Source organism: Monodelphis domestica, chromosome 1, assembly GCF_027887165.1.
Source record: "Monodelphis domestica isolate mMonDom1 chromosome 1, mMonDom1.pri, whole genome shotgun sequence".
Taxonomy (NCBI): domain Eukaryota; kingdom Metazoa; phylum Chordata; class Mammalia; order Didelphimorphia; family Didelphidae; genus Monodelphis; species Monodelphis domestica.
Genome location: NC_077227.1, coordinates 435,588,974 through 435,733,152, shown reverse-complemented (window position 1 = coordinate 435,733,152; position 144,179 = coordinate 435,588,974). Strand labels below are relative to the sequence as shown.

The window sequence follows — 144,179 nt, the reverse complement described above, 5'->3', positions numbered from 1 at the left end:
ATTTATTTACTTACCTACTTCTGAATTCATGTTGTTTCAGCCCAATAGAATGTAAGGTCCTTGAGGACAGGAACTATTTCATTTTTGTATGCTCCTAATCGGGTTTCTGGAACATAACAGGTATTAAATAAATGGATGGGTGGAGGATTACCCACAGCTATGATATTATGGATCATCTGAGATGAGTTGAAGTAATGAAGCTGTGAAAACTTCTCCCTCTCCTTTAAAAAAACACCTTTATTAAATTAGAACATCCTCTCTCACTCTCTCTCTCTCTCTCCTTTACTGAATTTGGCTGAGTTACAAGAAATACATAAACCAACACGAAATGAAATCAAAACACCGATTGGCAGAATGTTCTTTGAAAGAAACACCAGTAGCACAGGCTCTGGAAAATGTTACAACCTGTTCCAATCTGCTGCTTTAACAAAAGAGGAAAGAATTCCAAGCCCTCCCACACAAACAGGAAAAAAAAGTTTGGTAGGCTTAAATAGCCTCAATGTTGCTAGTGAAAAGAGCCTCCCTGTTCCTTTCTAAGACAGGCAGTCTTTAATTCAGCCTCCTGGGCCACAATGCTGGAAACATCTTTCCCCAGGAAAGATCAGATGCTCTTGTAAGGGAGATTACTGAGAAGTTTGGAAAATCCTGGGTTTTCTGATGACTGTTATTGGTGACACCAATATCATTGTTATTAAACCAGTGGATTTTCCAAGAGTAGGAAGAGGACCACCAGGATCATCTTCATCTTTCAGGTGAAGGAATAGACAGAATGGCCCTTGGAGAGGGTTTTGTGAGTCAGGGGTGGAAAGAGGAATATTTTAAAAGACTGAGGATATTTCTTGATGTAAGGATTCTACTGCCCTCAATCATGGCACATTACCCAAGTTTGACCAAAAATTTACATTAAAGAAAATCTCATACATGGATGTAAATGTGGTATGATGCAAAGAGAAAACTAGATTCAGAGTCAGGGGACCTGGATTTAAGAGACCTAGTTCTACTACTTTGAGCTATGATAACTAAGGCAAGTAATTTCTCTCTGCAACTAAGCTTCCACATCTTTAAAATGAGGAAATGGGAATGCATAATCTCTTGGTCCTAGTGTGGAGAGAGAAGATGAATATAAGGATTATGAATCTGGGGGAAACATCTCTTCTCCTGATAAAGATAAAGAATACTCAAAGGGCAAAGAAACAGCTAGAGGGCTGTGTCAATAAGAGACCTTCAGTCTATAATTTATTCCTCTCCTTACTGGAAACAACAGGATGAGTCAGTCAATAAAGATCTATTAAGCACCTACTATGTTCCAGGCACCCTGCTAATCACTGTGGATCCAAAGAATATCAAAAGAAGACCCCATTCCCTAAGAGCTGACAATCTAATGGGGAGACAACATGCAAACAACTATGAAAAAGCAAACTTTATGTAGGACAAACTGGAAATAAGAAAAAAAAGCATTAGAATTAAGAGGGACAGGGAAATACTTCCTGGACAGTGGGGTTTCATTACTTGTATTAATTTCTGGCAATAAAAATTTTCTGTGTGACATACAATATGACATGTGTTGTCAATAAAATGATTCGGATTTGCAAATACCATAGCCTAAACCTCAAAGGACCTAGGTTTTTTTCCTTATGGGTAATATGCCTGCAACTCTAGAAGCTACCGTTATAATACAATGGAATCACAGGTAATGGAATAAATAAAGTAATAAATCTTTCTGCAAGAGAGTTAGCTGAGGAAAGCTAATAGATACCATGAGATAGGCAGTAAAGATACTTTTCCTTAAAATATAAATATAAATAAAACTTACATAACTTATAAATATAAATAAAAGTTCATTAAAATAAGAATATAGAATTGTTCATTCTATTCCATACACTCCATAAGAAATGAATAAACAGAGGAACCTTGGTAGCAAAATGAAAAATAAACAACACCTAGTTTAAGTGCTGTCTTGGCTGAACTTCAATTATGATAACTTACTGCATTACTTAATGTTACAGAGATTTCAGGTATTGAAAAGCAAAGTTCATCTCAGTTTGTTGGAAATCTCCCTAACCATACATAAACTTTTTACAAATTAACCCAAGGTCTAAGACCAAGTGTCAGACTGACATGAGCCATGTTTAACCCAGGAGATGCCTCAAGCCATATCTTTGGGGCTCATTTTGCCCAGGAGAGAGATCCCTTCATAAATCTCAAAATTTACCTTGAATATAGATCTCCCCTGAAGTAGGTAAAAAGTCCAGTAACAATGTATATAAGGAACAGGACAATCTAAATTTCATGGATCAGACAGAACACAGAAACCCATAAACAATAATCTAATTCATCCACTTCAGTGAGTTTTCCTTCCCAACTGGGAATTATACAATCCTCCACCTTTATAATACTACCATAAGAATCTACACCAAACACCCAAAAGAAATAAAGAGGATTTCTAGAGGAAACTCCAACTTTCCACTGAGTCCCTTCTTGAGGTCAGGGACCCATATATTCCCCAAATTTTATAGCATTTCCTAAAGGTTTGAGCTTCCCTCTAAAAGCAAATGCATCTAGGAAAGCTAGACTTAACTTCTACCTCACTCCAACTCCCTTCTTATAGCTGCTGCACCATTAAAATTACCAAGAGTAAAATAATTTATTTGCCCTTTTATATCTTGGTTGAGTTCCTTGCTGCTCCTCCAGCTGCAGGGTCATATGTATGATCTTGCTGTCCCTAAAGGATTAGAATGGCCAAAGGATTCCCCCTTCTCCCTGAAGAGCAAAGATTCTTAGCCTTTTTTGAGTCATGGACCTCTTTAGCAACTGATGAAAGGGACTCCTCAGAATATTGTTCCCTAAAGACATGAAATAAAATATATAATACTAAAAAGGAATCCAATTATTTTAAAATAAAGCTCTAAAAAATGAAGATTTAATTTTTCCCACTGAGTTCACAAACCCCCTGAAATTAATCCATAACTCCTTGGGGGCTGGTGGGAGAGGAAAGGTAGAAAGAAGTCCATGGACCTCAAGTTAGGAACGTATTGTGGGAATTTCCCAGCTTGGGTTCCATGGGAGACCAAGGAGAATTGTTACCCACTATGAAGTCTGCAAGACTAAGGGGTCAAAAATTAAGAAATCAACTTGAAAAGAAAAAGCTTTCTTAGCAGGCCAAGGAGACTCCTTAGGCTCATGGAAGCTTAGGGTACAGATTTGGGTTTTTATAGATTTTTAGACGTGCTTAAAATGCATAGCCTATCAGCCACATTCCAACAGATAAGCGATGGGGGAAAATGTAAAAACCTTGGAGTTAGAGGAGTTAAGAAAGATCAGACAGCATCTTTTGGGAAAATGCATTTCTCTTATTAAACTCTAAGACAGGGAAGGCCACCTCTATCATAAAATCAGCCTGATATCCCCTGGTTACTAGAAAGGAAAATTTAGTATAACTTGAGGGCTTCTACTTGACACAACTACATACCTCTGTTTTTGTTTTCGTTTGTTAGCTTGCTTGCTTTTTGTCCTTGGAGGCTTCTTTATTTGGGGAGAGGATGTTTACCCAAAACTTATAGTACTCCTGTTCATCTTCTTCCTCCACAAATCTCGGCTTTAGAAGACTAAGTCCCCACATTCTCCAGGAACTCAACATTAACCAGGAAAGTTCTCTTCTACTACCTAGGAAGCTAGGTATGTGATTCTTTTCTCTCTGGCAGCCACATGGTTAAGAGGTTTTGTCATTGCTTCTTGCTGCTAGTAATGTCTCCCTGGCATATAAGGGAAGGATGGCAGGGAGATGCATAATGTTTTTCTCTACCTTCTTGTTCCCTACTCACAGATCTCATCTTTCTTAGGATCTTCTTCCCAGAAAGGGCCACTCTGAAATGAAGTCTCCCTCTTATAGACCCAACCACACATAATCAATTCACCTAGAGTCACTAATATTTAACCTTTCATTTTCAAAGAGTGGTAAATAAGGTATGTTCCAGTAAACATCCCCCAATTTCTTCAGGATTGTTGGTTGGCAATGGAAATGTCCTGCATCAGTACAAATTTATTAAGCATCTACTATGAAGCAAGCATTATAGTAGGTGTTGGTGATTAAAATAACAACACAATAACCTTCCTCAAGTAAGTAACTTGCATTTTTGGGGGGGAACCATGTTATATGTACATATACATTCATACAAAAATATATGAAAGTAAAAACAAGGCAATGAGATGGGGAAGCATTCAATATAGGAAAAAACAATCAAAATCCCTAACAAAGATGCAGATCCCTGAAAACTCATTCATACTCATTTGAGCTTCTTTGGACTTTGGAGATTTGCAGCCCCTACTCTCTGCCCACATCTGAAAATAAGGCATGAAGATTCATCGAGTTAGAGCTGGAAGGGACCATGAAGATCATCAGAACCAACATCCTCATTATATAGTTGAGGAAACTGAGGCCAGAGAAGTTAAGGGTTGTTGGGGTGTTTCTCTCTATCCAGCCTTTTTCTAGAGAACCCTTTTGTTTCTCTTCCCTTTGGATCAGAACAGAAAAACTCAGCAGAAAACTTAGCAAGTATAGAAACCTTGTCACCTACCCTTTGTGCCCCCACCACCACCAAATAAACAGTAGGTGCTTAACAAACATTCCTTGAATAAAGAGAAGAATAAATAAAAGATTCCCAAAGAACTGCTCACCAAGCAGGGTTTCAGTTGGCTCTGCTCAGCAACTAGCTATCAGTCAGTCAAGTCACCCCCTCACCCTTTCTAAGAGATGATGGCTGGTGTGAAAGCTCTTTGCATATAATCACCAAAGATGACTAATTAACTCACCTCTGTAGCTTCTGCAGTTTTTAACATTTTACAATTTGGATCTGCTGACAGAAATGGTTTCAAAAACAGACTCTTCTTAAAGTGGCCAGACCTTTTTCTACCTGAATTTTTTTTAATAAATTCGTTTTTCAAACAGTGTTTTTTACAGTCATTTCTTTACATCTTGTATTTGTATGAAGTAATCTGTTTCAAATCAAATCCCATGGAGTATATGACTACTGAGGCTCTCTTCTGTGGAAGACCTAGAATGTCAAAATAATGGGTTTAGACTTTATCTCAACTTTGCAACATCAAGGTGGTACATTGGCTAGAGAGCCAGGCCTGGAGTCAGGCAGATCTGAGTTCAAAACTGATCTCAGACACTTACTAGTTATCTGACCCTGGACAAGTCACATTGTTGTGGGAGAGCTTTAAGGTAAAACCCTGGATCTGGACAGGTTGCCCTTGTCAAGAAAGACAGACTCCGATAATTAGCTTGAAAATAAAAAGAGAAATGTATTAATTTGGAAGAAATGTTGAATGGCGGGGAGACAGGTGCAAGAGTGGACATTGCCTCCTAGAGGAAATGGGTTCTGGACTTCTTATACATTTTAAACAGGGGCTATACAACCAGTGGTGAGGAGGTGGGATGAGGTTAGGCAGAAGCCTAACCTTGGGTTTGATACCCAACCAAGGATGGAATGATGTTTTGTGTCCCAAAAACACAAGGGGTGACCTGGAATAGTTTAGGGGATTAGTAGCTGTCCTAGATACAGTCCAATGCCATCAAAGTATAACTGGGAGATGTATATCTGTGTCCACCTCAAAATCTAGGAGAAAATCCAAGGGAAATATTTCTCTCAGGGGTCTTTCCTTATCATGGGTTTGTAATGCTCAGGGTCACTTTTCCCTCAGCATGACAAGAATGCAAGAAGGAAGGAAATGAATTTTCTGCTTCCCTTTTGACCTGAAACACTGCTAGAATTTGGGGTGTCCAGAGGAAACCTGGGGTCCCATGCCACCATAAGCCTGTTTGCCTCGGTTTTCTCATCTGTTAAATGAGCTGGAGAAGGAAGTGGCAAATGATTCCAGTATCTTTGTCAAGAAAACCCCAAATGAGGTCACAAAGAGTTGGATATGACTAAAAATAACAGAACAACAAATTGTTTTGGAAAAGTTACCAGCAGCACTAACAGAAAATGCTTTCTGAGCTTATCTTTGTATTCAATAGGCTTGAGTTATTGGTAGAATCAGGTGGTGGTCATAACAACTGATTCCTGTCAAGAAAATTCCGTTGCCCTTCATAACACAGAGCCTGCTCTTTTGAGAATGCTCATAATATTTTCTGTATTATTACCAAACACATGCATGCCGTGGCAAAAAGAAACCTGGATTCAGAGTCCAGTGACCTTGGTTTGAATCTCATATCTTTTGTTTTTAACACCTTAGGTCCTTCAGTAAGTTGTGCAACATCTAGAGAAACATTAGATTTGGAGTCAAAGGGATCAGGTGAAAATTCCAGCTCTGCCACTACCTGTGTGATTTGAAGCAAATGATTGGGCTTCTTTGTGTCTTAGTTTCCCCAGATATAAATGAAGGGTTAGACAACGTGATTTTCTAAGGTCCCCTCCAGCTGTATATACTATGCAGCTCTAGCTTGGATCTAAAGATTATTGTCCCTATCCTTAATTCCATAGCCTAGTTGACCAAATAAATATTTACCCACATGAAATAGACATAATAAAAAAGGGCATACACAAAATATTCTATTGAGTATAATTGAGGCCAAAAACTATATAGCATAGGCAATAAAAAGAGAGAGCAGTACCTTTTTTTTTAAACCATTACCTTTAGTCTTGGAGTCAATAATGTGTATTGGTTCCAAGACCGAAGAGCAGTAAGGGTTAGGCAATGGGGGTAGGTGACTTGCCCAGAGTCACACAGGTAGGAAGTATCTGAGGCTACATTTGAACCCAGGACCTCCCATCTCTCTCAATCCACTGAGCCTATATGACCTTACTCAAGTCCCTTCTCTTCTGGCCTCATTTCCTCCACATGTTTAAAAAAGGGGGCTTGGGTTCAATGATCTCCAAGATGCCTGGTCACTCTAAATAAAGTTCTATAGTTTTAAAATGTTACCAATAGGAACATAATAAATAATTCTTCAGACATACTCAAACTGAATTTTATTCAGACATGTTTTGACTAGTTTCCCTACGGACAAGGAAAGAGATTTTAAAACCTAGCTGGGAATCTAAGGATGTGTCTATAAGTGACAGAGTTCCTTCACCAGCATAGGAAGATTGGGACTCTCGTGAATTTTGAATTGGAAGGTAGATTTCAGTATTGTCCAGACTGTCTGTAGGCGAGAGACAATGCGTCAGAGAAAAGGGCATGTCTTGTGGCAGGAGAAGCAGTTAGGGTATTCTGGCAATCAGGTTCCTGCCAGCATCTTGCAGCATAAGCTCCAGAAGTATGGATGAAGTGTAACAGGCTAGCTTCAGGGCACATTCTCTGATGAATGAAACAAAGAACTTGGACTGAAATTTCTTGTTCCAAGCTCCCCTTCAAGAACTAAAGGAGGAAAAATAACTCTGAAAGCTTTTACTCTTCTCAATTCCCCCTCCTCGTGCTTGTTTGCTAAAAAGGTTCTTCTAAGAGGTTCTTTTTATGATTTCTTTTAACTGTTGATATTTCCTAATTTTGTTTCCTATAAAAATTCATGATTTATCATGGATGCTTTGTATTACATATCTGTATATTTATTTCATGCCAACAAAGTACAAAGAGGGAATGCAAGTGGCTACTTGGAAACTTTAATTTGGAGAAAGAAATCTTTATAAAATTTTAAGGTTTTTTCCTCCTAAGTCAGGGCTCTAGAGAAGGGCTTTTGATGGTGATTTTTTTTATTATCTACCTTTATTTCTAAGTTTCTAACATTAGAGAGCATTAGAGAGAGAGGGGGGGGCGGGGAGAAACCACATGAACAGGAATAATTTAGCTCTAGGCTAAAGTCCAGAAAGCCAATGTCATAATCTGATTCAAGTCACTAGAATTTGGGAGCCTCAGGCAAACCCTGGGCAGTTAGAGAAGAAAAGCATGGTCTAGAAAGAATCATCAACTGCTCCTGTTTTCCTATCTAGAGGAAGGAGTAAAAAAGGGGGAGAGCTCTGTCAGATATGGCTCCATAAGGACACCTGTTGATTACTTGGTGAAAACCAAAAATCATGATTACTATTTGTGTAGCTCTAGCTAGGTCAGGAACTAGGAAGCAATAAAGCCTGCCGGGGAGTTAATTCCCTTAGCAATTCCTTAATGATCTAAAAGGAAAAAGAATCTCAGCTAATGCTATTTCTACCAGCCTACTTGCTCATTGGAAATACTCCCTTGCCTCTCACCATTTCCTTTCTGCTGTGGGATGCCTCTGATTAGCTGTGTACTATAAGAAAGCCTAAAAAGCTATAAAAACCCAACCTCTACCCTAGGAAGTTAAAGCTACCTTCTTTGATGTGCTAATAAATCTTTTTCTTTTTGGTTTGGCTACTGAAATTACTTGACCTCGACCAGACCTGAAGATCCAGCTGGTAGGTGATATTCTTTCTAGGTTCTGGAGGAACCCAAGCTGAGAAAACCCTCACAATGCAGTCAAATCGGATCCTTAGGGTCCAAAGCCTGGGAAGAACAAATAATGCCTGGGACAGTGTGTCTGTTCAATTTTAGTCCTTTTTCTTGAGAGTCTAAGCCTTAAAATCAGCACTGAGATGTAGAAAGCGAAATGATAAAGATGGTGAAGGCTGTCTTCCTCTATTCCCTGCCCTTTGTTCTCCATTTCTTCTCCAACAACCAAAGGATCAGGTGCTCTCTCTTTTCTTTCCACTATCAAAAATCAGAAAAGGATATGAAATCAGGCAAGCAATATGTCATAGTTTTGAGGGAGCTCAAAGAAGAACGGTCTGACCTCCTCATTCCCATGGGAAGGCAGTTGAGGCCCAAGGTTCACCTAAGTGACATACAAACAGAGGTGAGGAGAGAACTCAGATCTCCTCATTCCCAAGTCAGTATTCTTCCCATATTGCCTGCATGTGAATTGAAGCCAATATGTTTTATTCCCCAAAAATTTACATTCTAAGTTCCATTGTGGAAACAAGGGTTGTTGTTTTTTTGTTTGTTTGTTTGTTTTTTCTCTGTTAGAAAAAAGATCTCAGATAAAAGCAAATAGATGGTAGTGTAGAGAAATGAGTTTTAAGAAAGGATATGTAGAGGGAAAAAGATACTCTGACTGAAAGCAAGACAGTATCTGTTGAAAATTTAAATATGAATCCTAAACCACTACAACTGTCATATCTTTTTATTTTTTTCTATCACTTAACCTCTCTAATCCAGTTTCCTTATCTATAAGATGTGAAATTAATACACTACATAGTGTTATTATCAAGCAGTGGTTCTCATAATTTTTTGTCCTAACACCCCTTTACACTCTTAAAAATTATTAAAAACTCTTCCCCAAATAGCTTTTTTACGTGGATTATGTCTATTAATATTTACAGTATTAGAAACTGATGTCTCTTATTATGATAATAGTTTTGATGACACAAGACCTCCCAGGTGGCATTAGCTAAATGGCACAGTGGATAGAACTCTGGGCCTGGAGTCAGGAAAGACCTAAGTTCAAATCTGACCTCAGACTAGTTCTATGACCTAAGCAAGTCACTTAACCTCTGCCTGCTTCAATTTCTTCAACTGTATAATGGGGATAATAATAGCACCTACCTCCTAGGCTTGTGGGGATCAAATGAGATAATATTTATAAAGAACATATACTTAATGGACAGTTAATAAATCTTTGTTCTCTTCTGTTCACACACACACACACACACACACACACACACAAAGTGTTTCATAGAGCTCTCAGGGGTCCCCAAGACCACACTTTGTGAATCACTGTTGTAAAGTATAAAATGAAATAGCATATAGAAAGTGCTTCAAGTGCTATTATTTTCTCTCTGTGTCTCTTGGTCTCTGTCTCTCTCAGTCTCTCTGTCTCTGTGTATGTCTCTGTTTCTGTATCTATCTGTCTGCCTTTCTTTCTCTCCATACTCTTTCTCTCTCTCTGGCTTTTAAAGGTCCTCCCAATCTGGCTCTCTCTCCTACTTTCTCAGGTTCTTTTTTCCCTATTACTCACCTTAACACCGACTACCTTTCAGACGAACAAATTTACTTGCTATATTCCAAGTCCACAACATTCTAACCTGAGCATCCCTGTGTTTGTAGTCTTTCACCCAGGTTCAGAATGCACCCACTCCTTATCACAGCCCCATGGAATTCCTAGCTATCTCTAAATCTCAACTCATGGTCCACCCCTTTCAGGAAGTCTTTCTTCATTGCTCTCCTCCTGTCCTCTCCCATCCCACTATTACTCGGGTTTTCTCCCACAAATTACCCTGTAATTTATTTGCATATACTTTCTGTGCACATGTTATTTTTCACCAGGAAAATGAAAGCCTCTTGAGGGAAGGGATAATTTTGTTTTGGTCTCTGAATCACCAGCACCTAACATAACATAACATAATACTTGTCCATAAAAATTGTTGAATGAATTAAGGACAGAGATTGAATTGGAATGGGGTTAAATTTGAGAGGATATAAAAAGCTTAAGAAAGAAAAGGACTGAAACTGAAAATGTGATGGACTACATTTGAAAGAGAAAGATTAAAAGACAAAGAAACGATTTAATAGCAAACATTTATATGGCACTTACCATATGACAGACACTGTGCTATGCACCTTATAATCATTAGCTCTTTTGATCTTCACAACAACCCTGGGAATTAAGTGCTTTTGTTATCCCCATTTTACAGATGGAAATTGAGGCAAACAGATTAAACTGACTTGGCTATTGTCATATAGCTAGTCAGTATCTGAAGCTCAATTGGAACTCAGATCTTTCTGACTCCAGGCCTAGCTAGCCACTATGCATGCCATCATAAGAAGACAGACTAAGGAGAAGGGAAAAGGGAAAAGGAAGGAAAAGAGAAAAAGACTAAGGAGAGGAAACTGAGGAGGAAAAAGGAACTGGTAAGTATAAGGCAAGTTGGTAAAACAAGGTCAAATAAAGACAAGGGGGAAAAAGTTTGGAGTGGTAATCAAGGTCACAATGAGGTGAAAAGAATTCCAGAATTGAAAATTAAAGTGCTTCCATTCCATATAATTACAGAATGAAAGACTCCCACTAGCAATTTGTAACATCTATTCACTAAGGGAGCCAATAACAAAAAGGAAAAAGAGGAAGGATGATGAGACTCACTTCCAGGGACCAGGGAGAAATTTGTACTGGCCTAGATAAGGTGTAGGATGTTTGTATTTCTACCATATGTAAAACACTGCTATCTGTGCTTAGAGTTCAGGCAGGTTTCCCTATGAGAGAAGAAGGTAAAGAAGCTTAAGGAATGTCTCTGCTCTCTGCAGTTTATCATGGAAAATGAAAACGTTCCTTATAAATCAGAAAGAAGGACTTTTATCCAAAAGCAAAGAATTAAAAGTGATCTGAAGAATAAAAGAGAATCTTGACTCGTTTCAGGAGGCTGAAGGATGAAAGGATGTGACACAGAGAAGGGGAAGAAGGACCATTGAATTATGAGAACTAATAAATAGATATGAGGCTTTTTTTTTTCCTAAGGAGGAAGTAAGGCTACCTTCTAGAGAGGAATCAGTTGTTTGTTCTCATTGAAGTGCTCTCCACAATTGCTGTCAGGCCCAAGAGATCATCTAGTAAGGGTCAGAGGGGAAAAAAAATAAGCAGTAGTGGTTGAAGTTTCAGATGAGGGGTACTTTGTTGACCTGATAACAATATAGAAAAGTCCAGGGCATGTATCCAAGCAGTGACAGAAGACTTTCCAGACTTGTCAAACTAGATGATGATTACCCACTTCTGGTGATTCATGTAGGCATAAAAACTACTGCCAAAAATAATCTAGAAAGCATTGCTAAAGATTACAAAGTCATGGGAGGGGCTTTAAGACCTTAAGGACCCAGGTGGTGTTTTTATCACTGCTGCCAATCAAAGATAAGGGTTTTAGAAAAGAAAGGCAGATTTGAGAAATGAACAGCTGTCTTAAGAAGATGGTGTCTGGGGACTGGATTTGGATTTTTGGATCACAGCTTAAAATATAGGAATGATGGACTTTTGACAAGGGATGGAGTGCTACTAACAAGGGCTGGGGAAAATATCATTGCCTCGTGTCTTAAAAATCTAATCAAAAGGATTTTTAACTGGAAAAAGAAGGAAATGGGAAAAGTTCTTTGGTAGAGCCACCAAGTTAGATACCAACACCATAGCTACAATGAGGAAAAACTGGCAGTAGAAATTCCCAGAAAATTGTAGGAGGAAAAATCTAAGCCACTAATAAACAAATGGCTTTAAAAGTCTCTATATAACACAAAGTAAATTAAATAGCTTAACATGAGGTGTTTGACCTCATATTTATTCTCAGACTTAATGGAATGAGACTTGTGACTGGAATATGACTCTGGAATAGCTAAACTTACTCAAAATTAAGGATATATGTAAAGGGGAAGTGGGTTGGAAGGAATAAATGGAACAGTGCTATATATAATCCTGAAGTTATACTCATAAGAGATAATCTAGAAACCTGAAGAAGGAAGTATGGTAGTGATCATTTGGGTGAAGATCCATAGAATTGGAAACAAAAGCCATATCATCATTGACATATGCCACCAAACACTTAGACAAAAAAAATCATAATAATAATAGTAAGGGGGCAGCTAGGTGGCTCAGTGGATTGAGAGTCAGGTCCAGAGATGGGATGTCCTGGATTCAAATCTGACCTCAGACACTTTCTAACTGTGTGAACCTGGACAAGTCACTTAACCCTCATTGCCTAGACCTTACCACTCTTCTTCCTTAGAACCAACACACAATATTGATTCCAAGAGAGAAGATAAGGGCTTTAAAAAAATAGATGAGGAATTTGGAAAACAGATCACAAGCCTGAAATAACAGCATGTTATATTAGTGATAAGGACTGGCAATCCCAACATCTATTAGAACTTACTCTACCAAAAGCAAAACACCTAATAACTTCTTGACTTGAATGATCATAATTTTATCTTTCAAAAAATAGGAGAAACAACAAAAGAAAATTTTATTTTTTATCTGATTTTTACCATGAAGGTAATTGAAAGAACTTGCATATACAATGGTGTAGAACCCAAATATGATCTTTCCAAAAAAAAATGGAAAATGGGAGAAATATTAGAGGATTGGAGAAAGGCTAATGTCCTGATTTTCAAAAAAGGAAACAGGAAACAGTAAGCAAGATGTGCTTGATTTCAACTCCTGGTAAATTCCAAATCATGTTTTTAAAAGAATGGTTAATAAATGCCTAGTAAAAGAAACATCAATCAAAAAGATTCCATACAACTTCAACAAGAATGAACTATGCCAAATTAGTCTTATTTTCTTTTTTTTTACAAGGTACCTAGAATGGTTGGAGCAATTAGATAATGCCAAAGAAATAATAAAAGTAGAAATTTTTTATACTGAAATAAAAAAGGTGGCTCTGAAGTCAGGAAGACTCATCTTTTTAAGTTCAAATCTGGCTTCACCCTGAGCAAATCACTTAACCCCAATTGCTTCAGTTTCCTCATCTATAAAATGAGCTAGAGAATGAAAAGGCAAAACAAAAACAAAAACCCAAATGAAGTCACAGAGTTGGACATAATTTAAATGACTGAAAAACAACCTAGAATGGTAGATAGATCAGGGGATGTTATAAGTATAGTTTACCTAGATTTTAGCAAAACATTTAGCCAAATCTCTCATGCCATTCCTATGGAAGGAAAATGGAGTGATAAGATCTAGATGATAGTATAATTAGGTGGATATGGGACTGGTTAGCTCATACATAATTTTTTTCACCTGGTCAATGTTTGGTTTCCTCTTCTATAAAACCAAGGTGAAGTGATAATACCTGTAGTGACCTACCTCATAGGGTAATTGTAAAGCATGAATAAAAAAAGTTTCTATAAAATGTTATAAAAATTTCATCTATTATTATTAGTACCCTTGGGTCTGTGCTTGACTCTGGACTCTTTAACATACTTATCTTAATGACTTGAATTAAGGCTTAGCTATAATATTTATTTATCAAATTTGGAGATGACCCAAAGCTAGAAAAGATCACTAAAATATCACATATCCAGATCAAGAGCCAAAGCTTTGACCACCTTGAACACTGAACTGAATTTTATAAAATGAAATTTAATAGGAATAAATTCAAAGCCTTCTTTCATTGATGAATTCCTTTCAAGAACTCCGTTTTAGGGATTGGCCCAGATCATCCATGCTTCATTCTTCCCTTTGTCATGTTTCTGACTCTCTGAACTTCTCTACAATGACTCAACTGCTCAACTGCCTTTTCACCCTGGAACATGCCTCCACCATGCTGTCCCTTTCTCCCACTGGTGAGTTCTTTCCAAGGCCTAGGTCAGCCATGCTTCATTCCCCTCCCAGCTCTGCTTTGGACTATCTGGACTTTGCTACCATACTCTCACATGGGTACCTTCCCCTTTGCCTTCCCCGTTTTTAGTTCTCTTTAATGTGTTGTCCTTTCCCATTAGAATGTAAGCTTCTCGAGGCCAAGGAAGTGTTTCTTTTTAGCTTATATTTATATCCTTTGTATCCCCATCACTTAGCACCGTGCCATGCTTATGGTAAGAGCTTAATAATATATTTGTTACTTACCCTACCCTAGTACTTTTAAAAAAAAACTACTACAGGATATTTTATATAGGAGAAGTATCCCTTAGAGATCCCTTTAGCTGGAAAATACCCTGGGTAAAGGGAGGATGTAAGGTCAGTGGCCAATCAGCTTACTATAAGTCAGAAATATAATAAAGCTATCAAAAAACTAATGGGATCTTTTACTACAGTAAGAAAAAAAAGGGACACTGGAGCATCCTGAACTAGGGAGGTGATAGTACTTCTATGTGACACCCTAGGGTCAGACCACATCATCTGTGTTCAGTTATGGAAGTCACATTTTAAGAAGGACATTGATCAGAATTTATCCTTAGTTGAATTGACAAGGAGGGTAAAGACCTCAGTTGAAAGATAATAGGATCAGTCGAAGGAACTGGGGAAGTTTAGTCTAAAGAATAAAAAACACAGGAGGGTCAGTTTTTAGTCTTCTTTATTACTATTTGAGTGACCTTAAACAAATCACTAAACCTCTCAGAACTTCAGGTTCTTCACCTATAAAATGAGGGAGATAGATAATATGACCTCTAAGTTCCTTCCCAAGTTTCTACACATGAGCTTATGAGAGCTAGTGTCGTTTGTCACATAGAAAAAGTATTAGATTTATTCTGCCTGACCCCAGAGGATAGAACAAGGAACAATGAGTAGAAATTGCAGAGAGGTAGATTCTCCTGATGATCATAACCATACCAAAGTGGAGAATAATGTGCTCCAGATCAGAAAAGGTCTTCAAACAAAGGCTGTTTTGTCCTCTATTAGATAGTAAGCTCCCTGAGGGCACAGCCTGTCTTTTACATCTTTTTGTATCCCCAAAGCTTAGCACAGTGCTTATTACTTAGGAGGCATATAATAAATGTTCACTGATTGGTTAATGGAAGTTGAATGAATAACAACAACTCTGTCCCTCAGTTTACTTGCCTATAAAACAACAAAAATGATACTTCCTCTACCTACTTGACAAAATCCTATAATCTTAGGTTTCAAATTGAAAGGGATTTTAGAGGTCATAGACCAACCTGTTCACGTTACAGATAAGGAAACTGAGAAACAGAGAAGTTTAGGAATTTGCCATAAGTTCCACAGGTATCTCAGGGATTAGAATCTTTCTCCTTTAACTCTCAATCAGGGCACTTTCAATCTCATCATGCCATGAAAGAAATGTATTTTATTAACTTTAAAGTACTATATAAAAAGTCTTTATTATATTCCTTTGCCTCCTCTACTGACATCTCTCCAAGGTCAATAATGTTCTAATCATCTAATCAGATGGTCTATCCTTTATCCTTATCTTCCTTGATCTTTCTTATAGAATAGCAACATTGTTGACTACCCTATTTCTACAAGATACCCTTGCTTCCCTTAGCTTCCAAGACACTAATAATAATAATAATAATAACTAGCATTTAAAATGCTTTAAAAGTGCCTTCTATATTTCAGGCACTATACTAAGCACTTTACAAATATCATCTCCTTTTATCCTCAGAATACTGGAAAGTAGGTACTATTATTGTCCCCATTTTACAGATGAAGAAATTGAGGAAGCCAGAGGTTAAGTGACTTATCCTCAGTCAAATAGCTAATAAGCACTTAAAAGTAGATTTGAACTCAGATATTCCTGACTTCATGTCTAACACTCTATCAACTGCATCCCCTAGTTCCCCCTATTTTGCCCTATTTTCCCCATCTCTATAAAAACTCCTTTACTCCTCTCCTCCAATGATTCCCTCTGTCAAGTTGATGTCATAGGGAATTGCATGAAGCACATAGAGTCTAGGTAATTTGCCCAGCATTATATAGCCAGGTTGACATTATAGGCAGAATTTGAGCATAGGGTTTCCTGACTCGCAGAATTCTTTCCACTATGTTGTGTTGGTTCTAAATACCTTTATGATTAGATAATTTGAGTATATGATGAAATGAATGGTTTCAGAGGAAACTGGGACTATCTCTAAGAACTAAAGCACGGAACTAGGAGAACAATTTATACACTGTCAACAACATTATAGAGAAAAACAACTTGGAAAGACTTTAGAACTCTGATTAATGCAATGATAAACAAGTCCAGGGGGCTGAAGATGAATCATGCCACCCACCTCCTGCCAGAGAAGTGATGGACTCAAAATGCAGAATGAGACATACATTTTTGGACATAGCCAATGTGGGAATTTGTTTTGCTCGACTAGACATATTTGTTATGAGGGTTTTGTTTTTCAGAGCTTTTTTTTTTATTATTCAGTTGCAAGAAGGTCAGTGAGTGGGAGAGATAGTAAATGCTTGTAAAAATAAATGAATATTTTTTAAAATAAAGAAAAACATGATAAACCAAAGGGGGGAAATAAAATATGTAGCACCTAGGGAAGTTTCTCTCACATATGGGCTCCATAAAATGCTACCCCAGGTTCAAGGGACTCTCTCCAAAACTCGAGCTCAGAATTTCCCACCAGTGCTTTCACTTCTACAAGTCAGCCAGAGGACACATCAACTAAACACATTTAATTAAACAGCACAGCAAATAAAGTGACAAGAAATGATGCCCCTATGCACCATGAAGTTCATTCTCCAGCAGGTTACTACCATTAATACCACCAATAGGAGTAGCAATAAAAACATATGAGTAGGGAACATGCATGGAGATCATGTACATAGGGAATATATACACATACATATAGCCAAGGGATATTCATGAGGGGTATATGCTAATTGTCTGGAAATATATGGAAGATGCATATAAAACAGACACCTGAGGGCAGGGCACATTGCCAGAGCAAATCACACCGTGACCCTGCAAGGCTGGTGGTGTACTCTGATAATGTCATCATTCTGTCCTCTGCTGTTCTCAATTAGACTCATCATCTCTGCTACTCATGTCTGTTAGCCACATGGTCACCAAGCTTCTTTCTGCCACTATCTTCAGCTATTCAGTTCTTCAAAACCATCTGCTGAACTTTTGGCTCCCATCCACCAAGAGGTAGTGACTAGAAAGCCTTTGCTTAGCCAGAGCAATACAACAATTCTTTAGTCCATAGCTAAGGCTATAAGCCAACCCATCTAAGGAAAACCAACAAAAGCCATCCAGAGGACTTTCAGACTAAGATTAAGTCTATTTTTTGACTACCCATGCCTGGTGCTGATTTGAAGTCCAATACAGATTTGTAGCTAGAAATACCTTGTAACTCCCCAACTACTTTTCATGGACTTTGCCCAAAAAATCCATAGGATTTATATGGTTGTTATAGCTGTCAAACGTTTTAATGATGTTGGCCAAGACAAAAACTAAATAAATAAGGCAAGTTGGTCGTTCTCTACCTTCCTATCTCAGATTCTTGTCTTTGTTAGGTATTCCTGCCAGCAACAAAGCCCTAGATTTCTTTTTTGTTGTATTATTGGTGAATCAATCAATAAGCAGTTATTAAATATCTATTGTGTTGTTATTAACTATACCCTCTAGGAGCATACATTCTATCAGGGAAGACCTGTCACATGTACACAAACATAAAAGTATACACAAAAATAGAAAATAAATGCAAGGCAATTTCATGGGGGGAAAAGGGAGATAAGTAAGCGGAGGGACAACGAGGAAGGCTTCCTGAAAGAGATAACTTGAAATTAGAAGGAAACTAAAGATTCTAAGGGTCAGAAGTGAAGAGGCAATGCAATAAGAGTTGGGGATATAGCTTATACAAAGCTATGGTAAAAAGAGATATGTTGTGTGTCAGAAACAGCAAGAAGGCCTGTTTCACAGGACCAAAGAGTGAGTGAAGGGACATAATATATAACAAGTTTAGAAAATGAAGTTACAAGCCAGGTTGTAAAAGGGCTTAACTCTTAGTTAGATATTTATAGTTGATCTTTGTGTATTGAGTAGGGAATGGCATAGTCCTAAAAGTGCTTTGGAAATATCCCTTTGTCAACTTTTTGGAGGATAGATTGATAATGAAAAAATTTAAGGCAGGAAACCAACTAAGACATTATTTTAGGGGACAGCTAGGTGGCTCAATGGATTGAAAGCCAGTTCCAGAGACAGGAAGTCTTGAGTTCAAATCTGACCTCAGATACTTCCTAGCTATAGGACCCTGAGCAAGTCACTTAATCCCCATAGCCTAGATCTTGCCACTCTTTTACTTAGAATCAAAACACAATATTGATTCTAAGATGGAAGGTAAGAGTTGTTTGTTTGTTTTTTAAAGACACTATGGCAATAGTATAGGCAAGAAGAAATGAGGGTTCAAACTAAGGTGATAGTTCTGTAAATGGAAAGAAGAGTATGGATATATGAGATATTATAGAGGTAAAATCAACAAGACTTAGCAACTCACTAACTATAGAGAGTGAGGGAGATTAAGGCGTCAAGGATAACTTCAGAGGATAAAACTTAGGTAACTAATGGTGTTCTCAATAAAAATAAGAAATTTAGGAAGAAGGGAGCATTTCAGAGAAGAGATAATGAGTTCTGCTTTGGAAATGTTGAATTGAAGATGTCTACAAGATATCCCATTATTTGAAGATATCCAAAAGCTCATTGATAATGCAGAACTAGAACCAGGGAAACAAAGGAGGTCTAGAATTCTAGATCTTGGCACTATTTGAATAGAGATAATGGTTGATGCCATGCAAGATGGTGAGATTACTGAGAGAAAATGTAGAGCAAGAAGAAGAAGAAGACCCATGCCAGAGCCTTGAGATATAACCACAATTCAGGGTTTTACCCGACAGTTAAGTGGCTCAGTATATAGAGCACTGGACCTGGAGCCAGGAAGACCTGAGTTCAAGTCTGACCTCAGACCCTGTGGTCTTGAACGAGTCATTTAACCTCTGTTTGCTTTTGCTTTTGCTTTTGCCACCAGAGAGGAAAATAGCAAACCACTCCAGTATTTTTACCAAGAAAACCCCAGCAACAGTACTGGCATATTATGGTACACCAGATCACAGTCAGATATAACTTTGCTGTCTTCCTACAAATAGAAAATAGTACATTATTTCACAAATTCAGAGGTGCAACAAGTTAAATCATATCCTCAAAGTTGTAACTCCATAGAGAAAAAGTCTGATAGGAAATCACTGCTATTCATGGCCCACCGAAAACACATTATTAAGGGATTTTACTATCTATACTGCCCTGGCTGATGTATTAGACTATAAGTACCTTGAGAGTTTGGTTCTTTTCGTCTGTTCTCCTTGTACATAACTAGGCCCTCTATGGGAGATCAATCCAGAGTTGCTGACTGACTGATGAGTTTGAGACAAAAGGTGTGGAGAGAGAGAGAGAGAATGACATTTCATGTTCCACAAAGGAATACAGTACTTGAAATACGAGGCACTGGAGGCTTAATGTGCTAGGTTGACTCACCAGCTTTAGTAATAAATAAACTTCATCATTTACCAGGGTGCTGCTAATTGGCTCTTGAACAAATCAGTGATCAAACTCCAAAAAGATGGTTCATGAACTGCTAATCTCACAGAAGAACAATTGAATAGAGGTTTACTGTAGCAGTATGCAGGGCATTTTATGGTCCTTTTAAATCTGCTGATATACTTGGGGAGTGAATGCATCAGTGGTGCATTTAAAAGTCTATACTGAAGTAAACATTTTACTGCATGTTTGGGAAGAAGGGAAAAGTTAGCGGAGATTCATATTTTTCAAGGGCAAATGAGGTCATATACTAGTTTGTGGCTGGTTTTCCTTCCCTTGGGATCTTGTAAAGATCTCTGACTGCCCCAAAGGCCTCTGATTTGTTACTCCTCTAGATTTATAAGACTCTCTTCCTAGACTTACTACTAAGTATTCACGACAGGAAAGTACAGGAGCCCAACAGCTCACAGGGTGGCAATTTTGTGACCTCCAAATAAATGGTTATGCAAGCCAAAACAATGGCATTAATCCTTGAATGGCACTCCTATGAGCATCAAGAGCCCATCCATTGGCACAGACATGCTACACCAAGAGAGAGCCTTCCTCATCTCTAACCTGTGTATCTTCTTGGGAGTATAAGGAGGAGGAAGGCAGTAAAAGGAGTCTTTCTTGTCTTTTTTATCCAGGTCTGGCTGGAGGAGTTGCTGTGAGCCTCTGGGTAGGGAAGAGGTCTTTCTTCTAGCATGAAGATGAGAATCTATACCGTGATATTTCTTTTTTTATTTAAATGTATTTATTTATTTGTTTGTTTGTTACATTAAAATTCCCAGGTAATTTCCTACTTCCCTCCCTTCCACCCATTAAAGAAGGCACCTTTTGAAAATGATATGTGTATATAAAAAACCATATCTTGCTTGTTTCTCTTTATCAGTTCTTTCTCTGGAGGTGGATATATATACAAGTCATTCATTAAATAATATTTCTGTTGCTGTATATAATGTTCTCTTGGTTCTGCTCATCTCACTTTTCCTAATTTCATGTAAGTCTTTCCATGTTTTTTTTTAATTAACCTGCTTATCATTTGTTAGGGGCACAGTAGTATTCTATCATAATTATATGCCACAACTTGTTCAGCCATTCCCCACTTGATGGGCATCCCTTCAATTTCTAGTTTTTTGCCACCACAAAGAAAGCTACTATAAAAATATTTTAATAAATATGCTATTTCTTCTATCTCTGTTGTTTCTATTCTTTCCTGGTTTTAAATAAAGGATTTCAGAGAATGCTACAAATCTGTGAACTTTAAATGTTCAGGAGAGTAAGCTAACAGAAGATCAGTAGTGGGGGGTCAATACCAGAATTTGCTGGATGCCATACTATGAGGAGCAAAGTCCCAACTGATCTGCTTCACCCAGCCTAGCAATAGCAGAGGTTTGGATGCAAGTTCTTTGACTCCAAATCCACCTGTCTTTGTATTATATTATAATTCTTCACTTATAATCTCCACCTTATACTGAATATATAAGGAGTTGCAAAAAAAAAAAGTCCCTCTTGGAAGTTAAAAAGCATAGACTCAAGACTCAGATCCATGTGACTTTTTGGTTTCCCAGTGCATATAAAAGTTATATTTACACTATACTATAAGTGTACAATAGTATTATGTCTTTAAAAATATACCTACCTTAATTTAAAAACGGTTTTACAATTCCCAGGGGAAGAAGGATTCACAAGAAAATTCTATCAAACATTTAAAGAACATTAAATGTTATATAAACTGTTTGTGAAAATAAACATAGAAAGAAGTCTACCAAATTCTTTTTATGATACAAATATATAGGGTCACCTAACCAGAAAGAGCAAAAACAGAGAAAGAAAATTATAGGTTTGTTTTATTAATGAATATAAATGCAAAAGCAAGGAAACCACAGCAACAATATCACAAGGATCATTCACTAAGACCAGGCAGAATTTATACCAGGAATGCAAGGCTGGTTTAATATTAGGAAAACTATCAGAATAACCAGCCATATCAATAATCAGACTAACAAAAATCACATGATTACCTCCACAGATGAAGAAAAAAGCCTTTGACAAAATACAATGCCCATTACTATTAAAAGTACTAGAAAACAGGGGAATAAATGGGCAATTACTGTGTCTAAAATCATCAGTAAGTATCATCTGCAATGGGTACAAGTTAGAAACCTTCCCAATAAGATCAGGCATGAAGCAAGGATGCCCATTATCACCTCTATTATTTAATATTGTACAAGAAATACTAACTTTAGCAATAAGAAAAGAAAAAGAAATTGAAGGAATTAAATAAACAATAAGGAATCTAAACTATCACTCTTTGTGAATGATAAGATGATATTTAGAGAATCAACTAAAAAAGCCAGTTGAAATATTCATGAATAATAAAGTTGCAGCATACAAAAATCAAAGCCACATAAATCATCAGCATTTCAATATATTACTAACAAAGTTCAGCCATTAGAAATAGAAATAAAAATTCCATTTAAAATGACTCTAGACAATATAAAATATCTTAGAAACTATTTGCCAAGACAAACACAGGAACTATATGAATACAATTATAAAATATTTTTCACACAAATAAAGACAGACCTAAACAATTGAAAAAATATTAATTGCCCATGGGTAGGTTGAGCTAATATAATAAAAAATGAAAATTCTACATAAATTAATTTACTTATTCAGTGCCATATTCATTAAACTACCAAATAATTTTATATAACTAGAAATGGTAATAAAGTTCATCTGGAAAAACAAAAGGTCAAGAATATCAAGGGAATTCATGAAAAAATGTGAAGGAAGGTGCCCTTGCAACACCAGATCTCAAATTGTACTATAATGCAGAAATCATTAAAAAAAAAAAGTCTGGTACTGGCTATGAAGTAGAATTGTAGATCAATTGAATAGATTAGATATAGAAAACACAAGAGGAAATGACCTTAGCAACCTAGTATTTGATAAACTCAAAGATCCCAGCTTTTAGGATAAGAGCTCACTAACAAAAACTGCTGGGAAAACTGGAAGACAGTGTGCCATAAAGTATACCAAGATAAGGTCAAAATCAGCATAGAATTTAAAGAGTAATACCACAAATAAATTAGGGGAACATAGAATAGTTTACCTGGTATATCTATGGAGAAGGGAAGAACATAAGCCTAAACAAGAGATAGAGCACTATAAGATGTAAAATGAATAATTTTTATTATATTAAATTAAAAAGCTTTTGTACAAACAAAACCAATGAAACCCTAGATTAGAAGGGAAACAATAAACTGGGAGACAATTTGATAACAAATTTCTCTAAAATAGGTACAATTTCTTTAATTTCTAGAAAACTAAGTCAAATTTATAAAAATACAAGCCATTCTCCAATTGATAAAAAGTGAAAAGATATCAATAAGCAATTTTCAGATGAAGAAATCAAAGCTATTAATAATCATATGAAAAAATAATCTAAATCCCTCTTTCTTAGAGAAATGCAAATTAAAACAACCATGAGGTAGACCTTATACCTATCAGATTGCCCAATATGACAGTAAAGGAAAATGAAAAATGGTGAAGGGAGATGTAGCAAAACTGGGACACAAAAGCATTATTGGTGTGAACTGATCCATCCATTCTGTAGGGAAATTTGGAACTATGCCCAAAGGGTCATAAAATTAAGGATACTCTTTTATCCTATAATACCACTAGTGGGTCTGTATCTCAAAGAGATAACAAAAAAGGGGAAAGGACCTACTTGTACAAAAATATTTATAGAGGCTCTTTTAGTGGTAGTGAAGAACTAGAAATTGATGGGAAGTCCATCAACTGTGGAATGGCTGAACAAATTGTCGTACATGTTGTTGATGTAATACTATTACGCTGTAAAAAATAATAAACAAGATTATTTTAGAAAAATCTGAAAGAAATCTACATGAACAGCTGCAGGATGAAATAAGCAGAACTGGGAGAACATTATACGCAGTAACAGCAATATTGTAGGATGATCAATTGTGAAAAGTTGGCTATTTGCATCAGTGCAATGATCTGGGACAATTCTAAAAGACTAATGACAGTGAGTGCTATCCACCCTCAGAGAAAGAACTGTTGGAATTGGATGGATGCAGATCAAAGCATGCTATATTTCATATCAGTGTATTTACAATTTTATTTTGGAGTTTTGGTTTTATATGAATATGTTTTTTACAAGAATGACCAATGTCAAAGTGTGTTTTGCACGATAAACACACATATGACCCGCATCAAATACTATCTCCTAGTGGAGGGAGGGAAGGGAGAGAAAGAAATGATTTGGATCTTATAATTTTGGAAAGTGTATGTTGAAAATGATTATTACATGTAATTGGAAGAATAAAATATCTTTGAATAAAAAATACTTCTTTGCTAAAAAAATGCTAACTATTATCTAAACAGTGAGTGAGTTATAATCTTTTTGCTGGTGGAGGGTCTTGCCTCAATGTTGAGAGCTGCTGACTGATCAGGGTAGTGGTCACTGAAGGCTGAGGTGGCTGTAGCAATTTCTTAAAATAAGACAACAATGAATTTTGCCACAAAGATTGACTCTTCTTTTCACCTGATCACTTAGAGACCATTTTTAGGGTTATTAACTAACCTAATTTCAATATTGTTGTGTCTCATTGAATAGGGAGGCTAGAGGAAAGGGAGAAAGATGGAAAGCCAGTTGGTGGAGCACACAACATTTGTCCATTAAGCTTTAAATCCTTTATGGGCAAGGTTCATGGAACCCGGAAACAATTACAATAATTATGTCGAAGATCACTAATCACAGATTACTATAAGAGATAGAATTATAATGAACAAATTTGAAATATTGCAAGAATTACCAAAATGTGACACCGAGACATGATGCAAACATGTACTATTGGAAAAATGGTGGTGATAGACTTGCTAGATACAGTGTTGCCACAAGACTTCAATTTGTAAAAACAAAACCAAAAAATCCTAATATGTGTGAAGTGCAATAAAGCAAAGCACAATAAAACAAGGTATGTCTGTAGGAAATTAGATGATCTCTAAATTCCCTTCCAGTTCTGAGACCTATAATCCTAAAGTCCAGGGAGAAGGACACAATTAAGAGAAAACTGTATACTGAATAAGAGAATGGGATGGATTTTTGTTCCATGTAAGGAGTGGGAGAGGAGGAATAAAAGAGATTAAACTTAAGCTGCAATAGTAGACTTTATAGCATTAATTCAACAAGTATTTAATTGGACAGATAGATTTATTGGCTCAGTAGATAGAAATCCAAGCCTGGACAAAGGAGGTCCTGAGTACAAATCTAATCTCAGATACTTCCTAGCTGTGTGATCCCTGGCAAGTCACAATTGTTACTGCTTTTCAGAACCATTGATTCTGATAGAAGATAAGAATTTAAAAAATAAAAATAAAAAAAAACAAGTGTTAATTAAGAATGAAGAGAATTTAAGAATATTCCAAAGGATTAAACTGTGAATTGACATGGAGTGTGTGTTTTTTTTTTAATCCATAAGGCAAAGAAAATAGAAACAAGATGAAACAATTTATTTCAAAGTAAAATTACAATAAAAGTTCTATGTCAATTGACCTCTGGTCCTTGTAGTGTGAAGCACCTATTAGATTTAGAATTCACTGGACTACCACGGGATAGAATATTCTTAATATATAGATTATAGACTAGAGTCTTCTATAATCTGTACTATCTTTTTGATTATTTTACTGATTATTGGAATGCAAACCACCAGCAGAGGTATGGAAAAACTAAAAAACCTGGCAAGGTCCTTCCTACTCATGGGTTTCTCTGTTCTCTCTTAATTGTTTCCTGATTCACACTGGGAATCCAGAGGGCTATGCAAAGCTCTTCCATGAATCACTGATTCCACAGGTCAGGTCTTGGAGCCAATTCATTACTGTTTATGGCACAAACATGACAATTTTGAAGGACCCAAGTCCCTGGAATGAAATACATTAAATTGAAACAAACCGTTCCCTTTGCAGCTCAGTAACCTTTACATAGCTCTCTGCGTCTCCTTCCGTTGTTCAGGAGAAGCATGGGGTAAAGGAATTGCACCACCCACTGAGTTCACTTAAATTGAGACATTCATATTCCTGCTTGGAGAGAGAAATGTATACGTCTGAAACCCTTAAACAACCCCTCGCCATATGTGCCGACTTAAATGGAAACCAAACGGGAAAGAATTCTGACGACGGTCTGTCACTGTAAGTGCTACTTCCTCTAGTTAATTTATGTCTTCCTTAATCAAGTTGATGCTTTTTAAAAGGCTCCACCTGTGATGGCACTATTTTTCGACGTGTTCGCATTCGAAGGTCCCCAGCCTTGGTACTAATAGTCATCCTAAGCTGCGGCAGGCTTGGAGCACTTCATCTTTCCATCCAGCATTTAGTCAAAGTGCTGTAAATACAAAGAACACATAACTATTCTATAACTAATCAGCCACTTACTCAACTCAGGGACCTAGGGGAGAATTAAGAAAATGGAATCTTTCAAAATGCAAGGGTTTACGCGCTAACTTAGCCCAAACAGTTCTCCTCCCCGCTGGCTTATTTAGAGGTTAGCCTGGGAATAAAAGCTGCGCCTCAGATCTACTACTGCCAACTCCCAAATTCCTGCTTAGTCTGCACCAGCCAGTCCCTGTCAAACAGAGGGGGGTGTTCGCAGGTGCCCATCAGTTTAGGCTTTTGTGTATATGCCCTTCACTGTAGAGGAAAGCCAGTCCTGCTATTCATTCCTGCTAGCCTGCTATAATGGAGTTAATGAGTCAGGAGATAGTAAAGAACCCCAAATCATGTTTATCAAACAAAAGGAGCAAGCTGGAGTTGGGGTATAGAGGGTTGGAACATTAACCAAGGAGATAAAGAGAGGGAGTGAAGCAAGAGCAGAAATAGAAAGTGGGGTCACACTCTGGAAAAACCGTAAAGAGTTGCAGAGGAATGAAGATTCAGGGTTCACTGACTGGAACAGGGTTGGATCAGGGATGTGCATTACTGGTCCAGAAGGGAGTATCACAGGCCCTGTTTGAGAGCAAGGGCAGCATCATACATCTTTGTAACTTCTTCTAGAACTGAGTACAGCCTTAATAAATATTTATTCAGTGAACAAATGAATGAATGAATGCCTGTGGTCCTTAATTCAATTCAATAAAATTCATTAAGTGCCAAACAGAACAAGACAGAACAGTGGGAAATGCTCTAGTGACATTAAAGAACATTTTTTTCCAGTTCATGGGATCATGTAATGAGAGGGCAAACCTCAATGTTACCTGGGTAGGAAATATACACAGTACACTATGCTAAGCTCAGGGAGGGGTACAAAGATAAATAAGACCTATCCCTTGCCCGCCAGGATCTTACAATCTAGTAGGAGAGAAAAGATAAGAAATGGAGTCATTAGAATACAAACCACAACACAATAAGTACATAGAATGGGTACAAACAAGTGTCATGAGAGAGAGAGATCTGTTGAATTAGAATTTGTTGATTTCAAGAGGAAAGAGACTATATTAAATACAATAACTCCAGAAAATGTACACGGTGATAGCTCTGCTTCTACACCACTGGTTTACATGACTGTGTGTATATCTAGTCTGCCTACTTCCATAGGATTCTGAGGTGGGGAAGAATATCAAAGAACACTAAATATACACAATTCCTGCCCTCAGGGATTCTGTAATCGGACTGTAAAGAAAGATGACCAACTTCTACACCTGAAAGAGTTTTATAGATATCATCACGTCTGTCCTCTGTACAACTTGGCTCTGAGTTGTGTTCGCATTATTACCCCTACTTCACAAGATCACAGTCAGTACTTTCATATTATGTGTATTAAAGGATAGGAACGTGTCAGTTGTAAAACTAAAGATGTAAAGCCATCAGGTGACATTCTTTATGGCCCATCAAGCTCCATCTGTGGCTATGTGCGTGTTTTTTAAACTTCACAATTGTGACAGAAAAAAATAAGGGCAAGTATTACACGATTTCAGGAAAAACAAATGCCAGTTTGATGTTTGAAGAGGATTTAACGAGGTTAGTACTCTTCAGTTAAATAAACTTTTACTTCTAGAACAAAAGGGTCAGTGCATATACAATACTGAGATGGCATTCTTTAATGACATTAGGAAATTGATAGACTTAAAAATCAAACAAAAAGATTGAGTTGATATTGGACAATTTTCTAGTTTATTTGATCAATGTAGGCAACAAAACTAGATAATTCAAGTACCAGAGTAGATTTTGGGAGGTAAATTATCCAGTTAGGATATTTACTCATATACTTGAAGTATCTATGTATGGAGAACTCCTTCCACCAAGGCAGGTCACAACTCATGAATGACTCAGTCTGGAAAGAGGCTTGAGGCAAGTAGAGGTTAAATCACCTGACAAAAGCCACATACTAGTGTCTAAAGCAGATATTGCCCCTTAGTCTTCCCGACACCAAGTCCAGTGCTCTATGCACTATACCACACTGTCTCTATAACTAGGTTATTAATATGAAATAATTTACCTACTTCTCTATAATTTATTTATTCAAAACAAACTTATTGAATGTCTCCTGTGTGCATAATCCTGTATCTGACATAGGGAAAAATATACAAAGTGACAGCCTGGTATCTACCTTCCAAGAAAGGTAGTTCAAGGATTCCTCTTGGTATGACTCTCCTGTCTCCTGATGTTATTAGGGAAACACACATCCTTAGTCATTTCTCACTTGTTTCCTAGAGTTGATTATCTAAGGAGTCCCATCAGTGACCAGTACCTTCCTGAAAAAGGAAGCAAGGAACAAGTTTTGAAAGCAGGTTTTGAATCAGCAGCCACATCAGCTGGATTTTGACATTGTCTTCATATTCCAGCTTTTGGGATTCCAGCTTAGATCTTGGAACTTGGTCCCATTAACCCTGTGATTTCCTAGATTTAATTCTTGACTATATACTAGCCGAACATTTACTTATTACCCTAATAGGGAAAAATTATGAAATAAGACTCAGAAGACCTGAATGACCAGTCCCAGATTTATCACTTAATAGCTAAATGATCCTGAGTAAGACATTCAACCTGACACTTGTTTAAAATTTTTCATTGTTGTTACAAATTCATCCTCTTGCTTAACATTGAAAGTTATCAGATATTTGAACAAATGTAATGACATGCCCTGAGATAATATATGACCTTAACATATACATGGAAAGCATCTCTTTTAAGGAGAGTATATAAGACTACATTTTCTCTGCTGAATCACAAAGCTTTATAAACTTGCCACTGTAAAAAAAAAAACTGCTATAGAAACTTATCTACAAAAGCCTGTTGGTCCACTCAAATTTTCATTAAGGATGCTCTCAATTCATAAATAGACCATTCTTTTAAAGATTTTATAGAAATGAGAAAGCATAAGTGATTAAATGTTAATGTTTTCTTGGTCATCATTTATCTTATTACAAAATATTATAAGAATGAGTAAAACCACTAGTGTTTTGAAGGGATGCACAATGAATAATTTGCAAAAGGACGTATAGGATAGCATCCTATTGATGATAAAAAATGATTTTATTTCTTATTGTCTTTTTTGCATCTCCCACAAGGGAACAAACCACCACACTCCCCAGATATTTTTCCAGATCATTACTGGAAGATTCCAGTTGGATGTTGGGAATTCTCCTATGAGGACCAAAAAAAGTTACTTTGATCAACAACAAGTGAAAACACTTGAAACTTAAGAGAGAAAAGAAAACATCAATCAGTTTCTTTAGTTTTCAAATGCAGATATTAAAGAAGAATCATGGACCTAGAGCATGAATGGATCCTAAGATATCATTTGATCTAACCCTCTGCCTTCATGTGAGTATCTAAACCAGTAAGGACAGACAGTTCCTATAGTACTTCTCTGCTGAGAGTTATTCAGGGTCCTACATTGCTGCCTCCCTTTCATCTCATCAGTAAGGAGGTTTATTCCAAGATCTGTCCTGCTTTAAATTAAGCATACTCCTCACTGGGTCCTCCTAGGACACAGAAGGCCTTACTTATTTTTATCACCTAAAAAAGGGCAAAGAATGATGACAATGAGACAGCACACCAAAATTTATGGGATACAGCAAAAGCAATACTTAGGGGAAATTTTATCTTTCTAAACAATAAAATAGAGAAAGAAAAGATAAATCAACGGAGCCTGCAACTAAAAAAGACCAGAAAAACAATGAAATAAAAATCCCCAATTAAACATCAAATTGAAAATCCTGAAAATCAAAGGAGAGAGTAATAAAATTGAACTAATAAATAAAACTAAGGACTGGTTTTGTGAAAATAACAACAATAAAATAGATAATACTTTGGTTAATTTGATTTTTAAAAAGAAACAAGAAAAACAAATTACCAAGATCAAAATAAAAATTCACCACCAAGGAAAATGAAATAGTATTAGAAGCTATGTTGCCCAATTATATTCCAATAAATCTAGGAAAGATGGTTATTTATAAAAGTATAAATTGCTCAGACCTACCTAAGTGAAAAGAAAGTAATTAAATAGCCCTATCTTTAAATATATATTTTTTTTTTAAAAAAATAAAATAAACAAGCTATAAATCAACTCCCTAAGAAAAAATTCTTAGGACTAGATGGATTCACAAGTGAATTCTACCAAACATTTACAGAATAATTCATTCTAATACTATATAAACTAATAGGAAATATAGGCAAAGGAGAATTCTATCAAATTCCTTTTACAACACAAATATGATGCTTACATATAAACAAGGAAGAGCAAAAATAGAGAAAGAAAATTATAAAACAATTTCCTAAATGAATATTGATACAAAAATCTTTAATGAAATACTTGGAAGGAAATTATAGCAATACTTCACAAAGATCACACACAATGACCAGGTAGAATTTATATCAGGAATGCAAGGCTGGTTCAACATTAGGAAAACTATTGACATAATTGACCATATCAGTAACAAAAACAACAAAAATCATATGATTATCTCAATAGATTCAGAAAAGGCTTTTGACAAAATGCAATGCTCCTTCCTATTAAAAGCTCGAAAAAGCAGAAGAATAAACAGACCTTTCCTTAAAATGAAAAGTAGTATCTATTTAAAACCATCAGCAAGCGTTATCTATAACAGGGACATGGTAGAAACCTTCCTAATAAGAACAAAGGTGAGGAAAGGACACTCATTATCACTACTATTACCTAATATTGTACTAGAAATGCTGGCTATAGCAATAAAAGAAGGAACAGAAATTAAAGGAATTATAATAGGCATTGAGGAAATAAAACTATACTCCTTGCAGCTGATATGATGGTAAATTTAGAGAATCAACTTAAAAACTAGTTGAAATAATTAGCAACTTTATCAAAGTTGCAGGTTATTAAAATAAACTCACAAAATCATCAGCATTTCTATATAACAACAAAGTACAGCAGAAAAAAATAGAAATAAAAATTCAATTTAAAATAACTTTAGACAATACGAAATACTTGGGAGTCTATTTGCCAAGACAAACCCAGAAACTATATAAACACAATTGCAAAACATTTTTCACACAAATAAAGTCAGATCTAAACAATTGGAGAAATATTAATTGCTCATGAGTAGACGGAACCAGTATAATAAAAAATAACCAACACTCAATGCCATGATGAATTACAAAAAAATTATTTTAAACTTAAATGTTAAAAAATTTTAACAAGAAAGAATAATAAAATTCATCTGGAAGAACAGGCCAAATATATCAAGAGAATCAATGAAAAATATGTGAATGAAGGTGGTCTAGCAGTAGCATATGTCAAACTGTATAAAAAGGCAATAATCATGAAAATAATCTGGTACTAACTAATAAATAGATTAAACACATAGTACACAATAGTAAATGACCATAGTAATCTAGTGTTTGATAAACCCAAAGATCCAAGCTTTTGGAACAAGAACTCTCTTTTCGTCAAAAACTGCTGGGGAAACTGGAAAGCAGTTTGACAGAAACTAGGTATAGACCAATATCTTCCACCATATACTAATATAAGGTCAAAATGGATATGTGATTTAGTCATAAAGAGTGATATCTTAAGCAGATTAAGGGAGAATGGAATAGTTTCAGAGCAATGGATAAAGGAAGAATTTATGACCAAACGAGATAGAGGGCATTATGGGATGTAAAAATGGATAATTTTGATTACATTAAATTTAAAAGGATTTACACAAATAAAACCAGGATATGAAGGAAAGCAAGGAATGCTGTGAGGGATTGGGAAAGATTTATAGTAAGTTTCTTTGATAAAGACTTCATTTATGAAATATATGAAGAACTGAGTCAAACTTATAAGAATTCATTCTTCATTTGATAGTCAAAGAATCTGTACAGGCAGTTTTCAGAAGAAGAAATAAAAGTTATCTATAGTCATATGAAATGTTCTAAATCTCTATTGATTAGAGAAATGCAAATTTAAACAAATTTAAACAATTTAAACAAAATACTACTTACTGTGGTATCTATCAGAATAGCTAATATGTCAGAAAGGAAAAAAGAAACAAATATTGGTGTGGATATGGAAAAATAGGGGCACTGGTGTGCTGTTAGTGGAGTTGTGAAATGATCTAACCATTCTAGAGAGTAATTTTGGATTGTTCAAAGGGCTATAAACCTATTCATACTTATCCAGCAATAAATACTACTACTTAGTCTGTATCCCAAGGAGATCAAAGAAAAAGGACAGAGACTTAGATGCACAAAAAATGTATAGCAGTTTTGTTTGTTTGTTTGTTTTGTGGTGTCAAGAACTGGACACTGAGGAAATGCCCATCAATTGGGGAATGGATTAAAAATTTGTGGCAGATGATTGTGATGAAACAGGTGTGCTATAAGAAATGACAAGCAAGAATTTTTCAGAAAAATCTGAGAAAACTTCTATGAATTAATGCAAAGTGAAATGAGAAGAACTAGGAGAACATTGTACACAGTACCAGAAATATTGTAAGATGATCAGTTGTTAATGACTTGGCTATTCTGAGCAACACAATGATCCAAAACACTTCCAAAGGACTTATGATGGAAAACACATTCTACCTCCAGAGAAAGAATTGATGGAGTCCAAAAGCTGATCAAAGCATACTTTTTTAGTTTCTTTATTTTTCTTGGTTTTTTTTTTTGTTTGTTTTGGATAATGTTTTCTTTTGTAACAGGGTTAAAATGGAAATGTTTTGCATGACTGCACACATATAATCTATATCAAATTGCTTGCCTTCTCAAAGAGGGGGTAGGGGTAAGGGAGAGAGAGAATTTAGGATTAAAAATTCTAACAATATATGTTAAACATTGTTTTCATATGTAATTGAGAGAAAAATAAATTTAAAAAATTTTAATCAAAAAAGAACTGGAGAGCAGGGGTACAGTTCTTCTAATTATCCAAGCACTGGTTTTGGAGTCACAGTTCTTTCAAGTCCAAGCTCTATGCTACCTGGTTTATTTTAGACAAGCACTTCACCTCTATAATCCTCAATTTACTCTCTTGTAAAATAAAGAAGTTAGGCTAACTGGTCTTTACAATCCCTTCCAACTCCAGTTCTACATGATCTCTAACTTTCCTTCTGGCTATAAATTCCAGGATCATTAATCTGACTTTGAGAATTTAATTGATCAGTTTACCCTTCAAAGAAAGAAAACCTTCATATACAGAAAAAGAATCCAAATCGTGTCATGAAACATTTCCAATGCTTTTCATCTTCCTTCCTTGTGCCTGTCTCCCATCCTCTGTTTTGTTGAGGTTTTTTCTGAATCCTTAATTCACCTTTCTTGAATCAGGAAGCAAGTAAAGATGCCAAGTTGAGTTATGAAATCTTCCTGAACCAGTGCCACACAGAGAAACAAATGCTGCATCCTGCCAAGGCCAGCTTTGTGACCTTGTGTAAGTTCCTTTCTGTCTCTTGGCCAAGTTTCCTTGTCTGTAGAATGGGAATAATGTGACTTGTGCTCCCCATTTCACAGGGCTTTTGTTAAAAATGAAAAAATGAAAAAACAAAAATAAAAAAATTTATACACTGTAAAGCCCTATAGAAATGTTCTTTGGTTTTATATGTAAAATGAGTGAAATTGAACTAGATAATACTTTCAGTGCTAAAACCCACTTTATGTATAAGGGCAAATAGCCTTTGTTAGTTGAATTGTATTTTTTAAATTGACTTGAAGGAGTTCATTTGCACTAAATTGAACTGAGAGACAGTGAGAGATGTATTAGCTTTTAAATCAAAATACGTGTTTGAATTGGAGTTCTTCCACTTATTAGCTGTATGACCTTGTTCCAATCACTTAAGTTTCTTCATCTCTAAAAGAGAGTGGAGGTAATAACACTTGTACTACCTACTCTGCAGGGTTGTTATGAAAAAAATGAAATATATGTAAACTATTTCCTTATATACAATAAGTCCTTAAAATGCTAGTTGAATAAATTAATTATTAGCAAATTTAAGAAAAGTAAGCTTCTTTCTCTCCATCTCCTAGAGAGTATAGAAACCACACCTGGATAAGGATTCTGTGCCATAAACAGTGGTGCTCCCCTTTCAGTGAGTGGCTAATAAATTAGGATCTTTCCTTGCCTGATTAAAAAAACGGAAGATGAAATACCACTCCCCACAGTTTTGTTCAGTTGTGCATTATAAAATAATAATACTAATAATAGCTAACATTTATATATGCTTACTATAGTCAGGCACTGTGAGATAATTATCTCATCTGAGCCTCACAACAACCCTGGGGGGTGCTATTTATTATCCCCATTTTATAGATAAAGAAATTGAGGCAAGTTGCCTAGGTCACCCAGCTAGTAAGTGACTTAGGTCAATTTGAACTCAAATCTTCCTGGCTTCAAGCCTAGCACTTTATCCACTGTTCCATCTAGCTGCCTATGACACTCAGCTATCTCTGTACTTCAGAAGGCTGCATCTGAAGAACAGCATGCAATCCAGATTCTAAGTGATAACCCCAACCAAGCCACCAGTAAGTAAATAGACTTTTTTCTCTGCATGGCTACCATTGCTAGCCTAAGCTTGATAATATTTGATAAGACTGAATTCCAGGGATGTTTCTATTCCATAATGCCTACTCCACATATAAGCAAGTTTTCTATTCTATTGGCTCTTTAAAAGAGGAATGTGTGGTCAAAATGTATAGTCTTCATTAGGATTTTATTTGTTTGTTATTCATTTGTTTGTTAGATTTATATTATGCCTTTCCTGCAAAGAGCTGGAGGCACTCTGTTTATTGTTATTATTCCTTTTTAGTTTAAGCAAGCATGGAGTATTACTTTCTGGGACTCTTATGTTCAATCTTTTCCAAAATGTGACCTGAAATCTTATGGGATCTCACAGGTATTTGTTTTTCCTTTAGGGTCTTATACTCTTAAGAAGGGAATGATAAGGAAAGGAACCAAACAGTCCACTGTCTTGGAAAGAAAAGATTTGTTCCCATTTTTTTCCACCATGAGCTTCCAGAAAACAGGGATGAAATAAATTCAAAGCTATTAGCTTTTCGAAAAGAGCCAAACCATCACTGCAATAACTTCTCTCAGCCATAAGGCCCACATCTACCTTGCTCTCTTTCAGGAAGAAATATCAGAGTAGGAAATCCAGAATAAATTGAGAAGCAGAAGATTCAAGATTTAAAGCTATCAGCTCAAGGCCTGAATCTTCCCATTCATAGATTCACAATTATCTAAAATTATCCTAAAATGAAAAAGTTATGTGAGCACCTGTCATGGATGGTGGGCTTGGGGGTGTGAGGAAGAGTAGAATTCCTACATTGGGAGGGGGGCTGGACCAAATCCTTTCCTGCTCTGAGGGTCTATCAATCACTTTTGCATCTTTGAAACTTGTAAGATGGTGAGATTGCTAGATAATAAGAATTATAAGAAGACCAAAGCTATTTCTCAAATACTCAAATGGATAAATATGATCTTATTGATTTAGCATTTGTTAAGAATTTGCTAATGCTTGCATTGTGCTAGGTGCTGGTGATACAAATACAAAAATGAAATAATCTCTAGCCCTACAGTTTATAATCCATTGAGGAGACAGCCTACACATTAAGTATAAACAAATATCTATACACACATATATGTATATATATTTATATTGATATATGTATGTACACATACACATTTGTGTGGGTGTTTGTGTTATACAGGTATCCCAAAAGTCTTAGTGTAGTTTTAAGCTTTAACAGTTTAAAACTGCACTGAGGATATCTTGGCATATCACGTATATATATATATATATATGCACATGTATATTCATATGAATGTAACCCTTGGTTCAAAGGACCAGTTGCATTGGAATTGCATAGGATTCTCTCCCCATTGATAAAGATCAATGTCCTACATCTGCATAAGGCCAGAGTGAATAAGAGCTAGAGAAAAGAAAGTTCCTAGCTCTGGCTTTCCAGTTTGGAAAGAGGTATGCCTCTCTTTAAGTTGCTAAAGAGAGAGAAAGATCCTGAGAATAAACTGATATGTAGAGAAGGTAGAAATCTCTATTATGTCCCTATTGCTACACTAGAGACTGAGTTCTCTCTCTGTCTCTCTGTTTCTGTTTCTCTCTCTGTCTCTCTGTCTCTCTCTGTCTCTCTCTCTGTCTGTCTCTGTCTGTCTCTCTGTCTCTCTCTCTGTCTCTCTCTATTTCTCTCTCTCCCTCTCTCCCTCTCTCCCTCCCTCTCTCTCTCTCTCTGTCTCTGTCTCTCTCTCTGTCTCTCTCTCTCTCTCTCTCTCTCTCTCTCTATTTCTCTCTCTCTCTCTCTCTCTCTCTCTCTCTCTCTCTCTCTCTCTCTCTCTCTCTCTCTGGTGAGTTTCTTACTCCCAAAGAGAGACAGAGTTCACTCTGTATTATCTAGTATATCTTCTCATATGTATACTTTGTCTTATTTTTATTTACTAACTTTTTGGATAAATGAGTTTATTTACACTTTGCTATAAGTGTTCATGGTAGAGATGGCACTTGGTGAGAAGGAAATGAAGCTTTAGATATCTATCTTGGGATCCTCCTTTACTATTAAAGGATAGTGATCAGAAGTATAGCTTGAAGCTAAAAATTACTTCCCCTAGACAATAATTAAGTGAAGAAAAAATTATATACACATATAGCATATATATACATACATATCATATGTATATATTTGTGTGTGTATGATATTTTAACCCACCATTCCTTCTCTCTAAGGAAAGCAAGTGGCCATGCTCTGACCCCAACTTACTTTTGGCAGGAATCCGTTTTCTTTGGAGAAGATAGGAAAATGAAATGTTAGAAATATCTTTTCTTGCCTTCCTATAAGCCACAGCTAAACAGATCCAGAGTACACATAAGGCACATAGATAAAAATGCAGCAACACTGAATAGCATACCTTTTCACATACATATCATAAATACAAGGTATAATTCTTGGGATTGTGGGACATTGAATAAGGATTTGTATTTTTCACCCTCACTAAACCTTGACTATTAAATCTCAGAGGTATTCCGATACCCCCAGTAAGATTATTATATAAAGAGAATTGTATGGGGTCTAAGACTGTGTCTCAACTGATCAGATACTCAATTGGATACATGATCTCATCTGTTAATCTTCCACTGATTCAGATTACCATCCTTCCATTTCTGTCCATTCTATGCAACTCATGTCCTCCCATAAGCCCATCAAAGACCCCACACACATACAACATGCTGTCTCCACCTTCTTTGATTTTCCTGACATTGAAAGAACGCTAGTGGGACACATGGCTAATCTGATTATCACTTTTTCTCACTCTCTGACAAATCCATCTTCATTTTCAACCATACATTTCTTTGATAATATCCTTTACTCAAGGAATTCTTTGTAGTACCTTATTTGTTACATGCAGCCTGTTCACACCCATTATGAAGCTCTCCATTGCCCTCTAAATGAAATCATGTTTAAGTCTTCAGAGACTTCAGTTTCATGACTCATAGTCATACAAGAAGACTGGCAGAATATTAGTTTTAAAAAGATGGACTTTTGTTTCTGGAAGAATTTTAAAGTCATTAAAGGTGCTCTGAAATCCAGCCCATTTTCTTCTTCCTGCTTACTACTGGACCCAACTCTTCCATTTTCACTAAGATGGATATACTTATGAATGAACACTAAAAATTACCTATGTAAGTGTATGTTGTAATCTGTATTATAAGCATTATTTATCCACCTGCTTCTTCCTGTGTCAATGGTTAGTCCAAACCCTTTTGAGTGGTTATGACTTTCTCCCAGAAGCTTCTGAAATTTGACACAGCTAGTACAATGTCACCTGCAAACAGGAACTCCCAGAAGACCATATCATCCACAGAGAATTATTCCTGAACTTGGACTCTACTAGATCACATCTTTTATGGCTCAGCTGAAAACAATGGTGAGAGGGTCATCAAACAAGGTTATCCTTCTAGTTCTATCTTCTAAGGAATCTGGAATAATTTTGACATATGGATGAGAGAGACATAGCTTAAAGAAAACACTCAAAATTGCATTTTGTTCTAAATTAATCAAATTTTTTTTAAGTTCAACAAATAATAAGCACACTGGAATAATATTCTCTGTCTCCTGGTAAATTGCATTATGATAAAAGATATACAGTCTATTGTGAAATATTTTTCATTAAATCATGCTCAGCCTCTACTAATATCCTTGTCAAGGATGTTCTCAATTTGTGTGTAAAGTATACTGATAAAAATAATATGTAGGTGGGAAAGTAGGCACATAAGATGGGAATATATGTTCTCTTGATAGCCTTTAAAAAAATAAGTTTCAAGTTTTTTCCCACAATTTTGGTATCTTCCCCTCCATTCAAATACCTGATGAATTAAAGCATTAACACTCAACACACACACACACACACACACACACACACACACACACACACACACAGAGTTTAATCCAACTGCTTTCCCCATCTTTGTTTTCTTTAGTGTCACATCCTCCTCTTCTAAATGTTCATCTGAAACTGTGTTGTGGAGTTCAAGTATCACAGCTTCACTGTCTTTGATAGTGAAAAAAATTATTCTAAAAATCTTTACAGATCTTTACCATCTTTCATCAGTTTGTTATCCTTCTAGTTTCATCTTTAAATGGCTTTAGGATTAATTTGCTTAGCTGTCTCACCAAGCTTTCTTTTTTTGACTAAACAAATTTATTATTTTATAATATTAAAATCTCTTTGTCTAGAAACTACCTTAGAAGAATTTCTTTTTGGAAATTCTAAACAAAATTGTGTTCCAATAAAAAAAAATTTCAAACCGTATTTAACCATATTTTAAAACAAAAATATAATGGAGTTATATGCTTGAGAATGAACTTCACTCAGTTTCAGAACTTCATCTTTTTTAGGGTTTTATATTTTGGTTTTTAAAATATTTCCCAGTTACATGTAATAACAATTTTCAATATAAATTTTCTGAAATTATTAGATACAAACTATCTCCTCTCCCTTCTCTCCCCTCTCCTTGAGATGGTAAGCAATTTGATTTGGATTATACATGTATAATCATGTAAAACCTATTTCCATATTGGTCACTGTTGTGGAAAATACTCTCATAAAACCAAAATCCAAAAATAAAAACACAAATAAAATAAAGCAAAAAGTAATATGTTTTGATCTGCATTTAGGCTCCAACAGCTCTTTCTCTGCAGTTGGATATCATTCTTTGTCATAAGTCTTTCATAATTGTTCTAGATCATTGTATTGCTGGTAATAGCTAAATATTGGACAGTTGATCATGATATAATATTGTTGTTACCAGGTACAATGTTCTCCTGGTTCTGCTTACTTTACTCTGCATTAGTTCATGTAAGTCTTTCCAGTTTTTTTTCTGAAATCATCCTGCTTATAAATTTTTATGAGATAATAATATTCCATCATCTACCACAATTTGCTCATTCATCCCTTAATTTCCAATTCTTTGTCACCAAAAAAAGCTGCCATAAATATTTTTTAACAAATACGTCCTTTTTTCCTTTTTTTTAATCTCTTTTCATCAGGCTTTTTTAAAACTGGTTATATTTTCCACTTCTTTGTTTTATGAAAAGATATTGCTCATAATCTTCCATTATCCTTCTCAATAAGATTTAATACATTGTTTTATACTCTAAATCTTCTCTTCCCTTAGGTACCATATCCTCCTGTTTGGCAGGTAAATCAAATATTTTCTGATGATGCTTTTTTATGCCCTTTTGGTCTCATTGTTATGATAATTCATTATAAGCATTAAAATTTCTATATATATTCTTTCTTCCATCCATATTTTTCATTATCAACAATTTATTTAAATTGATCAAAATAGAACTGTTTTAATTGGATGCCAGATATTTTCCTCATTTTGTTTCTTTCTCCTCATTTTAATTGTGAACTTTTCTATAACAAGCCAGCATTCTAGCTATCCATAGTCACCTAATTGAAAAATGAATTCCACGTTAAAAACAAGTTGTTTATGGTCCATTGAAATATAATAATTTTCATTTTTAATGTAATTTTGTGACCACTCTGTCCAGCATTTTCCCAATCTCTTTCTTAAAGTATTTGTGATATATAAGTATTAAGCTTCTGTGGGGCTTTGGCCTTTAACATTGGTTATTCAAAAATCACATTTTCCTCACTTATTTTTTGTCATCTATCACCACCTTTACATTAGAGTCCCCAAACATCGAAACATATGTTAATTTAATTTGGAGGGAGAATCGTATTGATGTTTTTGTAGAATTTCTTTCCATCTTCATCCTCTGCAACAGATGTTAGCTCATAAGCTGTACTTACTTTCATGGTAGTCTTTTTGAAAATACTTAAGAGCACTGTAATGATAGAAGAAATGATTTTTATTTTTATTGCTGCCTTTGGGCACCAGACAAAAACTAACTCCACCAATTCCTTCATTTATCACTCCAAAAAGTACTTGTGAGTCATTCTTCTGCTTAGCTCCAACTTGACTTGACTTCATCTTCCTTCTGTCTTTTGGTTTCATTTATAGAGAAATGTTAAAATTGACACAATTCAGTTCTTCCAGGAGTATATCCATTTATTTCTCATTAGACGAGAATCCCATATTAGACAAGGATCTCATCAACAGTTAAGAATATTTATAGTTAATCTTTAAATTATCTGATTCTTTGCACCCCTTTATACTTTTCATCTGCTCTGTTACTCTCCCTGAAGAAGTAAAGGGGGCTGCATAGGACTGAGGGCTATTTTTTATTTTTATTTGTTTCACAAGTTGCTGTGGACAAATAGTTTATCCAAAGTCGTCAGCCTACTTGTGATCAGAATACCTAATTAGGGCAGTGTTCAGAAAGCACTCGCAGTCTGTTGTTGGAACTCTAACTGAGACCTTTCCATCCTGATCAAACTGACCTGAGATTATACTTAACTGGCATAACATTCAAGAGCCCAGGATCAGGGGCAGCTGAGTAGCTCAGTGGATTGAGAGACAGGTCTAGAGATGGGAGGTCCTGGGTTCAAACACTCAGACACTTCCCAGTTGTGTGATCCTGGGCAAGTCACTTAACTCCCATTGCCTAGCCTTTACCACTCTTCTGCCCTGGGACCAATACACAGTATTGATTCCAAGATGGAAGGTAAGGCTTTAAAAAGGAAAAAGAACCCAGTATCATCTTCCCCTCTTTATGAGGTTTGAGAATAGGATTTTGTGTGTACCCAAAGAAATTTCAACCTGTGCAGCTGTATGAAGCAGAAAATGGTTGAGATAAGCAGAAGTGGAGCCTGGAAAGTAGGTCCTACACCTACCAATTACTCTTCATCCCATTCATACTCTACTAGAGCCACTGCTACAGCTTCCATCAACAAGTATTGAACCTGTGGCATTCAGGAGACACCATCTCTAGCACACAATTTAATGAAAATTGTCCATCCATAGACAAACTCTTCTTTCCATCCACTACTTTTAACCCTATCGATGTCCCCGGACAGTGTTTGCATTTTCAAAGGGCAACAAATATAATCCATCTTATTAAGTATGTATTAAACATCTATTTTGAGCAAGGTGTTTTGCTAGGTGCTAGGGATACAAAAATAACAAGAAAATTGTCATATTCTAATACTTATGTGCACACATTTAAGTAAATGAAAATATACTGTATAAAAAGTAAATGGAAAATTATCATTGTTCATCCTTCATTTTTGAAGAGGACCAATGGGCATCACGGGATGATTTAAGTAAGGCACAGTTAAAGTCTTCAGCTTCATTCTCTCTTCCAGAATCATTGAAGTCCAGTGACAAGATAAAAGTCAATAAAATTGGCTCTGACTCAGGATTTAGGGGATGAACTTGGTGTCTTTGATGTCTACAGTGCCTGCTTTGGCCACCTTCGTGGCCTTTGGAACAAATTGTTCTCATCTGTCCCTTCCACTGGGGGAATTCTTCACATGTTAGGAATAGACATGGGTTTGAGGCCAGGCAGTTACCTTCAACTTGGTTTAGTCCCTTTGCCAAGACGGTTTTACCAGGGTATGGTTATTGTACGTGCTACAACTTCTTGGAGCCACAGGTGAGATTTGGGTGCAAAGCAGACACCAAAGGTTAATGCTAAGTCCTGAGAAGAGTTTGGCAAGGAGGAAAGTAATCCTGGAAGGGCGCTAACAACTGGAAGGATGGCGAAGAATGACCCCTTGTAGGAAATTGCACTTGAGCATAGGCTTAAAACAAAGTAAGTCGTCTAATGGATGGAAATGAGAATATATCTTGTTACTGGTATGAGGAGCACCCTGTGTAAAGACATAAAGGAAGGAGATGGGTTGTTGTGAACATCAACGGCAAGCAGACACGGAATTACCCAGCCAACTCAAAGATTAAGTCAGCTGGGTGTGTCAGATGGTTAAATGGACTTTTTAACTGAATTGACTGTGTGTTTTGGAGTTGAGTAGATATAGTCAGAGAGGTCAGAATTTATAAGTATAGGACGTTTGCAGGATGTCCTCCAGAGAAGATTACTTTTTTTTTAAGTGTCATTATCTTAGGAGTCAGTGCCTGGGTGTTATCATAATGCTGAGGTATATAAGTATAACTCAAATATATCAAATACCGTGCAGCAAAAATAAAAAGTAAACTCGGAGTACTTGCATCAGCACTTTTTTTCCACTGCAGATGCCCATACATATGCTAATTGTAAGGACAAAGGAATGTGTTATTGCATAAGATTCTTAATTGTACCTCTCCCTGTGGGATTCCATCTGAATCACTGCATGTTGTAGCTTTAGAAGAAATATTATGTTGAGGAGAATTTAGGAAAGTAGAAACCTGGTAATCAAATGGCCACTGTGCAGAGAAATATTATGCAGTTCATATGTTTAATAAACTCCCCACAGATAGTGAAGATTTCTAGGAAGCCCATTCTCAAGACATGACTAATTTCTTGTTGTAAGTACCTTTGCAGATTTGTTTAAGAGACATAAGCTATCACCGTTGGTTTCATTTACAGATTACGAGAAGATGAAAGTTTCATGCTACTGTTTTAAGTCACAAATAGCAGGCCAGGCCTTCTTTGTCCTGGCTTTTGCTCTTGTCATTCTTATTTTCCTGGTGAATTCAATGGCAAAATTAAGGGTGCGATGTTCACCTTTCTCCTCCATTCAAGCCATTCACTTCCCAGCAAATCTTTCTCAAAGGCATCCCCAGGAGCAGAGCAGAAGTGTGTGGTCTGTTCAGTGGCCCCTGCTGTAGTAGGATATACTCAGAGATCCCTAGCAGCCAGGCCAAGGAGCGGGGAGCCGCTGATTGCCGCTGCTAAAGGACTCAATGAAGCTATTTGTTATCTGACTGCCCTTTGGAGACTAAAAGAATAACATGTATGGAGATATATATATATATATATATGTATATATATATATATATATACGTACATGTGTGAATGCCAAATATACAGAAATGTATGCTAGATGCATGAATTTTATACAACTCTATATACAGTGCCATATACACATCTAGATATATGAGGGTATGTATCTGTTATATGTGTGTATGTAACGGATACTTACATATCTATATGTTTAATTATCTTACTTTTGTATAAGGAAATCTAAAATCATTTTTAAGGGAAAACAGCTTTTTGGGGAAGTTACTACAACCACTTACACATCCGCCTGTGTGTCGGGAATTTGGCAGGTCGTCATCTCTCTGAGATTGCCAGCCATACTGCAGTAGTTGATTTGGGCCTCTGCATCCCCTCAATCTGATTCCTAGAAGAGAAATGTGTGATTGGGACCATAAGTATTGCCTTAACAGTCTGTCACAGAGTGTGATAGCGGGAGAGCAGAATGCCTGCCTTTATTCTGGTAGCCATTTCCTTCTCCACATTTCCACGCTACACACACTCAGAAAGATCAATATCTGTGGCAAAAAGCTTCTTTGTTTTCTTTTTAACACTGTCAACATACTTTGTGCTAGTCTACCAACGTATCCATAGGTACATAACTACACACACACACACACACACCCTCAGCAAATACTAACTCTTCATAATAAACTCAGCTCCCTTTCACTCCCACGCCCAAAGTGACTGCATAGCCCAGTGTCTGACTGCTTCACACCTACTGCCTTCCAAGAGTTCCATTGACGGGTGTAATAATAGGCCGCGGGGACAGAGTCCTTCCAGGTGGGCAAGGCACCTCATATACATTAATTATTTCATTTGAGTATCAGAAGGACCCTGGGAGATGGGTATTTTATGCAGTCATTTGTGGGTCATACCTGACTCTTTGTGGCTCCATTTGGGGTTTTCATGGCAAAGATATTGGAATGGTTTGCCATTTCCTTGTCCGGCTCATTTTATAGGTGAGGACACTGAGGCAAGCAGGGTAAAGTGACTTACCCAGAGACACACAGCTAGTAAACATCTGAGGCCAGAAGAGGAATCTTCTTGACTTCAGATCTGTTGCTCTATATCCACTCTACCACCTAGCTGTCCCAGGTATAGGTAATTACTATATTCATTTTATAGTTGAGGAAAGTAGGACTTCAGGAGGTTATTCATTGTCCTAAAACTAGTCATTGTGACAGGCGGACTTGGAACCTAGATTTTCCTGACTCTTGGTTACTCTACATCACTACACTGCCTCTATAGGCATGGATGAGGCTTCCAACAAATGCAGCTCTTTAGGCTTTGGAAACTTTGAAATTGTGCGTGGGACAGGACACATCTTTAAGTGTTCCTCTTACCTGGAAACTTTTCAAAAGGAAAGCAAAGGAAACAACTCTCTCACCTCCCACAACATAATTAGGGGGAGATGACTTTTGCTGGACATTTGCACCAAATATATATCCTGACAGAAACAGCGTCGTAATTTTCCACATAAATGGTACACCCAAGGAGTCTCGCAGATTAAACTGTCAGATCACTAGAATGGGCACTTTATTACCATCAAGCCTTCTCCATCCCTAGATTTTCTCTAACTTATCTCCAACTCAGGCTTACCCTCTAGAGTTACATCCACCTCTTCTTTAGAAGTAGTTAGTTCATAAAAACCATGGGCCTGTGTCTCTGAGGAACTAGGTTGGCCTGGATGAAATCTTTATCATGCTAAAGGTCTGATGGTTTCTAGCTCCCTGGAGCTATTAAGAATTTCTCTATGAGCATAACTGCAGGTGTCCTCTGACAGCAAAGTAAACAACTGTACCCCTGACCTCTCAAGAATAAATAAATAAAGGATCCCACATTCAGTTTCAAAAAATGAACCAGCTTCATGCCACACCAAGAGTTTCCCATTGAGGAAAGCGGCCCTATCCTTCTTCTGTTGAGCCCTAAAAATACTGCAGCTCCTGATAGGCCATTGAGAAATGTTCATTTTACCTTTTCATAATGTTTCTCTGCCTGTGACTGTGCTATGGAGCTGGTGGGTTGCACATATATGGTTAAGGATATGGATAATTCAACAAAAGCTGTCTCCTAGAATCACTATTGCTGTCTTGGGGAGACAGATTCCCTTTAGATGCCCCTTCTTCAGCATCTCCTTTAATTCATTGTTATCATAGGACAGATTAAAACAGTACACAGTCCAACATTATGACATTAAAATTGGACATAGCTCTGCCTCTGATATTTGGAAACAAAATAGCAGATGGCTTTTCCTAAAATGACTTTTATGGCATACCAACAAGCTATATAATGTAAAACCTATTTTTAAAAAATAATAAAAACTGTAAGATATTATTATTGCTTGATTCAGTCTCTCTCCTGAAATGTTTCAGCAAAAAGAAAGCTTAACAAATTTGGGGGGAGGGTGTTGTAAAGATATCAGCTAGGGGGAACAGTTTTGGCAGCTGGTTGGGTTTGAGCTTTGGAACTTCAAAACAGGGTGATACAAAGAGAAGTTCATATAAAAGTGCTGCTATTCATTCATACTCATCTTTTCAGTAAAAACACTTTCTGAACTAGTACAGTTTTTAATAAAGCCAGGAACACAACTACTAGGGAAATGACTCCTTATTCAGAAAGAACAGCTGGGAAGACTAGAAAGTAGTCTGACAGAAAATAAGCTTAGACCTGCATCTTCTAACATATGTTTTAGATATTTATGTTACCTAAACATAAATGGTCACATAAAAAATAATAAAAGAGCATGGAAGGAGATGCCTTCTAGATTTTTCATTGAGAATTCTGAAAAATAAGGAATATATGATGTCACAAAAGACAAAATGGAAAAATGCTATCAAGAATTTAAAAATGTTTACATGAACTCATCTTCAGTGCAACTAGAATTAGAAGTGAAACTACAGAAGTTTGGGAAATTTTGTGTCAAATATTTCTTTGGGGGGGGGAGTCTGATATACAAGATATCCTCCACAAAGTTCTATTTTAACGTCTCATTGTTGAGGCTAGATTCATATTAGCCATAGCAGTGATGCACAAGCTCTGAGAGGTTATACCTTGATGGAAAGGTTTTTATTATAGTCCTGGCAAGAAACTGTCTGCTTTCTGGGAACCAGCCTCGACCGTTTTCGGATAGCTATTCACAACCGACAATGAATCCTTTGACCATGGCAAACTATGCAGGAAACAAAGAAGAATCCAAAATGGAGCCCTCAGTGTGCTTCTCAGTAGTGATGACAGAATAGCAGAGAAGAGACATAAGGTACTAACAATCACATCGATTTAATATTATCTATAAAATTAATTTAGTTATTGGTACTTTAAATATGAGATTTTTATCCAGTGACCAGTGAATGGGCATCCTACTGCAGAAACTGAATTGTATCAGTCTTGATATGAAACCAAAAGAAAGAGGCTGTAATTAAAGAGAAAGATGTCATACCATTTCTCCTGATAGAGACAAAAAAGGCATTAATGGAGTTAATTTTGTGCCAAAAGGCAACAAAAAACATCATTTCATGGGGCATTTGATCATTTAGAATTACAAAGAGTCTCTGGTGCAATTCCTTTAGAGTATGCCCAAATATTTCTTGACTGGTTCCAAAAAATATGTGGGATCTTGGGGTCAGAAGTAGTCTACTTTTAGCCAATTGTTATCTAAGAAATTGAAGTGGGATGTATTAATGAGTCCCCAAACACAGGCCCCTAGGTTTATTAGGCTTCTGAAACAGAAAAACTGGTTACTCAGGGGATCTTTAAAAAAAACCTACCTTCCATCTTATAATTAATACTATTATTGGTTCTAAGGCAAAAAAGAGGTAAGGGCTAGGTAATAAGGGTTGTAGCTTCTTAGGGTCATACAGCTAGGAAGCGTCTGTGGCCAGATTTGAATCCAGAAACTCCCATCGTTAAGTCTGACTCTCAATCCACTGAGCCATGGAGGCATCTTGTAATTAGACTTGGTCTATACTGTTTTTCTCAAAATGACAGTATGTGGCAGCAACAAAATATAAGTAAGGAGAAGGTACCTGTCTATCCTAGTAAAATGGTGATCCCATCCCACGTAGTAGCTAGTGCTAGGGAACTCCAGGGGTTCATACTGTCTTTTGCTTTTTGTGTGATTGTTTTTTCCTTGGGTTGGTGATTTTGTTAATTCAAAAAGTCCATGATATGCCATCATGGCAAGACAACAGCAGTACCCACCAAAACAGTTGGAGGAGATTGTATCTGCACCATCAACAGGGCCAACTGGAAGGAAAAAAAAGGAATACTGAGCAGCTACTCCAGTGCTCTAGGAGAAAGATCTAAGTGAATGAAGAACTAGAATAATTTCTCAATAAGAAAGTGGTCAAAGGACATGAATATTTTTTTAAATAAAAACTACTAATAACCACATGAAAATGTCTCAAATCGGTAATAAAAAGAGAACTGCAAATTAAATCTCTTAGGTTTTACCTCAGGATCAAAGGATCATAGATTAAGAACTAGTCCAAAACTCTAATTTTATAAATGAGAAAACTGATAACTAGAGAACTTAAGTGACTTGCCCAAGGTCAAATAATTAGTAAGTGGTAGAAGTGGGATCTTACCAACTTCTTAGTCTAGCATGAAGGAACTGCTGTTGGGAGTCCCTAAAAAATTTCTCCTTTATGTATCAGGCCATGTGATGTTAAGCTTGGTTCATAGCTGGGGAGCCTTTCTCAAAATGTAAAAGATGATAAAAGGTGAAAATAGCAGGGCTATAGGAAGATACCCTAACACACTATTGATGGAGCTATGAACTAGTCAAATTAATTCTGAATTACATTAGAAAAGTGATGAGATTTTTCAAACCCTTTGACCCAATAAATCCTACAATTCAGCCACAAAATAAAACACAGAAGAAAGGATCCTATATATCCAAGATATTTATAATAGTACTTTTAGAAGTTGGCAAAAAAGTAGAAACAAACTTGGTGCTTATCAATTAGAGAGTGGTTTAGCACATATGGTATATGAATGTAATGGTAGCATAAGAAATAGTGCATAGGAAGAATTCATAGAAATATGAGAAGATTTATATGAATTAATGCAAAGCAAATAGAGCAGAATATTCAGAAAAGCACTATTCACAGTATCTACAATGTTCTTGAAACAACTCTAAAATGCAGCTGAACTCAGATTAAATGCAACAACTCTTGATCTTAGAAGACAAATGATGAAACAATTTCCTCTCAGCAGACAAGTGATTGGCTATGGATGCAGAGCATTGCATGTATAATGTCAGGCAGTTTTTCTTGTTACAAGGAAGGATTCTTTGGAGGTTGCTGTGTATTGGGAAATAGCGGTGGTGTATAAAACAAAAAGTATTAATAAAACTTCAAAAGTTAAAATAAAAGACACTTTACTGCCACTAGGATCAAGTCATAATCATAGGTCATGTTTATAAAGTTTTAAAATTATGAAGTATTTTCTTCACAATACTCCTGAATCAGGCATTACAAATTTTATCCTACCCATTTTATAGATAATGAAACTGAGGCCAAATGCTTTTCCTAAAATCACAAAATTGGCAAGTAGCTGAGCTATGTTTTGCTTCTAGGAACCCTAACTCCAAATCTAGGCTGTTTTCACCACACTAGTCTGCCTTATATAGTCACAGACCATAGTGGAAAATATGCCTACTAGTTTCCTGACTTCCTTTAAAATCTCATCCTCTACAGGAAACCTTTCCCAACCACTTTTAGTTCTAGTGCCTTCCTTCTGTTAATTATTTTCTATTTATTATGAATATCATTTGTATATATTTATTTGTGTGTGTATATGTATATATATACACATACATATATACATATATATATCAACTACTTGAAGAAAAGGACTCAATTTTGCCCCTTTTTGGTAACTCCAGCATTTACCACAGAGCATGGTACATAGTAGATGCTTAATAAATGTTTATTGAGGTTTTAGGAGCCCCATTAATCTGGAAATCACTCTACATTTAATTAGTTTAAGAATAATGTAGCCAGAATTCCGGAATTAAACCCTTTTCATTTTCATGCCTGGGGAAACCTTGCCCAGTGCTGAGTTTCATTCTAGCTCCTTCATTAATCCAGATTTTATTATTTTAACCAACCTAGTAACATTGCCTTTAGAAAAGTAATTCACAACCCTAGTTTTGTGACCACCATAGCCACTCTCTCCTAAACTCAGACATTTCTCATTATTTCAAAAGGTATTTGAAATTCTCAAAATTAATTTAAAACTTTAAAAACAAATATATGCTGAATAGGACATTTGGACAGGGGAAAGACTGGGTCATAAAATTCAAAAACTAGCACAGGAAACTGTGGCTTTAGGAACATTTCAACAAAGTTAAAGAATGTGACTACATGAGGTTGAGTGATGGAGCCAGAAATAGGACTTTGTATAGCATGATGCTTACACATGGTAGGCACTTAAAGTTTGTGGGATGGGGTGGGATGGAATTGGGATGAAACTGTTGTGTTTTTTATACCCGAGGAAACCTAGTCACTCCTTGAAAAAAAAGGAGTTGGGGTAAAGGGTCAGTGTGTACAGATTTAATATGTGTCCGCTCCCTTGTATCCAACCCAACACCCCAAACCTATCCAAGAATTGGGCTTAGGGATCAGAATGGTATAAAGCATTATATACACATTAGAAAATCAATGACATGCTTGACCAAACACAAGACTAAATCAGGAGATATGTCTTCTTTTTCCTCAGTGAGATTTAATCATCCCTTGAGAAAGTCACTTCACTTTACCTTGCCTTAGCTTTCCAATTCATGAAACTGAGAGAACACTGTGATATTTGAATCCTGACAGTATTCCTTGGGAAGCTATAAAATGATAACATTACATGCAAAACTACAATTGGTTATTATTTTAAGTAAATTCATTTTTCAGAATTTCAAAACAACAAACATTAGAACAAGATATTCTTCATCGTATAGGACCTGTGTGACCTCAAATTGAAGTAATTTTCAAGGTTGAAATATGCTGGATGATTTTAATACCTATTGCAATAGTCTACTGGTTGGAATTCTTGCTTCAAGTCTCTTCTCCATTCCAGGCCATTCTCTACTCAGCTATCAAACTATTCCACCTAAAGCCCAAGTTTGACCATGTTACAGTCTCCCACTCTATAATTCTCCCATCCACTCCCATAAATAAATAATTTTATTAGTAAATTAACTCCAGTGGCTACCTATCACCTTCAATATCAAATATAAAATTTTCTGTTTAGCATTCAAAGCTCTTCACAATCTGATCCTCTCTAACCTTCTTATTCTTCACTCACCCCATTCCCACTCTGATATTTAGTAAAAATTATCTTTTTGCTATTCCTTAACAACACTCCATCCCCCAATTCTGAGTGTTTTCACTGGCTGTCTCTTCTGCCAGAAAATTATCTTGTTCCTCATCTCTAGCTTCTTTAATTCCTAGATAAAATCCTATTTTCAACAAAAATCCTTTCTTGGTCCCAACTTAATGCCACTTCTTTTGATTATTTCTAATTTATCTTATATGCATCTTGTTTATACAAAGGTCTTTGCATGTTGTCTCCTCACTGGACTATGAACTCCTTATGAGCAGGTAATGTCTTTTGCCTTCTTTGTATCCCCAGCACTTAGTATAGTGCCTGGAACATATGTGCATAATTCTCATTGACTAACTGCCTAGGCAAATCTAACACTCTTACCTGCAGAGACTATGTTGACCTATATTAGTAGAGGGAGTTTTCTCACCCTCCAACTCCTATTACCAAATAAATGCCAAGTCCAACACCTAGCCCTGTGCCTATCTCTAGCATCATACTAAACTATCCACTTTTTAAAGCATAAATTGTCTCATCTAAATTTTGTAGCATCCCTCACCCAGCACCTAGCACAGTCTATACAATAAGGTCCTTGTCAACTGTTTGCTGCAGAACATCAAAAAGTTTTGAAAGTTCCACAAAAACATCCCCAGTACTGAAACATTCAGCATGCCATGGATCAGACAACCATCATAACCCATTTTATCCAAGTTTTCAAGTCAGTCTATTATAAGATTATATCTGTGTGAGCATATCTTTGTTTTTTTTTTTTATGGAAGTCAATGAAAAAGTAGAACTTGTTTATAGATATTTATTGCCAACTACAAGAATATTAGAAAATAAGTATTGTTTTATTAGTTTAGAGATAAGAAGTAGAGTGGCTGGCTTGAGAATGAATTGAAGTTTGAAGCAGAGCTGAGAGAGTGTGTTAATTTCAAATGCTGACAGTTATAACCATTTTTCTGTCAGTTACTCTCTCTGGCAGTTGGGTGTTGGTCTCTGGCAGTTGGCAGAGACACACTCTCAGGGCTGGAGGAGGTAACATCTTTGCCCCTCTCTCTGTCTGGGGGAAAGACCTGAAGGACCTTAGTGTTTTCTTTTTCCAACTTGAGAAAAACTATTGACTATCTATTTCTGTCTTCATAAATTGGTTTATAACTGAGATGACCAAATAAAGATATGGTCTTTGGTTTAGACTCTGAGTCTGTTAAGATTCAGAATCCTAGCATGATTCTTGTTGAAACTCAATGAGCTAGACTTTGTTATTTTATAATTTGAAAGCAAAGTTAAGAATTATACGGATAATAATAGTAGTTTTATTTAGAATAGTATAAATTTGGGATAGTCAGATCAGGGAGGATTAGTGTATCCTGTGAAACACAGGAGAAGCAGTTCCTTGTGGAACCAGGGAGTTCATTTGGGTGGATTTAGAATCCCTTTGAATTAGAAATCCCTGTTATCCTTATATATTTCAATAAATATTTTATTTTTTAGAATAAGGGTCTCTTTAGCATCCTTGCTCTTGGCCCTGAAGGGAAGTTCACATTTGAGCTTCACTTCACTTCATTACTAAAGATACTTTTGATTACATTTATCAAAAGTATCTGGACAGTTTTGAATCTGTATTGGCATAGTTTCCCTATCTATTTTTATAACTTGCCACATTATTATTTTTACACAACTTAGCTGGAATTTAATCCAGTTCAAAAAACAAACATTAAGCATCAACCATGCATGAGGCATTGTGCAAGGGGCCAGTATTAAAAAAAATGAAAAAGAAACATTTCTTGCCCTCAAATTCTACTTGGTGAAGGGGTGAGAGTGGAAAGGGCATTACAAAATCATTTAAACCATTATGAATTATCTATGAGGATCCTACCATATGCCAAGCATGTTGCTAGGCACAGGAGATTCAACAGATATAAATAAATGCAAGACTGTTTCAGGAAGAAGATAATACTAAGACCTATTGGAATCTAGAAAGGCTTAGCCCAAGAGATGTTGCCTAAATTGAGCTTTGTAGGAAACAAGGAATTCTAAGAGGTAAATACGAGAAGGAAGTTCATTCTAAGCACCAAGATGAGGAGCAGAAAGTCAAGGTCAGAGAATATTCAGTAGACCAATTTGGCTAAAAGAGAATAATATAAAATAACCCTGGAAAAGTGAATTGAAGTCATTTGGCAGAGGTCTTTGATTTCCAGGTCAAGGATTTGTTATTAGATGATTGATTAGTTGGTGTTTATCTTGGGTAGGCTTCAGTTCTAATCCAACAACCCAGATAGTTACTCAAGAAGCATACATAGATGCAGGCTCCATACACCAGCATATGTATACACACAAAATCTACCATTATACTGTTCAGGGACTCTGCTGTCTTTTACTAAGGTCCTAATGGAAGGTAAAATGTGGAATGACTCTATATTAGTGCTCATGAAAAAATTCAATAAAAGCAGATTGGGAGAAGAAAAAGATCTTGATATGACTTAATATTCTAATGATCATACTACTTTCCTTATTATGGCAGCCCTCTGACTCTAACAGACCATTTGGTTCCTGCTTCTAGAGTTTCTTTAATAAGCCTTATCAGAATGTGTTGAAAAAAATTAAACCTTCTTTACAGGGTACCAACAAAATAGCACCATTCTGGGAAGAGGCATAAAAGAGCCTAAGAGCTGACCTAGAAATAAAATAACTACTTATATCCAAAATTGCAATTTTTAATTTTTGTTTAAGTGGAATGAGTTTCCCATCACTTTAGAAAACTAATTTAAAATACATATTACAGAGGTGATGGACTCAGAGTGCAGATTGAGGTAAAATATATTTTGGACATAGTTAATGTGAGAGTGTATTTTCTTTGATTATACATATTTGTTACAAGTATTTTATAGGGAAGGTATATTTTAGTTGATTAAAATTTTTAAATAAAATATATATTACATTAGGGTCTATAAACTTATATGAGAAAAGGATTACATCTTTATTTCAATATGACTTGTTTCCTTTGTAATTCTATGTATTTTACTTTCTGGATTTAAAAACATTCTGACAACAGATCCACAGACCTCACCAGATTACCAATAGAGTCCATGACACACACACAAAAAAGGTTAAGAACCCTTGCATAGAGGAATGAATGGAAACTCCACAATGGGAAGAGATTTCTACACTTGATATTCATTTATTTTCTAATTAGAAAGAATAAAAAAGCCTTATCTGAAAGGATCACAGGATCATAGATTTAGGACTGGAAAGGACCTTAGAGGTCCTCCTCATTTCAGCCTCCTTCATTTAACAGATGGGGCAGCCCAGAGAAGTGATGTGATTTACTCAATGTCACATAGATAACACAAATGATCTTGGAAGCAGAGCTGGGATTTGAAACCAGCACTCTTCTTGCTATACCACCTTTCCCCTCCTCCTCCTCGATTTGTGGGACTGGAGAGGAGGGAACCAGAATTTGAACCAACACCTTTGAGCCCTGAAACTAACCAATAGAATGACCCAGTGTTTGTTGAGGATGATGTTAAAGCTTCACCAAACAAATGACATATGAATCATCAAAGAATGGGCTGATGACTAAGAAGAAACAAGGTATATGGGCAGGTTATGGTAGAGGAGGGTAATACTCAAGCATAGCAAGGTCTTGGGGATGTGAAACTTCACACAGATTCATAGAATCAATTGGTCACCTAGAAATGAATAACACATCTGTGAAGAAATCAGATGATTATTACCAAGTGCATTATCTTGCTACAATAAAAGAACCTCTGAATAGGAGACACTTTCCAGCAAGTCAGATTTTGCATTGCTTCTTGGTGCCAGCCTGGTGATTGGTTTTACATTAAACTCTGCAGCCTGTTAATCCTATGAGTTAATATTCAGAGTGGGCAACTCAAGTCACTCAATGTACTTTGAATACTCTTTTTTCCTTAAAAAAAGAAAAAAGGAAAATGAGTTCAATCAGGTTACCATATTGTATTCATCGAGCTAAGATGATCCTGAAAATAGGCCCTTTTTTAATCTTTTCTGGACCATTCCTTGGAAGGAGGGCTTTGTTCATTTTCTATCCTTTTATCTGCTTGCTACTTTTAGTTGGGAGTAGTGCTGGTCATTTCTGCCCTTCTGAGCTTAGTAAAATATAGGAAGTTTCCATTTCAATGTACAGAATACACTAGAAGTTTAGCATGGGAGTTCTTACAGAGCTTGGGTAATCACAGGATTAGAAAAGCAAATAAATTAAAAGGAATCTAGGAATATTCCCCAAACCAGAAAAACAAAGACAGACTTAATTGACTCAATTTGAAATAGCTAAGGCAAAAGTTGTACCATTCATATCTGACACCATCATGAAACTTGGATATGCCATTCAATCTAAACACAACTTTTCTTTCATAAAAGCAAGAAAAAAAAGCTGTATTCCCAAATTGATGGTCTTTCTCTTCTTTTAACCAAAAGAGCATAAAAATTCCAGATATAGAGATGGAGCCAAAATGGCAGCAAATAGGCAGCAACTCATCTGAAGACTCCCAAAATTCCCCTCCAAATAACATTAAAATAATACCTCAAATTGAATTCTGGAGTGACAGAGCCCGCAAAATATTTGAGTGAGACCTCTTTTTGTCTCAAGACAAGTTAGGAGGTCAGCAAGAAAGGTTTGTGACATTGGGTAGGGTCAGCCTAAAGCACAGTATACAGCATGGTAAGACAAACAGGCCATAGAGGTAACTGCAAAAGTAGCAGTAGCAAGTTCAGAAACTCTCATAACAGTGATGGTAAGGGTGTCAGACAAGTGGTCAGAAAAAGATTATAAATAAGGGAGGCAGCTAGGTGGCTCAGTTGATTGAAAAGGAAGCCTGGAGATGGAAAATCCTGGCTTCAAATCTGGCCTCAAATACTTCCTAACTGTGTGACAAGTCACTAGGCAAGTCACAACCCCCTTGTCTACACCTTACCACTCTTCTCCCTTGAAACCCTTGAATATACAGTATTGATTCTAAGATGGAAGGTTAAAGGGGAGTTTTTTGTTTGTTTTTGTATTTTAGAAAAAGAAAAAAGTAATTACAAGGAACTCTTTGCTGGCATTGACTACAGGGCCCTGTTGTGTGCCCATATGTAGTTCTGGGTCAAAGTTCCAAGAACTAGTTCTTGCAGCCACAAAGGAATAGGACATCTTGGTCAGAGTTCTGGGCACAAGAGGAACACTTACTGTCTTTCAAAAGGAGCAAGAGACCCTGGTCTCAGTTACAATGCAGAAAGAAGAACTTGAATGTAGGTTGCAACAGAGCAAGGACCTGATTAAAGTTCCAGGACCAAGAGGAAAGCAAGCTCTTGTGGCTATAGGGAGCGAGAATCCTTCCAGGGTAAAGAACAGTGCAAAGATCAAAACAGCAGTGACCACACCTCTCCTTGAATCATAACATCTTGGAAGCACCAAGAACTTACAGACCATAAGAACTAGCTCTGAAAACAGCAGCAATAAAGGCCTAAAAGTTGAGACAGTGCTCACTCTACCAATAGAACAGAGCCCAACTTTTATATGAAGTTAAAAGACAAGAAATAGGCTGGGGAAAGAAGCAAATAACAAAAAAAGAACCTGACCATCAAAAGCTACTATTGTGACAGGGAAAATCAGAACACAAACTCAGAAGAAGACACCAACATCAAAACAGGGCAGAATAAAGAGAGAGAGAGAGGGAATAGGAACATAGAATGGAGGGAAATGCAAAGTTAACAAGTATAACTATGAATATGAATGGGATAAACTCACCCAAAAAATGGAAGCAGAAAGCTGAATAGATTAGAAACCAGAATCCAACAATACATTGTTTAGAAAAACATATTTGAAACAGAGAGACACACAAAAAAATTAAAAATAAAGTACTGGAAAAGAATCTATTATGCTTCAGCCAAAGTAAAAAAGGCAAGAGTAGCAATCTGATCTCAGACAAAGCAGAAAACAAAAGTAGACCTAATAAAAGAGAATAAGCACAGAAACTACATTTTCCTAAAAGGTGACATAGATAATGAATAATATAAACATATATACCAAATGGCATAGCATCCAAATTCTTAAACTTAAATGAGTCACAAGAGAAAATAGTAAAACTATATTAGTGGGAGACCTCAACATTCTCCTCTCAGAACTAGATAAATCTAATCACAAAATAAAGAAGAAAAAAGTTAAAGAGATGAATAAATTTTTAGAAAAGTTATATATGATAGATCTCTAGAGAAAAATTAACTGCAATAGAAAAGAGCAGGAGCAGCTGGGTAGCTCAGTGGATTGAAAGTCAGGCCTAGAGATGGGAGGTCCTAGGTTCAAGTCTGGCCTCAGACACTTCCCAGCTGGGTGACCCTGGACAAGCCATTTGACCCCCATTGCCTAGCCCTTACCACTCTTCTGCATTGGAGCCAATACACAATACTGACTCCAAGACAGAAGGTAAGGGTTTAAAAAAAAGAGTATACCTTTTTCTCTTTCTCAACTGCACAAGACATCTTAACAAAAACTGACCATGTATTAGGACATATAAACCTCACACAGAACATGCCATTGTGAAAAAAAAATTCTTCATTAATGAGCCTTAGAAGAATAGATTAAAAATTATTTGGAAACTAAATAACCTAATCATAAAGAATGAATGAGTCAAGGAAAAAAATTGTAGAAACAATAAATAACTTCATCAAAAAGAATAACAATAACAAGACAACATACCAGATTTTATGGGATGCAGCCAAAGCAGTACTTAGAGGGAGATTTAAATCTCTAAATACTTACATCAGTAAAAGTGAAAAAGAGCAGATCAATGAATTAGGCAAGCAATTTTTTAATGAGAAAAAGAGATCTTCTAGGGGTAGAGTCAAGATGAAGGAGTAACTAGAGTAGCAGCACTGTTCACCAAGAAAATCCTCTCTGACCAAGATTAAAATATTGCCACAAAATGAATACAGGAGTTAAAGAACCAACAAGGAGACAGGGTGAAACAACCTTCAAGAAAAACTATCTGGGGAACTGAGGTGAGAAGGGAGCAGAGTTAATAGGAGGCTTTAGCAGGGAGTAAAGAGCAAGCCAAGAGTAAACTACAACCCTCCACCCCACTGCACATCAGTTGTCACAGGTTCTGAAAGTAAGCCCTAGCTAAAAATAAGACCCTGAGATCCTGCCTGGGCAAATAGTGGTCCAATCCAACCCACACCCCTTGAAATTTCAAACCTGTGGAGAAGTCCAGAGTCCCAGCCCAGGGTAATCTGGGCTGAGGGGGGCTAATCCTTGTGGTCAGAGAGTAAGACCAGGAATCCCAGTCTGGACTTGGGATGAGGACATAATTCATAATTTGGAGAGAGGATACAATTTTCAGGGGAACTTCCCCCACCACCATCAGATCTTTTTGCCCAAAACTAAGTGTGGAGTTCCAGGACAGGGCAATCAAGGGTGTGTCTGATTGAATCAAGAAAACTTTGAGACCAAAAACTTGAGCCTAAACCTAGTGCTAGAATTTGATCAGTCTCTGACCTGATCAAGTTTAGACTGAAATCAAAAGCTTACACCCAAGCCTGAAGGAAAGTGTTTAAGCTATCAGCATCTCAAGGATCAATTGAATCAGCATGGCAAGGGGACTCTCAGAGCTCTCAGCCCTCAGATAATCTGGTAAATTAGCAACAGCCCAGAAAATAAGTTAAAAATAGCATCAAGAAAAGACTGAAGTTTAAGAGGGTATCCCATCTTCCCAGAAAACAGAGTCTACCTATAATTAGATAGGAAAAATGAGCAAACAACAAAAAAGCATGTAACTCTAGAGAATTTTTATGGAGGCAAAGAGCAAGGTACAGACACAGAAGGGGACAGTGAAAGCAAAGGAAACACATGCCAAGTCCAAAAGAAAACTCTGGATTGGACACAGAGTCTGGAAGAGCTCAAAAAAGACTTCAAATACCAATTATGAGAGGCAGAGGAGAAGTGGAGAAGAGAAATGAAAATGATACAGGGAGAAAGGAAAGTGATGCAAGGAGAAAGGAAAGTGATAAAAGAAGAAATGGGCCAACTGAAAAAGGAGAACTAAAAACTGACAGAGAAAAAAACCAGGTCTTAAAAATCAGAATTGATCATCTAGAAACTAATGATTTTATGAGAAATCTAGAAACAATAAAGCAGAATCAGAGGAATGAAAAAATCAAGGAAAGCATGAAATATCTTATTGAAAAGACAACTGACCTAGAAAATAGATCTAATAGAGACAATTTGACAATTATTGGACTACCTGAAAGCCATGATGAAGAAAAAATCTTGGACATCGTATTACAAGAAATTATCAAAGATAACTGCCCAGAGATCCTTGAACAAGAAAATAAAATTGAAATTGAAGGAAATTCACAGATTACCTCCAGAAAGAAAGCCTCAATTGATAACCTCCAGGAATTTAATAGCTAAAGTCAAGAGCCACCAAGCCATGGAAAAGATACTTCAAGCAGCCAGAAAAGAAAAAAAAAACCTTTCAAAAACCATGAAGCTAAAATCAGGATCACACAGGACCTAGCAGCTTCTATGGATCAAAAAGCATAGAATATGATATTCAGGAAGGCAAAAGATTTGGGCTTATAACCCAGAGTCACCTATCCAGCAAAACTAAATAGATTCTTTCAGCGGGAAAATGGTCATTCAATAAAATAGAAGATTTGCAAGCATTCCTGAGGAATAAGCCAAACCTAAGCAAAAATTTGAAGGCCAAATATGAGACAAGAAAGAAGTAAGGGAATTAAATCAAATGCTAGAAAAATTAGAGTTAATAGATATCTGGAGAAAATTGAACAGGGAAAAAAGGAATATACCTTCTTCTCAGCAGTACATGGTACATATACAAATATCAAACAAAACCAATGCAACCAAAATTAGAAGGAAAGCAACAAACTCAGAGAATATTTTTAAAACAAAACTGCCACAGGCAAGGTCCAGACTCACTTGCGAGTCCAGGGGTTCCCAACAGGTGGCGAACAATCAGTCAAGAAAATAACAAACAGAAGACAGTTGTATCTCTATGGCCATGGGAATGCTTTGCATCCAATAGCTGCTCCACCATCCCCAGGCTTGATGTTTATTTTTATACCCATTTTCTTGGCACACAATTACATTACCTAACACACATGTCTAAATGGAGATAATTGGAAAAGTGATATATTAACTTTTAACAAATCACTTGATTAACATCCTATATTCTTGTATTGTGGTTACAGATTCTTGACAGCATAAAGTTTCATGCAAGATAAATGATTTTGTCACAAGTGGCTTAATTTTCTCATTACCCTGTGAGAAGTTTTGAGCTTACAAACAATCAAGGAAAATTACATATTACTTTTAATAAAATGGAATAATTAACCAGAAGTTCTTAAAAGACAATTCAACAATCATATAATTGAGTTTGAGAGGTACTGGGGACACGATTCATAGTTAATATTAGACTGATCATTTCTCAGGGTTTACTAGGGAGTTTCTCACTGGCAAGTTGCTGGTTTCTGAAGTCGAGTCACTGAGGCATGATGAAGCTTGGTGTACCTGCACATTTTGTATGGGCCTTTATGGTTGATTTTTATGCTGGCTTCATGAGAATAAGTTTCTCTAAGTGGAAAAGTTCTGGGCTGGACCCATAGCTGCAGTTTTACTGGGAATTATGTACCTAAGTAAAAGTTAACCCATGATAGTCTTTTGGGATTGAGTTTGAGGGTCTGATCTTTTGGTGATGTTTTAGAAAAATAGAGTGCAGGCATTTTGCTCTTGCATTATTCCTTTTGAGATTAGGGAGAATGATAGTCATGTCAATTCCATAGGTAAGGGACATTGATGGAAGAGGTCATGCAAGGGGGACTGAGTGGGAAATCACATCTTGCCAAGGGCAACTCAGTGGCCTCCTTAGCTACCACATGCGACTCTGTCAAGGCGTTGTGGTCTGATGGCTCCCAGCACAAAACTATCTGACAAAGGTTTAATTTCCCAAATATATAAGGAAATAAGTCAAATTTACAAAAAATCAAGCTATTTCCCAGTCAACAAATGGTGGAAGGACATGAATAGGCAATTTTGACATAATGAAATCAAAACTATCAATAAGCACATGAAAAAAATATTCTAAATCCCTCCTGATTAAAAAAATGCAAATTAAAACAACTCTGAGGTACTACCTTACACCTAGAAGACTACCTAATATGACAGCAAAGGAAAGTGATAAATTTTGGAGGGGATTTGGCAAAATTGGAACACTAACACACTACTGGCGGAGTTGTGAATTTGGTCCAACCATTCTGAAGGGAAATTTGGAACTATGCTCAAAGGGATTTAAAAGAATGCTTACTCTTTGACCCAGCCATACCACTGTTCAGTTTGTACCCTAAAGAGATAACAAGGAAAAAGACTTGTACAAAAATAAATATAACCTTGTTCTTTGTGGTGGCAAAAAAAAAATTGGAAAATGAGAGGGTGTCCATCAATTGGAGAATGGTTGAACAAAATGAGATATTTGACAGTTATGGAATACTATTGTGATGAAAGGAATGATGAACTGAAGGATTTCTATGTGGACTGGAAAAACCCCCAAGAATTGAGGTAGAGAAAAAAGAGTAGAACTCAGAGAACATTGTACACAGCAATGACCCAGGACAATCCAGAGGAACTTTGAGAAAGAATGTTATCCACATCCAGAGAAAGAACTATGGGAACAGAAATGCAGAAGAAAAATATATGATTGATCACATAGTTCGATATGGTTATGATTAGGGTTTTGATGTTAAAAGATCACTCTACTATAAATATGAATAACATGGAAATATGTTTTGAACAATGATACATGTATAACCCAGTGGAACTGCTTATCAGCTCTGGGAGGGGGAAGAAAGAAGAAGGTTGGGGGGTGGGGGAGGATTCATGAATCATGTAAACATGAAAAAATATTCCAAATTTAAAAAGGGGTGGATAAAATAAAATTAGAAAACAAACTAAAAATCCCTAATTAAACACCAAATTGGAAATCTTGAAAATCAAAGTAGAGATTAATAACATTGAAAGTCAGAAAAGCATTGAACTTTTAAATAAAACTAGGAGCTGGTTTTATGCAGGGGACAGAGAAGGAGCAATAAACAGCTAAATTATTGGTTATTATGATTTTTGGAAAGAGAGAATAAATCCAAATTACCAGTATTAAAAATGAAAAGAGTGAATTCACCACCAGTGAAGATAAAATTAAAACAATTACTAGGAGCTATTTTACCCAATTATATACCAATAAATCTGATAAACTAAATAAAATGGATACATATATTTATAGTACCCATTCCTATTAAAAATACTTAAAAAGCAGAGGAATAAATGGAATTTTCCTTAAATTGTTAAGTAATATCTATTCAAAATGAAAACCCACTGTAATGGGGACAAATTAGAGACCTTCCCAGTAAAATCAAGAGTGAAGCAAGGATATCCATTATCACCACTTTTATTCAATATTGAATTAGAAATACTAGCTCTAGCAATGAGAAGAAAAATAAATGAAAGGAATTAGAATAGGCAATGAGAAAACAAAGCTATAACTCTTTGAAGAAGATATGAGGGCCTACTTGGAGAATCCTAGAAAATCAACTTGAAAAAATAGTTAAAGAAATTAATAACTTTAGCAAAGTTTCAGGATATAAAATAAACCCACATAAATCAAAGCATTTTTACATTTTACCATTAAAACCCAGAAGAGAACTAGAAAGAGAATTACATTTAAAATAAATTTAGATGGATATAAAATACTTGGATGTCTGCCTCCAAGACAAACCCAGAAATTACATGAACATTTCCATACAAAGAATATTCATAAAAATAAGTTCAGCTTTCATAAAACAGCTTTCATACAAATAAAATCAGATCTAAACAATCAGAGAAATATTAATTGTTCATGGGTAGGCCAAGCCAATATAATAAAATGGCAATTCTGCCAAATTTAATTTACAAATTCAGTGCCATACACAATCAAACTACCAAAAATTTATTTTATAGAGCTAGAACAAATAATAACAAAATTAATCTGGAGGAACAAAAAATAAAAAATATCAAAGGAAGCAATGAAAAAAATGAAAGAAAATGGTCTAGCAGTACCAGATCTCAAATTGTTTTAAAAAGCAGTAATCATGAAAGCAATCTAGTACTGGCTAAGAATGAGTGCTGAATCAGTGGAATAGATAAGGTACACAATTCATAGTAGTAGATGATCATAGTAATCTAATGTTTGATAAACCCAATGACCCAAGTTTTGGAGACACAAACTGACTATTTGACAAAAATTGTTGGGAAAACTGGAGAGCAATTTGGCAGAAACTTGGAATAAGCTAATAATACTTCAACAAGAGTATATTATTTAGACATAAAGGATGTCATAAGCAAATATGGGGAGTATAGAATAGTTTACCTGTCAGAACCATGGATAAGGGAAGAATTTATGACCAAACAAGAGACAGAGGGCATTATGGAATGCAAAATGAAACATTTTGATTATATTAAGTTTAAAAGATTTTACTCAAACAAAATCAAATGCAACCAAGATTAGAAGAAAAGAAGGAAACTCAGAGAAAGATTTTACAGCAGTTTCTTTGATAAAGGCCTTGTTTTCCAATATGTAGAGAACTGGGTCCAATTTATAAGAATACAAGTCTCCAATTGGTAAATGGCCAAAAGATATGAACAGGTTTTTTCAGAGGAAGAAATCATATCTATCTAAGGCCATACCAAAATGCTCTAAATCATTATTGATTATAGAAATGAAAATTAAAACAACTCTGAGGTACCACCTCATACCTATCAGATTGGCTAAAATGCATAAAAGGAAAATGATAAATATTAGAGAAGATGCAAAAAAATTTGTACACTATTGTACTTTTGATGGAGTTGTAAACTGACTGAGCCATTCCTGGAACACAATTTGGAACTACACCCAAAAAGCTATAAAACTGTACATGCCCTTTAACCTATCGATATCACTACCAGGTCTATATCCCAAAGAAATTAAAGAAAAAAGAAAAGCAGCTATATAGATAAAAATATTTATACGAGTTATTTCTGTAGAGGCGAAGAATTAGAAATTGTAGAAATGTCCATCAGTTGGAAAATGGCTCAAAAAATTGCAGTAGATAATTGTGATGGAAAACTACTGTACTAAAAGAAATGATAAAGAGGATGGTTTCAGAAAAATTGTAAAAACTTATGTGAACTGATGCAAATTTAAGTGAGGGGAACCAAGAGAACATTGTACCCAACAATATTTTATGATGATTCAACTTTAAATGGCCTAGTTATTCTGATTAATACAATTATCCAAGACAATTCTTAATGATTAATGGTTTAAAAAACACTATCCACCTCTAGAAAAAGAACTGATGGAGTCTGAGTATAGATTGAAGCATTTCTTTTTCTTTTCTTTTCTTTTTTGCAACATGACTTTGCAATATACGAAAGTATGTTTTGCCTGATCTTACATTTATAATTGATATCACATTTCTTGGCCTTCTCAATGGGTGGGGGAGCAGTGGAAATGAAGGAAAAAATTCAGAACTCAAAAAAATTTTAAATAAATGTTAAAAATAAGTAAATAATAATTATTTAAACTTCAGGAAGAAAGAGAAAAGGGGTGCTGGGAATACTAAGTATATTCACTGAACTTGTGTCTGCTCCATTACTGTGTTTTAAGACATTTACTTTCAAAGTCTGTAGCCATCCTAACCTCACTGATTTTCGTTTTCCAAACTATAAGTGTGGGGTGGGAGGAGGGGAAGAGCAGAGCAGAATGTGTTTGCACTCATATCAGGAAATGCTCAGTTCCTTTCTACAAAGAGATTTCTGATTGGTAAAATAGCTAAATTTCAGACTTCAACCCTTCCCACAAGGTCAGATTAAAACAAACTTGATCATGAGCTCTCTGGAAGTTGAAGGCTGGTTTTCCTGAGTTCTAGCTACAACTTCTACTTTAATGAGAACTCCACTGAGCTAATCAGAACTATTGGGCTGCTGAAGTGGGACAATAAAAGCCATGCTCCATCAATGTATGAAACTTTAATGACAATAATAAAAGGTTTGGCTTGCAATAATAACGCACCAAATGTTTTTGATTTGTAATGAAAAAAGAGAACAACACTTAGCTGAGAGATGGAGTCAAGAAGGAATGGGTGTGTGGAGAACGTTTTCAAAGTACACAGAAGCCAAATTCTCAGTTGATTTTCTGAAAAGCTGCAGGGTACAGGTCCCTTTCAACTACTAAAGAACTGAAAGATGGCTATGAGCTGCACAACACTGTCAGAAAGCCTGGGAAGTGCACACTAGGCAGTCATAAGAAACTTCATTCAACTTGTATTGGCAATTGATTTCAATGGAATTGCAACTCCCCATCAAGGTCAAGATGACTCTCCAGGCAATATGGACCCTTACACCAAACCTCAATGTGCAGAACTCATTTATTTTACACTCATATGCACAGATAAACTAGAAAATCTAACCCTGGAGAGTCCTCAATTGTTCTCCATATTTTGTAACTGTTGTATTAATGTTTCAGGTAACACAATCAGTGTACAGGATACAAGATTTCCCCTATTCCTCTCTCCCAAAGAATTGGATACTAACAAGCCCATTTGGGAATTATCTTTTGTTTGGTGATATGTTTCCTGAGATGGTTTCTTGAGCATATAAAATAAACTTTATCAGGCAGTACATTGCTTTATTAAAATTGACAAACAAATAAGAGATATCCTTGTGGTTCAATAGAACCACAACACTACAAGTTACTGCAAGATTTGCAGAGCTATGAGATCCATACATATCATCACACAGCACAAGTTAACAAAAAAAAAAAAGCAACCAAAAGTCAAATAGCTTCTAGAAAACACAAATAAATGCTGTTATAATCAGTGATTATAAACACTGTATTCGTTAGAATGTGTTAATTAAGTCTTTGGTAGTGAAACCAATCAGGATTCACAACCATAGACTGACATAAAATTAAACAGACACCCTTTTTCAAATGAGGAAAATAGGTTGAGAAACAACATAATATAGCTGAAAATGCTAGACCTACTTGAAGGAAAACTGGGGTTTAATCCCACCTCAGACATTTTACTAGCTGTGTGACCTTGAATCTTACTCTCTCTGAGCTTCAGATTCCTCACTGGTAAAATAGGACCACAGATCTAGAAAAAATCTTAGAGGCCATCTATAATATTAGATATGAAGAAACTAAGGCACAGAGATGTGAAATTACTTTCTCTGAGTCATATCAAAAGAGAGTATCAGAGATTATATTTAAGCCCAGATCGTCCTTCCTTGAGAACCAGTACACTTTTCACCAAATAATAATAAATATACTTCAGAGAAGCTAGATGGCTCAGTGGATAGAAAGCCAGGCCTAGAGACAGGAGGTCCTGGGTTCAAATATGGCCTGAGATACTTCCTAGTTGGGTGACTCTGGGCAAGGCACTTAACAACAGTTGCTTAGACCTTACAGATAGAGCTTCTGCCTTGGAACCAATACTTAGTAGCAATTCTAAGACAGAAAGTAAGGACTTTTAATAAAATAATGATGATAATAATAAACCTCCTTCACAGAGTGATTGTGAAGACCAACTGATGTAATTAATATTTAATGTATTTTGCAAAATTTAAAGTACTATATAGATAAGTAATCATTATTAATATTGCTGCATGTATTACTTAACAATCCATCTATATTTGTGTGACTTCACAAGGAGAGTTAGTTAGCCATAAGTTTATCTCGCAGCAAATGTAGCCCCTAAATAATCCATATCTAAATATTCCTTTAAACTCCACATCACTTAGCTTCGAGAAAAACAAAATCCTAAGGCTAAGTACTGCCCTCCCCTAATATTCTTGCAATAGGATTTTTGATAACCCTCTATACTTCAAGTATTTCACCTGCCATTAAGTTTCTCCAGTCAGGAAATTGTAGGATCATAGAAATTTTAAAACTGAAAGGGACCTTAGAGATCATCTACTCCAACATTAAATGAATTTAAAATGTGACTTCTAGAGTGAAAATAAAAATCTAGAGTTCACCCTTTACCACTGAGCTCTGGTTCATCTGTTAAAATGGGAATAAAATGTTTGCCACATTTTAAAGAAGACATACAAAAAAGATGAATGAGTTAATATTTATTATAAACTTTCAGATCTTTGGGCAAAAGTTGCTACATGAAGGCAGAAGGGAAAAAGCATAGAATATAAATATAGAAACATATAACCTAATTCAACTTATTTCTTTTCTAGAGAAAGAAGTTGAAACCCAGAAAGGTGAAGTAATTCTCCAACCAAGGTCACATCATTAAACTAGACCAGAGCCCAGGTCTTGGAACTGAGACCAAAAAACATGTCCTTTGACTCTCCATCCAACAAGTCCCCTTTTCACTGTGCTATACTGCTTAATTTGTCATTCTTGGTTTTTTTGTATATAGGCTTAAAAACATTATTTAACATTTTCTAAGAATGGATTTATCAAAAACAAACCCTTTGCCTTCCACTCTGTTGATAAAGCTGGGAAATGGTCCAACTCTTCTGGAAAACAATTTATAATCATATAAGAAAAGTTACTTAACTCTTCATAGCTTTTGACTCAGACATCCTTCTATATAAGCCAAGATCCTATATATATATGTAAATATCTATATATGTATATATATAAAATCATATACACATATGTATATATCAACACATGATCACACATGCAAATATTCATAGCAGCATTTTTGAAATGGAAAAAATAGAAACAAAATATATGCCCACTTATTGGAGAATGGCTAAATAAATTATTATATTTTATTATAATGGGATATATATTGTAAGAAATCATGAATATGGAAAATTTAGAAAAATGGGAGTCTTGTATAAAGTGATGCAAAATGAAGAAAGTAGAACCACAAAATAGAAAAAGAAAGCAGAACCATGAGAAAAATAATAAATACTAGTTAGCTTTCTATGATATTTTAATTTTTACAAGGTGCTTTACAAATATGATTTCATTTTATCCTCACACAAACCTTTTAAGGGAAAAGTTATTATTATGCTCATTTTATAGCAGCTGAGCAAAGTGAGTCAGAGGTTAAGTGACTTGCCCAGGATCACACAGCTAGGAAGTATCTGAAGTTGGATTTTTTAACTCATATCTTCCAGACTCCAGGAAATCTATCCAGTGTCCCACTCACCTGCCATATTCATTATAAATGAAAACAACACCATGAGGCACCAGAATTCTGACTAAATTCAGTGACCAATCTTGGTTCCAAAGAGTCCATGACGAAACACTATTCATTCCTTTTGATATAAAGATAGGGTACGACAAATGAAAATTGGCACAGTCGCTGTCAATTTTTCCTAACCCCATTTTTTTTATCATATGAGAGGATTCAGGGTGAGGGGAGTATATAGTTTTAAAAACACAAGGAATAAATAAAACGGCTTTAAATAAAATAAAATGCACTTAATTTTGTTTCCTAAAAATAGCTTCATCAATGAAAAACTTTTTGGTTTGAGGCCCAAATGTGGCAACCAGGCCAAAAAATGTTATATGCAGTGAATATAATGAAAGGGGCAAAAATCCACAACAGATTCCTAAAATGCCTAAAGTATTTGTCAGCAATTTATGTCATAAAAATACAACAAAAAGGTTTACCAAAATATCCATCTAAACACTTTTATAGATTCTTACTTCTTAAATAATTACACAATAATAATAATGGTAATCTAATAGTAACTGACAAGAGAGAAAATTCATAGTAAACATGTATTGTACCCAACATAAGCAATATTACATCATACCAATATGGTGCTTTTCATGCAACTATTTCATTACTTGGAAGCCTCTTAGTAATGAATATGCTATTAGGCAGGGGTTAAGGTTTGGTTTTGGTGTGTGTGTGTTTTTAATTTTCATGTTTCTCTTGTAGGGATTCTTCAATAAATTTCTCTGACTTCCTTCATAAATTAGTTTCATTATTCCTCATTATTAAAAGAAACAAACACATTCTCCTTCCCTGAAAGGATGTCATATAATTAGATGACCTTCCTATATAAAATCTTGAATGAAAAAGGGCCTGACAACTTGCAGGAAAATATTTAATCAGACATTAGGGCATTAAATACAGTTAGAAAGACATAAGGCATTATTGTGTAATCAGAAGATTGCAGGAAGGATCCTTTACAATACAAGAGATCAAAATAGAATTTCTTTTTACTACAGCATGAGACAAGTCCCAGCTTTTGAACAATTTATCACTGATTTCTTCATTTCGTTGCTTTAAACATGCTTTTAAAACATACTGGATAACTAGTAAAAATTGTATACAATGCAAATGACATTTCAGATAAGTTTTATTGACTTAATGCTCTGGTAATAAAATTATAACAATCAGTATTATTTTGATTTATTGCAATTTTTACTTTCTCTTTTTAATGGACTTGGTGCATCACAGAATTGAATGTAATGCTGCTGCCACCTCAAGGTCACTTACTGAAAATGAGATGGTTCATTTCAGTGGATCCAATATACCAAAGCAAGTTTAAGTAACTTGAGGCTTTATGGATGAAAATAGCACATTGTGGTCACATAACAGTAAATCTAAAATTTTATTTGCAACTCAGGCAATGAATTTTACACAGAATTTTCAGTGAAATCACACTGGAGTTCTTTTGGCATGTCCTTGTGTGCACCAGTTTGAGTAAAAAGGTATCTTTACATAACAACCTAAGAAAGAAATTTGCAACAAAAAGCACCAAATGAGAGAGGTGCTGATACAGCTATGACATAACTGCAAAGCATAATTTGCTATTAGTGACTCTTCCTTCCTGTCTTGCTTCCTTCCTGCCTTACCCTTTTCTCTCCTTTCCTCCAAGCAATGAAGAGAAAAGCTGTTTAATGTTATGTCTTAGAACTGACTTGTCTCCCTCCTTCCTTTATTACTTCCTCAGTAGCTTTCCTTTGCCTACACACACTCTACTCAATCTAGCTTTGATGATTTCTTCGTCGAAACTGCTCTGTGACTGTAGATTCAAGGGGAAGAGCACATCTCCAATAATATGAGGAGGGAAAAGAGAAAAGAAGGAGAAAATGGAAGAGGAAGGGAACAAAAAGGGAAAAGAAAGGAAGAAGACAGAGGAGAGGGGATGAAAGAGAGAATCAAAGGAGAGAGGACAATGTCAGGACACAGCAGCCCCAATTGCTGCCAGGTAATTGAAGGCTATGCTAAGAACCTCCCAAAACCAAGAACTTTCTTATCACTTCCCTTCATCAGAGGAATTTTTTCCATCTGTTGATACTCAGACTGGATTCATTCTGAAGAAGTTAACATATTCCCACATCCTCCGACTCTTCTCTTTCCAGCGATCCTGTACACCTGAAGAACAACTCTTTCTCCCCAGCTCCAGTTATCTATACCCTCTTTCCCATCCACCTCAACCTGCTGTTCTAAAGTCCCCCTCCAGCTCTGTCAGCTCCTTCCACTCTGGCTGAGCAAGAACACGTGCTCTATAATTAACATTTCATTTGAGTTTTACTCCTTTCTTGCTCATTCTATATTCTGAAACTCACTGAGACCTGGATATCCACAGATGACACTGCCATATAATGGCCATCCACTCAGATACTAGTTATATTATCTTTAATTCTTCCTCCTTCCTGCTCCCAATTCCAGTGGTAGAAACAGTCTCACTCTATCCAGGATTCTTCTCAAGATGGTGGTTGTTCTGAGAGCAGAATAGTCAAATTCACTTAGCATACTAGAGGCCAAGCAAAGATCAAGTGGTTTTCACCACCTCCAACTCTTAGAATTCCATAGCTTCTTTCAAGAATCAGCTAAATTGCTACCTTCAGCAGGAGGCCTTTTTCACATCCTTCTCCTTAGAGCATTTCCCTCTAGTTATCTTCTATCTATTTTATATGTATCTTATACATATATATACATATATATGTCAACAAATTATAAATCATCAAGAAGTTTTACTTTACCCAGAATACAAAAAATAAGATATTGTTAATCAAAATTAATGGGAGGTTCAAATGAGATTAAAATTTGTCACTCAACACAGTGCCTAGCAGAATAGGTGCTATACAAATACTTATTCCCTTTGATGATTGTACTTCTTTCCCTTTGATGTATATACATGTGGTCTGCTCTGTTAGAATGAAAGCTCCTTGAAGGCAGGGGCTTTTATTGTTTTTCCTTTGTAGCCCCAGTGCTTATAGTAAACACTTAATAAATTCTTTGTTGCTGGAAAGAAAGAAGAAAGGAACAAATAAAATAACAAAAGAAAAAAGAAGTGAAGGAGCCCAGGAAGGAGCATGTTTATAGCGATAGATAGATAGATAGATAGATAGATAGATAGATAGATAGATAGATAGATAGATAGATAGATAGATAGACGGACGGACGGACGGACAGATAGATAGATAGATAGATAGATAGATAGATAGATAGATAGATAGATAGATAGATAGATAGATAGATGGATATGTAGGTAGGTAGGTAGGTAGATGTTACAAAGGCAGTAGTTGGTCAACTGGTATTTAAAATCATTACCAGTTTCTTCTTAAATTGTACCTTTTTCCTTGCTTTTTTGCTGTCTCTAATGCTAATCATTCTTTCTTTCAAACATTCTCCCATCCCAACCTCTATCCTTCAAAAATAATGAATGTCTCTTTTGGTGGTTCTCCTAAAAGTACCTTAACCATGCCTCTCAGGATTTTCTTTTCCCTTTCTTTTCCTCCACCACAAACTCCCCTAAGATCCCATCACAAGTTTCCTTTTTTCCTTTAGTTATTACTGTATTTTAATGCCCCCCCCTCCACCTCACCCTGCCATCCCTGGCCCCTGACTTAATGGCTTCTTTTCTGAATGTTTTCATTGTTTATCTGACTTTGTGTCTGTCTAGAGTATTACTAGTTGTTCAAATTCAACATGTGAAAAACTGCTGGCTGCATTTTTTACTAAACCCTGAATGTTTCTCTTATGAATTCAATTGTCTTCCATAGCATTATTCTTCCTTTGCTTGTAACAAAAATTTCTTCCTCTCCTCTAGTCCTGGTTCTCATTCCATTTTCCTCCCCCACTTTCTAAATGCATTCTTCTTTCTTACAGTTTTCACTGGAGGTTAGTTATTTTTGTTCTGGTTTGATCCCTAGTCCATACCTCACTCTGTTCTGCAATTGTCTAATCCCAGACCCATGAGGTTATATATATTTCAATAATGAAATCTATGATTTCTTTGGTGTTGGCCCCACTTACACTGATTGAGAGTATGCCCCATCTGCACCTTAGTAGACACTCTTCATGAATTAAGAGGGGGAACATTTTTTAGTGACCAACCATCTAACTTAAGTAGGCTCGTTCTTGGACCAAAGACATGTTGTCACCATATTCAAAACTTTTCCATCCTACTAGGACATGCTTCAGCTTGTCCTTTGCTATAATAGCATTTGAGAACCCTAGGGAACCTCATTGGAAATATGATGTGGCATCAAAGTATAACTCTGAAGTTGTTTCCATGGAGTTTTTGTTTATTTTATGGACCTGTACTACCCAAAAATTACTGATTCTTTACAGAAGATCTGCCCATGGTCCTTGCCACTTTCCCTGAGGCTTTATTCTCTGACCAGAAACTAGGCCTTGAAGGACTTAAGGCTGACTTCTCTCTCTCAAGGCTGGCTGAGGCTCACCACCCCCCAACCTCTTCTTATCTTAAATGTTCACATCTCACCCACCTCAGCTATGCTTCACATGCTATCCACCATACCACATCCTTCTCCTCCTCCACATTCTCCCTCCAACTCTGGAACCATAATCATATCGGGGCTGCCACTAGCATTGTAAAGAGCAGGAGCATTCAATTCTTCTGTGGCTCTACTCACCACTCCTGTGACTTCCCAAATTAAAATATTCTTCCTTGACTACCACTTTCCTATAAGTGTCGTCTGCACCAGTTGGGAAGTAAATTTCTTCAGGGCCAAGACTACCTCAATTTTGCAGTATTTGAAATAAAAACTTAATAAGTAATTGGTAAGATTTACTTTTTTTCATTTATTCACTTAACTAATTTTAAGTGTGAATGGAAAGATTTTTCTGCTTTAGAAATTGCAGGAGAGCTTTAACAAGATTACAATAACTTGTAATATGTTAGAAGATCAGCATTGCTCATGCCACATACAGCTGACTATTTGGGACCTATGCTATCAGAGGAAATCAAAGTTCCTTTTTTCTGATGAAGCAGAAATCCTAGGCTATTCCTTATATGCTACAATGTTCGTAGTACTGTCTATATTAGTTAAACATTCATTTGGCCCACAACACTCCCTAGTGTAGCTGAATTTGATTAAAATGTAATTGCTAAAATTTTTAAATGATAAAACAGATAATATTCTAAATTAATTCTAATTAAATATAATATATAATAATAATATAAAATTAATTCTTTAAAAAATAATATTTTAAAACTAAGTCAACATGTGGCCCAAGGGATCCATTTTTATGGATTACTGGCCTTCATTTCTCTTTGAGTTTGACACCACTGTTCTATACATACTTATTGTAGGCCACTAAAAAGATGAAAAGTCAGTTATAGCTTAACATTATATATACTCTATATGCCTTTAAAAGAAAAAAACTAGACTTGTGATTTCATTGACATAGACTTCCAGTGAGAAATGCCTTCTAACAATGCATCTGTAACTAACCTTCAGTTTACAATTATGGAGTGTTGTCTTGGGGATTAAGAGGTTACATACATGACTTGCACAGGCTCAAAGAGCCCATTATATATCAGAGATGGGACTTGAACCCAGGTCTTCCTGATTCCAAGGACAGCTAAAATCAGTTATGCCACACAGCTTCTCCCCAAACACCCATGACTGTACAAATGGTGTAAGAATGCTACCCGATGATTCATAACCACATCTGTCCCCCAACTGGAAAATTAAGCAATCTATGTCCTAAACTGCCCTAAAAAAAAGGTGATCAATAATTCTCAGTTTAAGAGCTAATGTGAAACATCAGTGAGCAGTATTCTAAATTCTCACTCTCAGGAATTAGATCCTCAGATTGATTGACAATGAAACACTTATGTATTTGCTTTATTTCCCACTAAAACTTCTTGAAGCTAAGAAGAATTATGGTGAGGAAGAATACATTTGTTTATCAGAAAGCACTAACCAGGGTGCAAAAGGGATATATTTGGGATGAGTGAATGGTAAACTAAGAACATTCTCCAAAATCTGGAAATGTCTAGTGAGTCTATGTATGGTCTTTAACATCCTGAAGCAAGGGTCAGCTGGACCTCGATATTAATAGGATCCTGTAAGGCACTCCACAAAGAAAAAATAGGAAAGAACAAAAGGCAGATGTTTGCAAACTTTAAATCTTTGATTTAACCTTCCCTTTTACTTCCTGCCTCCTCCCTCTCTAAAGTAAAACTTTTGCAACTTACATTGATTGCTCCTTTCAACGACAGCACCATAACTACTGAAACCAAAGCTCTCCTCTCCTTGCTCCATAATTCAATTTACATTTAAACACCCAAAAAAGTAACTTTTTTGTTCTGAAACACCAACTGTCAACATTTTAAAGACAGTCAGTCCTCCCCCTCCAAACTCAGAGAGGAACTAGTTTGCTGTCATTCTGCATTAATTCGAAGATAGCATGATCCTTGAGGCTAGCAACAGATTTGCAATGACCCTGAGAAAATCCCCTTAGCCTTTGAGAATTCCATTTACTCCTTTCTTTAAAAAACAGAAATAATCATTTGGAATATGTTTCAGGGAGTGAGGAGAGATAAGTTAGGGCAAAGAAATAACCTAAAGGCTCATACTATCTTACAAAGATTTAAAAAAAAAAAACACCTTCTGTCTTAGAATCAGTTGCTGTGTATTTGGTTCTAAGGCAGAAGAGTGGTAAGGGCTAGGCAATGGGGGGTCAAGTGACTTGCCCAGAGTCACACAGCTGGGAAGTGTCTGAGGCCACATTTGAACCCAGGATCTCCTGTCTCTAGGCCTGGCTCTCAATCCACTGGGACACCCAGCTGCCCCCTTACAAATATATTTAAGTGGGTTTCCAATACATGGAAACCCTCCCTATTCCCAAAAGAAAAGGACATATGGAAATGTTAAGTAGTACCATATTAGAAAAATCACTCAGGATGATGAAAAACTCTTTCTACTTAGTAGGGAGATGGTGAGGAAGAAGGGAAAAAAGACTATTGATGTGGAATGTTGTATATGCTGTTAGAAGAGATCTCTGAGCTAATTGGTTCTGCTTAATTGTCTTCATTACAAGGTACAATTCTGGCTATGATATAAAAAAAAATCAAAAGTCACTGATAAAAATTTAAATTGAATTCTTTAAAAGCTCCCAGAAAGGAAATGGGTAAGTTAAAAAAATGAAGGAAGACAGAAAGCTTGATAAGAGAACACAATGAAATTAACAGTTCAAGAAATAGTAGTGTCTAGTTTGTAATTAAAAGAAAAAGACATGAAAGCTTTCATTTTCACTTGAAGATTTTATTCAACATGCAGAATATAAAAGAATATATTTTACCTACTTTTCTGCTATTGAATCCCTTTTCCCAGTTCTGGGAAATTGGACTGCAGTCATCTGGCATACAGAAAAAAATAAATAAAACAATATCCCCACCTCATCATGAGTTACAAATGCAAACTCTGTCTTGAGATGGCACTCAAAAAATCTAAGGTCTTCTAAAGATAGCAAATCTGGCATGGCACAGAAAAGAAGGAAAGGAACGGGGGAAAAGAAAGGCAGCTTTGAAATAAATGGCCTTGGAAAGGAAACATTAAGATGTTTGCCAAAAGACAATAGTATATTGAGAACCCTGTTTGCTGGAAGAAAAGAGAAACCCAGAAAGGCAAAGATAAGCTCAAGAGATGAGGTTTCTGAAGGGAGTCACATGACAAAGAATAACTTCGGCAAAGAATTATTTGTGAAAAAAGGCAAATGAATACTTCAGATGTGAAGGACTTGACCTTGATGCAAAGGGACATGATACATCTTGGTAACTAGTGTGTGAAATATCTACCTAAGGTTAATAAGAAACATTCATGGTTCATAAACACTATTGGGTCACACCATGGTTTGGGCTCTTTTTAGAAAACCTTCTGGTTATTGATAAGACCAGTTGACTATATTGCCGCTCTTCATAAATGTGGGAAGGACAAGTTTAATTGCTGCAAACATCAATACAATGGAGGTTTCTTATTATCACATGTTTTTATTCAACATTCAAAAGATTTACAAGAAATTTCCCTAGTAGTTGAGCTGAAAAGCTAAGCTTGTCCTTAAATTGGCCCAAGGCCAATACTTCAGAGAGTAACTTTAATTCTTGGGATATAGTCATACAATCAGGAAGCAATCCTGACCCCAATAAGGTCAGTGTCATAGTCAACTACCTAGTGCTCACTTTAGAGACATAACTATGGCAACTACTGTGCCCAATAAGTTATTAGAGGAGATTTATTGACGGATATGCTTGAATAGCAGGGCCATTAATTGCAATTACCAGACAAGACACTTTGTTCATCCCAGGGAACTGAATGCCAAAATGCCCTAACAACTTTAAAATCCCATTTGCTCTTAGGCTTTCTGATGGCATTACAGCACCTGACTTCAGCTTGAAAACTCTGCATGGAAAAATAAAATGAACTCCATTTTAATATAGTTCTGGTGACATGAGAAGAATGAGAAAAATGCTTCCTTATTTGGCTGGGCATACCAGGCAGAACCTGACAAAATGGCAGTGATACATATTTGGCCTCCAAGCAAATAAAAATTTTCCCCCCAAAAGAGTTATATATAATCCCAAGAAATTCCATGCCATAAAGGATCTAGATTGAAAGGAATATGCTAAAAAAGATTCAATGTTCTCTATATCCAATATATGATTTTATCATTCCATTATTGTAGTCTTTGCTAATATTTCCATTCCTCCCTAAAATATCTTTCTACCTCATCTCTGACAATATATATCAACCACTTTCTTCAACACAATGTTTAACTCCTCTAAGGTTTTCTGATCAATCTTGGCCTATAGTGATTACTTTCCTGCTTTGTGTTTCTCAGTATTTGTATAAAAGTATATACTGTATTATCTCCATCTAGATAACAAAACTTATTTTATCTCTAATTGCAATTTACCTTCCTTCCCTACCACTCCCCTGAAAAGGCCCTCTCTCAAGATCACCAACAAACTTAATTACCTAATGGAATTCTTTTTTCATTCTTCAAACTCTGACCTTTCTACAGCATTTGACACTACTGATCATCCATTCCTTCTTGATAGTGTTTCATCCCTTGGATCCAATGATGTTATGGTCTTTTCAACCTTCTCTTACCTACTGACCATTCCTTCTCAGTGTCCTATGTTCAACCATTTTTCTCCACCATCCCCCTAAATTCATATCTCTCCTAAGGCTCCCTTCTTACTCCCTGAGTAAATTTCATCCATCCCTCTGTTCTCTATTATCATCTCTATGCAGATGTCTCCCACATCTATTATAAATCTAGGCCTAAAATCACCCCCCCCTTTACATCCAGAATTTCATTTCTAACTACCTACATAAATTCTTTGTCTAGATGTCCCTCTAACTCCATAAACTTATCTATATTCACATATCTAAGACTGAACTGACCTTCACCCCCAAAATCTGTTCTTCTTTTGAAGTACTGTACTTCTACTAAGGTCAGCTTATTCCTTTGTAAACCTTAAGGTGTTATATAAATGTATGTTATTTTATCATCCATTCACTCTGACTCAAATCTTCAAGTTATCTTGAATTCTTCCCTCTCTCAACAATCAAAAAGTTGCCAAGACCTCACAATTCTTCCTCCGTAAAGTCTTTAATATGTTTCCCCTTCTCTGGTCACCTGCCACTAGAACCCTAGTCCAGCACTTCATCACCACTTGCATTAATTATTGATTCAGGCTATTAACTATTTTCCTGGCTTCCCATCTCTATCCTTTTCAAACAGTTTCTCAAAATAATGCACAGATCCAAAATATGTGACTCCCTTGCTAAAAAAATATTTAAAACAAAACAAAACATCTTTAATTTCTCCCTATTGCCTATAGGATGAATTAGAAAATACTTAGCCTCCACAGTTTGACTCCAACCTACTTTTCTAAGCTTTATACAACACCATCTTTAGCAGTTTATATTGCAACTAAATTGTCATAGTGCTGTTCCCTGATCTCATCTTCAACCTACATTTTCATGATGCCACATTCATGAAAACTGTCCTCCATACCTAAAAAAAACTCCCTTCTCATCTCCATCTGTTAAAATTCATCCTTCAAACTCCAATTCTGGTGGAACTTCCTCCATGATGCCTTCTCTGATCCCCCCTCCTCAATTCTTTATTTTTTCTGCATATTTCTTTTACACTTATTATATTTTAACTTAAAAGTGCTTCTTTGGATATCGCTGATACATTCTTCCTACTATATTATAGATTACTGGAGGCAAGTACTGTGGCCTTTTTCACATTTTTACTACCCCTAATGCCTTGCCCATAGTAGATATTTAATAAATGTGATCTGAGGTGAATTGAATTAACTATCCATACTAGACTGTAAAATTCTTGAAAGAAAAAATGACAGGCTTTTAAAAAATCATCATATGTATTTATGACCAAACAAAAACAAGAGATAGAGAATGTTACAAGATATAAAATGAATAATTTATATTAACTTTAAAATGGGTTGTACAAACAAAACCAGTATAAGCAAGATTAGAAGGGAAGCAGCAAACTGGGAAAGTCAAATTTATAAGAATCCCAAGTCATTCCCCAATTGATAAATGGTCCAAGGATATGAATAGGCAGTTTTCAGATGAAGTAATCAAAGCTATCAATAATCATATGAAAATATGTTCCAAATTCCTATTGATTAGAGAAATAGAAATACAAATACAAAACAACTCTGAGTTACCCCTTATACCTATCAAATTGGACAGTATAGGAAAATAATAAATGTTGGAGAGAATATGGCAAAATTGGGACACTAATGCATTGCTGGTGGAGTTGTGAATTGGTTCAACCACTCTGGAGGGCAATTTGGAATTATGCCCAAAGGGTTGTAAAAGAATGAATACCCTTTGATCCAGCAGTATTACTACAACTAGGTCTATATCCCAAAGAGTTAAAAAATGAGAAAGGACCTGTTTGTACAAAATTATTTATAGCTGGGACTAGTGGATTGAGAGCCAGGCCTAGAGATGAGAGGACCTGGGTTCAAATCTGACCTCAGACACTTCCCAGCTGTGTGACCCTGGGCAAGTCACTTAACCCCTATTGCCTAGCCCTTATCACTTTCTGCCTTGGAACCAATACACAATATTGATTCTAAGATGGGAAGTATGGGGTTTTTTTTAATGTATTTATAACTTTACTTTTTGTGGTGACAAAGAATTGGAAACTAAAGGGTGAAATTGGGGAATGGCTGAACAAATTATGGTATATGATGGTGATGGAATACCATTGTGCTATAAGGAATGATGAACAGGATGATTTCAGAAAGAACTAGAAAGACTACATGAATTGATGCAGTGAAATAAGCAGAACTAGGAGAACATTACACAGTAATAGGAATATTGTGGAATGTGGAATGATCAAATGTGATACATTTTGCAAAAAAATACAACTGCAATAAAATGCTCCAGGACAATTCTGAGGGACTTGGGGGAAAGAATGCTATCCACCTCTAGAGAAAGAGTGATTGGAGTATAAATGCAGATTTGTTTATTTGGGTATATGATTTGGGGTTTTGGTTTTATAAGATTATTCACTTACAAAAATGAATAATATGGAAACATGTGTTGCATTTTCATGTATAACCCAGATTGAATTGCTTATCAACTCTGGAGTGGGGAGGGAAGAAGGGAAGAAAACAACATGAATCCTGGAACTTTGGAAAACTTACATGGAAATGTTTTATTAAAATAAAATAAAGATATTAAAAATAAATATTTAAAATGTGTTACGTGCCATGAAGCAGGTCTTAGTAAACATATGTTGACTTGAACTGAAATTGTCTATATTTTCCAGTTGTTTCTTCTATGTAAAGCCTGCATTTTTCTCGAACTAGATCATAACCTCACTGAAGGTAAGAAATGTCTACATTTCTATGACCATTCACCTCCCCTCCCAGAACTGAGAGCAATTCTGCCCTACATTAGGTCTTTAAAATATTATTTATTAAATAAGTGGTTAGTAGCATGGTTTATATGAATTCCTTATCCATATGTTTCCACAGATAAAAGCATTTCTACTTTTCCAGCTCTAATAGAGGATATAACCACCAACTACTCAGTTTTGCTTCTTCCTGTATGGTTCCTGAGTATGCAAACTAAAATAGAAATAAGGGGGATAAAAAAATCTCCTAAAGGAGGAAGACATTTAAGCAATGACCCTTCATTCCACCAGTTTTACATGTTGATTTTCTTTTATCTGCTCAGCTGGGAGCCTCATTTAACAGACTTGAGGCAGATTACAAATTACAAATCTCCCCCTCCAAATTCCAAACCCATTTGATAATCTCTCAGCTCATAAATTTAGCACTGAAGCAATGTAACATTTTAAACTTGAGACCAGTGAAGCAAATCTCTGCAAATTTTTAAGAAAAGAATGGTTCTTTGCTATCTTTCTGGAGTGTCTTTGGGTGGGATTCTTCCCAGAGGCATTAAGATGGAATAAATGACACCGTGCAGTCTCTTCCAACTATAGGATTCTGGTTTGGGGTTTTTTTTCCAATTAACTCAATGAATTTTGCCTCCAGGTATCAGCACTAAATTGGAATTACCAAAGTGCTCCTTTCATCCAAATTCCCTCAGCATTCATATGTGGAACAACCTTGACTAACTGCTACATTCAATTAGTTGGAATTTTTTTCCACTTAACTTTTAGGATAAAGAAGCAACAAGCCAAGCTGATAACTGAGGTTTATTGGAAAGACAAACTTCTTAGGTAGTTTCTGCATTCATTACAGAGTCAAACTAATCTCCCACTCATTTTACATTCCCCAACAATAATAGCTGACATTTATATAGTGTCTTGCATAGATTATCTCATTTGATCCTTCTATCAACCATAGGGGAGGTACAATAGGCAATGAGGAAATTGAGAACAGAGAGGTTGCAAGATTTGTATATGATCTCATAGCCAAAAAATAAGAGGGAGGGAGGGGCAGCACGCATGCAGCTGGGTGGTTCAGTGGATAGAGAGCCAGGTCTAGAGATGGGAGGTCCTGGGTTCAAATCTGATCTCAGACACTTCCTAGCTGTGTGACCCTGGGCAAGCCACTTAACCCCCATTGCCTAGCCTTACCACTCTTCTGCCTTGGGACCAACACATAGTATTGATTCTCAGAGGGAAAGTAAGGGTTTAAAAAAAAAAAAGTAAAGGGAGAAGAATCTGAATCCAGATTTTTTCTGCCATGAAATCCATTCTTCTTTCTCTCCTATCCCCTATGGTCTTTTTTCTAAGACAGAAGATAACGGTTTAAAAAAGGGGGAATGATCACCTAGAGATCCTGGATTATCCTCAATAAACAAAGGAAGAGTCTATGATGTCCAGTATACTTCAGTTATTAAGCTAGAGAGATGGGCTAACCTATGTTTTTTATCCTTTACCTTCTGTCTTAGAATTAAACTAAGTAATGGTTCCAAGGTAGAAGAGCAGTAAGGGCTAGGCAATTGAGATTAAGGGACTTGCCCAGGGTCACATAGCTAGAAAGTGTCTGAGGCCAGATTTGAACCCAGGATCTCCTGTCTCCATTATCCACTAAGCTACCTATCTAACCCAAAATAACCTATTTTAGAAAAAAAGTTCTTCAACAAGGATTGAAATAAAAATTCAAGGTTAACCAGAAGTTTCAGTTATCCAATCACCCCATTATTCCCATGAGCTTTGTGGTTGATCAGGGTTTTATTCTATGCAACCCACACTATACGGAACTACAGAACCAAAGTATAAAGCATCTTCAAAGTTTTGATAATACTATAAGATCCTACCCTATAAAAATTTAACACTGGATAGTAACTCTCTTTTATTATAATATAGGAAATCTATAATGCATGTATTATTTTTGTCCTCCAGCATAAGGATTATAATTTGTGCCCATGACACTGCCAACATAAAAGAATATGGGTAGGAATGTCCTAGCCAAATTTTTTTTTATGATGCTACCTAAGGCAGGGAAGTCACATGAAATGAGCCATCATTTCCCTGGTGCCTTCCACTCCCCATTGAAACACATTCACCCTGATGAGTGTTTTATGCTAGCTTCCCAGTTCTAAAATCATTACTATGAACTCCTTTCCTGGGTTCTAATTTGTGCTTTAAATTCGATATTCTGATATATGGTGGTGAAGTATAATGGAAAAAGCACCAGATTTAGAATCAAGAGGGCCTGGATTCAAAACCCAGATCTACTACCTAGAGCCTATGGGTGCTCCAACAGGTCATTGGAGCTTTGTGAGTATAGGTTTCCTCATCTGTAAAACAAAAGGGCAGGACTACATATTCTTTTCACTTCTGAATCTGATGCTATGAATTCTGGTCTAGTACAACATAACCTTGTGTTCACTGTGATTTATTCCCTCTGATTGCAACCTAGATCAAGGTTTTTTCCCCCAGATAAGTTTCATTCTGCTCCAAGGTAAAACTTCTCCCTGTTAACAGTCATTAAGCATTTATCTCATACCCAAAGGAGCCATGGATTCATAATTCCAGCATTATAGGGTTTGGGGGTCCTTTCCCAATTTCTCTGTTACTCTCTTGCAAGTTAATAGGATAATCCTGTTTTAGAAAGGACCTTAGACATCACCAAAATAAATGAGAATATGACTTTGCCATTGTCCAGGATTATCTTAGCACCTACTGCCTTTGCTTCCTCCATCTTCTCCTCAACTCCAGGCAGTAGAAGGAAGATGGAAAGTGGAAAATGTAATCAAAAGAGTTCCCAGGTGCTTTTCCCCAAACCCCAAAATCTCAAAAGGAGATGCTGACTGTTTGGGGTACATGCCACCTAAACTTTGTAACAGCAAGGAGGTGTACAAAATCATCATCTTAATTCATCTAGGAGTAGTGAGAACTAAAGAGCTTTTGTTAAAAAAAGTTTAGTCAAAAGTTTTGTAGTCACTTCATGAGGTCAGATCAGGAAAGAAGTAATGAAGCCATGGAGTTTATAGCAGTGGTTCTATGTGGTCACTAGGGAGAGAGTAAAATGAACATGTCAGGGAACTACAGAAGACCAGAGGAGAGGTCAGCAGCGAAGGAACAAGGCAAAGAACTTCAACATGGAAGAACCCATCCAACTATTGCCTCATGCTGATAATATAAGTCAAGCAAAGTGAGGGTGTAGAGATTGATTTTCTCTGGCAAACTCAAGTTCTTTCCCAAAATTAGGGGATTCTTAACCAACCACAGAATCAGGAGTGAAAAGGGTGGGATATTTCAATTCCCTCAGAATCCTGGAAGGAATAGGCTTGCCAAAAAGGGTAGGTAAGTTTACTTTGTATTTATGGGCTCAGGTACTTTGAGAAATGAATCCTTTCTGGGTTGTTGTTATTTGTCTGTTATTTGTTTTGATTTTTAGTTGTATTAAATAAAATCTATTTTATTTTTCAAGTCTTGTTAGCCTGAATGCTGGAATAGATGTCCCATTTGGGAAAGAACCATACAAATTGATATTTCCATGCTATAACATCCCCGAAACCCACCTCCCTTTAACACATGTGAGAACAAAATGAAGCAGTTATTGAAGTTCTCAGAGGTACCTTTGGCAGGGGCCAGAAAATAAGTCAGAAAGAATTTTTTAGAGGTCTTGTCCAACTGTACCTAGACATGTTATGTCAGATGACAGAGCCCAAATGATACACGGGTTACAATATGCTTGTTTTTATGTACGTTTTAATATCTCTTTTATTTCATATTTTGACACATTAGTCTCCATAAACAGATTCGAAGTTCTACGAGGCCAGAAATCATGTCTTCTGTAACCATTTTATCCCCTGCCTCTCCCTCATCTCTCTTAACCCTACCCTCTTCCCCAAAGACCTAAATAAGTCTCTGTACAGAGGGTGTTCAATCAATGTTGTTATCTGACTGACTAACCAGAGACTGCCCACAAGTCTGACAGCAAAAGCAATGAAGTCACATGACCTGCACAGCTGGACAAAGCCTGGGCTTAAAAAAATCAAATAAAGGCAGGAGACAGAGGGGCGATTGCCTGTCAAATAGCAGAACTACTTGGTGGGCAAAGAGAAAAAAGCACGGAGGAGCAAGAGCCTGAACTCATAGCCCTTTTCAGTTCCTGCGCTTGTCCCTCAAGTCAACAGGGAGGAAGGACTGCTGAGTAAAGCCTGTTTGTAGAACAGATCAAATATAATGGTTGAGAGAATGACTGAGAACAATTCACTAAGAAGAATGCCTAATCATTTGTTAAAGTGTCAAGGAAAAAATGAGTATATTAAGCAAACCGAGAGAATCATTGTTTTGCAATTTTAGAAAGAAAGTAGAATCATTAAATGACAGAAGAAGCTCTATTGTAGGCAAGACCTAACAAAACAAAAAGGAAAAATGTCATGGCCACTGTTATAACATCATTAGGCTATAAATGAATTTATAACTTCTCAGCAGATAATTTGGATGTAATCAACAAATCACAATGTTTCTTTTTCAAAGTGTAGATGAGATATATCTAAGATTAAATTCACAGAAACCAACCCCTAGATGTCATTGTTGTAGCTGAAATATCAACGCTTGGGTCTTTGAAATTTTTAACCTGAAAAGATAGCAGTGTTAGTCTGAACAAGTCATCTACAAAATACAAATTCAATTCGTTTTAAATTTTTCCATGCTATACCCAAAGTCTTCTTGGTTCCTTTTCAAATGAAACGAAATATTAAACTGCTAGTTTACTTTTGTAGACAATCCAATGAGATTTTAGCAAAAATAAGTTGAAAGCACACATATAAACATGTGATGGATGAATAATACACAGACTCAAATCAATAATTTAAAAACTAATTATATTGTTAATTTTTCCAACTCTTCCACCTTTTCCAAATTGTTTGTTGATTTTTACATGTAAAACCTTCTTTAGGACCACTACTCCAACTTATGTTCAAATGGCCCTACATGTTGAGTTATTACTCTTAGGATTCTACGAATAATCCTGTGATTTACTCCTTTTTTTTTTTTTAAACCCCTACCTTCCGTCTTGGAATCAATAGGTTCCAAGGTAGAAGAATGGTAAGGCTAGGCAATGGGGGTAAGTGACTTGCCCAGGGTCACACAGTTGGGAAGTGTCTGAGGCCAGGTTTGAACCTAGGACCTCCCATTTCTAGGCCTAGCTCTCAATCCACTGAGCTACCCAGCTACCCAGCTGCCCCCACTGTGACCTACTCTTAACACTCATTAGCCCCCATCAGTGGGATTGCCATTACTAATCAGCCAGTATATTACAATATCTCTGAACTTGAATTTGCCTCCTTGAATAAGGAACTCTAGTTCACTTTGATTACTGGACACATGTAGTGTGTTTGCATTAGATAATTAATTCCATGCAGTTTTTTATTGTCATTTTGTTTTTGTTTTTGATGGCTCCCTTGCTGAGTATTGTCTCCTATAAATTATTAGTTCCTTTTACTTATGTTCTTCTCCTCTGTTATGCCTTCTAGTCTTTTTTTATTTGACTTTCCCCTTCCTTTTTTAGTTAAAAACCCTCTTAATCATAGTTATAGAACTCCAACAAAATTATATGTTTACCTCAAATTAGATGCACCCTAGCCAAGAGCCCACTATTCCTGTATTTTAAGTCATGGTCCAGAAATCCAAACCCCATTATTAGGCCTTGAAGGCAACTAATTGTAATAGGTAAAATGGTTCACAATAGTATAGTCAAAGCTAACATAAGGAGAGGAAGAGTAGTGCAAAGCTAGCTGTGGTGTCAAATAGTTGTTTATCGACCTGAGAAAATTCCCACTGCTACTCAATAAAACTACTAGGCTCTTCCCTCTGAGCTCTGAAGTATGATGGAACAGACTAAATAGATCAGGAGTCAGCAACTTTTCAAATGGAGCATACTGAGTCCATATTCACTTATTTCTCTAGGAAGATAGGGAAGAAGGTGGATGGCAATTCTTCTATCTGGTTCAGAGAAGGAAGATTTGGACAGCTCTGTAGGCTACTTTCACTATAGATCATATAGTTCTATTTTAAAATGCAAATCCCCCTGAAATGGTACCATACTTTAAGCACTATTAGCTAAAATCATAATTAGCATTTATACAATAGGAGAAATTAGTTGATCTTCAGACTATCAGCAGAGAACAAAAATCATATTTATTAAGTGCCTATACCATATGCCAGCCATTACAGATATGAAATAGCCTGTGCCTTCAAAGAACTTACATTCTACTGGGGAAAACATTTACACCTACATAATAACGTATAAATATATTAAAAGTACAAATATAAATAAATAAGCATATGCAAAATAAATATAAGGTAATTTGGCAGCAAAGGAAGGGACTGTACTTGCAGCAACAAGAATCAGGGAAAGCTTCATATAGATGTCTCTTGTGCACAACCTAGAAGAAAATGAGGAATTCTGAATTTGAGATGAGGAAGGGCATGTATTTGAGGCATAGAAGATAGTCTTCAGAAACACAGTTTGATTATAACCCAGTGAGTTTGAAAAGGAGTAATGTATACTAAGGCTTCAGAGGCAGATTAAAATCATGTTCTGGAGGGCTTTAAATTCCAAAAGAATTCATATTTAATCCTAGAGGTAATAAGGAACACTAAAGATCATTGACCAGGAATGTGGCATGGTCTAACTTGTACTTTAGGAAAATCACTCTGGCACTCTGTGTAGGATGGATGAAAAACATGGAAATCCAATAGGAAATTAGTCTAGGCAATCATCTAGGAGTGACGTAATGAGTATCTGAATCAGGGAGAAGAACACCAGTATAAAGGAGATATTATAAAGATCTGTAAATTGACTTGACAGTAAGGGAGAGGAGTCAAAAATTACTCCACTAGTGTGAACCTAGGATGATCGGGGGTCAGAAGAAAAAGGGAAATTGAATCAAAGAGTGAGTTTTGAGGAAAAGTAATGAGCCCGCTTTTAGACGAATTGAATTCAAAAAATCTATATGATAATCAGTTCAAAATGTCAAATATAGGACTTAGCTCTGGAAAGACATTCAACTAAGAGCATGAAGTGAGTCAGGCCTAGAGCTTCTAGTATAAGGTCTGGTTTGGTCTTAGATCAAAGATCAGTAAACTTTTTAGCTGTAAGTGGACCTTTCAAAAGATAGGGATGGGGGAAGAGTGTTGGTGTTCCTGGCAAGAGGTATTCCTTGGCAGAGGAAGGACAGAGGTTGCAGAAAGACTAGAATTCAAAACCTGCCTTGGAAACATATTAGCTGTGTGAATCTAAGCAACTTAACTTTGCTTGCCTCATCTACAAAATGAGGGGGTTGGACTAGATGGCACCTTCTAACTCTAAACCTATGGTCTCTAATCTATAAAATGAATTATGGAAGGGAAGTGGGGGAGAAAAGAAAAGGACATCTATTCCTGTAGAAATTCCTTGAGGCCAAGAACTAAGCCTTATTTATCTTTATTTCTCTTTTACAGTACCTTAGGTACCATCTTGCATATAATAAGTCATCAACAATGTTGGTTGAATTGACTTAAGAATGGACTCAGGATAGGAGCAAAGAGATGGGAAAACTGAGAAGTAAAGAACAACAAAGGAGAAAAGGGTGCTGATCAGAAAAATCTCCAGACCATGGATTCATAGAGCAAGAGCTCAAGGAAAACTTGGAGGCCATCTTGTGCAATTTGTTCATTTTTCAGAAGAGTAAACTGAGGCCCAGAGAGATTAGCTGATTTGCCCAAAGTAGTAAGTAGCAGAGCTAGCTTTAAACCCAGTTTTTACTTTTTCCACTGTCCTAAATGAACAATTTGCCTATGTTACTATTTCCCACCCCCCCATCTGGCCCAGCCCTTTTTAATTAAAAATCATGTCAAATACCATGTTTAACATTTCTATAAATTTGAATGAAAGTCAAAAGCTTCTAACCATTTGTCTCACAAGTAAATCTAGGGGGAAACTTTGCCAATAGGCAAGGTAATTCCTGGAGATTGTCATTTCAGAAACCCTCAATGAGACAGCAGTTGATTCCTTCCTAGAATAGTTTTGTATTGTTTAAATTAGAACAATTGAATTTAAACATAATCTTGTCTAGATCAATTTCCCTGCCCCAAACTTCTGAAAAGAAAAGAAAAAAATATCATAGACACATCCTTAATTCAAAGGAATATAAAACATTTCATGGAAGCCTAAATTAGGAAAAGACCATATCTTATTACAAAAGTCTTTTTCCTTTAATAGTATCAGTTGAGTTGTTCTACGAGTATGACTAAGGGAAGAAGTTATCCCTCTAGTATAACCAAATTAAAAGATTAGTCCTCAAAAATGAAATGAAAGTAAGATACCACCTTAGAGTTAAAACTTAAAATAACACTGGCAACTCAAAGATATTAGCTCTTTGATCTTCTATTGTTTATAGCCTTTAAGTGACAATGAACTGTTGAAAGTCATGGGGGGAGAAGGGAGATAGAAGAGAGAGAGACAGAGAGACTTTGAAGGACTAGGTAATATTAATGGACTTTTTTTTCTGAGAGGTAGTATGTAATGTGGTACTAGACCTCAAGCCTTGTGTTCAAATTCTACCTAGAAGATGATTAGCAATATGTCATCATGGTAAAGCTGCTTTCCATCTCTGGGGCTTAATTTTCTCATCAGTGGAACGATGATAATAAAACTTGCACTAACACAGGAGTGCTGTGTAGAAAAAGCTTTGCAAATTGTAAAAATGTAGAATATCATTAGAATCTTAAAACGACAATTACTTAGTAATATTGGCTAGAAATTACTACAATGGAAATTTTTTTCTTTTAGTGATTGATCTATACTATCATATATACACAGATTGCCCATCCATATATATATATATATATATATATATATATATATATATATGTATATATATATATATATAATTTGCATTATAAGCTTTTTTTTTGTTGGTGTGTGCACTTAAGGTTCCATAGAACCCTGAAAAACAAACTGTTACATTAACACTCTGACATCTTGCCAAGGTTTTTCCAACCAAAATACATCATTAAAAGAAATCCACTGAGCAATGAATGACTAGTATACCTGGCAACATGTGGTGAAAGCAGATTTGGCCCTGGAACTCCTCATCATCCCTTGCCTCCAAAGATCTTCTGTAGCCCCTGGAGAACAAAAAGGGAAATACAAATAGCACGGAGTCAATAGAATTCACTCTTTTTTTAAACTTAGATTCCATTTGTTCTCTTTCTCATAAGAAAAATAATTCCCTAGACATCCAGACGTTTGCATTTCTAATTGTTAATCTTTGCTCAGCTCTGCCTCCCAGTAAAGGGGGCTAAGTGAGCTGGTCAAAGACAGTATGGACAAGCTAGAAGCATTTGGAGGCCTGTGTCCTAATCTTTTCTATCTCTTGCCAGCAGCAGGACCTAGAACAGGTCACTTGAACTCCAAAGACCTCAGTTTTCCCCTCTGTTAATTAAGGAAATTGGAATAGATAATCTTCTAAAGCAGTAGTATCAAACTCAAATAGAAATGAGGGCCACTGTTCAATAAATAAGGATCCCTGAGAGTCACATATCATTTAGTTTTAAAATATAATATTATCTGTGTTTTACCAGATTTTTCTTTATTTTGTTAAATATTTCCCAGTTATATTTTAATCTGGTTTGGGCTACACTGAAGTGTGTTGCAGACTGTGAAGCCCATGGCCCCCATGTTTGACACCTCTCTCCTAAAGTATCTTCCACTTCAGAGGGTCTAAGGCAAGTCTACAATTTCTTTTAGTTTCTAGATAACTTTCTTATTTTTTTAAATTTAATTAGATGATTTAGAATATTTTCCAAAGTTACAAGATTCATGTTCTTTCCCTCCCCTACCCCTACCCCCTTCCTGTAACTGACACACAATTCCACTGAGTTTAACATGTGTCATTGATCAAGACCTATTTCCATATTATTAATATTTGCACTAGGGTGATCTTTTAGAGTCTACATTCCCAGTCATAGCCCCATTGAACCATGTGATCAAGCAGTTGTTTTTCTTCTGTGTTTCTACTCCCACAGTTCTTCTTCTGGATGTGGATAACTTTCTTTCTCATATGTACCTCCAAATTGTTCTGGATGGTTGCATTGCTACTAGTAGAGAAATCCATTACATTCGATTGTACCACAGTGTATCAGCCTCTGTGTACAATGTTTTCCTGGTTCTGCTCCTTTCACTCTGCATCAATTCCTGAAGGTTGTTCCAGTTCCCATGGAATTCCTCCACTTTATTATTCCTTTGAGCACAATAGTATTCCATCACCAACATATACCACAATTTATTCAGCCATTCCCCAATTGGAGGGCATCCCCACATTTTCTAATTTTTTGCCACCACAAATATCTAGATAATGTTCTTAAAGTACTTAGAATGTTATGTAGGATCTTACATGAAATAGGTGCTCAACAGTGACTTTGTGGTAAAAGATGATAACAGTTTCTACACCATCCCTTGAAAGGTAGCCATAATACTATAAAACAGGAGCTATTTTCAAGGCTCACAATTACCCCTAATCCAGGATTCCTGCATTCTGCTTAACAATTGCTATTTTGTTTATCTTCTTCTCTTCTTCTCATCTCTCCACCTTGCTCTCTTTCTCCTTATTAAAGTACAAATAGCACTGAACCTAAAGTCAGAAGCAAACCTGGGTTGAAGTTCCAGTTCCAATTCTTAGTAGTTGGTACAACTCCGAGTATGTCACTAAATCCTTCTGCATCTCAGTTTCTTTATCTGTTAGTGGGATGAAAACACTTGCATTATTTATTTCACAGGATTGTTATAAAGAAAATGCACTATGAGGCTTAAAACATTAGAGAAATACAAATTGCCTTTGATAGGAGACTAACCTATCTTTTCTACTTCTAAAACAAGTTATGTTGCCTGTCACCCAATGGTTGCAAATAAAGCAAATAGCTATTGCCCACATAAGCTAAATTGCACCACTCTCATATCTCTATGACTTCTCAGTAGATGAAGTGGCAAAAGGCTATCAGACAGCTAGGGAATGTTGGAGGGCTCTAAATTATATTTTCATCCCCCTGGTGGAGAAGAGACTGATTTTATTGACAAAGACGACTGAAAATTGCTCGGAGTATTCAAATAATAAGTCTGCCTCAAAGCAGAGAGACAGTCTGGCTGAGGCAAACTCATTGCTCCACTGAATAACTCCACTGGGTCATGCTTTGCCTCCACAATCACTCTGTGGTATTTCCATACCCAGACTCAATGGAGCCTTCTGTCATCCTCTAAAACCAGCCCTTCACCTAGCTTCTCTCCTACTTGCATGTTTCCTGGATTCAAATCACAAATCAAAATGAATTCTGAGAATCTTTGGCAGAAATAAGTTTCTTAGATAATTCAGTACCAAAGGATAGTCGGGCTCTTCAAAATTTCCAACCTGCCTGTTCCAACAGCAAGGGGGTAGGACTGCAGATTTCATGCAGACCACTAGATGTCGCCAATACTTATTACTGTAAGTACTTAATAAGAGCAAAAGTCCACAGTATGGAAAGCCTTCAGAAAAAATTCTGGGCAAAATTTTACCTGGCCCTTAAAATGCAGCCTTAAGTTTGGCTCATGGGAAATTCTGTGTTTCAGGAACTGTGTTCACCAAATCATTTTTTTACCACATATTGGTGTCTTCTGCTTTTGAGGAAAATGACCATATTACTGATAAATACAATTAGATGAGGAAGCTACCACCCACTCAACAACAAATACAGACGGTCAACCTGGAGCCTCACCTGATTCTACACTTTGTCCCAACATTCAGCTGGTCATCTAATGTAGCTCCAAACCTTCTCGCTCACTTCAGCCCTTGCTAAAAATAAATTAAGAGGTGTGACACTAACACCAGGGATTTTCGATGGCAGAATGCTGCTGAAATAATGTGGGTCTTATGGCTTTTAGCATTAACTGAATGACAGTTAATTTATGATGATTCTTGAGACTTGCACTATAATTATGAAGTATTTCTAGGTGAATATTCAGGATTCAAAGTCTAAGAAACCTACAGCTAAGGTTAATTTATTACTGACAGCTGTATATATAATAATATATCATGTCTGTTAATCTTACATTTCTTGACTACTTACATCAAGCAATCTCTTCATTCATTAATAAAAATCAAGGCTTGCCATTCATCTTAATGACTGAAACATGTTTTGAACCTGGAAGACACCTATAATTATATTTTGCCCTTCCATAATACCACACAAGTAAAGACTTTTAAAAGAGATGACTTGAGTTTCCAATATTATAAGCAGGGCAAAGATGTTAAAGAAGACAAACAGAAAACTTAAAGTCACATGACAAGTAGCTATGGTCAAGGGGGTAAAAAATATGAGCTTCCTTATAACATCCACACTTAGCATTCCCTTCCTTTTAAAAAGTATTATTTTAATTACCTTTAAAATTCTGATTTAATCACAAAAGCTGTGTGTTTTAGCAGCCTCTACAAATCAGAATTTTTTCATCACCATCTCAGAAGTCTTTAAGTTACAAGTAACCCAAAGAACAATGAAAAGATGTACAGTGAACATCCACATACTATATAGCATATTACCAACCATGACTTTTCTGTAAGGAGGGTCAGAAAGTACTTTGTGGAAGATATAAATAACTGGAAAAAGAAACAGGAAAGTCACATAGCAAGAATGACATGACAAGCCAAGCAGTGCATTAGTAACCTAGAAAAAGCACAAACAAAAGGAAGGATTCTGATCTCCTCGTTCAAGTAGAACTTCTTTCTTCAAGGTCACCAATGATCTCTTAAATGCCAGATCCAATGGCTTTTTATCAATCATCATCCTTCTCAACCTCTCTAGTAAGTGATAACGTTGGCCACTCTCTTCTCCAGGTTGCTCTAACTTTGTGTTTTGATGACTGCCCTTTCTTGGTTCTCCTCAGACTTATATGCTTGCTCCTTCTCAATCTCCTTTGCTAGTTCAACTTCTGTCTCATGTTTTCTAACTATAAGTATCTCCCTAAGACTCTGTCCTGGTCCCTCTTCTATTACCTCTTTATGTTCTCTCATTGGGTAGATTTGTCAGCAAGTATGAGTTTAATTTCCTTCTCTGTTCAAATGATTGTAAGATCTAAATATCCAGCCCTCATCTCTGTCGTTGGCTCCAATAGGGCATCTCCAGTTGCCTATTAAATATGCCAAACTAGAATTCCCATAAGCATCTCAATCTCAACTACCCACAACTAAACTCATTATGTTTTCCTCATAACCAAATTCCCTTACAATCTTTCCTATTACTGTCAATGTCCACCATCCTTCCAATTTGCTACCTTGGCAGTATCCACTCACCTTACATATCCAATCAGTTGCCAAATCTTACTGTTTTTATATCCACAATCTATCTTACATTCCATACAAGATCAACTCTCTTAACTACAAAAGATTCTTAATTGATCTTTCTGAGCCAAGTCTTTCAGCCTCAGCAATCTATCTTGCACACAGCTACCAAAGGGATGGTGCTAAGGCACAAGTGTGATCATAAAACTCATCTAATCAATAAATTCCAGAGACTCCCTATTACCTCTAACACCAAATTCAAAATAATAACCCAAAGGAAAATCATTGAAGGATTACAAAATAAGAGCAAATAATGACTAGTATTTATGTAGCACTTTAAGATTTATAAAACTCCTTACAAATATTACCTTATTTTTATCCTCATAAGAACCCTGAGATATAGGTGCTATTTTCAATTCAATTTTACAGATATGGAAACAGAAGCAAAAGTTAAGCGATTCACCCAAGGTCACACAGCTAGTAAGTTTCTAAAGCCATATTTGAACTCTATCTTCCCAATGCCACATCGCTGACTCTATAAATAGAAGCAGGAAAAATTAATACTTTTAAATAAGATCTACAAAAGTATAAATTTTGAAATTGATATAATGGGAAATTTAAACCAAATAAATAATTCAGAGGAAGGACTATCAAGTTCTTCACTAAAAAAAATTCTCTTCCCAACAAAATCACAGCATAACACTCTCAAAATTTCAAAAAAAATAATCTTTATATTACATAAATTATAAACACAGAAAAAATTAAATATTACCCAATATCCTTTATGAGACAAATATGATATTGATTTTTAACACAGGTGATGATAGCATTAGACAGAAAGGTACAGGATAATTTCCCTAGAAAACATAGGTACAAAAATATTAAGTAAAACAGCAACAAATAGAATGCAGCAACACTTTTCATTGAGACCAAGCAGTGTTTATATCAAACATGCAAGGCTAATTCAATAACAAGAAAAACCATTATCTTTTGGATTTTTTCTCTGGAGTGCTATGGTTCCAATCAGGTGCCAATTCTTGAGGATTCTTCCTACATAATATTTCTAGCATCTATCCCATGGCTACCACCCTAGTACAAGTCCTCATTACCTTTTGCCTGGATTACTGTAATAGATCCCAATTGTTTTCTCTGCCTTACTGAAGTCTCTCACTTTTCCTATTCATTTTCCATGCAACCTGCCTCAGTGATTTTCCTAAAGTGCAAGTCTGAGCATGTCACTTCCCTACTCAATAAACTACAATGGCTCCCTATTGCCTTTAGGATTCAATATAAACTTCTCTGTTTAGCTTTAAAGCTCTTCATCACCTGGTCCCAGCCTACTTTTCCAACCTTATATTATTAGCCTTTTGGCTGCTTCTCAGATGGGATGAACCCTCTGCTTTAATACTCCTCTCTTCCTGAGTACCTTTGTTATTCAGGCTCAGAATACACTCTTGTCCCAGCATTTTCTCAAAATTAGAATCTCTTTCCCCCAAAACTCCACTCAAGAAATAAATTTTTTTCATGAAAACCTTGATGATTCTGGATCCCTCCACTAGCTCCTAATTCCTTCCCCTTTCAAAAAATTGACCTTGTATTTATTTTGTATATACTTATTTATGCATATATTATGTTCCCTGATAGAATATAAGATCCTTAAGGGTAAAAACTATTTTACTTTTTTTATTTGAACTCAATAGTACAGTGCCTGACACAAAGTAAAATCAGCAAATGCCTAGTGGTTGATCATAATAATTAGTAGATGAAAAGTTTTTGAGAAAATGTGGGCAAGAATAACACAGGATGAAGTGCAAAGGGGTTGTGATTGGTGTTAATGAAAGGAATACCAAAGTGTTAAGGTCACATCCATCAAAATACCAGAAACAATTAATTATAAATTTAAAAACAACAATTTTATTAGCACCTACAGAATTATGCATTATTTATCTCTTTAAAATAATTCCATTTTAATGTCAAGACAAAATATTTGTCTTTATCATATTCATTGGAGCTATGTAATTTGCTGCCATTCATTTTAGTTAGTTAAATGCCTCCCTCACATGTAAATAAGTATCACTTGGTTTCATCACAACTTTACAGGTAAAATGTTTACTTACTAAAGTGTAAAAGCACCTAATTTAAACTGTAAAATACTGTAACTTGTCAGACTCCCTCATTCCTCTACAAGATATATAGCCAGGATATTTGCAAGCCAAGTGAAACTTTTACCATCATCAACTAATTAATTACTCTCAAAAAGAGTAATATGTTGAGATACTGATTTGGTTATCTACAGTATGTTTCATCTAGACACGGTATCGGATCCCATTGTACAAAGGTTAGATAACAGACTAAGCAAGTTTCATATCTTTAAAATAAATCCCTTGAGATGATGGGTTAATTAAATAATGATAAATATAGTTCTAGAGTAGGTGAACAGTGATTAGGGAAGATTAAGTAAACCCATAAGTTACTGGAACTGAATTTCAAGGTTTCGATGTATTCTCCTTAAAATCCTTTATTCCTAGGGGCATACTGAAAAGAGCAGGAGATCTGCATTCAAATTCAACTTCAGATATTTACTACTTGTATAAGCATAGGCAAAGCATTTAACTTTTTTGAATCTTGGATACTTCATCTGTAAAATAGGTGGACTTGAACCTTAGCTTTTCCTTTGCAGATTCCCATGAATCTTACCATTTTGCAGAAAGTTTTTCTGTTTACATCAAGATGGGGTCTTTTGACCTCATAAGAAAACAGATTAAAAAATAACAAAATTGGCCATCTTGTGTTGCTGCTCCCATTTCTGAAGGATAAAAAATAAAACTGAGATTTGAATACCAGTCCTTTGGTTGGTCTAGACTGTCAAGCAAGGTAGCACATGTTCAATAAATGTTTGTTAAATGAATGAATCCCCATCCTACCTTCTGTCTTCAGAAATTATTATTAACAATAATAACTCACATTTTATAGTGCCTTAAGCTTTAGAAACAACCTCATAAATCAAAGTACTATTTCAGCTTTCATTATTGCTGCCCTTTGCTTACAACAGTTTTTTTCCTACTCACTTTACCTCTGCCTTTGACATTAGATAGCTTCTGCCCTTTAAAGTTCCAGTTATCTTTATAGATTTACCTTCTCATTTGTATGATTCCACTATTCTCCACTTCAATGTATTTCCCTAATTCAGCTTTCAAAACAATATAGCTTCATTATTACCCAACTAAATAACTGTCCACCTTCTGTTCAGACCTCAAGTAAAATGATAGCCATTGTTAAGAAAAAAGAAAAAACAAAAACAAAAACAACCTAAGACTGCTACAAACAAGGAACTATCGGAGCAGGGAAAGAAACTAGGACACATAGGTTATTGTAATGTTTTATTATATTTTACTTGACTAAACTTAAGGTTCTTCAGGAACTTCTTCCACTTTAAAAAAACTTTTTCTCCCCTTTCTCCTCTTCACCATTTTCTAAGCTTACCCTGACTTCTTTTTTGCTCAGTCAGCTTACTCATTTGTAGACAGTTCCTACACTTCTTTTCTTGTTCTGTGTGTGTTTTTTTTATTCTGTAGACTCTGAGAACAGCCTTATTTAGCTCAACCCTGTTACCTGTTCTAATAACAGGTTCAATCCAGTGTTTGGAATCTTGAGGATTTTACATCAACCTAAGCACTTCCCCTTATTCATCAGTCTTGAGATGTTGTGAAATGAAGGCTAAAAAAGACAACTACCCAGCCTTCCAGTTTGACCAGAAAAGGAACAGAAACACTTATAGCTTTCAGACCTCTGTGTCCTGAGTTCAGAAAGGATCTCAGGTTGTTATAAAGACAATATGGAGGCCCTTGGAAATCCAAGGAAACAGTAATGACCACTGAAATCTGAGTAATTGGAAGAGTATTTACCATGATGTAGTGCTAACATTCAAATAGAAGGAAAAGAAAATAGTCTCCCATGAGAACCTTGATATCTTCCAAGGATTTTAGAGTCAAATAAGAAAAACAAAGAATCTAAGGAGAAAAGAGAAGAAAGGTTTGACTTGCTATGTTTCTCATAACTGGAGTGTAGTGAAAGGACTACATAAACATAGAGGAACAAGTGGAGGGAGGGAGTAACAATTGAACTTCGCTATCAAAAATGGAAGAGGAAGGGGTGAATACACACAGAGTTTGGTGGAGAAACAAGTCAAAATCAATGGGAGTTTTAAAGAGATACTAATATGAAGATGTAAATAGTCACAAACAAAATAAACTTCCCACCCCTTGAAAGAGGTGAATTCAACACACAGAAATACACATTTTTTTGATATGATCACTGTGTGGATTCACTTTGTTTGACTGTCTTATTATTTACAAGGGAATTTTTTTCTTTCTCTCATTTTTTTGTTGGAAGTTAAGGTTATAGGAAGGAGAGTTATCAATATTGTGACTCCCCCAAAAGGGCCCTACTGAAATTTTTTTAATGCAGGAAGGAAATTCAGAAGGAAACACGGACATACAAAACAATTTGAAAACTAATATGTGGAATTCATTACTTCTGAAAAGAGTATTGTGAAATAGTAACATTTCATATACAATCATTGCTTTGTGTTCTGCTACATATATATGGAAATGCTCTTTTTCAAGTGTACAGTTTTTTAAGTTTTGTTTTTTGAAGTTATGCCCACGCATAAAAGTGATTCCTAAAGTTGTCTGTTTTTTAAAAAATCATATTAAGAAACTTCTTTGTAGAATGGAGATAACAACCCTGGAGTTTCACTAAGACTTTGCCAGTGGAACACAGTTAAGTCCAACCTAGTGTATCTATAATCACAACCAATCTAGCTAAGTTTGAAGAGGCTCATCACTAAATGATTAGTTACCAGAATAGGGTTGGAGAGGGGGTAAGTTTTGCTATAGTAATTCATAATTAGTAATCATAGATCCTTGCAGCAATAAAGTAATGCTACCTACATGGCAGTGCTTCTCTTCTTAAGAGCTTTGCCCCCAGCTTACTATCAGGAGCTATTCAAATTATAACCCACTCAAAAGAAACAATATCCAGTTGTGATACAAAGGTAAGGATGAAAGGATTGAAGTTGTAGTGAGAAGGAATCTAGAGGCCACCTAGTTCAACTTTATTTTACAGAGGAGAAAACTGAAGCCCAGCGAAACTAAAGGACTTGTCCACAGCTATACTGACTGTAAAAAATGATCAGAGGCAGGATTTGAATGGAATAATGGCAGCTCTCCAACTCTATGGCTTCACAGACTCATAAACAAATTAAATTCTAGCCTTGGAGGGAGACTCAGTACTTAACCACAGACCTCAGGTTAAGTACACCTGGAATTAAGACCTCCTTACTCCAGTTTCAGAGAATGGCCACTTTTAATGTTGGCATCCAGTTACTAATCATTTGAATCCCAACATTATCCTGTAAGGAAGGTGGGCCTGGTACTATCCCTATTTTGTAGATTATATAAAAAAACACAACTAAAAAAATATATATCCAGTCACTAGTTCAAAGTGACATGAATAGTAATTGAGTGCACAGGTGTGGTCAAGTAGAAGTTTAAGAGGTCAAACTCTGGTCTAGAATAGCCTTGCAAAGCCAGCTGTTAAAAAAGCATTTATTGCTGTTACTGAATGATAATCTCTATACTGGAGAGGAAGCTCTGATTTATCAAGGGTTTTAAAAGTAAAAGAGACTAAGAATTGGTTTTTGTTGTTGTTGTTGTTGCATCCACTGCCTGGTCTATAGAAGAATGCTTAAGTTTTTTGACTGACCTATCATAGTTATAAGCAATTAAAAGACCACTGAATTTGGAATTAAAAGATATAAATTTGGATTTGGATTTTTCTGTTATTTTATAGGATGTCACTTAATATCTGTGAAACTATATTATCTCAAAAGTACCTTCCAGCTTTCAGTTCTGCGATCACTTAGTTCTCTCCTTTTGCATAGGAAATTGAGACTCAAAAAGACGATGTGACCTGACTTTTCCCAAAGTCACACGGGTAATTAAGCAAAGCCAGAATTTGTTAAACTAGGTTCCAGATCCAGTTCTTTGTACTGTACCCCAAGGACCCCCCTCCCTGACTCTATGCTCCAAAGAGATGAGTGAAATGGAAGATGCTCCACTCACAATCTGAAAAGACATGATCAGAAACTAATGGTGCACAACTGTATATAAATTGTGACATTCCGGGCCTTGTCCATATATACACACCACTACGCCTTCCTTCAGATAGGCTCCGGGTAGGGAATTCTAGGGCTGCCTGAAGAGGATATACGGGGCCCGCACGGATGGGATTTCAAAGAAAAAGTGTAACTTAGTCCTGACAGGCCCGGGTGTGGGCCCGCCTAGAAACCTCAGAGGTTAAGTAGAGCTCGCCTCCCTCCTGGATTTGGAACTAGTGAAGGGAAAAGGATGGAGAAGGCTGTTTCTGGCAGCGCTGGCAGCTTGACTCCCCCCACATCCCCTAGAAGGGGAGGAGCGTAAGAAATCGCGCCCCAGATCCCCAATCCGACCTCCTGCAGGCCCCGCCTACCCCTTTCCTCAACATCCCTCCTTCGGCACCCCCGCCCCCGCCCGAGCCCCGAAGCACACACCCTCAGGTCACCTGACTAGGCCCTGATCACGTGATCAGACCTCCATCACCGCCATTTTGAAGCTTAGGTCGGGGAGGGGGGAGAAAGTAGTAGGGGGGAGGGAAATTTTTTTTTAATTTTTTTTACTTTTTTAATAAAAAGAGAGGGAGAAAACGTGGAGGGAGAGGAACGAGTGTTGGGAGAAGGAAAGCTCGCAAGAGGTCGGGACGGAAGGATCTGCTAGGGAAGGGGCAACTGCCGCTACTGCTGCCGAAGCTGCTGGACTAGCAGGTATCTTTATACGCTTCCCCACACACTCCCGCTCCAGTCCTCCGCTTCTGATGACTCAGGCCTCTAGCCCAGCCCTTGCTTTTCTGCGTCCTCCCTGGGCTGTTTTGCATCCCCTCCTCTTCCAACGCCCCGGGCCTCCGGATGTGCCTCCGCGTGCGCCCTGCGGGGCTCCGGGCCTCGCGCCTATGGCCTCTGAGATCCCGCCGGCTAGCCAGCTCTTTTGCTGCGCCCGCCTCCTCCGCCCCATCTCCTCCCGTGTGCCACCCCTCTTCTGCGCCGCCACCCCCTCCCCCACGCCGCGTGTCGCCTCCTCTCCGCGTGCTGCCGCGCCCCCCCCACCCCCGTGCCGCTGCCGCGTGCCGGGGCCTCCCCCACCCCGTGCCGCTGCCCGTGTGCCGCCCCCTCTGCTCCTCTTCCCAGTTCCGTGGACTGAACTGCGCGGGCTGCGGGGAGGGGAGACGGATGCTCCGCCCCGCATCCCGGCAGCTGTGGAAAACTCCCGGTCTCGACCCATAAAGGGTAACTAACGGTAATCCACCGGGGCCGGTAAGGTGGGGCGGGCAGGGGTGATCGGGTATCGCCCTGAGTGTTGTTTGCTTGCTCTCAATGGGGAGACTCCCCCCACTAATGCAGACTTGCACCTTCGAGAGTTGTTTCTCCGAGAGCTAGAAAAGGTTTAAGGGACTTGTCCGTGGTCCCCCAGTTAATGTGTTGGGAAGCCTAGGTCACTGACTCCAGAATAGGTTCTTGAGCCACACTAGGTTTCTTATTCTACCCATATTAGATGGAGGAAAATGAGGCCTTAGAAGATTCTTGATCAGGTTCATACAACTAGAAAGCATCAGAGCTGAGATTTGAATTAAGGCGAGGGATTCTTATCCATCTTGTGTCACAGACCCCTTGAACAGGCTTTCGAATAGAGAATTACGAAAGATTAGTTATTAAAATATTTTTTAAAAGTTAAGCGATCTCATATGGAAGTACCCCGTTCAAGTCTTCCTTAGGATCTGACTATAACTTGGACCCTTTTAATGTAATTAAGTTATTAAACAATTAAACCTGAGAGTTAGAGTAAGTGGATCCCCTTATTACTGATCAGAATCAAGGCCAAAAAAACTTTTCCATACGTCATGAACCCAAACTGACCAACATGTTTACTGCCACCAGATCAACTGTTCTACCAACCTTTTAGAAGGACATTATCTTTCCCATACTGTTTCATGTATTCTCCCTGTGTTTTCTTGCCAAGAATTCTTCTTATCTTTCCACATCATTTTCTCCCAGGGGCATTTGGCCGAGAACTAGCACTTAAATTCCTGTTGAATTGAATTGCCTGATTGTTCAAAGTTTGGTTTCTTAATGACTATATTTGCAATTTGGAAAATTATGACTAAAATCACAGCAGTTTGCTTCTCATAAGTTTAGTAGCTTCCTTGTGTACTAGAGCTAAAAGATACTTGAAGAGGTCAAGTAGCCCAATCACCTTATTTTTTATAGATTGGGGAAAAATGCCTAGATCTTGAGATGAGTCTTTTTAGTCTCTTGACCTATTCTTGTCTCTTTGCTTTGGGTCCTTCCCAGCCCTGGGGCCAGTCTGAGTAAATGAAAATCTAGGGAGGTCTGGAATTACTAACAAGTTAACTTCTCTGTTTCACCAGACTGGGCATTCTTTTTAGTCTGTTTTGGAGGATATCAAACTGTTGATCTATCCACCTGTTAATAGATGTATTAACTCACTACCTTGAGTTCAGCTGGCTGTGCCTATTTACCTTTTGTTTTTGTTTTTTAAACCAGATACTCCCAGTAATTTAGAACAGACTATCCAAAAGGCTTTAACTTTACTTCCCTTGTTCACTTGAAGATTAATGTTAACCTTCAAAGAGTTCAGAAAATTCACTTTCTCCTCTGCCTGTCCACTGTTTACTTAACTGGAAAGGAGGAAGTAGTTGCTGATTAAGTAAAGCATTCAAATTTTCTCTTCTAATTTTTTTCCTCACCAGTTACAATTAAAGAGATTTTTTTTTTAACCAAGGCCAGGATGGAAGCTTTAGTATTAAAAAACAAACATCTCTAACAAATATATAGGACAAACCACTTTTATAACATTTCTCCCAATTGTTTGTGACTAAAAACAATTTTGAAATTAATGATATCATCTTTGGGTTTAGATAAAGATTTTTCCCTAAGATTGACACGGAAACTCATGAGTTTCTCATTTTTTAAATATTTTTTAGAAAGTATGTTCAGCCAGTCAGATTAAAAACCATTAAATAACGGCTATGAAATAAGGTGCAGAGTGCATATTTGTTTCTACAAGTAGAGGAATAGGTTTTTAGTGTTTGGTGTGGGGTTGGTTTTTGTTTTTTACTACTTAACTTTTTTTAATTGCCTATATTAATGTATAAGTTTATATCAGATAATTTGATTATTTGTGCTTTGTGAAATATTTCCCTGAGCTCCATTCAATTTTGAGCCAAATGCTTTATTTTTGTTTAAGCTTAATATTTGAACCCATGTATTTTTTATATTCAGTGTTTGAATCCATCTTTTTTCTGTCTTGGTCATGACTTGATTTTAAAGATTCATAATTAGAACTGTTATTTTCAGATTTTAAAAAATTGAACTACTATGGTGAACTTTCAGTTCCGTCACTATTATTTTGACATCAAAACTGTAGATAACATCTATAGTGGTTGTTCTGTTGTGAAGGATGTTATTGGTTAGTTCAGTTAAAACTGGTCCTTGATTACAAAAATCTGGTGAAAATACTGAGTCTGGATCCTAGCTAGAAAATTCAAGGTTCTGTAATGCATGAACTTAGCCTAATTCAAACAAACAAATGATTATATTTGATAATAGAAATATAGGTATGACATTAATTTACAAATAGATCTGGCATATTAACAGCAGCCCATAGCCCATATGTATTAGTCATCATTGATAATTATCAGTTACTAAACATGTATTAAGCAACTATGCTTGGCCACTATACTGAGTACTAGAGATAGACAAAAACCAGATAGTACCTGCCTTCTAGGAGCTTACTTTCTATTAAGGAAGATAACACACAAATAAATATATTTAAAATATATAAAATAAATTAAAAATAATTTTTTTTTTCCGTGGGGAGGACACTAGCAGATATGGAATCAAGAAAGGCCTCAGGGTGAAGATATTGCTTATGCAGTTTTAAAGAAATCAAAGCCATTCCTTTTATTATATTAAACTATCTTCATGTATCTACACAAAAAATTATTCCCTTTTTTCAACTCATCTCATAACATGAATCTTTCCCTTTATTTTTCTGGTGTTTACCATAATGTATTACTTAAAGGAAATTAATTAGATGACAATATAAACTTGATAGTAAATTGGAACTGATTGGTTCTCACTTAGCTTGAAAAAAGATTTTAAAGCCTTTAGGGACAATAAAGAATTGTTGGTTAGGAGAATTGTATAGGATGCATGATGATTACTTTTAGATTCACATTTTTAGTAACTTTATATATTTTGTTTGGAGGTTTTGTTTATACCTTCCTATATTCAACATATATTCATTGAGTACCTACTATAAAGAAAGCATCCGTGCTGTATTTTGCTGTTATACTACATAAACATTGTTAACTTTTAAGTCCCTCTTGACTCTGGTCTTCACCTACCTTTACAGCCTTAACTTTCATATCTCCCAAATACCAGTCATATACTCCAACTAAACTGGACCCTTTGCTGTTCTCCAAACATTGTGTTTATTATCACCTTTGAAAGATTGCCCACATAGCATCAGTACCACCCAGCACCTTCAGAAACATCTTTGTGGAATTTGAATCCCACCTCTTCTCAAAAGGTATACAGTGATCCCTCATCTATCACAGGAGTTACATTCCAGACACCCCTGCGATAGGTGAAAACCCGCAAAATAGCAGCATTATATTTATTTTATTATATATATATATATTTTTTTTTTAAAGGCTTTATAAACCCTTTCCACTCTCCTATAAACCTTTTTTCCATACTCTTATTAACCTATAGTCACTAAGCCAGTTAGGACCCAGGATACAGAACAAAGTGCTGTGATTGTCACCTTTCATTCCATCAGCCAATAGGGTGTTGTGATAACTGTAATTCCAGGATACAGAATTAGATTTTTTTTTTAAGCCAGGATACAGTGAAGCCCCAATAAGTGAACCTCCATAGCAAGGGAGAACTGTAAACCCAGTGCAAAGTGATCTTCCTCTGAACCCCAGCATTATCACTTTTTCATTATTGTTTTAGATTGGTTGCTTAACCCTTGTTGTTGGGCTTTCACATTTCTATCTTGTCTCTAAACTAATAATTAGCTCTGAAGACAAGGAACTATGTCTTATACTGTTTTGTATCAGTTGCAGGGCCTAATGCAGGACATTATACAAATTAGGGACTTGATAAGTATTGGCTAATTGCTTGGGGTTTTTGGCAGTCCTTTTAGTCAAATCCTACTCATCTTTCAGTAGTCAGCTTATATCCTACCTTCTTTAAGAATCATTTTGTTTGTCTTCACCCAGGGGTAGTCTTCTCTATCTTTGAAATTGTTTGACATTTATAGTCTATATCATACCTGACATTTTCATATACCTACTTGTATATAGAAAGATGTTCATGCATGAATATTTTTTTCTTGCTGTAACTCAGTGTTTAAACCTGCTTATTTGATCCCCTTGTCTTTTAGATTTATTATTGTCCTTCAGTGGACTTGTGAAGATCTACAGTTCCAGTGCCTGAGATATATTCACATTAGCCAAGTAGAGTGGCAAAAGTTGGAAAATTCAAGAACAGGCTTTGAGGTACTATCACTACTACTTTCTTTCCTCCCTTTTAACCCTTTACTTTTATATAATAATAACTTTTTACATAGTAAGTGGTAGTAGCCAACAAACACTTCAACATAGCTCTACAAAGTACAATCTCCAAACACAGTTAAGCAAAACTGCCTATTAGAGGGATTACCATGGAGAGTACAAGTCACTTTCCACTATTGTAGTTTATTGTAACTGAGCCTGCATTTTGCTATTTTTCCCTAGTAACTTGTTTTAATGAGATTTGACTTTTCAAATAGCTTTGCATGTGGATCCAAACTGGTTACTCTAGTGTTTCCTGTTAACGTTTACATTGCCATGCCTTTTTTACAGCTGTCATTCCTTTACCCAAATCTTATAGCCCTAAAGATGATGTTCACATCTAAAGGAATTGCTCTAAATTTCCACTAATTTCTAATTCCCATTTCCACTTAAACTACAATAGATTTTAAAATCCAATTATTTTGTTGTATTTCTCTGTATTAACCCTTTTTCTTTATATAAGATGAATTTCTATATCTTTGCCCTTTTGTTACTCTAGGAATGTGTAAAGAAATATCCACTGAGAACAATTCCATTATATCACCAAGTTGAGGAAGGATATTAGTCCCTTTTGAACCTCATAGGTGGATAGAATGCATTGAGGCAATTCTTACTTGTTTACCTACATGTTAGAAATCAGCTTATAGGGATATAATTTTTATGGTAATGTATTCACTCAAATATCTTTTCTGTTATGATCATTAGAATCTCAAGGAACTCCTGAATTTCTTGTTTAAGGGCCTTTCAAAGTTCCAAAGGGTTAAACCCATTCTTTATAACTAGATTCATAGAAATAAGAGTAAGACATGAACAAGGCAAAAGAAATATAAGATAATACTGCCCATGAAGCGCTTAAAATATAGTGGGAGAAATAATATAATTAAACTCAGTTCAACAAAATTAATTGCCTACTATGTGCAAGGCACTATATTAGACACTGATGATACTTAGAAAAACAGGCTCAACCCTCAAGGAACTTATTGTCTTCTCAGAACATGTACAGGCTACTATAATATAAAATAAGATGTGATGGGTATATGAGAAAAGTATGAATAAAGTGCTTTGAAAATTCAGTTATATACCAGTGGTCACATAAGAAGCATTAGCTCTTTGCCAAAGTATAGAACTATCTGAACTTGAATGACTTGGGAAAGCAATAAAGTAAGTTTAGGGTTTAAAATAATTTTTTTTTTCCTATTCCTGACTTCAGACCTGTAGGCTTGGGATAAGACTCAAGTAAAGGTGCAACCATACTTAGACATTTGGAACTCATGAATAAAAATTTTTGTTGTATAACTGATTAAAATGAAAATTGATTTAGTGATTGGGGAGAGGGAGATGGGCATTCTGCACATGAAATGAGATCTAAATTGACAATTTATTTTCAGTGAGAGTCAGTTGAGATGTTTAAAGGGGAAATAACTTAGAGGAAATATGTTTAGAACTGCTGCTAATAATCAAGGGCACACAAATTTCTGAACTCATAAACTTTTGCCCACAGCAAATTATAAAGTAGAAGCTAGAGACCACAGTTAATTCTTACCCATGTACAAGTCTAGACCTTCAGGATGAATAGGACATAATGCTTTCCCCCCATACCCCCCTTCTCTTTCATAGAAAGCAAAATCCATGGGTATTCACACAAACCTATTTAGCAGTTCACTATTCAACTTTTTTGACCTCTGGAAAAAACCACAACAGTATTTGTGGTTTTATCATTTGAAAATTTCAAAGGAAGTAAAATAAGGAACTGGACCCATTAGTTTTTCATTGGTTTCATCTGTATAGTAAAAAAATACGGTAGCTTATAATACAGTATATTGCTGTGCTTTTGTAATTCCCAAAAGAACTTTATATGAGCAAACTAGCAGACATTTGTGCTAGACGTTTCTGTATTTTTTCTGATTGATAAAGCCAAAATGACATAACTATGCTAAGTATTTTGAGAGCTGTTGATTGTCAATCCTGTACTGACTATTTACAGTGCTATTTCAAAGTGCATTCAAATATAACTATTATAGGGATTCCATGTGCTTATCTTTATAGCAGTGTTTCTTTTTTTTCTTTTTCTTTCCTTTTTTTTTTTGAAAATCAGGACATCTTTGGGAGCTATGAGAGTGGGACAAAATGCTATTGAAAAATTAGCAGAGATCAATGGTCCATTGAAGAATAGGGGGAAGGAAGACTACCAGAAACCTATGGAGTCACATTATTTGGAAGGAAAGGTGGAGCAATTACTAATTTATGATAAAGAGATCATCGATATGAATGAAACAAAACTACCAAAGTAGTAATAATACAGGATCTTTAGGTGAGAAGATTATAATCTGGAGTCCTCACTGTAAAAATACTGGAGTACCCTCAAGGGACAGGGAGAAGAGGGTTTTAAATACCTTAGAAAGGCACAGCCTCAAGAAGTACTTAAGTTGTTTTATGTGTTAACCTAAAGTCTAAGGAGGGGGCAATAGCCAGCAGCTGGGGAGTTGGAAAGTGATATGATCCACCCTCTTTGTGGGTCTAGGACTGAGCAAGGTCAGCTGATGGTCAACTGCTACATTTAACAAACCAGAGGGTCTTAATTTTGAGAGAGCCTATAAAATTGTTGAGCAACAGCCAGATTCATGGAGTGATGTTTAAAGTATAGGCACTATAAATAGTTTGACAATACTGGTCTCTTTGCTCTTGTCAAGTATTTTTAATAATAAAAATTAAAACATAAAATTAATTATTTTGTCGCCTGACATTTCATTCTGTTGCTCATTATTACCTCTTAGATATCATGGAAGATACCAGCAGTGTTGCAGTATTGGTACCTGGTATTGGTGAACAAGAAGCTGTATTGATTTCTGAAACTGTCATCAGTCCATCATTGGAAATAGGGGATGAACAGAGAAAATATAAAACAGACCCACTTATTGATGTTATCCAGAAATTGAGCAAGATTGTAGAAAGTGAAAAGTCACAAAGATGCCTTTTAATTGGGAAAAAACGCTCCCATCCAAATGCTTCAATGCTCACTCTTGAAACACAAGACCTTTGTGAGATTCCAGCTAAAACAATTGAACTACCTGCTTCTGGCACTAAAAGGACTGAGGAGCTGCAAGGTGATTATTATATCACTGATTATTTTCCACAGAATAATAGAAAGACTATGTGTTACCAGTGCAGTCTTTGTAAGTTCCTATCTTCTTCTTTGTCCGTGTTAAAAGAACATATCAAACAGCATGGCCAGCAGAATGAAGTAATATTAATGTGCTCTGAGTGCCATTTTGTATCTAAGAGCCAAGAAGAACTTGAAGCTCACATTGTAAATTACCATGGAAATGATGCCAAAACTCCTATTGAATCCAAAGTTCAGCAGTGCACTGGCCTCTCTAACCCCTCACTTCAAGGAACAATAGAAGGGAATCTCAAAACCGTTTCAGACCTCACTGTGAACTTGGACAATAATGACATGCAGACAATCCAAGCTGCTTCTGTGGCTGAGATGGGGAGGAGGAAATGGTACACATGTGAGCAGTATGGCATGTACCGGTGCTTGATTTGTAGTTATACTTGTGGTCAGCAGAGAATGTTGAAAACACATGCTTGGAAGCACGCAGGGGAAGTAGATTGTTCCTATCCAATTTTTGAAGAGGAAAATGATACTCTGGGCTTGTCAGACTTCTCAGCTACCACAGCTCAAGGAGTTGAAACAGTAGTTCTTGCTCTAGAGGATGATGAGCTAGGTATTCATAGTGGGCAGTCTGTTCAGGTGCAGATCTGTAGTTCAGAACAACTGTCATGCAGATCTATTGAAAAAAACAGAGAAGTAAATGAAAGCCTAAGACAGTCAACAACCCTTGACCCTAATGGAGAAGAAATGTTGGAGGTGATGTCTGATACTGAGGACAGTCTGATGGCTGATAGTCTACTTTCATCAGCACAGAAAATCATTAACTGCAGCCCAAATAAGAAAGGTCATGTTAATGTAATTGTGGAACGTTTGCCTAGTGCTGAAGAAACGGTGTTACAAAAACCTTTTCTAATGAATACTGACATGGAAGAGGAAAAAAACCTAATCTCCACAAAAACCCAAATTGTTCGTGAAGAATCAGATGAAGTGTATAAAACTGATAAAAGCACTGTTGAAATTGAAGAGGTGATCATAGGCTGGAGCAGTCCTGAGAAGAAAGACAATGAGATCATCTCAAATAAAGTTCTTGCTGCTGATGAGAATGCCCCTCCAGGCCGGAGAAGGACAAATTCTGAGTCCTTAAGACTACACTCTTTAGCAGCAGAAGCTCTGGTCACAATGCCTATAAGAGCTGCAGAATTAACTCGAGCCAGTCTTGGGCACTATGGGGATGTAAATCTTTTAGATCCAGACACTGGGCAAAGGCAAGTTGAAAATACCATAGCAGCGTATTCTAAATTGATGTCTCCACTTAACTCTACAGAAGTGTTAACTAGCTTTAACCAAAGTGACTCTACGTTAGTAGAACTTACAGAGGACAAACAAGAATTATCAGAAGTGCCCGTTAAAATGGGTATCAGCATGTCCCTGCTCACTGTAATTGAAAAATTGAGAGAAAGGACAGACCAGAATGCTTCAGATGATGACATTTTGAAAGAATTGCAGGACAATGCTCAGTGTCAGTCTACTGGTGATTCAAGCTTGCCTGGAAACAGCTTGGTAGAATTTATCCCCAACGCTGATCGACCATACCGTTGCCGCTTATGTCACTATACTAGTGGTAACAAGGGCTACATTAAGCAGCACTTGCGAGTCCACAGGCAGAGACAGCCTTACCAGTGTCCTATTTGTGAGCATATAGCTGACAACAGCAAGGATCTAGAGAGCCACATGATCAACCACTGTAAAACCAGGATGTATCAATGCAAACAGTGTGAAGAATCTTTTCATTATAAGGTAAAGATTTTTTCTTATAAAGTCATTTCATAAAATCAGAATGTCAGAACTAGAAAGGACCTTAGAGCTCATAGAACCCATCACCTTAATTTTACTGATAAAGAATGCACCTGTACAAAATAGGGGACTTACTGTCCAAGGTGACATAATTAGTTAGCAGCAGAACTGGGACTAGAACCCAGGATTTCTGACTGGTAGTCTGGCATATTCCTCTCAGAAGATGCTTTCTTGACAGCTTTTACATGTTACTTATTTTAATAGAGGTAAATCTTTCTATAATTTCCAAGTATGTCATATAGCAAGGATTATAAATAAATAGTCTAGGAACTAGTAATGCACTAAATGATGTTATTATAGATAACTCAGCAGCGAACATGAGCAAGTCACATAAACTCACTACTCTTAATTTTCCTATCCCTAAAATTTTTTCCCCTCTAGTTTAATAAAGCAAAGATTTGTTGAATACCTACTGTCTACAAGATATTTTACCTAGGTATGTGAATTCTAAAAACACTTGCAATTTCTCCTATTAAGCAAAACCTCTTATCATTTCAGGAAAAGGATGAAGAGGGGAGAACATTTAAAAATCCATTATATTTTCAGCTGGTATTAAAGTAGAATTATCGTCAGTTTACTAATGAACATGAAAACTAGTTCCTACATGATCAAAATTTGTTTACTGTCAAGTTTGAACTCAGAGGCTTAATGGCATATTTCTCAGTCTCTTTCTTGAATTTAATTTACTTGCCCTTCAGAGAGTCAGGGAATATGATTACTTTAGATCTAGGTTTGAATCTCAAGTGTGATATCATGTCTATGATCTGGGACAGATCATTTTATGGATTGGAACCAGAAATAGATACTAGGTTATCCCTCTAAAAATTCAATATGGCTTCCAAAGGGGTAGTTGCAATACACACTTTCCCAGCTAGTTTGCCTTGGAGTTTACCTGAAGCCTTCAGAGATGAGAAGGTAAATGATGACACATATTGAGGACTAGAACAAGGGTAAAACTTTTAAAATATGAAAGAGATTACTACTAGGATTTTCCTCAAGAAACTTGTGAAGTAATTAGGACCTCTGGGCATGCAACTCATACAAATAAGCAAATTTATCCTTCTTAGGACATTACTTGATTTTTGTGCTTATTTGGATCAGTCATTAGTATCAGTTTTGTTCCACATTTCATGGGACAGCCTAATAAAATATTTAAATTGATAGCTGTTTTAAAAAAATTTTTTTGATTTAAATTTTTAAAGAGAGAAAAATCCATCCACTTAAATCTTCCTTCGATGTCTCTCAAGGACATGAAGGCTTATGCCAGCAGAGTACAAGCTCCATCCAGCAGGGAAAAGGTTTCAAGGCTGGTCTGGTGACAAGACTTACGTGTCTGTCAACCTAGGACCAACCAAGCTAACTTTAGAGAGATTCATCACCAAAAGGTTGGCTCTTGGGATGAATATTTCAACCAGTGCAGCTCATTTAAAATATAGGAGAATTGTGATCTGCCTTGATGGAGGAAGACACTAGGGATTTCTAAAAATACCAGAGGAAAAAAGTTAGGTACTGTCATAAATTTCTAGCTAATTTTCATTGTGAGAAGGTTTTTCTTGCTCAGAATGTACTGATAGGGGAACTAGAGGGGTTTCTTCCTTGTGAAAATATACCAGTGGTTTTATAACTGATTCTACATGTGTATGTGTGTATTTATAAAATTCATAGTCTACATACCCAAAAAGTAGTGATGGGGACTTTTTAAAATAATTTTTGTTGTGGTGATTTCTCTAGTTATTTTTTCCTTGTGTTCCATTACTTATGAAAGCTATAAGAAATTTATTTTATAAGGATATTTTGTTGAAAATAGTTTCTATGCTTTGTTTTTCAAATTGTGTATATATGAGTGTATTTTTTTAAGTAGTATTTTTCTTTCAACTTTTCAGAGCCAGCTGAGAAACCATGAAAGAGAACGACATACTGCTCCAGATAATTTGTCAAAAGTAAATTCAAATGAACCAGTAGTTTCAAATGAGGCAGCTGAAGGAAAATGTATTCGGGAAGGTACTCTTTTTTTTTTTGTTGTTGTTGTTGTTGGGTTTTTTTTGGCATGTGTTGCATACAAAGATAAATCTTTTTATTGGTGTGTGGAGAAAAATGACCTGGCTATTAGGGAGATTTCTCCAAAGGAAAATATTGAGTCTTTGGCCTCTGACCATGAGGAAATCCAAATATGTTCTTACATATAGATAGGTAGTATAAATATGAATTCTGGAACAATCATTACCTTGGCATTGAGTGTACTTATTCTCAATTTAGATCCCATGCACAAAGCAAATTCATAAAGGTGACTGGTTTCAAAATGCCTTCCTTTCCTAAGGCACCCTTTCCTCATGCATCACATTTAGCACTGTAAATTCAGAAATAGGAAGCCTGAATTTTTCTGTACCTTTTTTTTTTCCTATCAACATGATGCCAAGTACCCCTGTTGAGAAGATTACATTGCAGATGGTGGTCCCACACCTCAAGCTTTACAGCATCTTCTTGCTGTGCTCTTACTCAAACCATAAACCGTAGTATAACAGCCAGGTTTCATATGTATTGTTTGTAGAAGATCAAGTTAGAAATTTCTAGCTGTATTGTAATAGTTACTAATGGGCTGTGTTTTTGCTAATATCCTCTGTTAGAAGTAAAAAACCTAATTAGAATTCCATAAAAAGGCAGGCACCATACCCAAGAACATTAGAATAAACTCTAATAAGCAGGGCTGCTTCTCATCAGATCATTTTAATTGATATACTCTAAATGTCTCTAGCAGCATGGTAGATAAGGCTTATGTGAGATAAAGCATATTAGGGCAAACTCCCTTTTTTAACTTCCTAAGAATTGAAGTTAAAAAACACTACTTCCAACTAAAATGTGCTACAATAATGTTCCATTAAATTATACCCTAGGATGCATAATAGTTGTTTCAAAAACATTTTAGAATCAAATTGTGACACCACTGTAGCACCAAAATCCTCTTGTCAAACAGATGTCATCCCTATAAAACCAACCAAAACAAAGGAGTTTATGATAGAGCATCTGTTTCTGCAATAGATGTCTGAGATAAAACAGTTCTGTTTCTTGTTTATGAAATAGCCCTAAATGCCTCGTCTTGCTTTAATTCATCATGTTTGCACATCCTCTTTCAAGTAAACATTATGCCATTGGATATGATTGGGCTCTAAATGCCTAATGAAAGAATAAAGTAGACTGCTACACTATTGCACCGCCTGTTGTCAAAACTAAACTCAGAGTGCAGTGGCTTCCAAAACTATTGAAAAGGTAAAACACAAATGCAAGCTCAATGCCTAATTAATTGTTTCTAGACTTTTACTTTGATATTTTGAAAACTGCCATGACCCATTTCTCTGTATCTTCCTCATTGAATATTCTGCTATATTTTGTTTTGCCCAATATAGTTTTCTATTTCCCTCTACTCACCATTTTCCTACTCAACTCCCTCAATTTGCTTTTTCTAAACTTGTTTGGTTTGTAGTTCCTGAATTGATAAACATTCTCACATAAGCATATATGGCTTTTTTGTTAAATAAAATTTTCCTTGAATTTTTATCACACTTAGGAAGGAAATAAGTATATTTTTCCATAAGTGAACTTTCTGCCTGATATGACAAGATAAATATAATTGGTAACTTTTACCCCAAGAGACAGAGGCCTGCAGGTAGCAAATGATGCCCTATACTTATGTGCTTAAGTAATTTTATAGTAGCCACATAAGTAAAAGAAGTTTTGTTTTGTTGTAAATGTAGTTTCTCTTTGTTTTAAGAACAAATATTGGGCAGAAATTATTTTTCTAAAAATATCTGGATATCATAGTACTGGGAAAGCACTTAACCTGTTAGTGCCCTGGGCAGTTCTACAACTCTTAAGTTGGTGAAAAGGAAACAACCTATATTAGTAGAGTTAGTTTCCTCACCTGGCATTTGCCTGTTATTAATGAAATCCAAGGTCCATCCTCTATCCTCATATTCTGGATTTTATCCAACCAGCACAAATGTGCATCATGCCCTCATTCTAAAAGTGGAAGAATTTGTGGTAAAACAGGAAAAGGACAAGATTTATTCACGTATTTTTATTGAAAACAATTATTTGAAATGGCATAGGGTCTCTTATTGTTTGCTATATTAACTTTCCCTTCCCCCCCCCCTTTCTATAGTGTCATGGTCATAGCTCTGCAGCATTTTTTACAAGGAGATCATCAGAGTCACATTTTTTCCTCTTTATTGCATTTGGAACAGTGCCATTCTTAAATGTGTCCAAGTTTTTAACCTACCAATTAAGAGTATATCTAAATAGACTATAATTATGATTAGTGTGTATATTAATGTTGTAGAATTTTATCAGGACATTCTGTTCAGCATGGTAGTAATTATTAGTAAAAGAAAATTTCAGATTTTGAAAGCTTAATTTTAACTTGTATTTGTTCCTTTGAAATTTCAGCGTGGGTTTTCTTTTGTTATTTTATTTTTATAAATCATGCAGCCATCTTTTCCCTGAGCCTTTTTCCTTCTAAATGTTGCCCAAAAGTGTAAGCTTCTCTACTTTGACTTATCACTGTGCTCCAGTACTCAAATTGGTTCTGGAATGGAAATAGTCACTCAGTCTTTTATACAGTCTGTTCTCTATGTTGTAATTGCCAACAAAAGTGTTAATTGTATTGGAAAAGCTTTATACTATGTTCAGGGCACTAAAATGAGACCAACTAAACCCCTAACTTACTTTCTTTTGGTAAAGACCCTTTATTACTTCAGGCTAAACTTCATTTTAAGTAGGTAGGCACTGAGTTACCTATCTAGTGTATGAGTTTTGTTCATAATACATTTTTCTTGATATGCTTACTAAACTTCAGAGGGCTGTACATTTTCATTAAATATGATTTTTGCCAATGCTATCTGTTAGATTTATTAAACTCAATAATATTTTGTCATTTTTATGAAGCTTTTTATATACATTAGTCAATAAAGATACAGAATCAAATTTTGGAATAAATTAGGAAGATATACTCTGTACAAAGAAAACCCACAGAGTTTATACCTATGTACATAATTCTATAGAACAAATAGAGGCCTTTTAAGCCTCCTACACAGAATTTGTAGTAGCCAGACTTTGGGTAGCCAGACTTCATGATAACTAAAAGTCTTGGATTTTAGTTTATGTAAGCCAGTCATTTCCTTCATGCTCTCACTTTGAGTTCTTAATAGTAGTATTTTTCTGTAAAACTTTACATGGTGCTCCATGGCTATTATGACAGATTGAATTAAGCACGTAAGCATAGAGAAATCTGTCCAACAACTGTTGAGGTTCAGAAAAATATTTTTCAGCCTTTGTTCACCGATGGTTTAAGATAACCTGACTTTGGAATTTGTTTGAATATCCACTCCAAAAGTTGAATCTAAGAAATATTGAGCTAAACATTAACAATGGAAGTTATGAATTTTCATTTAATAAACATAGGAGATAGCAGGACATAGTAGGAAAAGAGTTAGCATTAGAATCAGTAAGACTTAGATTCAAAACTGCTTTTGGTATCTACTACTTACGTGACTATCAGCAGGTTCCTTAGTCTCTCAACACTACCAGGCAACTCTCAAAGATGGTACATCATAGACAAGTTTCTTACCTGATTGGTGGAGGAAGTCTCCATACCAGGGATTTCCTACATTGTAAAAATCATGGACTCAAGTCAGTAAGTCAACAAATATTTATTAGATACTATGTTCCTGCACTAAGTACCATGGATACACAGAAAGGTAAAAACCTGATCTCTGCTTTCAAAAGAGCTCACAGTCTACTGGGGGAGACTATGGACATTCAATATATATTTAGGGTAAATGAAAGAAGGCCCTGGGGAAGACTAGGAAAAGCTTCCTGCAAAAGGTTAGATTTGAGCTCAATCTAAAAGTCTAGGAAACCAGGCCACATTGATGAAGAGTAGTCGTGAACTGTCAATGCAAAGACAGAGAGATGAGATTTAGTGCTGTGCTCAAGGAACTAAGAATAGGCCAGTGTAGCTGGCTTATAGAAAGCAGGGAGGAGGGTGATATGTAAGAAGGCCAGAAGGCTAGGAAGGAGTCAAGTCATAAAGGATTTTAAATGCTAAATATGGAGTTACTGGAGCCTTTTGAATGAGAGGTTAAGAGGAGTGACATGATCACAGTCACACTTTAGGAAACTCACTTTGGCAGCTGAGTAGAGGATAGAATGGAGTGAGAGGAGACTTGAAACAGAAAGACCAATTGGAAAGCAATTCAGGAGTCCAAGCTTGAGATAATGAAGCCCTGTACTAAATTAGAGGGAGTGATTTAGTGAACAGAAGTGGACATGCATGAGAGATATAATGGAAGTTGAAACTGCAAGACTAAACAATGGATTGAATATGTGGAGTGGAGGGAAGAGTTATGGGTGACATCAAGGTTTCAAGTTTGAGTAACTAGGAAGATAATGGTACTCTTGATACAGGTAGGAAAATTGGAAAGAAAGTATGATTTGAAAGAAAAAATAATTCTGTTTTGGACATTCTGAATTTGAAATGCCTATGGGAATCCAATTCAAGATGTTCAAAAGGTAGTTGATAGGAGACTGGAACTCAGGGGAGAAGTTAGGGTTGTATCTGAGAAACATCTGTAGTGAGGTGATAATTGAACCCATGGGAACTGATGAGATCACCAAGCAAAATAGTTCAGAGGGAGAAGAGGAAAAAAAAATTCATTTATACTATCATTAGAAATCCTATTTTGTTGTTTGTTTGGTTTTTTAAGAAAGTATGCTAATAAATGTCTGAAATACTCTATCTAGGCAATAGATCTTCAATCCAGAGACTATATAAATGTGATGTGTGTGATTATACAAGTACAACCTATGTTGGTGTCCGGAATCACAGACGAATCCATAGCTCTGATAAGCCATACAGGTAAGTGTGAATCATCTTAGAATTTAGTGCATGTTATATATTTTATGTAACAACAGTAAAAAACAGTCAGTTGTAGAAACAAGCAGAAATTCACAAGTTCATACTCATCATATTGTGAATTTTATATTTTTAATCATAAGCCTCCTGTGACTTTTTCCCCCATTACATTAAAGATCTCAAACTCATTGGGGTAATAACCAATAAACCCCCAAAAGATGTTTTCCATCTTACTTAGAGAATGTAAGCTTTAAGCTTAGGTCTTAAAACAGTATGTATTTTGCATAATTGAATCCTAATTCATCTCATGTGCTGGGCTCATATATACTGTAGTGTCTCACATAGTAAGAAGTTGAATAAGTGATTGATTGATTCTTGGGAAAGAGGGTTTCCTCATTACCTATGTGACCCTGAATTTTTTATATGTGCTCCATTCTTAGAGTAAGAAAAAATTTTTGTATCACATCTAAGGAAGCATGAATTCAAATATTAAAGAAAAAAAAAAACGCTCATTAAGATCCCAGATTTAAAGGAATTAGAGTTGTCTTTTTGTTGATTCACTGTCCTGATCCATAACATTACTATTTATGATTTCTCTGGTTTTTGTTTATATAAACCACTTAGAGCAGTTATTCATTTAATTGAATTGTATCCTCACTATATGAATCTGAATCTGAACACCTCTCTCCCTCCTGCTAAAAGTTTAATCTCTAGCTGTTCTGGTTAGAATCACTGTTCATATCCTTCAGAGTTTAGGAGTTTTGCTTGAATTGGAAACAAAAGTAGAACTCTACACAGTAAAAAATGGCAACTGTTTAGTATGATAGAAATGTCATTCTTTGGGTTTGGGAAGCCATTATTTATTATTTATTAAAAAGTTCAGCATAGGATATTTTTTATGTTCTGTAAGTTGAACACAGTTTTTCATTTTCATGAAGAGTATAAATGCTTCCTTGAGCAAGACCTCAGAGCAATCTGCCAGAAGAAAAATACAGTTTTCAGGCATTTTACTTTTTTTTTAAATAGTCTGAAAAAAACTTTTCTATTTCTTCATTTATTTTCCTTCAAGCCAAGGTCATTGAAACACCATATCAGCCTTCCAAAAGAAGCATTCTCTAATATCTGTGTCAATCCCTCCCATTGTCTAATCAGTCAATATTATAAATTTCTCAAATGCAACTGTTTTAAAAGTCAGTCTTCTGTATAATAACCTTGAATAAGCCTTATAGTTTTACTTTTTATCTTCCTTATCTTCATACTAAATAATACTAGTTCTTTTCATACTGTTCACATAGATCTTATTTTCCCAACTTTTTAATCAATATCATTTGCAGAGCCCAAAACTAGTTTATATAGCTTACAGGATAATTTATCAGTTTCTAAAGTAGCAAAACTTAAAAATGAGTGAGAAATGGCTTCCTCTTTAGCCTTCTATTGATTTCAGGGTTTTGATTATACTCTTGAAGAGGTCTCAGACTGATAGAAAACTTATGGGTTTATTGAGTCCAAGGTGTGGTATCCTCAAAACTAGCCTTTTGCCCTGGGGCCTAGAAGTATGTGGCCCCCTGTTTGTTGTTTTCTAAAATTGGCTTTGTGCTTTTTGTTTGGGTATGGCTTTTTTTTTTAATCAGGAGTAGGAGGGGAATTTATTTATTTATTGGTGTCAGCTAATGCAGTCTGATATCAACACATTGGTCTTAGAATAATATAATTTATAGACTACATCAGGAAACCGGCTTTTAAGCAGTTATATTGTTTGCATAGTGATTTTTTTCAGTGAAATATATTTTTGCCAGAACAAGTACGTGGTCTGAAATGCCATCTAAAGCTTCAACCTCAAAAGCACCACATTGAATTACTTATGGAATAGGACTAGTACATAAAGTTAAAAAGTCCTGGCAGTACTATTTCAAGTACTCTACCTTTTTAATGGAGGTTTTGTGGAGAAGCAGGCAGAAGTTAAAGGGAAATCAACCAATAAAATATTTATTAAGCACCTGCTCTGTACCAGACTCTGTATTAGGCATTACAGATACAGATACAAAGAAGGAAATAATCCTTATTCACAGTGACCTTACAGAGTGTTGAGACCTGTTGTTAATGTGGAATTAGGAAATAACATGACAGGCATGGACTTGGTTGTTCTAGTGCAGTGTTAGAGTGGCACACATGCCATGCAGAGCGGCACTCAAGGAGCTGCCCCAGTGCCCTAGGGCTTTTTTTTTGCATGCTCCACCCCTCTGTCCAGTTGCCCTAAGCAAGTACTTCCTTATGGGTAATGGGGAGGAACAGACAGCTTGAATTTGTCCTCTGGGCACACTGTTCCAGTAGATCCTATTATCTTTTGTTCTCTCTTAGACCCATACATTTTTCCTCATATATAGTGTTTGGGGGGTGGGGGGAGAGCGCAGGATGGGTTGATTATATAAAAAGGTTGAACTGGATTATTTTAATATAGGGTCATCAGGAATTTAATTAATTCCAAAGAGATTTTATTTACAAAATATAGAAAGAATGAAGTTAGAAAATCAGAGAGAGGATAGGATAAGATATCTAGCCTAAGTACTAAGTAATTTAATAAGACCCCTGGCTCAAAACCAGGCAGGGGAGTTTAGTCCTTAACCAGAGAGGCCTAGGCCTTTGTAGCTGAGGACCTGGGGATACAGGGAGCCTCTCTCAAGAGGATAGGTCTCTCCTGAGGCTAGTCTCTTCAGAAAATCCAGGAAAGGAGTCAACCTTTTCACTAACCACATGTTAGTCCAAAGGAAGAGATTCAAGAATAGCCTCAGCTGGAACAGGGTCTCAGGTCTAGTCAGCAGATTCTTCTCCACTCTCAACTCCATGAAGAATTGACCTCTCATAGGAAGTTGTAGTTCCTTTTAAAGACACTTTCTTTTGCCTCACTTCCTGTGCCTTCCTCTACTTTTTACATGGACAAATCATAGTCTAAAGCCTTGCCTAGGACTGCTCTGGAGGCAGTCAGTCAATTCTGATTCGTCACCCACTATTGCACATGTGGGTCACAGACCTTCCCACTAAATGATTAAGTGGGCAGATTTCCCTACTCAACTTTAAGTAGGGTGTTTACACTTTTGGTAATTAAATCTAAAAATGATCAGGGGTTACAATTTAATCTTCACAATTGAGGGAGAGTTAAATTTAATCTTCACAATAGATTTCCTTTTCGTTTGATATTTTTAACTAAAGGTAACTTTGTCCCAAGGGTTAAAAGAGGGAATAGTGAATGGATTTGGGACAGATTTACATGTAATACTTTTCATCTACTGGTTATGTTTTTGTCTAAGAATTAAAAGCTATTTTGGTAAATGATTGATTTTATTCATTTGTATCTACACTTGGAATTTAGAAGCTTTCATATGTTAAGGTGCAATTTGCCTTCAATATTGCCCCTTTCTCTAAAAGGTAAAGTTTACCCATTAATTCCAATATTTATTTCTTGTTTCTATTGCCCTTAAAGAAATTAAGGAACTTCTGGGTATTAAAGAATGTTTATTGTAAAAATCAGCCCTATCCATAGAGATAAGTCATTTCCTATTGAGGAGGGTAAGTGGAAAGTGTTGACATTAAAGCCAAAAGATAAAAAGCTATATTTTCCCAAGTTATTTACAGTGAACCATAATAGATATTAGATAAACTTCCTATTGCACAATTACCTTCTTTGAATTTCTTAAAAGTGAAATATCTGAGAAAAAATTAATTTAGACTCTAAATTTTAACTACTTTTAAAATTCTTTAAAATGTAATTTATTTCATCAGACTAATGTAAAATTTTAAAGTTAAAATTAAGGACCTGAAACACAGAAGGAAAAAAATATATATATATACACACACACATATATATATCTTGCAGATAATCACTTTGGTAGGCTGGGCCTGATTTTTCCTTTCCTCATATTTATATCTCTAGCACACATGAAGCACTTTATACATATGCAATCTATATCCATCTATCAGAATCCAGGTTTTGTACTGACACAGCTGTGTGGCACAGAGTGATGAGATCTATGAATTGTCAGTGTAACTCCTGTAAAAAGCACATATGACCTCCTATAGTGGGAGCAATATAGTCTTTGGTGGGTATTGAATAAAGAAGCATTTATTAAGGGCTTCTTGTGTGAAGGCCATGCTGTTGGGGAGTGCCAAAAGAGATACAAGGATAAAAAATGATATAGCTTGCCTCCTAAGAAATTTGTAAGGTGGTTGAGGAGTAAATTCAAACTGAATTTGAAAAGACAGGAGATGGAGAAAAAAGGAAATTGAGATTTTGGACATAAAGATTAAGCTCAGTGTTTCAGTTTACCTTTTCAAATAAAATTGTTAACCAAATTTAAACATAAAATGGAATTAAGATTGGTTTTTAATTTTTTCTCTTTATACAATTTGCATTAGACATATTATATGTATATGTGTGTAGATATGTATATATGTGTGCGTGTGTGTCTGTGTGTGTATATATATATATATATATATATATATATATATATATATATATATATATATATATATATATATATATATGTTACAGTGCAGAAATTTTAGATTTTTGTCATGGCCTCACTTCCCAAGCAAAAATATATAATCCAATATTATAATGGTATTTTCAAAATATTGTGTTATTAATATGAATGTGGTATTGTCACAGTAGATTTCTCAGTATATAGAGTAATCCCTAAAGTATGGATATTGTTAGAGATTTCAGAGGCTTACAGATTTAGAGGCAGAAAGGGACCTATGGGTGATCATCTTGTTGAATCTGGTAGCTAGATCGTATAGTGGATGGTGTGCCAGGCCTGGAATCAGGAAATCTCATCTTCCTGAATTTAAATATGGCTTCAGATAGTAGCTATGTGATCCTGGATAAGTCACCTCACCCTATTCGCCTCAGTTTCCTCATCTGAAAAATGACTTGGAGGTAAGGAAATGGCCAACCACTCAAGTATCTTGGCCAAGAAAAACCCAAATGTAGTTATGAAGTGTTGGACATGACTGAAATGGCTAAACAACAACTTAGGTTATTTTCTTTTATGAGAGTTGTTAAGTAATGCTGTAGTCACCAATTTTAAAATAATATAGCTTAAGTCAAAATGACTTTAAGCAGCTTTTATTTACAAAGAGGTGGAAAGAGTGAAAGTGTAAAATGTAGATAAAGAGACAGATTCCTAACAAGCCAACCAGCCCTTCTCTGATGATGTCTGGCTTGGCCCCAGCAGGGGCTTCCCCTAGTCCAATTTCCTGGTGTTCCTCAGCCAGAAGTCCCTGTGGTGTCTTCAGCCATCACCCAGCAAGCTGATGCAGGATCCAGGGGAAAAGTCTCCTTCAAAGCAGGAATCTCAGGCAATCTCTCCAAACGCCAGGAAAGGAATCCTATCCCAGACCATGTTGGTCTCTTTGTATACCCCTTTTTTCACGTCACTTCCTATCTCTTCTCCACTTTACAGAAACCAATTGTAGCCTTTCCATTTTGCCTAGCACTTCCCAGGGGGAAGGTGGGGAAGGGGTTAGTGGCCTTTGGAGGTATGAATTTACTCTAGTAAGTGACTTGTGAACTCTCTTACTTAGTGTTAATTAGGAGTACTTTAAGTTCTTGATTTGATTAGCTAAAGATAGACAAGGGGAGAGTTAATCCTGTCTTCTCACTCTGTAGGAATAGGCCCTCAGAGGGTAAATCATTTGTTCAAAGTCTTGCAGATTTTAAGAGCCCTGGTTTGAACTCAGGTTCTCTCAGTGGAAATCCATTACTCTTTCTGCTATAACAGTCTGCCTCAAGGTAGATGAATGAATGAATATGTTACAAGGAAAGAGTATTAGGTCATAAGATGGTATATTAAATTAGTAACTTGTACTTTTCTTCATAAAAATGTGTTGTGGTTTCTTAAAAAAATGTTTTACTTCAGTGTTTTACTCAAATTGAATAGCAAAGCAAATTACTTCATTTTTAGATAAGACTTAAACTAACATGAAGTTAAATGGTTAGCTTCCTTCTCTAGTTTAAAAGGCAGCTCCTGGATGTATCTTCTCCACACCCAACAGATTTGTGACCTTGCAGAAGAGTGGTTTACAGACAGACAGACATCCAGACAGAGCTTTTGTAAATGAATGGGTATTATTAAATGCACTTAAGAGAATATATTTGTATTACATATTAATGCTATACTTGTTCTAAATATAGCAATTTGTTTTGAAAAATGTTTCCTTAGCATGTAATTCCTCTAAGAATATAACCCACAGTCACAAAGTGACAAGTTAGAAGGAACGTTAGAGATAGATCATCAAAAGCCCTATTCCTTCAGTTTACTTAGAAAGTGAAGCCTAAGGAGAGATTGTGATTTCCCCTAAGGTCACACAGAGAATTATTAAGAGAAATGAGGCTAAACTAAACTCTTAAGTCTCTTGATGGAGCTGTTTGTACCATATTGCCATAGAACCAGTCTGTTGTGTGAGGACCTAGCCTGTAAGCTTTCCAACTTCACTATATCATTGTGCTGTCCAGCTTTTATAGGTATGTTGTTCTACATGGAACAGAAATTATCAGACAGGAACAGAAGAGTATAAGATCCAGTAATTCATACTATATTTTGATTTAATGTTTTCCTGCAGCTGTCACCATTTGTTCTCTAGGGGCATGTTGACTCTCCTCTCAAGCCCACTTTCTCTGTGCTCTAACATAAAAGTTTATCTGGAGTAGGCATTCTATAAATAACATTGGCTAAATAAATTGAATTCTGAGCCTCAAGTAAAAATTTCTGAAAAGGCTTTTTCACCTTATAATTATAAAATAGTTTTGGTAGTGAGGGGCATCTTAGAGCATACCTTTTATTTTAGTTGAACAGCATATACTGTTGTGATCTAACCGCAGTGAAATAAAATGTGCTTCATACAACATACTGGCTTGTGGATTTATTGACTAGGATGTGTAACTATATAGTACTGTATCTCAAAGTGAAATTACCTGTAACCAACAAAAATAAAAGGTGGTCACAGGCTGATAAGCCAAGATTTGGATGGCAAAGAACTACGAATTTTATATCTTTACTTAGGAAAACATAAGGTAACTAGGTCTCAATAACTTTAGGATGATATTTCTCAGATACTAGAAGCATTTAGCTTTGGACCTAAAGCTGTAAGATACAAGGTTTCATCAAATGATGTATCTATTACTGGATGTTATTTCAGAAGATGTTATTTTACCTCTATAGAACCATGCCATCTTATATTTTAGCCTACTATTGTAAATTCTAAAAAGAAAACAAGTTCTGTTCCCTGCCTCATTTTCTTGTTTGGCATACACATCTCTGCATCAGTATCAGAGTTTGTATTAGCACTGAGAGCTGAGTAAATAGATTAGTTGGTGTTAAGTACTGAACAGAAATGTATTATTAAAGTAAATATTCAGCAGTGAATTCAAAGTTTATTGATTTATGAAACACTAAAGAATAGATAAATTTTATTTCAAAAGCTTTAGAGTAGAAGTTCTCAGGACCACTGGGGGTCCACAAGTTTAAAACCACTTTCATAATACTGAGACATTATTTACTAAAATATGCCTTCCTTTTCCAACTAGAAAGCTATATAAGGCTAGATTCACATATTTCAACAAAAACATGGAAGAAACAGATTTAAAACTACTACTTGCTGTTTTAGTTGTACATGGTTATTTTAAGTCTAATGAAATCTTCTCTAAGGAACTTTTCTTTCCTTATTTTTTGCTTATGCTGAGAAGAATATTCTCATTAGTGATTCAGTTCAAATTCTGAATAGGTAACTTTTTAGAAATGTTGAGCTAGTAATGTTTAACTAGTAATAAGAAATTTTTACTTGATTCTTCAGTTATCCCTACATCTAATTTCAAGAGACCCTCTCAGTCAGAGATGGGGAAGGTTTAACAGTTCAGGTGCTCAAAGGGCAAATTCAAGCTGTCTATGAGCCCCTGCATTACCCAAGAGAGAAAGTGCTTGCTTTGGGTGACTGGACAGAGGGTCAGGTAATGCAAAAAATGTCCTTGGACCTTGAGAAGAGGGGGAACAGAGCAGCTCCCCTAGTGCCAACTCTGCACATGTGCCAATACTTTGCCAGTACTGCTCTAAGTTCTGTATTCTTTAAATCCCACTGAAAATGCTCTTTGATTTTTTTCCCCAACCTGTCTTTCAGATGTTCTCTGTGTGGATATGTATGTAGCCATCCTCCATCTTTGAAATCCCATATGTGGAAACATGCAAGTGACCAAAATTATAACTATGAACAAGTGAATAAGGCCATCAATGATGCAATTTCACAAAGTGGCAGGTATGTGATCCTGACTACTTTACTCTTCTTTTCCCATTCTTTACATATCTTTGAACTGGAAGATTCATTCCCAGCCAATTTTAAATTTAAATTTTTGTGTATTTCTTTTGTCTTTTAGGGTTCAAGGACAATCTCTTGGAAAAATTTTATCAGAAAGCACTGATGAGAAAGCTAATTCTGTTGTGGGGATTTCAGAGAATTTGGTATCATTTTCAGAAACTATTAGCCAAGTTCCCAGTGAAGTTATAGGCACCAGTGAGAATAAAAAACTTAACTCAGCTAAGAATAATACTTCACAAAATTCAGAAAAGCACCCCAAACAGGCCCTTCACAATATGGAATACTGTGTTTTGCTCTTCTGTTGTTGTATTTGTGGTTTTGAATCTACTAGCAAAGAAAACCTCTTAGATCACATGAAAGAGCATGAAGGTGAAATTATAAACATCATTCTAAACAAGGACCACAATGCAACTCTAAACACAAATTAGTTGGAATAATCTTTCTAGCATCAGCTCTATCTTTATTAATATCCACTGAGGTACTAGATAAAGAAGAACTTACTTGTATGATATTTGTGTAAATGGCAAGTGTGACTTTGGTGAACTGAATCCACCTAATGCAGTAAGAGAAGGAATTCTAAATGGGCAATACTTAATAAAAAAATAAATACTCCTAGTTAGTGAATGCAATGGGGAAAAAACAAAAAAGTTTGTATTGGCCCTGTATTCCTCCATCTTGTGCCAAATGTTTGCATTTCCAAATGCCTATTATAGACCTAAACAAAGGAGTTAATATAAAGTGTTTTCAGAAACTACTGTAATAAAAATAAATACCTCCTTTATTTTAGGTAAAGGTTATTTGTCCTCCTTTCTAACTGGTGGCATAACAGCTCTTGGGGGTAGATAATTTTACCTAAGAAACTAGGTCTGTTCAGTGTTACTGACAGGGAAGACAAGATCAGAAGGGGAGGTTAAGGAACAAGTAGACTTTGGGACAATAGAATGTTTTCAGAGTCTTTGCAGTATGTTTTTGCAATCCCATGCCAAACTAAAAGGATTTAGTCATCCAGTGAAGCTTGGCATAAATGAGACATTACACACAAAACCAAACACCTCTGTATTCAAATGTGGTGTACAAGTAGATGTTATAAAAATGTCTTTCCAACTACATGTATGGGATCATTTTGGAGGAGAATAAGGGAGAAATAATCAAGAAATAACCAAAAAAAATTTTTTTTATTTAGTTTCATGGAAATGGCAACTAAAAAAGTATGGTATTCATGTTGCCACTAAAAAGTCTGTCTCTGAGTGATATTCAGAGCACTGTAGTTTCCCAAATGAAATGAAGACGACTGAACTCCATTTCCCATGTAAAAGCAAGAGTGCTACCATATAGAAGCTCACCAGAACTATGAAGTTTCCTTTGTTGATTGCTAAACCAGTTTGCTGACATGTATCACCGTCCTTCATTGAGTGAGAAAGTGCATGATGGTTTAACAATGGTTTCTTTTAAATCATTTCAAAACATAGAGGAAGAAATTTGATGGCACTTAAAATGGGGGCTTCTATTGTGGACTTTTTTTTATTTATAGAGTTTATAAATCTGATGTTTTGATATTTACCTACAAAAATGAGATAATAAGCATAAGTGCTATATCCTAAAATAGCTTGCCTATAAAAAAGTTTAACAAACAGGGTTTAATAGTATTGAAGGATATGTCTTACCTAAGGAAAATCTAGAAAATTTTAGTGTTCTATGAAAGGGTGAAGTAAAGGACAGATTTTTTAAAAAAGGAAGTTGCCTCAAAACCTGCTGTCACATAGGTGCAATTCTCCTTTCTAGTTTTTCACAAATTATAAGTTTTGTGTAAGAAACTTTATTATAACATATTTCAAAGAATGATAGAAAGAACATTGTTTCTTTTGTATTTATTATCACGTATTTATGCATAATTTCTGTTAACAGAAATGAGCTGTAACTATAGATCTGAAAGGCTGGTGTACACCCAGTGCACCCATGTTCATGGTGCTATTTCTGCATTTGTTTTCTAATATCCTCCTGATCAAAGACTGTGACACTTGGCCACTTAGAGTTTATCTGGGAAGTTGTATATACACTTCTTACTTGAGGAAGCAGAATAAGGTATCCTTATGGAATACTTTGAGTTATAGCACTGTCTGATTTGTGTTTCTCCCATTATAATTTGATGACTTAGGTTACACATGTATAAGTGTGTTAAATAAAATTAAGATTTTGAAGCAATGTCATATAGCTCATTAATTTAAAATGCCTTTTACCCTTTTTATTAAATTTAAGTTCACTTATGAGATTATTTTAAAAGAAATTTCAAAACATTTGTTTGTAGTAAATATATCACTGAACCCAAAGTATATGACGTAGTAGAGAGTTTTATAATTTCAAGGTCTCATCTTTTCAGAATCAAAATGTAGCATGAATTTTGAATCAGAGTCAAATATTTTAAATAGTACCATTGTCATTGCAATAGTAAACACTGATATCGTGGGCCAGATTTTCATTTCTAAGAAGTCATTTCTATAAAGTAAGAAGACACCTAGCTTGGTGTTTCAGGTGTTGAAAACAGTTATGCCGAAAACAGACAACCTTAAGGAGTTCTTATGTTAAATGTGCAACATGGAAATTCATTTTAATGGTTCCTATTTTGTATACTTATTTCGGGGGGGAGGGGGAACCTAATCTCTGTGTCTCCACATGTATATATGTTTCTTTCGTTTTAAATTGCCTGTTTTTGGTACCCCCAAACTAATTCCATTGAATTGCTCCCTTACATTTTCCATATGGGATCATGAATTTTAAGATTATCACAGGCAATGGAAAGGAAGTGAGACCACAAAATAGTCATTAAACTCCTATCAAGACCAATGGTTTCATTTGATATGCCTAACATTAACACTGTCATCCCAAATAACAGAATACTTCCAAAAAGGAAAAAAGTGTTCTAAATGTTCAAATGTCAAGAATGTAATTTCAATGTAATTAAATATCAAAATAACAAATCAGTAGGAACCCCCAAAGGAAGATTAGTTTATTAGCACAAGATCTTTCTTCATACAAACTGTATTTGAGAACTCTACATTTTTAAAGGTTCCAGACTTGATCCTGAAAGCAACTTTTTATAAGGAACTTTGACTGAGACATATGGTGATGGTTCTATAAACAACAATGTTGTGTTATTTCTCTGATGATCCAGAGTCCCTTTTGTGTCATACATGAACAATCAGAAAATTACTATACCACACTGTATTTGAGCCTTACATTTTCAATTCTCTGGCCAGTCAATTTAATTTAGTGACACTCACTGTAACCTTTGTTCTAAATGCTTTAATCCTGTTTGTGATAAAAAAAAATCCATTCCAAAACCACTTAAGAGTTGTCTGTACAAGGGAAGCAAAACAGTGGGTCCCTATGTTTACATTTCATCATCCTACAGTGTATTTGGATTGACAAGGAAGAGCAAACTCCTGTCTGGAGATTCATAGAATTTTCAGTTTTCACAAGCACTTATTTAATCATTAATCCTATAAAATGTACAGCAGGTGCTCAAAGTAATGTTATGAAAAAAAATATATTTAATAGAAATTTGAGTTTAATATTCATGGACATGGATATATGTATTTTTTTAAGAAATAAGCATTGTATAACACTATGGCACTGCTTTTATAGCCAAAGCATTAAAATCTTTAGAAAACTGACAATGTAAAGACTACAGTTAATTTTAACACTGTATCTTATTAAAATAGGATGATCTGCATTTTATAAAATTATCCAGCACATTAAGCTGCATGCCTTAAAGCCTAAAATTCTAGGATTGTGTTCATGATGGAACAAAACAATGAAGCAAATTCAACAATGCTTCCTTAACTACCTTCTCAAATACTGTACAATGTTAGAATAAATTATTTTGCTTTACAGGCGTTTGTCTTGTATTGACTTTAATATTGTATTTTGGTAATAAACTTTTTGTTAAAAAAAAAAAACCTGCCTCTGTTGGATTACTCTCCAGTGAGAAGTGTTTATTTGGGACCATTAGTTTTAAAGTTGTGAAACATTTTCTAACAATGAAGTGGTCAGAGTTCATCACTAGTAAGCCCCATATGAACTTGCCTTACAACTGACCTTCTATATGGTACCTTCATTTCTGTAGTACCTTTCTAACTATACAAAGGACTTTCACATCTGTTAGCTCACATGGTATTCTTCACACTTAGACTTTCCCTATACAGCCATCATTTAGTAACCTCTCCTCATTTAAGGTTCACTTAATCCAAACATATTACACATTGTGGATCTTGGTAGCAGGTACCATGTCATTCTCCCATCTTTCTCAAGGAATTCTAGTACTTAGCTTATAGTATTCCTTTTCACTACAACTCTGACCCAGGGTATATCAATCTGTATGTTCCCTCCAGCATTTTAGTTTTCCACTTTCCCAATCTCAGCTCCTGTAATCTCTGTCTCAACACACAAGAAAAGGTTAAATCCTTGCTCTCACTGTCACCCATATGTGTTCCACTTCCATGATTGAGAACTCTGAAATACTTTTATCCAACTGTTACCAAGCATTCAAACATCTAATGATTCAAATATCAAAACTGTATCCTTAGCATGACCTCTCTAATCAGGCCATTCCTCAGAATTATCATATGTCAGTAATTTTTTAACTTTTTGGTCCCAGGAATCCTTTGCTCTTAAAAATTATCTACAGAGCTTTTGTGTATCCAGATTATATTGAAATTCACTGTTTTCAGAATTAAAATTTCTCAGTATTATAATGCAAAGTTTTGACTTCCTCTGTACTTTGTCTTGTGCACCCCAGGAGTCCCCAGACCATATTTTGAGGACCACTATCTTAAAAACCTCTGCTCTGTTTCCTTCCCATTTTCAACCATAGAACAAACTAGTTTGATGTTAACACTTTCTTAAATTCAATAGCCTTTACTCATATCTCACAATTACTATCACCATCTGCCTCCTCTGTGATTACATCCTTCTGAACAGCAGAAGTCACTCAACTGTTTTAACCTAATTTGTTACATATTTCATTTCACCTGTTGAAAAATGCAATCTTTGCACTCATCTCTGATTAATGTGATCATCTCCAAAGAGGGAAGAATCCCAGCCTCCTGACCTTTAGGTAGAGTATAATCAGAGGCATCCATGCCCATTTACACACCCAGTAACCAATAGTGGACTATCTCCAACATAATTACACCCATCTGTCACCAATTATTGCTGCACTCCCCCTACCTTTATCCCTACTCCTGTGTTATCTTCCCATCTTTGTGGGCCAGGCTAAAGTCCCTAAGAGCAGTCATAAACTGAGGCAAGGACTCAAGTAGCTGCATACATGCCATTGGGATAATTTTTTTAATTTTAATTTCATTGTGATGCAAAACTCACTTCCTTATTGGTTGGTGTAAGAATATATTCATATGAAACCAAAGCTCCAAAATAAAACAATATTTAGATGTGAAATGTATGCTTTGATCCATATCTGTCCAACTGCCAACAGTTCTTTCTCTGGAAGTGGATAACATTCCCCTTAAGGATTCTCCCAAATTACATTAATGAGAGTAGCCAAGTTTGATCATCATACAATATTGCTGTTAATGATGATAATCCATCTTCAGAGTATTATAAGTGTTAAAACTAATGACTTGGCTAAATATATGAAAATTATAAATCTTTTATTTACAAAAGAGGTGGAAAGGATGAAAGTAGAGAAATATAAAAGGGTAGAGAAGGCCTTAACCTATCTATCTAACTAAAATATTGTTCCAATGCTTGGCTCAGCCAGAACTTGTTAACCTTCAGTGGGAATTAAACTCCAGAAGACAGGAAGGGAAAGCCAGCTATCCACTCACCCTAGTTCCCTCCAAGAGGCAGGTCAAGACAATGACTAGAGCTAAAGGTGATTCCTGAGGCTTAACTTTTTTTCCTTGAGCTGACCTTCTTCCATAAGCAGAATTCCTTCTTGAAGTCCAAGTCCTTCTTGAAGCCAACTTCCTTCTTGGGGTCGACTTTCTTAGCCCCAGAAATTCAAGACCTTTTATAGTGGCTCTTTGTCTCTTCCCCTCTTCACAGGGAACAATCACAGCTTTCAAATTGTCTAGCACTGCCCACGGGGCAGTGTTTGTGGGAACCAGTTCACACCTTCTGGAGAGGGGAATATTCATCAAAAGGGTTCACAGTTTCTGAGAATGCAAACTCTTAAAAGAATTCACAAGTTTCTGACTTGGAGTTAGAAAAAAGGGTGGAGCTCTCCGAGTATCTTGTTGGCTTCTCACCTAGCATTAAGTAGGGTGTGAATTCACTAAGTGGTTTACAAGCTCCTCCACCTAGTTCAATCTTGTGTTGATTCAATCAAAAGGTAGAGGAAGGAGTTAATCCTGCCTTCACAATCTAGTGAGGTACCTAAATTAGTGTTAACCCAGGATAGACATTAGAGTAAAGAACTCTCTTTCACAGTATCCACTCTTTGCTCTGCAGAACACCTTGTGGCTGAGTGTACTCTGCATTCCTGGGCAGTGATGATAAACTATAAGACCGAACCCTTTTTCCAGTTACATTCGGATTGGCAAGCTTGGATCAGTTGTGATTTTCATTACAGATCTTACTACTTTACCATTCTACCCCAATCTCATCTTCCACTTCCATATTTCCATCAAAGGTACTACCATTCTTCCAATCACTCATTCCCACCCCTTGTGTTATCCTTGTCCCCTCACTCTCACTCTCCCTCACCCTATATCCAAACAGCTGCCAATTGATATTCTTTCTATATTCACAATATATCTCACATCCATCTTCTGCAGATCATCACTTCTAATCTGGATCTGAAATGATCTAATTTGGTCCCCTCCCCTTAATTCTCTCCTTACTCTAATCCATCCTCCACAATTTATCTGAGTGGTTTTCCTCAAGCTCAAGTCTCACCATGCCATTGCACTATTCAGTAAATTCCAGTGGCTCCCTAAAGATCTTAGGATCAAAATAAATTCCTGTTTTGCATTTAGAACACTTCACAACCTGGCCTCAACCTAACTTTCTAGCTTTGTTATGTAACTCTTTGCATTTAAGATACGCCAAATTACCTTCTAATAATTCCTCACAATCATAAAAATATATATAAAATTCAGATGATGTGGGCCAATATATAAATATAACTCGTGGCATAAATCTGATCTAGGAACTGGCCCACTTCTATCCAAGGAAGACTTTGATTTAAACCTCTTTGCAAAGCAAGAGAAGGGGTTGGTGCTTGCTCCTTTCCCCACTTATCCATCACTATACCTCAAATATTGAATGTCTGGTAGAATACATTGAAAACTGAGATAAATTCCACTTTACCTAATTGATCTCAAGAGAAATACAACACTTAACTATTACTAGCTTAGCTCCCTTCCAGCAAACACTGATTGCACAAAAAAAAAATCATGAAAAACCTCTTTATTAAAGTAAGCAGTAAATAGAAATTGATTCTAACTATCCACAACCATATTTTAAATGCTCTAAATCACAAATAATAGACAAAATGCAAATTAAATCAGCTCTGGGGTTCTACATTATACCCATCAAATTGGTAAAGATGATAGAAAAAAAGAAAAAAATTTGGAAGGGCTACTAGAAAAGACACTAATGAATTTTTGATAGAGCTATGAATGTCTCTAGCCCTATGATGGTGAACCTATGGCATGTGTCAGCATTGACACACATATGCATTTCTGATGACATGCGGCTGCATGCAGGCTCAGAGGGGCTGCTCCATGAGCTGGGCAAGGGGACGGAGGGCCAGTGGCATGCCAGGCAGCTGGGGCATGGGAGTCTCCTGCAGGGATGGGGAGAAGAAGCCATGTGGAAGGAGTGTTGTGATTTTTAGATTTTCTCCATCTTGCTTAGTCTAGCACCCAGGAATTTGCACACCCACACTAAACTGGCATGTGATAGCAAATGACAAATCAGAAATAACTGCCTGTTCCCTGGGCTGTCCTAAGCCAAGCTTGAGCCACCATTGGCACACGTGAGATGCAGGAAGTGATGTAGAGAATTGCCTTTGGAGTTCTCATGACTTCCTGTGGAGAGAGCTAGACACCAGTTCAATCCTGGAACTCGAGCTTGGAGGAGCTCCCACAGACAGCTTTCCTTCAATTGGTCACGTGAGTAAAAGGACTGACTACCCTTTTCCTTGGCTCTCAGGGGAAGGCCGCCCTTGGCCAAAGCCTTGAACACCTGCCTGGCTCAGCCTGACGTGGTTTGAGTTAATTCTCTCTCTCCTTCTCTCTCTCTCTCTGTCTCTGTCTGTCTGTCTGTCTGTCTGTCTGTCTGTCTGTCTGTCTGTCTGTCTCTCTCTCTCTCTCTCTCTCTCTCTCTGTCTCTCTCTCTCTCTGTCTCTCTCTCTGTCTCTCTGTCTCTCTCTCTTTTAATTTCTTCCTCCTAGTGTAATTAAATCACTATAAAATTCCATTCTGACTTCAGTGTTTCATTTAGGATTTAAGAAATTAAATCCTTGGATACCAATAAATATTATATTCAGTCTCAACCATAAATTTAACCTTTACAGTGGGTGCAGGCTGGTAGACTGGTGGGCAGCAGCTGCTGCTCTCATGGCACCCCCCTGGGCCAGCCGGCTGGGGAGGGATAGGGATAGGGTGGGACTGGGCCAAGCCTGTGGAAGACTGGGCAGGGCTCCAGCTCACATGCAAAGGAAGAGTGCCTGGAACCCATTACCAGACACTTTTAGCACCCTGAAAAATATAATAATGGCTTTACTTACAATTTTCCCCTCAACATACTTATTCTTGTCCTCTACCACCTTATTCTCAGTGTTAAATAATATCAAAACCAACAAAAGAAGGGGCAAAGCTCAGAGGATTGAGAGCCAGGCCTAGAGATGGGAGGTCCTAGGTCCACATCTGGCCTCAGACACTTCCCCGCTGTATGACCCCGGGCAAGTCACTGAATCCCCATTGCCTAGCCCTTACTGCTCTTCTGCCTTGGAACTAATACACAGTATTGATTCCAATATGGAAGGTAAAGGTTTAAAAAAACAACAACAACAAAAGAAACAGATTGACAGATGAAGTTAGTGCTTCCTTGGATTTGAAGTCTACAAAATATCAACCTTCAATTGGAGATTTAGACAATGAAATTCAGCAACAAAAAAGTCACTAATAGGCAGGTTAGTTAAAGAATTCCTCCTCCTCCTCACTTATCTTAGTTCATGGCACCCCATACAAGTTAAATAATATCAAGACCAACAAAAGAAACCGACTGACAGATGAACAACGAAGTCACTAAGCAGTAAGTTAAACAATTAGTTTTTGGTTTATTACATACAGTTATATGTTGTAATTATACATTTTTGTTAAACTCTAAATATAGCATAATTATGGGTTGTTTTTTTTGAAGTGACACACCACCCAAGTTTTGCTCAGTTTTATGGTGAATTTTGACACACCAAGCTCAAAAGGTTGCCCATCACTGTTCTAGCCATTCTAAAAAGCAATTTGGAACTATGGTCAAAAAAGTCACTAAACTACATTTACCCTTTGACACAGTTATACTACTAGGCAAAAGAAAGAATAAAAAGACCCATATGTTTTTGCATCAGCTAACCTACATTGTTTTGAGGACGTTTCCTCATCCAGACATCCACTCAGACAATTCAGAATTCTTTTAAAGAATCCCAAGACATACCAATTAATAATTTGTAAAGATAACTTAATACATCTATCTTTCATAGTATCTGCTAAATACAGATTAATGTGACTAAAACCAAACACATTCACCAAATTCATAACCCCTTTCAAAACTTCTCTTCATTATATATCCAATGCTTCCAGTTATTTTTCCTCAAAAACCAAATCTAAACATTGTATAATGCTTTTAATTATATATTGGCAGCAAATTATTTTGCTCTTACTTTCACTTCACTACCTCTGAGGTCAAACATTGGGTCAAATCCTAGATTATAATTCTCTTACGCCTACACCATTGACCTCTGAGAGTCTCCAACCAATGCTCTATCCAAAAATTAATTAAAATGAAAAAATTTTCAAGGACTAATATCTCCTCTACAATATGATCAAGTTTGCTATATCCTGATGTCCTAAGGAAAAAGTTTGACCTCTACAGCCTTTAGTATAATAGTCAAAAATGGATGACATTAAGTGTTCTTCAGTGTGCGATAATTGCTAACTGATGTTTTTGCCATTTTACAGAAAGCTAGAATGACCAAATAATTAAAATCTAAATGGGGTTTAAAAAGATGATCCTTAAATGTGGGCAATATTTAGGATTTTGGGTAATGAACAGAATGAATGAGATTGTAAATCCAATTGGTAGGAAAGGGTAAAATATAGTCTCCTGCCTGCCTCTAGATTGGCTTCTGTATAATGCTCCTCATTAAGTTTGCAGAACTGAAACTCTTCTGCATTTCCTTTCTATTCTGGCAATGGAATGATCATTATAAAGTGATTAATTTTTTTGCCCTGAAAAACTTAGGAAAGCTTTATCTTCATAGACTTAGGACTGCTTGATGGGATAATGTGGTTTGATTTTAAGATGCTTAGATTGTTCTCATATATTTTCTGTCAACCAGATTTATTGTCATGAAGTGAACCATGGACTTCTTTTAATTCAGTTCAATACACATTAAGCACTTGATATCTCTATTGTATTGTTTTAGATAGTGAGGATCTAAATATAAAAAAAGAAATAACCCTTGCCTTCAACAAGCTTATATTCTACTAGGAATCCAACATGTAAACAGAGAAGCAAATCTAAAAATGTTAAGGCTTCTACTGGGCAGTGATACCTGAGCTAAACCCTAAAGAAAGATAATAGTAGGTGGAGGTAATGTGCAGTGCATTGCAGGCATGACAGCAGCCTGTGCACAGAAGCAGGAGATAGAATACTGAATTCAGGAAATGGCCAAGGAGCCTGTTTGGCTAGAACATAAAGTGACTGAAGAGGAGTAATGTGAAATTAGCCTGAAAAGGTAAGCTGAAGCAAATTATCAAGGGCTTTTAAACTAAAGAAACTGTGTTTTATCATGAAGGAATGGTGCCCAATCAACCAACCAGAATTTATTAAGTGTTTACTATGTGCTAGCCACTGCCCCAGATAGTAGTGATACAAAGTGAAAGCAAATAGAATCTTGCCTTCAAGGAATTTATGTTCTGGCCAAGGAGAAAATATGTGCATATAAAGATATATAGAGAACACATAAACCACTCATGCAAAGTAACCTTGATGAGGAAGGCAAGTTTTTTCATTTTAATTTTTATCATATACTTAATAACCACTACCACCACAAAAACATTTAACTAAACAAATGCAAAAAAAAGTGTGTAAAGCAACAAACTTCATATTGTATACAATTTGCTTAAAAATACATAAATTACATATGTATACTAATATAGACATCTGCTTTTGAGTTCCCTTTGAATTTATTTTACTTGGATACTTTTTCTTGATTTTGTTGCTTTTTTTAGTATAATCATGGTATGCATTATTCTTATTCCTTTTTTCTTTTCTTTTCATCTCTTCATATAGTTTCCTTATTTTCTTTATATTTCCAAAGTTTGTCATTTCTAGTAACCTAATACAATCCATTATCAATTGTCAGAGTTTATTAAGCCATTTCTCCCAATAATTGCATTTGTGATGTTTCTAGTTATCTTATCATAACAAAGTTCCATGAATATTCTCATAAAAAACACAGCTTTTTAACCTCTCAATAATGCCCTCAGGACCTAACCTTAGTAATGTGATCTCTAGGTCAATAAATATAAATAGCTTTACAATTCTTAATGTGCATTTCCATTTTTTAAAAAATTACAATTGCTCTAGGAATGTAACATTGGACCTATTTCTCCATTTTAATATCAAAATTTAATCACTTCAGCCCTTCTGGTTCTCAGTTGACATATATTACCAGGACCATATTTTTCTAGATTAGTCCTCAGGCAGCAGACACAATCTGTTGCCAAGATCAAAGTCTTTCCAAACCAAATGTTTCCAGCTTGGTCATACCCAATGGAACTTTATTTATATTCCGTGTTATAGTTATTAGCTGTGCATTTCCATCTACTCCATTCCTCCTCAGTATTTGTCTCCATCTTCCTTTCTTTCTGTCCTATTCCTCTTCAGATGTCCAATTTCCTTTGACCAATACCTCTCCTATCACATCCCTTCCCAAAAATCCTCCTTTATCTTCTCCCCTTGCCCTCCTAATTCCAAAGTGACCCACCACTCCAAAGGTCACTCCCTTATCCCTTCTTTACCTTTTAATTCTCATTCTGCCCACCCTTCCAAAAGTCCCTTCCTTATTCCCCAACTGCACCCTCCTACTTTTTTTTTAATTTTATTTGGTCAATTTCAAACATTATTCCTTGGTTACAAAAATCATATTCTATTCCTCCTTCCCCTCCCCCCACCATTCCTATTGCCAATGTGCAATTCCACTGGCTATTACATTTGTCTTTGATCAGAACCTATTTCCATGCTGTTGATGTTTGCACTAGGATGTTCCTTTAGTGTCTATATCCCTAATCATATACCCCTCAACCCATGTAGTCAAGCAGTTGTTTTTCTTCTGTGTTTCTACTCCCACAGTTTTTCCTCTGAATGTGAATAGTGTTCCTTCTCATAGATCCCTGCAAGTTGTTCAGGATCACTGCATTGTCACTAATGGAGAAGTCCATTACATTCGATTGTACCACAGTATATCAGTCTCTGTGTACAATGTTTTCCTGGTTCTACTCCTCTCACTCTGCATCAATTCCTGGAGGTTGTTCCAGTCCCCATGGAATTCCTCCACTTTATTATTCCTTTGAACACAATATTCCATCACCAACAGATACCACAATTTGTTCAGCCATTCCCCAGTTGAAGGACATCCACTCATTTTCCAATTTTTTGCCACCACAAAGAGCACAGCTATGAATATTCTTGTATATGTTTTTTTTTCCTTATTATCTTTTTGAGGTACAAAACCAGCAGTGCTGTGGCTGGATCAAAGGGCAGATAGTCTTTTAGTGCCCTTTGGGCATAGTTCCAAATTGCCCTCCAGAATGGTTAGATCAATTCACAACTCAACCAGAAATGCATTACTGTCCTGACTTTGCCACATCCCCTCCAGCATTCATTACTTTCCTTTGCTGTCATGTTAGCCAATCTGCTAGGTGTGAGGTGATACCTCAGAGTTGTTTTGATTTGCATTTCTCTGATTATAAGAGATTTAGAACACTTTTTCATGAGCTTTTTAATCCAGATGACTTATCTTAGTTTTTAAGTTCTTTTCCCATTTGTCTTGAGCCTCTCTTAATTGGGTTTTGAATTGCATTTTGAGTTCTTCCAAAGCCTGTATCCAATTCGCTGGGATTGCTGATTTATTGTTTGATGATCCCTCCTCCTCTGTTCCATTTGCTATTTGTTCATTGCCTGTATAGAAGCTGTCTATTGTAATTTCTTTCTTCTTTTTCTGTTGTTTGCTCATATTTTCCCCTTCTTTACTCCCCGTATTTGTCTGTGCTCTTGATCCTCTAAGTTTTTTGGTTTGGGGGGGTTTCTGTCAGTCTCCCCTCTTGGAGCTTGGACAAAAGATCTTTCTGTGCAGTCTGTGGGGGATGGATGTTGGAGTTTGAGCTTCCCTGTCCTCTGGAGGCTTTGATGGGATTAAAGTTCAGCTGGGTTGGGTTGAATGTGCCCTGAGGCCATAACCTCCTGGAAGGCTCGAGCAATATGGAGGGTCTCAGCCTCTGAGACCAGACTCCCTGCTCTTCGCTCCCTCTCCAGCTCTTTCCCCACCTCCTGTGTTTGATGCTCTGAGCTTGGCACAGCCCTGCCCACTGGAGGCTTAGTGCTCTAGGTGGGATGAGGAGGGTCCTGGGACCTTCATTCTGCATTCCCCTTAAACCCGACAGTTCTCGAATTCTGGCTTTTGGGGGGCATACCTTTTGGATTGAGTCCAGCAGGAGGGTTGGCTCTGTCTTGTGGTTAGGTTTGATTTTCAGTCCCCTAGGAGCATTTAGTTTGTGATTGGTAAGGAAGGGTATTCAGAGGTCTGAACTTTTGCTGCTTCTATGCCATCATCTTGACTCCACCTCCCTCTAATACCAAAGTGAATATAATTTTTGAGTTACCAATAACATTTTCCCCATATATTAATATTTATATATATATATCTAATTGTAGCCCTTAAGGAAGAAAGTTTGACTAAAAACACATACACACACATACCCCTTTCCCTCTCTTTCTTATTTACCTTTTCATGTTTTTCTTGCTCTTTGTGTTTGGGTATCAAATGTTCCACTTACTTCTGGTCTTTTCTATACAAATACTTGGAAATCTATTTTGTTGAATGCCCATACTTTCCCCTAGAAGTATAGAGTCAGTTTTAATGGCTAAGTGATCCTTGGTTGAAGACCCAATTCTTTTGCCTTTCTGAAAATCATGTTCCAGGCCTTGTGGTCCTTTAGTGTCGAAGCTGCCAGGTCTTGTGTGATCCTGATTGGTGCTCCTTTTTTATCTGAATTGTCTCTTTTTGGCTTCTTGTAGAATTTTCTCCTCAGCTTGAAAGCTTTGGAATTTGGCAATTACATTCCCGGGAGTTGTCTTTTGGGGATTTAGTGTAGAGGGTGTTCTATGAACTCTTTCAATGTCTCTTTTGCCCCCTTGTTTAAGGACATCAGGACAATTTTCTTGGATGATTTCTTGTAGTATGATGTCAAGATTTCTGCATATTTCTGGATTTTCAGGTAGACCAATGATTCTCAAATTGTCTCTCCTTGCTCTGTTTTATGTTTTCTTCTATTTTGTCAGTCTTTTGACTTTGCTTTATTAATTCTTGCTGTTTTGCAAGATCATTGTCTTCCAGTTGCCTAATTCTGGTCTTTAAAGACTGGTTTTCCTTTTCAGTTTGGTCTCTCCTGCCTTTTGTGGCTTCCAGCTGTTTGTCCAATTGGGAGTTCGTGTCCTTTAAACTATTGTTTTCTCTTTGAACTATTTCCCACATTTCTTGCCAGAAGTCTTCCATCTTTCTTATAAACTCCAATTTAAATTCTTCAAGAGCTTGTGGACAATTTCCATTTTTTTTTTCCGGAAAGTTTTGGGCTTATTTGAATTTCCTCCTTTATTTCCTCCATAGCCTGGGTTTTTCCTCCATAAAAATTTTCCAGGTTCAACCCCTCTTGTTGTTGTTGTTGTTTGTTTGTTTTTGGTGGAGGGAGGTTGTAGCTCCTGGGCACAATTTGCCATCACTGTGGAGGTTTTTCCCTTCCCTTTTTAGTCAGAAATCTGAATGATATGGGCAGGTTCTCTGTGTATGGAGTTAAGGAGCAAGGATTTTGCCTGAGGCAAGCTCTCGAATCTCTTCCACTTCTGCTGTTTGCTGCCCTTCTCTGTGTTATCTTCCCTCGAGCACCCATGGTCTGTGCTCTTCAGCCTGCTGGGGTTTCAGGTGTAGCTGCTCTCCGGTTGTCTTAGTCAGCTCCCAAGGACCTAGAGGTGTCCCTTACTCACTCTAGAGGTGCCCTTCACTCACTCACTGATTCTGGAGAAAGCTGTCTCTGATTCTGGCTCCATGGGTGGGGTGGGGGAGGGTAGATCAACTTACATTTTGGTGGGAGCTTCTTCACCCCCTTATAGTGTAGAAATGCCCAAATCCCACTTACCTTCAATGCTGCATCCTACTGTAGAGTCCCTTTGTTCTTATGAATTTGGGTGGGTTTTTTTTTTTGGTCTTTTGAGGTAGTCTATATCGGTGGGTGTTGAGGAGAGGAGGAGTCTTGCGTCTAGACTGTTGCTATGTTTACCCGGAAGTCTGCCCTCCTACTTTTTGACTCCCCCATCCCCTCATCCCACACCCCTTACCTCTTGATATGAATTCCCCTTTAGTTATTCATCCCTTCTCTTACTTTTCTTATGCCCTTGTCCTCTTTCCTCTTAAACCACCCTTCCTTCTTTTATTCTCTTGGCCCCCCAAGGGGACTCCCAATCCTTTCCTTATCCCTCCCCCCTTCCCTCCTGCTTCTTTGTATGTTAAGAAAATGTTTCCCTTTCTATTTGTGCATGTTGTTCTCTCTTTTTCCCAGATCTGGTACAATTTGAGTTCTCATACTCCTAGGACTCCCTTCCCTCATCCTTTTTTTCCACAGCAGTTTCTTCACTCATTCCTCCTTTATATGAGATAGTCATTCCATTGTGCCTTCTCCTCCTGTTTCTATTCCACTACCATTTTGGCTCATTTTGTTCCATTCCCTGTCTTTCATCTATACCCACCCCTTCAAAATAGTTGGGCAATAATGCCATTCCCAGGGGGAACAGATGGCATTTTCCATGCAGGAATCGAGTAATTTGATCTTTTGGATTGCTTATCATTAGTTTAATAATTACCTTTGTACATTTCTTATAGATCAAATATTTGCTGTGTTCTAGATTTTTTTCTCCAAGAATGGTTGAAATTTCTTTAGTTCATTAAATATAATTTTTTTCTATTATAATTATGTTTATCTTTTCCAGATATGTTATTCTTGGTAGTAAGCCTAGTTCTTTAACTCTGTGAGATCCTGTAATCCATGTCCTTCAGTCTTTTATTGGTGAGGCTACTAAGTCTTATGTTATTCTAACTGTAGCTCCATAGTATTTAAGTTGGTTTTTTCTTGTTGCTTTTATTATTTCCTTAACCTGACGGACATAGAATTTAGTAATGTTCCTGTACATTTTCATCTTTGGGGTTTTTTTGAGGTGCTGATTGGTGGATTCTTTCCATTTTTATTTTGCCTTCTGTTTCTGGACAGTTTTCCTTGATTATTTCTTGGATTGTGGCATCTAAACTCTTTATTATAACTCTCTGGGAGTCCAACTATTCTTATATTAAAGTGATGGCAAACCTCTGGAACATTACCAAGAAGAGCACACAGAGTCTTCTCTGTGGACATGCCTGCAGTTACCTGCCAGAATTCATTACTAGAAAGCCAGAGGGACTCAGGGTGGAGTTGTACCCTCCCCCTCTCCACACACCTAAGGATATTCCTCACTTCCCCCACCCCTCTACCCAGCAACCCAATGGGAGTGCTTCCTCCTTTCCCTGTCTAGGGTAAGGCACTAGGGGAGTGGGACTCACATGCTGCATAAGGGTGAAGCACAGATGGCAGTCTGTTATGTCTGTGGAGAAAATGATTCCCATGGTGGGACTGGAAAGGAGCTAGGTTTGAGAGAAGCATAATTCACAGTATGGCACATAGTTGGCATAGGAGGGCAGCAGAGCTGGAAGGGAGCAGAGTGCTGGGGCCACTCCCCTCCCTTTTTCTACATGCACCTCTCATAATCCACCCTTCTGCCCAGCAGCCCAATGGGAGTACTTTCTCTCTCCCCTGCCTAGGTAAGAAGTCAGGGGGAAAGGGAGCCTGCACTTGGTCTCTAAAAGGTTCACCATCACTGTTATATTGTCTTTCCTTAATCTATTTTCCAGATCAGCTTTTTTTTTTGTAATAAAATGTTTGTTCTGTTCTTGCCCCCAGGGCCTACACCATTGGGACTGAGGCCAGGGAAGTCAGAAACCTTTTCCCCTAGTTATCCTTAGCTATTCAGCTACACTCCAGACTCCTATCTGTTTTTGACACTTTTAGTATTGATTTTATGAAGTTATTTTTAGTTGTTTGTGGGGGGTTCTAAGAGGGCAAGAAAGCTTCAGACCCTATTTTACCATCTTTCCCAGTAGGAGGAAGGTTTTTAAAAATTTTTGATCAGGAAAGCAGAGTGGTCAAATATGTACTTTAAGAATATTAATTTGGCAGTGTTGTGGAGGATTGGATAGAGGAGAAATTAGACTCAAGGGAACTAATGTAGTAGTGCAAGGAAATGTTCTAAAGCCATTAACTTGGGTGGTGGCCATATAAGTAGAAAGAACAAAAAGATGTTATTGGTAGACTTAGCAAAATTTATATACTGAAGGTGAGGGAAAAGGACAAATTAAATAACACTAAAGTTGAAACTCATGTTTGGAAGGACAGTTTTGTCCTAAAGAGAAATAAATAAGTTTGGAGCAGGGAAGAAGATAATAAGTTTTCTTTTGGACACATCGAGTTTGAGATCCAGGTAAAGAAGCTCAGTAGGTACCTAGTAATGAAGAATTAGAATTCAAGAGAGATTGGGAATAGATGTATAGATATGGGAGTCACCTTCATCGAAATGAAAACTGAATCCAAATCACCAAAGAAGCCAAGAAAAAAATGAATAAAAGAAAGATATGAATAGGGGCAGCTAGCTGAATCAGTGGCTAAAGAGTCAGACCTGGAGTCAGGAGGACCTAGGTTCACATCTGACCTCAGATACTTCCTAGCAATGTGACCCTGAGCGAGTTACTTAAACATGATTGCCTAGCCCTTACCATTCTTCTGCCTTAAAAGTGATACTATCAATTCTAAAACAGAAATGGGGTTTTAAAAATGCTAGGAACAGAGTTGTTTTGGAAAACACTAATGATTGGGGACATGATTGCTGACTCATCA

The 144,179-nt window shown here is 36.3% G+C and overlaps 1 protein-coding gene across 10 annotated transcripts; it reads left to right on the top strand.

Annotated features, from left to right (window-relative positions):
* The first annotated feature begins 46,709 nt into the window (after positions 1-46,709).
* ZNF507 (zinc finger protein 507) lies at positions 46,710-129,641 on the top strand. 10 transcript variants are annotated; one of them, XM_016428204.2, is made up of 9 exons: positions 46,710-47,082; positions 80,256-80,313; positions 105,277-105,391; positions 107,541-107,756; positions 108,220-110,357; positions 112,298-112,415; positions 117,210-117,324; positions 125,491-125,625; positions 125,744-129,641. In XM_016428204.2, the coding sequence occupies exons 4-9, from the start codon at positions 107,714-107,716 to the stop codon at positions 126,111-126,113; spliced, it is 2,919 nt and encodes a 972-aa protein (XP_016283690.2). In that variant the 5' UTR covers positions 46,710-47,082; positions 80,256-80,313; positions 105,277-105,391; positions 107,541-107,713; the 3' UTR covers positions 126,114-129,641. The 10 variants fall into 10 exon arrangements, with proteins under 10 accessions (XP_016283690.2, XP_056668202.1, XP_016283688.2 ...); XM_056812224.1 differs by lacking the exon at positions 107,541-107,756; XM_016428202.2 differs by lacking the exons at positions 46,710-47,082; positions 80,256-80,313 and adding an exon at positions 100,446-100,571.
* Positions 129,642-144,179: the final 14,538 nt, after the last annotated feature.

Excerpts from the sequence above, each read along its gene's own strand:
- ZNF507 (XM_016428204.2), top strand. The coding sequence starts at position 107,714 with ATGAAACAAAACTACCAAAGTAGTAATAATACAGGATCTTTAG. Across the intron at positions 107,757-108,219 it reads TAATAATACAGGATCTTTAG|ATATCATGGAAGATACCAGC; the intron begins GTGAGAAGATTA and ends ATTACCTCTTAG. Across the intron at positions 112,416-117,209 it reads AGGAAAATGTATTCGGGAAG|GCAATAGATCTTCAATCCAG; the intron begins GTACTCTTTTTT and ends TACTCTATCTAG.